This window comes from Teleopsis dalmanni, chromosome 2, assembly GCF_002237135.1.
Source record: "Teleopsis dalmanni isolate 2A chromosome 2, ASM223713v2, whole genome shotgun sequence".
Lineage (NCBI taxonomy): Eukaryota > Metazoa > Arthropoda > Insecta > Diptera > Diopsidae > Teleopsis > Teleopsis dalmanni.
Window position 1 is genome coordinate 51,759,691 of NC_051847.1, and position 105,125 is coordinate 51,864,815.

Consider the following 105,125-nt stretch of genomic DNA (forward strand, 5'->3'; position numbering starts at 1 on the left):
AGGAAAAAGAACAATTATCTTCCAAATGTTGGCGATAATTATATAGAATACTATATAATAATAAAAACAAAAATAAAAACTGATTTATAAGCTCTAATTTTTTTCACTAAATCCTTTTTATCAATTATAAAGGAATAATAAATGAACTAACAACTACTCTGATATATGTTTCTGTTAATCCAAGTGTATATTACCTAATTCATGTTAGGTGTATCTTATCCTAACCCATGCATTCATCTTGAAATCCATTCGTGTTTTAATATAAATTTTGTAATAGTAATTTTTGCCTGAGAAGCATTTTTTATTTCTTACTTTTAGAACTGATCTTAATAAGTAATCGTTGTGCTCAATAATTCTAATATTGACAGAATATAGTATGCAAATTTTCTTTTAAACTAATCTTTAACCATTAAAAACAAGTTTTATCGCCCAATTTGAATTTTATTTATCTGAAATATATAAATCCATTAATATTTTTGTATATAATATAAATACGTATAGGATAAATAGACATTTAATGAATACGTATAAACAATCAAATTTAGCTGAAATGATCATATCAAAACACAAAATTATTTCCTGCATATGTGTATTATTTACTTAATTTAAAGAAAATTAAATAAATCTATTTGTTGCTATTAAATGATTGTGTGTGAAAAGTTATTTTAGATTTTGGACGATATTTATTACAATCGTAAATATTTGAAATATAAGTTGAATAAGATTTGCCAACCGATCGCATTTTATTTTTACTTTTTATTTTGTATTTTGTATTTTTTGTAAATTGTTTGTCGTTATAAGTTACATATTTTAATTGTTAAACTTAGCAAGAGCAACTCCCAACAAAGTTTAGTTTTTATTTGTTTTACAATTTTTTTGTCTTTTTAATATACATACATTAATTATATATTTGTATTTGTTTCAAGTAGCAAAATTTATATGTTCATGTTTTCGTTTCTTTTTAATTTTTTATCATGATTTTTTTCTTTTCCTTTTTTTTCATTTTTTTATTCATTTCCTTGATTTATCAAAATTGTTAAAGATTCTGTAGACTTTTTTTAATAGTTCAACAAAAAAAATTTCTTTTCGTATAATTCAAAATATAAAAGAAAGGAAACCACCATAGCATGTGTACCATGAGAGTACGTTGCTTGAAGATCTATTGATCTCCCTTTTTTTTATATTTCAAATGGTGTTATTGCTTTTTTTCGCCGGTAATAAAAAGTTTGTTGATTTTAGTTCAAGTTAAACAAAGTGTAAATCAATACAAGACGTGTAAAAAAAAAAGAATTGATAAAATGAATTTCCAGAAAAATCCAAGACAAAATAAAACAAACAAATTATTTTTGAAAAGCTGTTATGTTTAAAATTGAAGGAAATTTTACAATTTTTTTGGTTCCTTTTTAGATTTTGGAATTTTTAATCTATGAATTTTTTTAAATTTTTTTGAGCTTAAAGTGTATATGTTATTAAATTTAAAATTTTAGCGTCACATGTTTAACTGGTTGGTTCAGTAACACGATGAACTTGAAGAACAGCTACAGCTTCTTCAACCTTAGCTTTCAAAGCCTCGTTATCTTCAATCATGTGCAATAGCTCAGTGTTTTCAATTTCAAGCAACATGCCAGTGATTTTGCCAGCTAAGTGGGAGTGCATACGCTCAATCAATGGGTAAAGACGCTCGCCCAACAGCTGCTTCTGTTCTTGTGGTTTAGCGTTGGCCAATAGTGATGCCAAAATTTTATCTTGACCTGAAATAAATTTTTTTTTTATTAAAGATGTTTTTACTATTTATAAACAAATCAAAAAAACATTATTTTTTTTTTAAATATTTCTTACCCTTTTGATGAATTTGTTGTCCTTGCTGGGTAGGTGGAACTTGTTGAACAACTGGTTGATTACGTACATTAGATGTGTACTTGTAATTAGAAGTACGTTGTGGTCCTGCTGCAATTGGAGCACCTGCCATTTGCATATTAGCAGCAACTGTTGGTTGTCCTGTTATAGCACGAGCACCAGTTTGACGCATAGTATTTGCAGCAGCAGCTGTATGAGCTGCTGGTACAGCTTGTGGTTGTGCACGTCCAGCGCCACCAGTTGGGCGGAATTGTGCTCCTCCAGTAGCTGCCATAGCTGCATTTTGGAAGCCAGCTGCTGCTGCAGCATTAGCTTGAGCAACGCTTTGTACACCACCAGTTGGACGTACTTGTTGTGCCCATCTTGGTGTATTACGCATTGGTGTTACTTGGGGACCAAAGAAGCGTTGGCTAGGTGCCATTGTTGGTACAAAGAATCCACCAGTTGTGTTGGGTTGATAAATTTGACCGATTTGTTGCATACGTAAACCAGACATATGACGCATATATTGTGAAGCTAAATGAGCTTTACGGACTTCCTTACTTTGAGCTATGGCTACATATAGGGGCTTAGAACCTACAACGCAACCATTCATTTCAGTTACAGCACAAGTGGCTTCATGATGTAAATTGAAGCAAACAAAACCAAAACCCTTTGAACGGCCCTCTTCATCAGTCATAATCTTAGCTGAGGTAATAGTACCGTAACGAGAGAATGCTTTACGCAAACGTTCATCATCAATGGAGTCGTCAAGATTCTTAACATATAAATTAACACCATAAACAGATTCATGACGTTTCTTCTTGAGTTCCTCGAATTTACGTTTGAGCTCTTGCTGACGTTCAGCTTTCTTTTGAGCGCGAGCAACGTAAAGCATTTTACCGTCACCCATATCTTTACCATTAAGAGCATCTACAGCGGCTTCAGCAGCTTCAGTTGCTTCAAATGCAACAAAACCAAAACCCTTGCTCTTACCGTCATCCTTAATCATGACCTAGTTAAAGAACACAAATTTAAAAATAATATATAAAATCGATTTCAAATTAAATAAATATATATACATATAGTTAATTTTTAATGTGTAAAGACTTATATAAACAAATTCATTTTTAAATAAATAAATAATTTATATAAAAACAATATATATAATGAATAATACATATATATATAATAAATATTAATAATAAAATTGAAATATTTTTGAACACTTTTTTAAAAATAACTAATAATAAAATATAATCATAATAAAAGATGTACTATATAAAAAAAAATGTATTTAGTATTTGTTGACGAATATAATCAATTAAAAATTTTAATAAGTTATACTAACTCCTGTTTTAATTTTGTTATTTATAATTATTCATATAAGCCTTTACAATTATTAAAATAGCATAAAAACATTCAACCTTAAAAAATTTATAAATATATATATATTTACCTTGTAGCTAGTTATTTTTCCATAGGGTTCAAACAAATCCTTCAATTTCTCATCATCAAAATCTTCACCAAAATTTTTGACATAAACATTTGTGAAAAGTTTTGCTTTCTCACCGAGTTCCTTCTCACGCTCCTTACGTGGAATAAACTTACCAACATAGACCTTTTTAGCGTTCAGCAACATACCGTTTACTTTCTCAATTGATGTATTTGCAGCCTCCTCGGTTTCGAAATGGACGAAACCATAGCCTTTTGAATTACCCTTCTCATCAGTAGCTACCTTACAGCTTAAAATATTGCCAAATGCCGAAAAGGTATCATAAATTGCCTTATTATCAATACTCTTATCAAGATTCTTGATAAAAACATTGCCTACTCCTGAGCGACGAAGAGAAGGGTCACGTTGAGACCACATAATACGTATAGGTTTGTTACGAATCAAATCAAAGTTCATGGTGTCCAAAGCACGTTCAGCTAAAATAATACAAACATTTAGTGATTATAGTAAGTTTAAATTTAGAGTTGGGGGAAAGAAAATTATTATTACGGGATATGGGTGAGTTCTCATTTGCAAGAGACATAATTTAGGCCTTAAAAATTAAAAATAGTTACGCTATGAATACAATTTTTCTTGCTAATGAAATTAAAATTTAAAATTTCACTGTTTCTAATGATCAATATTATTTCACGATGCAAAACTAAATCTAATTCTGTATTATTAGATTAAAATATAATAAATTAAAACACAGTTAATTATTTTAGATATATTTTTTTAAATTGAGGCATATTATAAGCAATGACAAGTTGATTGGTATAAATAAATTAAAAAAAAAAAATAAATCCATATTTTTAAAAATTATGATTTTAGACGATAATACTTATTTTCACTCACCCTACTGTCAAAAAAGGGTCAATAAATTTACACAAAGTATTAAATGATAAGTTGGCAAAGATAAAAACAACATGTATATATTCTTGAATGTTAGTATAAAAATAACCAATCAAAGCGATATTTGCCTGTTTGTGTTAATATTCAAACTAAGCTCCGTTTTTGAATTAATCGAATAAAGTTTTGCTCATTGAGATTAAACATGATTCATTTATTTTTGATTGTAACCAAGATAGATGATGTAAAAAAGCTATTAGTCATAAAAACTCTCAATGATATATACAAGTTTATATTATAGACCTACAAATAGGTAGAAAGGAAAACTTTGAACAATAGATGAAAGATTGTTTGCAAACAATTTTTAAAATAAAAAAAGGAAAACTTTGTGCCATTATAATTCTAAATTGGTATATGACAAACTATTTAGATGATGTTAATTAATTTTTTTACTAAAATTGTTTTTCAGATAAACTTTACTTTAGACACACCATATCGCAGATATTACAAATGAAGCTCCCCATCTAATGTACACGATTATTCATTTCTTAGACTAAAGAATCAACTTCTGGACTTATTAGAGAAAATTCTGTATATATAAATATATATACCATATATATGTTAGAACGAAAGTATTTAACATTTTCTATTCGTTTGAATTGTTTTGGATTTGAAACGGTTACCTGAAGCAAAGCAAGGAATTAAAATTTCAGGGAAAATACGCGACGTATTTTACAATTTTACTGCAATAATGTGGAAAATATGTTTTGTTCATAGTAGTTTTTATAAGTAAGGTACTCACTACCTGCCAGAAAATGTTTGGTACTGTGTATTCTGAAAATTCGGATGTATATAGATGCCCGTTACCTGTTCTGTCGTTGTAAAAGTGATAGATATGGTTAAAATGTAAGAAACCCAAAATGCGTACAGTCATCACGTTGCAAAGTATCAGCGGACTAACAACAAAATATTGCTTTTAGCTATTCACAGTAAGCTGATTACAAAGACAAGCTAGAATATATCATGAAATTAATCAACACAATAGATTTGAATACGTATTATTTGCGAATTCTTCTCAAAATTGTACTATTCTTGGAAAATTAAGGAAGTAAAACATTTCGTTTTCAGTCGAAAAAAAGTTTAAATCCTATATATAGTATTAAAACAGGTATTGAAAACGTGAAAGATGATGTGCTGTATATTTAGGAGGGTATAATTCCATGGATAATATTTGAAATAATAGCTACTATAATTTGCATGCATTTGGCAATAACATAAAAGAATTGAACTGGGAATTTTTGATGTTTTTGTTTTAAGAATATGCCATTATGATAGCGCACAATTGCGCTCTATAATAATCAAAGAGTGAAACTTCTGCTTGGCTGTACAAAATGTTTGAGTAGCCCGTGTTGTAGATAAGTTATATTAAATAGTTTTATATTTAAAAAAATATATACATATATAATTATATAAACATATATAATTTAAATTATATATATTTAAATTTAGAAAATTTGTTTTGAAAAATTATCGTTAAAAAAACGTTAAAACGCTGATATTTTCATTTTACTCTAATTCAAAGTCATTTATAGAGAACTCAAGCTAAAAGTTATATCTTAACTTATTATTATAAAAATAATAATGTACTTTATTCAGCAGATGATCATACTAGCAATTGCTTTAGTCATTGTTTTTAGTTTAAAATATATGTATCATTTTGCCGTTAACAAAGTTTTATAAAAAAAAAGTGCATTATAAATGTAATTCTGTCACTTCTGCTAATATTTTATTCAATATTAACAGGGTAATTTGAATCTTTTTTATTATAGCAATTTTTTCTTAATTAATGTAAAAATAATATGTTTTACACTAACTAATGGGTATAAATTGCTGTTAGTATTTAATTAAAAAAATATTTGTTATTCTTCTACTTCTGTAAAAATTTTATATACAAAATTTACAGGGTAAGTTGAATGTTTTTCTAGCAACTGTTGACTTAATCAGAATAAATAATTTTTAAGTTTAAACTGATCAATGGGTATTAAGCTGCCGTTAAATTAGTGTATTAATGTGTTTTTGTTTATAAATAATTAACTCATACATATACGAGAATTCTTTAATGCAAACAATAAAAAAAAAGCAACAAATAAAGTAATAAACAACTTTACATTTAAAAATTTATGTAAACTTTTAAATGTGCATTATATGAAATCTAATATAAACTTAAAGAGTCATTGACTTTGGCAAAATATTTACAAAATAGTGAAAGTTTGATAATAATATAAACGTATATAAATTGTCAGTATTTCATTCAACATTAATTGTGAAAGCGCCTACCACTACTGGTACATTATTTTTTTTTGTTTTTGAAAAAAACGTGGTAAAAAAATTTATGTTTAGACTTTATATATTGATGAATTCTTTTAAATTTACATATTTTTTTGATAAAATACCATTGTTTTAAATAACAGGATTATTTGTCTCTTCTCTTAAATATAGAAGAAAAAAATACGAGCCCCAATCCCAAAGAAATCAATTTCAACTCCTACTGACAACAATACCATTATGAGCTAAAAGTTTCGCGCCCGAATATGAAGAAGTTTTTTGACAGCACAAATATTTTACGATGTTACGCGCAGCAGCTTAAAATACAACCCTGAAAGTGATCAGTTCTTTTTACCGTTAAATATATATTTTTTTGTAGCGTTTACGGACAAAATACACATAAATATAAAAATACATTTCTTTTAGACATTATTGGAATAGTTTATCCATTATATGGTATACTTTTTGTGTAAATTAATAACTGTTGCTGAAACGTAAATCTAACACTATGTATCGAAGATCATAGAATCAAAACAAAGAATTGAAAACGTACGAACTGTCAAATTTGCCAGCCACAAAGGACGAGTTACTAGCTGAATACATCGAAAAGATAGCAAAGCAAAATATAATTAAAAAAGAGGGAGAGGACTGATTGATTATGTAGAAAAGAATCGCACAATTATCTTGTGCACAAAATACGTATTGTGATTAACAAAATCCTTTCTAAATTAAAATATTTTCGACATCGTAACTACGAAAAAATGTTTTAATGGGTAAAGGAAAACAAAGTTTTATTTGACACAAAACAAGAAACATCGGCTCAAAATTTGTAAGTCGCATGGCAATTCAAAAATTGTTTCGAATTTTTTGATGATCTTTCTCACTCGTACAATTTGCAGTTTATTTTTTCTGTTTTTTTTAAAATTATTAAAACAATAATATTCGTCGTAAATAAATTTTCTAAATTCTTTAAACCCCAATGCAATATTCATATCGGCACCCTCGACATATTGCACTCCATTTATTTTTTAATTTGTACTTAAATACACTTGGAAGGCGTAAGTAATACTATTCTTACGTAATTAAAAACATCTTTTTTTATATTTTTAATGTAATAGTGGCAGATGTGTTTAAGATTTTGTATTCTATATTTGCATTCAAAATTGCATTATAAATGCATTTTGCACTACCAAAAACTGGCTGATATGTGTACTCGTCTGTGCCGTTCCTCGTCCCTTAGATAAAACAACAACATCAAAAGAAGTAAACCGTCTCTTTTTGCTTTTTGCTAATTGCTGAGTAAGGTTTTCTTGAAATTAAATTTTAGTATAAAATAAAATTTTTTTCGAAATCATATTTTCTTAATTATCATTTTATATTGCAAGCTTGATAAATTTCATCACTTATAAACAAAGAAAAAAAATATTTATATAAATAAATACCAGAAATTTTTCATAAGAAAAAAAGTGCATTATAAATTCCAACAAATATTGAAATATATATAATGGCTGTTCGTGGCAATCGTAATTCAGCTTAAAATCGAAATACATATGAAATACTGATAACAAACACAAACAAACAATTTTATTCATGCACTTGAAAACACATTTACTCTATTTTTTTCTCTTGTTTAACTTAAATAGATATGGTCTTTGTTTATACGTTTGTGACTTATGCATTAGTGGAGACCTCACACATACATTAATACAATACAATAAAAAAAAATATATTCTTTGTAGTTGTGTGAGTCATGCAAAACAGATATAAAAAAAATGCATTTAAATATTTTATTTTCATTTCCTGCACATTATATTATTTAAATGCATTTTATCAGTAGTTAATTATTATATATAATATAATATCACTTACCATCTGCTGGTTGCTGAAAGTTAACATAAGCATAACCTAATGAACGACGTGTAACGACGTCGCGGCACACACGAATTGACAATACTGGACCAGCGGTGGAAAACTTTTCGAAGAGTCCAGACTCATTGATGTCTTGATGTAAATCACCAACATAAAGTGAAGCCATTTGATAATTTGGACCACCTGATTTCATCTACTGCCAAAAAAAACTAGTATAGTCTTCTCCTTTTTGATGGTACAAAGAGAAGAGAAAAAAAAAAGCGAATCTGAAAAGAAAAAAATTATTAATCCAAAAATCTGAATGTATCTTAATTATTAAATTTACAAATTTTTATTAGTTGTGTAAATTTTCAGAGAAATCATTAAACAAAAATCAATAATTTAGGTTATAATACTAATTGACGAGTACCACGCGTTATTTTTTAATGTTGGCAAATTTAGAGAACTTATCGATATTGTTTAATGAAAATAAAAACTTACTTCTTTACACTTAGCTCGATTTTTGCTACTTTTACAATTTTTTTTTTGTGGATTTTTAATAAATTTTAATATTTTTTTTGTATTTTTTTAAATTTTTTATTCACAAAAAAACGTGATTAGCCGTGTGCCACAAGCCTAAACACGACCGCTCACTAAAACGGACTCTTCGCGTTTGATGTAAAAGCGAAAATGGACGAGGTTAACCAAAATGGCGTTGGAAAGAAATTTTAATCATTGCCATCTTATATTATTTTTGACATTAATATCGATACAATACATAAGCATGCATGACACCCATGATGTGATTGATATTACACAATAAATTTTTTTCAGTAAACATTATATAATTCATATATGTACATAATTTAAATAACATTTTGTATACAATTTAATTACAAATTTTGTAAAGCTTGTTAAGTAAATAAAAAACATATTTTTTGATATGTTTTTTCAATATTTTTCAATATTTTGCATTTTCAATATTTTTAAATAACTTTGTATCATATAATTTATAAGTTCATTTATTCTTAGGTCGTGTGCGAGTTAGGCTAAGTTGCGTTCTAAATGAGGGAAATACTAAGTTGTGCCGATAATGTAGTGATGTGTCGATACGTGTTGATAAATGGCTAAATGTGTGCAGTGCAAAAAATCCCAAAAAATCTCCCATTTGGTTTAGCATCAACTTAGCCTAACTCGCACACGTCCTTAATTTATTTTTTTTTAACATTTAGACATATAGTGCAACATAGGGCATAGAATAAAGGGGATGACGTGGATATATTTTTAGTCATATTAATTTATGATAGATCATGATCCTGATGATGACTATCAAAGATAGTCGAAATATAGAATATAATAAAAAATATTAAACGTTGAATTATTTAACAAAAAGGGACTTTTAGCCGGATTAAAAAATATGTAAAAAACAATATAAAGAAACAGGTCGAAAAATAAACTTAAAAAAATTTTTTTTAATTATATATTAATTTTTTTCATGACACGATTATAAATATGATTATTATATATAATAAATACTTCTCATAAATAAATAAATACTTAAAAATAAACTTATAACTAAGTCTCTACGTTACCATATTCAATACATAAATTAAAATTTATAATAATAAGCAACTAACGATTTAACAACAAATTATTTAATTTCTGATATATTCTTAAAAACGGCTATGTGACAATACTTAATTTTAACTTGTTAAGTAAAAGCCAATATGAAAACTTTAACATGTTAAACTCATCCAAAAGAATATATGGATAACAATAAAATTTTTTGCAATCACAAAATGATAAGAATATAATATATTATAATCTTATCTCAATATAATTCATAGAAATTATGTATTCCTGCAATTTGAATTTTTTTGTTCAAACGCAATCTTAAGATTTTAATCATTCATTCATGACTGAAATCGCTTAGCCGTTCAGTATTTTGCTATTTCGCTCAACATGTATGACACCATACCAATGCAATACCTAAACTTTTAATTTTTTTCAATTTTAGGTTTATTTTTGCAATCTCTGGCGAATCAAAAAAATCACTCCAGTCTTAATAGATATTAATATAGTCTGACGGTTGAAATATATAATAAATCCTGTGTACGTAGTATTTGCATATCAAATGTAGGATCAGTAAATAAAAAAATGAATTTAAAACTGATTTAACAAAAAATAATATACACAATATGTATATATGTGGCTTCATATATGAATAACTTTTCTAATTAATTTTTTTAATGATTTACATTAATTTTTCTTGATTTTGGTTCAAAGAATATTTAATAAATTCAATACCAATAAATTATTGAATTTTTTTTATGCTTTTATGTACAGAAGTTCGATTGACTGTATGATATTGTCTACATGATATACATTTTCATTTGGAGAACATTATCACTGGTATTGTTAGAGTTTATCGATAACCATGAACCACGATTATTTTGTTAGAATGCAAGCAAAAACCCAAAAATAATAGTTGTAATATATGTTGATTATTTATGTATAAAAGTACTGTTTATTTTGTACCTGACTAATTTTTTAAACAAGACGCTTTTATTTATCACGACGATATAGACATAAAAATTTCTTGTTAATTTAATATTAATTAAGTGATAGCGTTGCCACACTCCAAAATAAATTTGCATTTACAATAGGGGTATTTAGGCAACTGATTAGTTGTTTAGTTGATTAAAAAACTTCATATAAAAAATATTAAAATTTTGATATTAATCTGTTGCTTGAACGACCCAAAATGCATAATCTGATTAGTTTGTTGTGTGTAAAACCTTGGCAGCACTCGTATCAACAGCAAAAGCGAAACATATGTTAACAGTGCATTACTCAAATATTCGTAAATTTTAATATCATTTAATTTTATCATATAATTTATCATATAACTAAAATTGAAAACGTGTCATATATCAAAAAGTAGAATATTCAATTTTATACTTTTTAATTATATTTTATTCCTTTAAAAATTATAGTTTTACTGGATTTTATTTATTAATTTATGTTACTATTTTTGAATTTTCTTTATGAGACACCCTATGCTCATAGCGCCGACACTTGGTACTGGCAGCACTATTAATCAAATTTTCACTAATCTGAGAATCTCCGAAATAGTAGATTCTCTGCTTAGTTTCTTTTTTGTATGCAAATTTTTGTTGTAATCATCTTACTAAGCAATTATTCAGTTGTCTGAATACCTCTAATATGTATATATATCGTATAAAAGACAAGTATGGCTTTAGAGAATTAGTTGTTTTTTTATTAAATTATTTACGTGTTATTTCAACGTTATAATTGACACTCTTGACAATAGCTTCAATTAGTCTTTGCTGTGATGTCGAAACCAACTTTATAACTAGTTGCGCTGAACTCTCGAAATCAATATTGGTTGCATACTTATCTGCGTTTCAGCAAACTATGAGCAAAATCTTCTTTGCTGTAACGATACATGTGAAAGTAATTGGCAACGCATCAAACATGTCAGCGTGTTTGTTCAGATAATTTTTTTTTGATTTATGTGAATAATTTTGGCACAAAAAGAATAATTGAAAAAATTTTATATAAAAAATATGAAAATATATAAATAAATATAAAATCTGCTGAAATATCTTAATGTTTATTATGTTTAGATTTCAAAGATGTACTACTAATTTGGCGGTTATGTGTGCATAGAAAATATAATTACTCTTTGTTAGTTATACCTATTTCAATATATTTGTTTATAAATTCCAGTCAATAAATATAAAACAACCGTGGTGATCACTATCGGACGAGTGCAGAGAAGAAGATTTATATGTTTTTGTAATATATGGCAAATACAAATACCTTTCATGAAATTGGTATTTTTTTCCGGAAGCTACGTAAAAATTTCCGTTCGTAATTGAAAAATAAGTGCTCCAAACCATAGCAATAAATCTTATTAATAATTTCTATTATAGTGTTCTTAAAGTGGTATCGATGTCTGTAAAGACTAAGACAGAGAACTACCACTTCCACCTTCAGTGCGCATGATCACATAAATCCATTCATTATAGTATGTGGAAAAAGAATTTTAAAAAACATAAAGCTGTGCCCCTAACAACTCTACTGGGTAATGTCAATCATTTCAGTTCAGAAAATCTACACACATCGGTTTTCTCTCGATCGTGCATTTATTGATATCGTCTCTTTTATTTAAAGAGGTGAGCCTCTTCCTTCCTTATCCCTTGATATTGTTCGTACACAGCTCGCGTAACCTCTTCGTAGCAGTAGTCTCGTGACACTCTTCAGCGTACCATTGGTTCCGTAGTAAGGAACGTTGGAAATTAAATACATCTTCCGCAGTCGTGCATAGAGAGTGAGAGATATGTCCCCATTGAATGCTGGTAATATCGGGACGGAGAGATTGAATAATTAATCGGATATCTTCTCGCTGTGACAACTGTAAAAATTAGAATCCGGACAACTAGTAGCATATAAGTAAATCGTAGTTCATATTTTGTTTGCCAGTGTCGTCAATGTTCTAGAAACATTAGCAGAATCTTGCTATTTTAATCTTATAACCTCTATTGGTAGCTGATATTATGTGATGGCTGCCAAATTCTGTATACAATCAATGTTAAAGTCTTGAGGATCGGAGTTAATGTACGCACTATTGATGTATTACTCAGCTGGTACTGGGTACTTGCCATGGATTCTATGTGGAGAATGTGGGACAACTTTGATTGAGCACGACATGATTACGGTGGAATTTTCTTAGTTAAATAAAATAAATTTAGCTCCTGGTTTTGGGCTTAGAATAGAGAGATTTTATTTACAATTCCTAGAAGTTAGTTTACGCATTTTAAATCATTTAACATATACTTTGTTCTTTTTAATAGAATTTCAAAATAGCCTATTAATTGATGCATGATTCGTTCGAATTTTTTTAAACGATGGTAAGCGTCGAACCAAACTCATAAACTATTTTAAATAGCAGTGTTTATTGAGATCATAGCTCCCACAATATAACATATATTGTATTTGTATGTTATGAAATATAAAATAAAAGTATTTCTGAAAATTATAAATTATATATCATTTTATTTTATTTCTTTATTATATATATTACACATTTTTATTTTTTGATTATTTATCGTCGTTTTGATTTCGAACCTTTGCCTTTTTTTGATTTTTTCTTCTTATCCTTACGATAACGTCTCCAATATTTTTGTATAAATCGTGCTGCTCGATTCATCATAAATAACATTAACATTTCCTCTTGTCGGGTTTTTTCCTCCTTTTCCATTTGTTCCAGAACTTCCAAATATTCTTTTTCTTTTGAATTGTACTTTTCCATGAACACATCATATATCTCTCGAATATCGCTATATTTCTTATCCAGATTAATTACATCATAAGTCATTTCACTAAGAGTCGCGTCGTATCTTCTAATAATGTTTTGTAATTGAGTTTTAAGTGCTGTTCTAGAATACATGAAAAAAATTAAAAAAGTTAAATATAATATTGTTATGATATTATATATCGCTACAATAAGTCAGTTGCACGAGCTATTCATAGTAAAACTTAAGTAAAAACCAAGTAAAGTATAAACTGAGAGCGCAACAGAAATAAAGTGCCAAATTACTCTCTTTACACAGATTTTAATGAAAGCTTTGTGTAAAGTCTGGTGTGAACACCACTGCCAAGCAAATAAACAATACACAAATTTGAATTCAAACCACTACAGCTGATTCACACATCAAACTAATTTTACTTGAAATAAATTGCACGAGTAAAGTCTTTGTAGCATTTTCAATTTTCGACAGGGATGTTACGCTGTCTCAGATGCTTTCATTTACTCGAAAATTTGAGGGTAAAACGCACTTGTGTATACACAATGTTACTCAAATTTACCACGAGTAACTCGTGGAACAGACCTATTATATATTCGCTACAATATATATTAAAATTATATTTAACTTCACCTTACTGTAATTATTTCTGTTAGATGAAAAAAGAAGAAATAAAATATAATACAAAACAGACATTATATGATAATCAAGCAAATAGGTATATGCATATGTGTAAAAACAACGCGAAATTAATACGAAATAGAGAGGAGAGTTCTTTCCGAGGACTTCAAATGTATTTGAACATTTGAAATGTTTAATTCAAATGTTCAAATTATAGCATATTTATTATAATACTCCCTATTCTTTTCATTCACTCAAAAATTTCCGAGTATGAATAAAGTTTCCGCTTAGTACTAATTAACCACACAACGTGCGAGTAATCGCATAATTGATTGTTAGATATAAATTAACTTCCTGTGAATAAAATAAGTAAGAATTATTTACTTTTCATCATGCATACTGAACTCTTTGTTGAAATCATTTTTCATTTGGGTCCTGTACAAAGTTTCCGTTTCTTCAAAGGACTCGCGTAGTTCGGTTTCAACTTCTGATTTTTTGTTTCGTATTGACTGGAATAACTTATTTGATTTATTACTGAAACATAAAATAGTTAATACACAAAAAATTATGCTCATATTTCATATATTGTGTATTTACATTTCATCCCTTATGGTTAAACTGTTCTGCCACTTTTCGCGAGCCAACATTTCTCCATATCTTTGAATTATTGCTTTTTTCGCTGCAATCTTCCAAAGAAAAGTTATTCTCAACCTACTTAACAATTTGTCAGTATCTGCTTTTGAAATAATTAATAATATATGACAAAATAAAATTTATACACATTGAGTTTTACCGTTGATTGAGCTTCTTAAATTATCATTTCTATGCATCCATTGATATATTCGTTTTTCACTATGTAGTTTCAATAATTCTGATTTTTGCAGTCTCTCAGCCATAATAATGTATAATTTGTCAAAAATGTAGATACATTTTGTTGTTTCTTCATTATTGGAGGTCACCCCATCATGTAATATTGTAAGAATATTTAAGTTCTCATAGAAAGCCTCAATTACCTTATGAAAAGAACTATGCAACTGAAGCTCTCCGTCATCTGAGGGTTCAATCTTGCATTAAATAAATATACATATAATGTAATTGTAGAGTATATTCTTAACTTTAGTAATAATTTGAGGTTAGTTTAATACTTACTTTGTTCTGAAAATATAAATTAATCAAGATTTCGACTTCATGTTGTTGGTCTTCAGTAATAATTATATTTTGATTATGTACTAAATGAAGTAACGAAAGTGAAATGCGTGCTTTTAAAATGGATTCTTTTATTATTCTAAGTATACTTGTCATTCTGCTTCCAAAATCGAAAATGTTAAACGACGCAGATAGGAAATTAAAAAGATTGATTACAGACAGTTAAAAAACTTCTTATTTCGTTTATTATTATTTTTCATGTTGTTATGGAAATATATATATGTTTTGAGGAATTTAATAATAATTTAATTTTATTAATATACATAAGAATAATATTAAAATTATATTTTCTAGTATATTCCTAACATTTATAATAACCAGACAGAGAAAAGACTGTCCACCCAAATTAATCAAATATATTAAAAAATTGGACCAAAAATTTCTTTCTAAGATTCCGATGATAAAGAATATTTTGCTTTAAACTTGGTGTAGTCGTCTTGCATGTGTCACAAGCATCTGCTATTTCCTCTATATCTCTGTCAACAATGTTCCACCAAAAATGTTGTGCTGTTTCATCCTAACTGCATCCCAGTTCCCATCGTGAAGTACCCTACATAATGTTTTGAACAATATGCGTGCCACTACTATTGGAAAAAACTCTGAAAAAATATCAGATCTTGTATGATTAAATATAATTAAAGGTGGAAATGGAGGAGTTTGAAGCCAAATTAATTTGCGGTTTGTAATTTTAACTGTAAATTTTTGTTGCTTTCAATGAAAAATGTAAATTTTTGACAGCTAAAATTACAAACAAAACTCTCGTGTGATTCCAGTATAAAGCAACAATATTGTACAAACTTTTTGATAGGTACAAATTTGATTCATGACATCATAGCTAACACAACGAAAACAGGATCTGCTGATAACCTTGAAACAGCATCAGCGATATGTTATCTCAGCTATAAGCTTATGTGTATATCAAGGATGTGATCCATGAAGAATATATACTAATAACGTAGAAATTTAAATTGTTTCTATTTCCCTCAAAGTCACTTTCCTCAAAGTGATTGATAATTTTTTTGTGCGTTTATTTATATATTAATAAGAAACAAAAAATTCATAAATTGAAAAAGGATACAAAAATAAAATAAGAACCGATCTTTTCAAGATAACAATATATAAAAAAATGAACTTAGTTTTAAACTACTTAAGTAACAGTTAAATTTGCAATTTTGCACCAGTCTTATTATGAAGATCTGTCTATATAGTAATGTATATATACTCGATATTACAGAAACAACTCTCTACATCGGGGAGTTGTTTCTCAAGGTGCGTCATAGGTAACGTGAATCTTGTATGTTGGTGTTACAGACGGCAGTACTTTTGACCACTATAAATGTCGTAGACGAACTAATTATAACGTACGTTTTAAGTTATTTTAAGCTGGTGCCTACATTGTTCTAACTGCTTTTTGACATAGTACCACTAGATATACCCCCGTGTGAACGGCTTGGGGCTAAAGTTGTAGCTGTCACCCATGGTATAAAAACCGTAGCATTCTATATCTGTCATCATTAAGCAGGTTCGATTTTGACTGAAATGAAATCAGGGTCATCAGCATTCAAGATTCCTCACAAACACGTAATTAAATAATATTCGTTTAATAATTTCGTTTTGCCGGAGTCGTCAGAGATACCGCTATTGGAATAGCATAGGTCCAGAATAGTTCAATTGGAACCAGATATTTGCCTAATCGTATTGATAACATACAACCTACAAATGGTCTTTTTGCCTGAAATTAAGAAGTAATAGTAAAGCCAATAGGACACAGACTGCACTCTTGCCGTCGCTCTTATGTTTAATTTGTGAATAAGTATTTGTATGTATGATTCGAACATATTTCAAATTATTGTATATTTATAAATAAAATATTATTTATAATATATAAATATACATATTTAATATTTTTAATTTATATTTTTGCACAATATATTTAACAAATATACAATAGTAAATACTAATTTAATAAAATATTCAAATTTTCTGTATTTTTTACATTACTTTAAAAATGGTACGTCTATTATTTCTTCTTCTTCTTCTTGCCCTTTGCGCCCTCTTCACCTTTTCCAGCCTCTCCAGCCTTTTTACCTTTTGGTGACTTAGCAGATTTTTCCGCCTTTTTTCGAGCCTTTAACTTTTTCATATATATTCGCCAATATTTCTGCAAAACTCGAACTGCGCGGTTTTGTCTGAATGCTTCCACTTCCTCTTCATGGCGACGTTCTTCTTCTTCTCTCACATTAACAACCAACTCTTGGAAAATTGCTTCTTCTCTTGAATATCTCGCCATAAATATTTCAAACTCTATTTTTTGGCGTTCATGAAAATCTTTAAGATATAAGTTCTCTTTCATTTTATCACCAATGTTTTGGTCATATTTTTTATTAAGTGACTGCAATTGAAGTAAAAGCTTATTTCTGAAACAATTTTTTTGAAAAAAACAAATTAAATTTGGAATCAATTTAGTTGACTTTCATACTGACATCAATATAAATACATAATAGGTCTGTTCCACGAGCTACTCGTAGTAACTATGAGAAACACTGTGTATACACAGGTGCGTTCCACCAGCTAATTTTCAAGTAAATGAAAGCGTCTGAGAAAATTGAAAATGCTACACAGACTTTACTCGTACATTTTATTTCAAGTAAAATTTGTATGATGTGTGAATGAACTGTTGTGGTTCACACCAGACTTTACACAAAGCTTTCATGAAAATCTGTGTAAATAGCGTAATTTGGCACTTTATTTCTGTTATGCTCTCAGTTTATACTTTACTTGGGTTTTACTTAAGTTTTAATACGAGTAGTTTGTGGAACAGACCTAATATTGATGTCATAACAACATAATTAAATACATTATAGATAATTATAAAAATATTTTTAATTATTATGAACACATTTATTTATATATTCGGCTATTTGAAAAGTATAAAAAATAAAACTGTGAATTAAATTTTTTAATTAGTATATATTCTTATCCAATAAAGTCAAACCTTGTTGTATCCATAAAAATATATAATTTTAATGTGACTTTGTTTTATAATTTCATGAAACAAAATATAGAAAAAAATTGATCTTACTACAGCAACAACTAAATTAGCTTCTCGAAAGAACAATAACAATAAAACATTCAATCTATGTGACTAAGACACATGTACTCTTAAGTTATTATCCCAACTTTTAAATCTTTTAGTGACAGATCGTTAGAAAGTATATTAATAAAATTGAAATACTTTAACACTTTACGTACTTCTCATCACGAGCATCCTTTTCTTGTTGAAGAAATTCTTTTATTGCTTTTTCGTATTGTAATTTAACCTTTTCCAATTCTTCTTCAAGTTCTTTTTGTTTTGCGAGGCTTGCAGTTTGTATGCCTTGAACACGTTTTGCCGACTTATCACTGTAAATAAAACATTTTTACATCATAAGTTCAAATTAAATTAAACACAAGTAATTCTTTACGTGTTCACTTTAAAATTACAGACTACAAAAACTGCTTTGGTGCTTTTTTTATTTTCCACATATATAAAAATAAATATTAAATTTATTCTTAGTAAACAATCTTATTTTTTTGGCTTTTATTTTAAATATTAGGGTTATTCACAAATTCGAGTAACAAACTCAATAACCGAATAAAAGTGCAACCAATTACGCTAACTCGTAAGTACACCTGATTGTGTCGATTTGTTAACGACAACTATTAAAATCAGCTGTGTTTTAATGAATTTGTAAATTATTGTGAAAAGAAAAAAAATTCAGATGTAATCGCTTTCATAACGAAATTGAAAAGTTCACATGATAAGGGATCACCTTGGCTGAAGTCTCGTATGATATCAAAAGGTTCGGAGAGACTCGATATAGACATAGTTGGCGCAAATCGTCCGGTCATCTTTTTTGAGATAAAGAGTACTAGGATTCCAATCATTTAGCATACTTTCGTCCAACCATGTTCTTTAGTCGCTGTATAGCAACACGCACTTCGTTATGGCTATGTGATGAAATTTCAACACCATAATTCTGGATTGGGGACCCGAAAGTATTTCTCCAAAGACGGAATTGATGTTATCATTGCCAGATAGTTGCTTGGAGAAATGTTCCTTACATACTTTCAGTACACTCTGTGTATCCGTAACCAAATTACGATTTTTGTCCTTACAGCTTCATGCACTAGGTTTAAAGCCTTGAGTCAGATGGTTGAGCTTTTGATCAATGTTGCGGACATCATTCCTTTTTCGACTGCGCCTTCGGCTATCTCTCTTGATCGCAGTTTACCGACATCAAATTTTTTCTCTGCATGGGAGCGATAGTAAACTGCACGCGTACCTTGGCTGCAACAAGGAAGTGGTGTGAGTTGGTATTTGAACCACGGAATGAATGTACGTACAGCACACTTGAAACGTGCCTTGCGTCAACCACGAAGTTACCAAACTGATTTCGTGTTGATTGATTTGGAAATAACCACTTCGCCTTATAAATATCGCTGTGTGGGAATCTGGTGGTATATAGAACTAGAACACTCACGTAGACGTAATAAGTTTAAACAGCAGTAAAATTGGTTCATATATTTTATCTACTTCTACTTGTCAAAGTAAATATATTGTCGCTAATAGTATGTTCCCCTTACCTTCATTAAAGCAGTTTATTTGATTTAGGTGGCTTATACTGATTACTTAGTAAGTATGACTTACGAACTAAATTTCATTAGCCATGCAGAGAGCTTCCGTGTTTTCTAACTTACTTAAAAATAAATCAAAGGAAATTAGACCAAAAATGTAAATTGCAAACATTAAAAATAAATTTTTCACAAGAGAAGTTACAAAAATTTGAATTATTTGTCATATGTATTCTATGTAAAATGTAAACAACAACAATTACAATGTAAACAAACGAAAGGTTTCCTAGAACTTTCTAACATAAAAGCTGTTTCACATGTATAAATCAACTTATGCTAATGGAAACAACCAAATTTTGATTTGGTTAATAAAAATTGACTTAGTTTCAGTGGGAACATTGTATAATGAATTGACAACTCTCACAAACTCCACTTTACTAGAGTTTGGGCACAGTAAAAGCTAATTTTTTACTTAAATTTTACTACAAGTACGTACTGGAAGAGATCTATAATATTTATTTATAAAAATATAGCTATATAAATTCTATATATATATCCAAATATATATATATCGATTTTTTCATTTGTGTTGACGTCCAGACCTTCAGTCGCCAAATTTTTAGATTCGAGCTTCGTTGGGCGACTGTGGGTCTGGACGCCAACACAAAGGAAAAATCGAATCCATATCAATTACGTTATTTGTCGTCACCACCTTCGCATATACAGTCAGTGCAAATGCCATAAAGTGGCATATTGTACACCGATAAATGTTTTATAATTTCACATAACAAATGATATTTACATTTCCTCTTTGATGCGGAGATTATTATCCCATTTTTTAAAGGCCAAATCTTCTTCCGTTTTATGTATAAGAACGTCTTTTGCAGCCATTTTCCAACGTAAACTTATTTTTTGATTTTTTAATTTATTTTGAAAAGCTATTAAAAAATATATTAATTAAAGCAATTGAGTTAAGCAATGAAATTTTTACATTTTATATTTGTTTTTATTCGCTCATTTTCTAAATAAAGTTCATGTATTTTTCTTTCCTTCTTCAATTCATCTACAGCCGTTTGCCGGAAACGTTCCTTTGCAATTTTAAATAATACGTCAAGACCTTCCAACATAGCTTTATCACCTAAACTGCATCTAGAAATCCAGTTAGGCAATAATTTAATCATTTCATAGTTTTCAAGAAACATATCAATTAGTTTAATAACTCTAAAATTTCGATGTGGTGGTGGTTCTCTAAGTACCTGTAAATAATTTAATCTAAAAAAAAATTTTCTGCATTTTTAAATTTTATTACACTCTTTTTAATATGCAAATAAGCATCCAGAGCATCTGCACAGGGTTCAAATCGACTTTTTTTTAAGCAATCTCGGAACAACCTGGGATTTTCAAATATATTTGGTAATATAAGTGAGATTCTTAGTTTTCGAATTGATTCATCAATAATTCGTAAAACACTCTCGACCTGTACATTTCGATCAGTGTTTTCATCTCCAGGAGTAGCTAAGTATGGGTTTGGTGTGAAAATTAATTAATTAATTTATTAAAATTTTTTTACCTTCCACAGATTTAAAAATATCGTCAGGAGTATCTTGCACAGGTTCCGGTACAATGGTAATCCGTTTTTTAGATTCCATTCCAATGCTGTATAACTTGAAAAAAATATAGATATTTTAAGTAAATAAAAATTTTATAAATTATGATTTATAGGTATTTTTTTTCAATGAAAAATATTTTCAAATTTTAACTTATTTTACTGAATTTGTCACCTACAGTTTTTAATTTTTAAAATGTCACTTTAATTAGTTAAACAAATATAAAGTTTTTATTCAGAATTAAAGAAAGTAGCTTAGAAAAAAAAAATCTTTAAAAAAAAGAAAAAAAATAACTTTTCCTTAAAAAAACTTAATATACCCTTAGAATCAATAGGTTTGTTGTAAATGATTTATTTGGTATTTTACCGCTAAATATTTTTCAACTTTGTTATAAATATTTTCCAATTTTTTATTTTTGCTCTAAATTTTAAAAAGAAAATTTTAAAAACGTCAGATAACATTCAGATATCAATTTATGTTTTTATGTCCTAAGTTGCTGAAATAATTATAGTTTATGTATAAAGTTTCATTCAATGAAATCAAAAATTCAGGCTATAACGTACGGTTTAATCGCCTAATCGATTCAATGTTGATATTTTCTATAGGTTGTTATTGTAACCCGAATCGTTCCACCATACTTGTAAACAATAAAACTTTAACGAAAATAATTTTTAAAAAATTTATGTAAAAGGTTTCAAAATTAATATTTAAATGAATATAAACTTGGTCATTAATAATATACTATTGGTTCTATAAATTTATTATAAGATTTAGATATGCCAGGGGTGAATATATTAGTAAATAATTTTTGACGAAGTTTACATTTTACTTATTTGAAATTAAATATAGCACAGACGTTATAGTGAAGTAAAATATTTAGGAAATTAGGGTTTGGGATTTAAATTTTTTTCTTATTTTCAGTAAAAAGCAATTCCAAATTATTTCAAGCCTTATAGTGATCATCAGTTGTAGTATGATTCGTTAGCAAATAAAAATTTAAAATTTTGAATGAATCTTCTACTTCATTCTTAAAAGGCTGATGAACAATTTCATACACCGAACCCTGTCCAGAATCGGATCCACTAATTCAATGCTATAATGCTCAATATTATCGTCATCTGTAGGAAAGCTTGATGTACAAATTTCATTGTCAAGCGATTGGCATTTGCACATAAGTGATCTTTAAGTGATATTGTATATCCCCCTTGATTTTCCTCCTCGCGAATATTTTACTATTCTAATCGTTCCAAAATATTAAAACAGCATATTGTGAAAAAAATGAAAAACGTGGAACTTCTTCGAGCAGCTCTAACACTAAAAGTGTTTGATCCAATCATATTTTTGTTCAATCGACCTGCTCGAACACAAATAAGTCATATTTGATTTAATTGACTATTTTTTTGACGGACCTGTAATAATTGTTGTGATATTATTTAAAGTTATATTGATCATAAATTGTTTCCTTATAAATATGGGGAAATTAGACTAAAAAATCTAAAGTAGATATTAATATTTTTTTAAACATTGTTCTTAATTGTTTTGAGAACTATAAGTTAATTCTAAATCTAGAATTTATGGTTGTTTATACAATTTCTTACAATATTAAGAAGTAAGTCAAAGTTTGTAATTATTCCTATTTTTATATTAAAATTTTATTTTTTACTAATTTATGAAATTTATTATTTGGATTTAGTATCGTCATATGTAAATACACACACTGTTATTTTAAATATATATGTTTATGACACTGGGCATAGTCCATACGTGTCTTTCTTTTTTTTTAGATCGTAATAATTATTATTACGATTTATACTTATATATATTACTTATTGTCATTCATACCTGACAGATTGTAATAAAATAAATGGATTTAAAAAAAAAAAAATATGTAAATGCAAGTAATAGCTCCTCTCACAAAAATATCGACCCACTTAAGTCTTGAATCCTGAGTCCTATGTCAAGAGATTTATGATATCATAGTTAATAAGAGTAAGTTTTCATGTATCTTATTAGAAATAAAATCTTTGACACAATCTGAAAAACGGATAACAATATATTTACATTGTATGCTAAGTGTTTGCTAAATTATTTTTATATTTTTTATTTTTTCAAATAAATGCTATATTGTTTTAGTTATTTACTGTAATATAAAATTCATAGCATATAGAACAGGTAAAGTAGAGCTTCGATTTAAAGGGAAGAGCTGAAATGAAATAAAACATCTAATTTTTAATGAAAATAATTTCTTACGGTTGGTTTTGTGTTTCTTGTATATATTGAAGGATCAAATATAAAATAAAAACAAAACATAAAAGTATGAAAAAGAATATAAAATAACAATAAAATATAAAATACAAATAAAAACAATTGTCTGTTTCATTTTATTACAAGTCATACATACATATATTTATTTACAAAAACACATTTATGTCGTTTCAAAACAACAGCTTAAATATTATTATGGAATTGTAAAAATTTAAGTTTTTTGTGAACACAGAATATATGAAAAATGGTATGATTTTTAATAATATATTTTAATTACAGTATCAAGAATGTATTTCAAAACTCTGCAATTGAATCAAGTTTAGAAGCTAATTTTAATTTAATTAAAATATTATCTAACAACCTAAATTGATTTTATATTAAAAATAATATAATTTCGATGTGTTACATATATTCAAAGACAAAACATATATCATTAACATATAACAAAGAACATATCTATAAGTTTCTTCTACTTTAATTTTGAATTTTCCTAAACAAATAAAAATTTTTCTTTTTCTGCCATTGCACAATTATGTCCTGTATTAGATTTTCTATTTAACACATCAGCTTAAAATAATTTATAATACATTATTTTCAGAAATATTTTTAACTTTTAAAATAAATTAACTATTGGCAGTATATATATATATGATTTACTTTAAATTTAAAGTTTAAAACGAACGTAAAAATATATTCGTAATTATTACTTACATACTATAATTTAAAAATAAAAATTTTGCGCAGTTTTAATAGTACATAATTGAAAAACTAAAACATATTTGTAACAATTTCAAAACATATTTTTTAAATATTTTTGTCATAATAAAGTCAAAAGTTACACAATTGATTTGAATGTATTTTTCAGGTTTATATCGTTTTTGTAAATCAAAAAATAACTGAAAATAATTTATTATTAAATTTAGTACAAACTGTTCAACATTTATATAACAATTCTAATAACAAAAATATAAAAGTTTATAAACGGAATATCAACTTCATTTAACTTATCAAGACTTTTAAGTATTAATCATACATAATTGACGGGAATCAAAAATTTTTTAAATTTATATCGACTACAGTTGTTAAATGTTTATGTATTTGATTTCAACTTAAATAATGTTCTTTACTCTACGGTGGGTGTTCATAAACTATTGCACTCAACATAGAAATAAACGTTTTTACATATTTTTTCAACTGCTCTCAACATTGTTTACCTTTTTTATGGTACATTTCATCTAAGGTCTTTAAAATAATCTATTAACGGTAGATATTATTACCTCTTCATTTGAGGAAAATTTTTACTTTCTGAACCAATGCTTTTTGCATATCCCACATATATCGACCCATTAATTATATTATGATCCACTATTAAATAAATGCTTTCGTTTTATTAATTTAAAAGGGGTATTCACAAATACATAGTATTAAGTTCAAGATCACATAAACCGTTAATTTTGCCAATAATGCTCATTTTAACATTGTCAAACTCATTCTCATTATTTTGATTATTACTCAATGTTCAAAAAAAAAGAAGTAAATAAATAAATGAAATGTAATAAAAATAGATAATGGATAAGAAAAATATTAATAAATTTATTAACATTTTTAATGTCAATAAATTGCATGTAATACTATGTTTATACTTGTAATTATTGTACCACTTTACTGCATTTTTGTATGGATTTTGTATATAAAGTGACTGTTATTCCGTCATATTTTTCAAGTTAATTACGATAGTGTATGCCAGGAATTGAATTAGTACAAAAATATCGTAATTATAACAAATAGCAAGTTTACTGCAATGAATACCCCTAATATGATCCATAAAAAATTTTAATTTTAATTTACGTACTCGTACTCGTTGGTATACTATTCACTCCATTTTCACCAAAAACAATGTAATATTGTGTTTGACCATTAGGTAATAGTCTTTTAGCATGTACTGAAAATTTTTCACCTGACTCAAATAGATTTCCAACGCCAAAATATTTGTTCACAGATTCTTTTAGATTCAACTGATTTGTTTGTGTGGAAAAGGTACGCGAGTTTGAACTTTTTTGTGGACGATCTCGAAGGCGTCTACTGCCTTTATTTTCTGTTAATCTTATAGAAATATTTTCTGTTGATGGAACTTGTGTTGAAGATATTGTAGAATAAGATTGTGTAGAATTCGATGACTGAAGAATGCTTTGAGCTCCTAACAATTCTTTAGTAGATAAGCGCACTCTACCATGAATTGGATTTATTGTTGTTGTACTAATAACCTTAAATTAAATAAAAACAAATATATATAATTATTGCATTAAAAAAAATATATATAACAATTTTTAATGTTACCTCAACAGATGTATTTAAACGACGTGTACGGCGTCGTCTAACTTCCTGGTTTGGTCCAATTGTAATATCTTTGGCACTTAGTCTTCGCTTAATAGTGCGAACAGTTCTTGGCTGACCAGCAGCTTTTATAAAATTAAGAGCATTTAATTTCGAACTGAAATCTAGTGGTGGTATGTTAACTACACAATTGTTTTTAACGGTGTTAGTACGCGTATACTGATTTATAAATTGTTTATTTGACTCAGTATTTTTTTTTGGTGTCAACATAAGGAATGGATTGTTAGCTCCTAAAAAATTTTTTGGTGGTGGTATTATCAAATCTAACGATGTACTGCGACTGCTGCTAGAATTATCATCTGAAGATGTATCACAGGTTTTAATTTTGTTATAACGATTAGAGCAGGTGCCATCTACAAGTTCCTTGCAACTATTATATAGTGAAAAATGTTTTCTTTTTCGACTTGTTTTTTCGTTTTTTGGCAACATTTTGTTTTCATTATTAAGTTTATTATTTTCCATCTGTTCTTTCGCAATCACTTCTACATTTTCTTTGAAATCCGGATTTTCTTTTTTCACTTTCTCGATACAACGAATTTCATCTTCTGATGTTTCTTCACTTTCTGAATGAAATTCATATATATCCTTTTGTTCAAACATTCTAAAATACCTACAAATAATAAATGTAAATTAATATTATGTTCTTCAAATATTTTGTATCATAAATAAATACAATACAAATAAATACAAATATATAAATAAAATTATTTTAAAATTAAATTTTTTAATACTTGAAAGATCATGATTTACAAGCCTCTTAACTAGACTCTTTCATCTCTCTTGGTTCTGGTCTACTTTACGCCTTCTTTGGATTATTTTCGTACGTCTGTTTCGATTTAATAATTCCACGTTGTCCACGTAATCCCTATTATTTAGCAAATATCACAATATCTTCGCCATAAAATTGCCTGACGAATTAGACCTTCTGTTCTTATTTAATATATTTCATTCTACATATTTCATAATTATTTATAATATTTTGAACAAAATACAAATGCTAGACTGTTTTTACAGTTAAGACAATTTATTGTTAAATATTATGTTATTAGATCGTTCAAAAAATGTTTGTAACTTATAAATTTATTATTCGTAGCTTAATCATATAAAGTTGAAATCTTAAAATATTTTTATAATTATTTAACATTTAATATATATTTAAAGTAATACTGTAATGCTTATAACTTAATATTGTTAAAATTTAATATATATATAATGTACCAATAAGTTTAACTTCATGTACTTACTCGAAATAATTCGAAGAACTATGTAATGGCAATTTTATTACATTTGTTAAAAACTCATAAGTTAGTTTGTCTTTCGGATTTATATTCAGTTTTGCAATGTTAGGTGGTCCAATTAAACGTAAAGTATAATATTGTTCGTCTACTACATTTTGATTTTTTATGAATATATCCGTGCGTTCTTCTAACGTTGTTTTAATTATTTTTATTAATTCAGTCTGAGGCATTTGCGTCCACTATATTTTTGAAAAAGTAAATGCTTCACATGTATATATATTTATATATCTATATACTGTTTTAAATTACCTGTTTTGAAATTGGTAACAAAATCTGATTTTCCAAAATAAATGGTAAAATCTCTTCTATAAGATGGAAGTATTTTTGATAACTGTTCCTTATAGATAAGTTATACATATATAAATGCAGTAAATCATCCCAAGGTATTTCAATATGACGTAAAAATTCTTCCCCATTGTTGCATACTTTGCAACAAAATACTAAAAGCCTTAAAAGCGCCAAAATTAATATTATGTATATTTATTTAAGATTAGTACTTACCCATCCTCCTGTAGTGGGAACAATTTTATGTCTTTTATGCAGGTTTTGTGAAACAAATTACAACATTTACTACATTCTAAAAGCTTTTCTTCAGAACTATTAGTACTTCCACAGTAGCAATTCGCTTGCTTTTCTTTCTCATCGTTTTCTGATGAACTTCGAATATTATTTGCCTTTAAAAGAAATATTTGAAAATATTTTTAAAATTTTGTTCTATTTTATTTTAGAAGTTGTATTGACTTTTTTCACTGAGCCGTTTATATTAATAACTGAATTAGTTTTTTTTTTCACATAAACCTTATACATTTTGTTTTTATTTAAGTTATTACTTACTTCAATTTCATACTTCTCGTTTACAGATACATTCATTGGCTTAACACAACTAAAAGAAATTGGATATAAGAGCAATAGAAGCATTTTAAAATTTTGTATTCTCACCATTTACATATGTATTCATAACTGCCTAGTCTGGTTTCATTAGTATAATTTCGATGATATCCATGACCACATCGTTCACATATTTGAACAACGTCCTCATTATTTTGCTTACGAATTTCATCAGTGTTGCACCATAACTCCGATTTATCATCAAAACGTATTAAAAATTCATATTTTGTACTGTTCATAACAGTACCTAAATAATATTGCCCATCATGATGCTTAACAAGCACTGAATCCCCATTATTAAATGTAACTATCGGTGTACTAGATACTGAAACTGTAGTTAACATAACTTCGTCACTATCAGGTTGAATACTATTACGATTATCTGTTGGATCTTTGTTTGGAGATAACGCATCTGATTTACTTTCCTCGTCTTCTTTAGTGTTGTAAAGAAAACAACTTGTTCTTGTAGCATTTTCTATTATTGGTAATACTTTTTCTGCTTTTAACAATTCTGCTGAAGAATTTTCTGGTGGAGTATTTGGAGTAGTAGTGGTTGAGTCTGGTTCATCAATTATAAGCGCAGATTCTGCACTTGAATAAGAATCAATATGATACCCATTATTAGGGTCAATTACAATTTTATGATTTATAGCTGGAATAATAGGAGAAGTTTGTTGAGGCGGTGCCTTTGCTAATGTTGCAACAGATGTAGGTGGGGAGTTAACTGATTTATTTGTATTTACACTATCGGAATAATGATTATTGATGCATATATTAATAGCAGCAGGTGTTGTTATAGTATGTACTGATGGTAATGTACTACTAGCAGGTACCATATTGGCAGTGGTTCCATTAGCTGATTCCTTAGGTATATAAAATGATTGCATTGAACTGAATGAGGATGGAGGCGATTTTAGTTGCAAATATGTAGGATAATGCTGTTGATTTATGTTATGTGATTGTGTTATTAGAGCTGGAATACTATGTTGGCGATTAGATGAATGTTGCTGCAACATATTTAACTGTTGCTGTTGCTGTTGATAAATTTGTTCCTGTTGTGTAGGTAGCTGATGATGTATATCCAATGATTCATTTTCATGCACATGGTTCATATCTCTATCTATAGAATTCTTAATGTTGTAAACAGTTTGACTACGAGAGTCATGTAATCCTTTTGGCACAGTCGTTAATAAACTAATGTTATTAGCGTTAAAATTATGTTGACCATTTGAAAATTGTTGGTCATGTTTATCCTGAATTTCTCGTGAAGTTGACAACGACTCCTGACCGACGTTATTTGAAATTACAACTGGATTTCCTTGCGCTGTTATGTTCGAAATATGTGAGTTAATTATTGAAGCATTTGCAGCAATGTTTCTTGATATAGAGGAATATGGAGGTTCAATGTCACCAAGCTGTAATTGTCTGTTAATTAACAAATTTGCTAATAAATCGGGCTGATGTTGCAAAAATGCTATCGCCGAAGAGTTTTGAACCGTTTGACTACTATTATTCATTATGTACACATTTAGTTATGGTATCGGTTTTATACTTAATATAAACAAAATTTTGTTGTGGAAATTGTTGACAGTCTTATCTAAAAAAATACAAAAACATTTTATAAATAATCTTGCTGATATTAAATTATACTATTACTATTAGATGTTAAAAAAGAAATTTAACAAATTATAAAAAAGTTATAATGAAAGACAGTATCTAAAACAATATTCCCGCATTATTTGACAGAAATCTCAAGAAATGGGCAACATCTTATTGACAATAAAAAAATTAAGCCGGTAACTGACGCTCAAAAATTTAATTGTAATATAAGTTAGTGAATTGTTTAAAATAACAAAAGTAAGATTAACTATATATAAAATAAAAAGAACACATGTAATGTAATTTATTATTAGAAATTTGCGTTTGTATTGAAATAGAAAAAATTTAAAAAAATTCATAACTGTATACCATTTCTGTATATACCTAAACGCGTGAGTTTAGCTTCATTGTTATTAAAATTAATTAAACATAATTGCCTACAACATTATGGAAACCTTAAACAAAAAAATAGTTTGAGAAATTACCGTTTCTATAAATACCTATAAGTTGTATTGGTTATTTAATTTCTGTAACCACTTTTATTCCAACAATACAGGTAGCCATTTTCACTGAACTGATTTTTTTGTTTCCTTTCAATTTTTCGTTTTAGTATTTGCGGCCTTTCGTTTAAAATTTGCATACAGCTGTGTGTTTTAAGTCTAATATAGTTGACAGAGTTACCACTTTGCACAAAAATATAGAATTTAGGTATTAATGGTTACAGTGTGTCTAATAGTTACACAATATAATTGATGGAGTCACTACAATATTGTTATAAAATTTCTTATATGAACTTAAAGGCAGATTTGTTATTTAATTTTTTTTTAAATATTTTAGACGTATCACTTTAACGCACATATATACTATGTATATATACGTCACAATATTTACCTACATCATTGTATATATACAAAACACTGTTTATTTATTTTACAAACATGTACTTTTTAGTACGAATTTATATTTAAAACTAATGCAGTATTTTTAAAATATATATAAAATTGTATCACTTTTGTGTCATTTTGTTTAATAATATGTAACCTAATTGATTAGTGATTTAGTTTTATTTCTATAATTTTGCATAGTTTAATTAATTTGACATAAGATTCATGCAACGATGTGCGAGATACGAATGTATTTATTCTTGAAGTATGTTTTCTCAATAAATACTGCCAAGAATATCCCAATGTGTAAATCACTGATGTAAGTTTTAATTAAATCAAAAAGAAAAAAAGACTCGAATTAAAGCATATATCAAATAAATGCACGAAACAAATTATGTACTAAAATGCAGCAAGAAATAAATTTGTACTTTTTCCTCGTGTATACTTTTTTTTGAAATAAATTCAAAACCTAAATGGTCGAAGATTTTATTTATTTTTTGCCTTAAAAATGTGTATATAAATAATAAGAAAATAAAAAGATGAATCCTATTAAAAAATTAATTAAGAAAAAAAATTTTGGTTTTTCTTATGTGTCGTTGTTCGCTATGATGTATATTAAATACTTAACCAAATAATTAAGATGGATTTGTTAATATGAGGTTTACAATCCAAGATATAAATTTGTAAATTTTTTGATTTTCCTTCAGGGTGATATATACATATATCTTTCATGACATTTTTATTACCCTTTACTAAGATGGATTTGTTAAAATGAGATTCACAATCCAAGATATAAATTTGTAAATTTTTTGATTTTCCTTCAGGGTGATATATACATATATCGTATATGACATTTTTATTACACTCTACTAAGGACTAAGTAATAGTTTTGAAATGGTGCTTTGGTAACCCTTATTTTTAGACCAAGTTTCAATTGCGAAGTACATGTGAAAGGGAAGTTATATTTTTATTGCGATATAGTGCTGCAGTAAATTACAATAATTTGGAGTAAAAAAATATTAAAAACGTGTATAAAGTAGTCATAGGTAAAATTTTAAGATTATTTCGTATTAAATGTAATAAAATGAATGTAAATTTTCGTGTCTCCTGTATCCTCACATAAAAAATTTTCGATACTACTAATATACTATATATGTAGATATATATACATATATAAATACATTTATTGTATATATCTATATATATACAAATGTAGTATATTTTTGTACATACATAAACCTATAAATATGTATATATAACGAGTTATCAGTGTTTAGTGTTCATTAAAAATAAAATTGCTACTATGTAATTTCACTTTTCAAACAACTATAAAATTTTTTTTAATTTTATTATCATTTACATATAATATGCCTAATTTTAAAGTTTTTAACAATTGAAGTCTATTATAATTTTTAGATCATTATAAAATAAGTGAAATGCACACTTTTAACGATATGAGTGCTGGTGTTCCTGCATTCTTGGCTAAACTATGGCGTCTTGTGGAGGATCCGGATACCAATAACTTGATATGTTGGGGCAATGTAAGTTTTCATTATTATTATACAAGAAAAACCAATGCTTTTTCTTCGTGAACAAGTAGAAGTAATATTAAATTGTTTAATTATACACAAAAATAAAATATACAAAATTAGAAATTATGAAGTTTCAAACTATATATGCGTAAAACTAAAAAGTACTTAGTTTTGTCTACTTATTTTTGAATATGTTCTAATTGCTATTTTAAGGTCGGGCACAATAGATCTTTTAGGTCGCAGTGCACGATCCTTTACTCAATAATAATTTTAAGGTCACTTTATTTTTTTTTTTTTTTTGTGATTGTAACCTATTGAAATGATCCCAATTTATATATATTAAAAAACAACAGTATTTTTAATGTAAACATTTTGTTATTAAACTAGGACGGTCAGAGTTTTATTATTCAAAATCAAGCACAGTTTGCCCGGGAACTTTTACCTCAAAATTATAAACATAACAACATGGCAAGCTTTATACGTCAGCTTAATATGTGTATGTATATTTTTGTTTAAAAATTTAACGACTCTAATCGACTTTCTTAAAGATGGATTCCACAAAATAACTTCAATTGAAAACGGTGGATTGAAATTTGATAAAGACGAAATGGAGTTTTCGCATCCATATTTTAAACGTAATTGTTCATATTTATTAGAACACATTAAACGCAAAATAGCCAATCCAAAAAATGATGAAAAAACAGGTATTAAACCTGAAGCAGTAACAAAAGTACTACAAGATGTGAAAGCTATGCGTGGTCGCCAAGATTCTCTAGATTCTCGATTCTCCGTTATGAAACAAGAAAATGAAGCATTGTGGAGGGAAATAGCATCATTAAGACAAAAACATGCTAAACAACAACAAATTGTAAATAAGGTATGTATAAAATGTTTATAGTTTTTAATGCAAATATGTAATAAAGATTTTTGTTCCTATAAAGCTTATTCAATTCCTTATAACAATCGTACAACCGTCACGTAACATGTCAGGTGTTAAACGACATATGCAGTTAATGATAAGTGACACACCAGAAAACGTAAAAGATAGAAAACCCAGTGAATCGGGATCGGATAGTGGTCCTGTTATACATGAGCTCAGTGAAGAATTGCTAGATGAAGTTGAAGATTCTGGTCAGGAATTTATTAACAATCCGAATAGTTCTTATGTCAGAGATATAACTAGCAACATGGATGGTGAAAGTTTTTCACCTTTAAATATCGATAGACCTCGATCAAATATAAGTCACATATCTCAAGATTGTGATTTTTCAAATCAAAGCGATGATGATTTAATAAATACTTCAATACTTGAGGGAACTGTTGATAATACAGGCGGTTCTTCCATTGTTGAATCCATAAAACCAGATGGATCAGAAGTTGTTTATCATGTTACTGAAATTCCTGATTCTCACTCTACTGAGATAACAAACGTTAATTATAACGAAGACAATATATTAAATACACCAATGGGTCAAGAACAAATGGCGCGTTCAATGTTACTAAAGCAAAAAAACAAACAACGTCGTAATAAAAACTTAAATAGGGATAGTACACCGTCTACATCAGCTAAAGCAAAAAAACTTCAACAAATACATCAACATGAAATACCGCCTATTGTAATCAAATCGGAAATAAATACTGATTCAAATTCGTTTCCAGATAATGAAATAATAACATTCCCCAATTTAAATGAAAATGCAAATGTAAAAGCCGTTTCTCCTTCTGTTATTAATTCTCTTCAGAATAAAGCACCAAATTTGTATATTACAAATGATTTCATACCAAATGAGATTCCTGCAAATATATTTGAGGTATTTTTATAGAACGATAAATTTTTATATATGAAATAAATACGATACTTATCTTACCATCTTTTAAACGATATTGTGTATCTAAAAATTAATTACAGGATTCAAATGAAAATTTTACTCCTGAATTTGGATTAGGTGAACAAAAACGTAGTATTTTGAACGGTGCATCTATAAGTGACCCAGAATTAATAAAAAACTCGACGCCATCATCGAGTAACATTAATTCGAATACGGAAAAAAAGGATTCTACTGAACAAAATAAAGGTGATAACAATATGGCTATTACGAAATATAAAAGCGGCAAAATTGATAGTGATGGAAATTTGTGGTAAACTATTCAATTAAATTTATATTAAACTCAGTTTTTTATAAAGTTTATTTACCTTGCTACAGTGATGATGTACATGGACATTTGGAAAGTATGCAAGGAGAACTTGATTCTCTTAAAGACTTACTTCGTGGTGAAGGTTATTCACTTGATGCAAATACGTTATTGGGAGTAAGTACACTTACATTTTAAAGGAAAATTAAAAAATAATAAATAATTATAAATGAAAACATAATTATTAATTATAAACTAAAACATAATTATTAATTATTAAAAATAATATTAGTTAAAAAAAACAATATGTTAAGGAATTTTTTTTACTTTAAGTAATCAGTAATTGTCCGAATAAAATTGTGTTTATCATTTGTAAGTTAAGTACACTAATAATTATAATAGCTATGAAAACTGGAAGAAATATTAAAACTTTTCTATATATAAAATCAACTTATTAATTTTATAATATTCATATTTTTGTTATTATGAAATTGTATTGGATTTATTATTATTATAATGACCTTATTAAATAGTTTTATTAAAATTTAATTATTATAATTATATTAAAATTATATTATTATAGTTTATAAAATTATTTTGTTTTAGATTCATTAAAATAATCATTTTTTTTATTATAATTTTATTATTTTAATTCTTTTTGTTAATAATATTATTTTTATTGTGATATTAAGATATTATATTTTTAATATTATAATTTAATTGTTTTATTTACATGACGGTTTTGAATAGAAATAATAATTAAAATTGTCGCTCTTGTTTAAAACAGACAATGATTTGATTACTATTGTTTTATTTTTATAATCATTTTATTTTTTATAAATTATTTTAATTTTATTATTATTTTTAAATTTTCTTAGCTCTGAATTCTCTGAATTAGCTCTGAATTTTTTTTAAATAATTCCTCTATATATATATATTTATAAATATTTATAAAAAAAATTAAAAAACATATAAAAAATATATATATAGATACTACTATCTGTTTTTAAATTTTTTTATAAAAGTACACTTTCTTTTTATAATATTTTTAAAACAATGCTATATAATATGTATAACAGCGATATGAATTTCTTGATTTAAAATATTATACTAATATATAACTTTAATATTATTTTGTATAGCTTTTTAATGATGGTGATTTTTTAAATTCCTACGGTTTAAGTCTAAATGGTGACCAATTAAACGACAAAAAAGGTTAATTTTTATATTTATATTTAATTTCCTATACCCTTTATTTACCCTTTATTCAGGATCAGAAGTAATGACTTATCAACCATATTATGATTTTTCTGATATAATGGATATGACTGATAAAGACGAAATAAATGGTAATTATAAATAAGTAATTATTTTATTAGTAAATATTGTTCATATTATAATGTGTCTATTTTAGTGAAATATATTTAAATTTCAAATGTATAATTTTTTTGTTTTGTAGCAAGTTCTTCTGATGCAGTTAAAACTTCACTTCCAGGTGGAGGGTCAGATTCAGTTCTGAACACTCCTTATCATGAGTGAGGTCCAAGCTTTGACTATACCAGTGTTTGGAGCAATTTTGTTATATATATTTAGTAATATTTTACTAACTTTATTAATAATATAAATATTTTTACAATATAATAAGTAACAACTCTTATTTTGTGTGTTAATTATTTAATAAATTGATTAAATTTTTTGCTGGATAAATATTTGTTCTAAATTAATTTGTTCAAAAAAATTATTTTTACGTTTTCTATTTTTCTATAATTCTAAATGCGTATTTTTTTACTTTTAATTATATATTAAATATATAACATACGTATATATATAGTTTGCGAGGAATGCTTATAAGGTAAAAGTTCAGATTTGACTTTATTAGCTAAAGTATCAATTATACATTAAATAAAGTATTATTTATACTTTATTTTGCACATTTTTTATACATTTTGATTAAATAACATTTAATATAAAGCTAATGCAAAAAACAAATTTAAACTAACAATAATTTTAAGATTATTCGATTTTTTCAAATTCGCCTTGAGAAATTAATTTACCATTAACAAATAAGTTATAATTTGATTATTGCATATTGCTAACTTGTATATTAAATGTATTATCTTAGCAGTATATATGCAAGTGCAAAATAAAATATGACAAGAATTTTGCTAAATACAATTAAAAAATTAAGTTTTACTTTATCAAAACACTTTCTAGACAAACTGTATGTGTATATATTATATATTTAATTAAATAAAAAATCGATTAGCAGGGTTCTTATTGTGCAATAATTTTAATTTTATGACGTGTGCTTTCGATTACTAATAAAATGTATTATAACAATGCAGTATTTTATTATTTACCAGTTTTTATGTTGAACTTTTTCAAGGTATGTATTTTAACATAAAATTACACTGCGATTATTTTGATAAAGCAAAAAAATACTTTCTATGATATATTTTTCGTTTGTTTGTTATAGTTTAGAACTTCATTTATATACAAACAAACCATTCGATATGGAAACCACTTATTTTAAAAACAATTTTCGCATTGAAATTAATTCTTTATATTCTAATTCTTCATAGATTTTGAAATTAATCTTATTAAAAAAGAAAACAAATTTTATTGTTTGTAAAAATTTATTTAGAAATATTTTAAAACTACTTATATAAGGGGGTTTCAGTAACTTGATTTTGCTCTTCTAGCATGAGTTTTATGGATGTTTATTATTTTTTTTATAAAATACTTAACTTTATGACTTAGAAATTTCAGTTAAAAATAACATAGAACTTAGAGATTACAGTACAAATATTTTAACCTAACGAGTGTTTTAGAATAACTCAATATTAACATCATATGTAAATATACATATATTACAAAACAATGTGATACATTATTTATTTCCATTTAATTGTATATCGGCTCTCTTTCAAAGAATGAATGCTTTTTGCTACTAAGAACACCCCTAAATCTTATATATACATGATAATAATAGATTCAATGTGCTTTTTTTTGTAAAATATAGAAAAATAATGTTAAAATACTGTTTTTTTACGAAAAATTAAAATTTTAATTACACAACTAACTTTGGTCCTTATATTTAGCATCCTTCAGTATTTTTGAAAACTCGAACTTCACACGTTCTCTCTCAGATCGAGGCATATTTCTTAAACTGTCCACTAACGACAAGCAATACAGCTCAATGGGGTCATTGATAGGTGTTAAAACAGGAATCTGTGCAGGCATAGCTTTACGCTTTGCAGCATTGTTCATGACATCAAAACCCGTATTGTTTGAACGACCGTTTTTCTTTTCGTATGGTTCAAATCCTGTGAAACCGTTTGTATCAAATTTTGGTTTATCAGTAACGCATCCCATTGGTGTCAATAACGGTGAAGATGGATTGGAATATAATTCTTTCAGCGGAATTTTAACATCATCGTGTGTCTTCTCATCAACATTTTTATTGTCCTCGTTAACGTCTGATGTATCCTGGTTTGCATGCTCCAAAAATGCCGAATCATCACTAGTTTTATCAAATGCATTTGTAAAATTGTCAGTATTATTGCATAGAAAATCATTCTGGGAGCCATCATCACTGTGTTCAATCTCAATTACTTCTAACGGATTTTGTGGAACAGTGTCAGGATACAAATAACTATTACTGTCATTGTCACTAAAAAATAATTATATTCATAAATATTTAAAAATTAACATTAATAATTATTTACGAGCTATTATATGATGTATTATTATACTTCTTAACATTATAGGTTTGCGCCGTATTTTGTAGAAATGATAAATCCTCCGTAAACCGCCTTTTCCGAATATTTGGATTTGTAAGGCCAGTTTCTAAAGACTTCACTTCTTGCAAATAATTGTACCGTATATTTTTCCATTTTGTTTGCAGAAAACGTGCTGAAAAAAATTAATTTATAAATTTAGTCTTATTGCACGTATATCTTAATGCAATTACAAGGAGCTCTTAGTTCCTTAGCTATACGATCCCAAATAGCTATTCTAACTGGATTGCGTCGATAATTAGGATGCTTAACATCATATATTGCTGGATTTGCACGTACGAGTTGTATTAATCGATCATCTTGATATGGAAAACAGTTTGATAAATTATTTGATAGATATGTGTATACACTATAATTAAATTACCGAAATCTGGTCCATAAGATTCCCGGTCGCTATAAAATCTTTGCATTTTATATTTTTAAAAATTCGTAAAGCTATTATTTTTTAATAAATTTAACACACCACTTACTTCATTACAAAATTTTTATTGAAAACGCATAGGATGTTTTTAACAAGGGTTGTTTGACTCTACCCCTGCGCAAGTCCTTACTATGTTATGATAAATTGTTGGTGTAAACAATTAATTTGCTAAAGTTGCCATACGTAAGAAAAAATGATAAATTCTGAATGATATATTTGAACAACAACGTTGTACATATTAAGAATTATTAATATAAATGAATACAGATACATATATAGGTCTTAAAATTTTTAATAAAAAATTATTATGTAAATAATTGCATTATATTAAAAATTGAAGCAATATTTTAACAGATATATTTTGTATATATAAATTTGAAAAAACGGTTGATAAACGAGCTGAGAAAGTTGTTTATACTTTATATTTTTTAATTTAATTTTAATTTTTTTTATTAATTGATTATTGGGTACTAAAATTAAATAATAATTGCTGTCGGCAAATATACGTAGTCCAAATTTTAATAGTGTTACAAATTGTGGACATAAATATTTTATCAGCATTCAAAAAAAAATTGTAAATTTTCAAATAAGCATAATTTGCATTTGATCATAAGTTAGTCACGATTTCAAACATACAACATTACATTGTCTGCTTTGCTTGACTTCATCTGTATGGTGGTGCAAAAATCTTGTATTTAAATTTGATGCATTGTTTTTCGCATATGTGCAGCAATGCGATACCATTTCAATGAACCCTTGATCGCGCACACCCCTAATAAGTTTTGTTAGATGGCGGAAAATTTTTCAATAAATTGTATAATAGGCATAAATACCAAATAAAAGACATTTTTAGTACAGTTTATGAAACATTTGTGATATGAGGGTGTATTGCATTTGCATAATATTTTAATAAATTTATACCACCAATTCCAATTTTAGTAACTACTAGAATGAAAAAAGTAGAAGTAGTAAATAGAAAACAGAAAATCTTCGTGATCTTTATAACGTTCTGAATATAATGCGATTACGCAAATTATTCACTGTATATGTTGTATATAGAATTTAACAATTGAAATTGAATTAAACTAAATATCCAACGCGTTTCAATATAAACAAATATTTTTTTTCAAAATTTTTTTCTAATTTATAGAATATCAATATAAAAAATATCAAACGTTTATGTCACCTCGTTTACGAGAATCTTAAAATTTGTTTTAAGGCTTTTAAAACTGCGTCGCGTTAACACACTAAATTGAATTTTGCCTAAAAACACTTTTAGCTAACTAAAAGTAGTTTAACATCACTTTTAGTAAAAAAAACACCACTTGAAAGCATTTAGTAAAGAACTTAAAAGCAGTTTAATGTTTAAATTTTTAGCTTTTAACTGTCAATAGATATTTGAATTTTATTTCAAATAACTCTGTTGACAATAAAAAAAAATAAAAATATGAAGAAAAAAAAGGGGAAAAAAAAATTGGATGAAAGAAGAGTATTTAATTAAAATATTTGCGGAAAAAGAAATTGTAAGATTGAAAGAAATATGAAAAGGACACAATTTATGAAATAGTTTGCCAAACAATTGTCACCTTATTAAAGAATTGTATTTGCATTTCTCGTAATTTTCATAATTTTATATGGTATATTTCTAAAACCGCCATTGTTGTTTTTTAATTTCTTGTACTATTTTGATTAAAATATTTTTCTTTTGCAATAAAAGTAAATCAATTTGTAGTTTGACTCTATTCATTTTTAAAATATTTGAAATCAACATTTTTGTTTATCGTTTAACAGCTGACTGATTGACAATGCATACCCTAAAAGTGCGTTTAAATCTTTTGCGTAAACGCTCTAAAAACTAATTTAGAAATTAGTTTTTAAAGTGGTTTTAAAACTCGCGTAAGCGTAGGGCCATGTTATGAAGAATGTTTCGGTCACGAAGAAAAAACAATACGGCCGTTCAAACTCCGGTATGAGGGGCCGGCGTATTTGCGCCTCGGGACTAAGATAAAACAGTATTGTAATACGTTTTAGAGAAGAAATGACAGTAACCAACACAGCCTTTTTTATAAACCGTTAATAATCTAATTATCACACTTTCCGAAGGCGTAAGCGCTGTTAAGTACTGTTAACAATTATTAGTCTTTTTCGATGGTTAGCAAGTACGGCAAAAAAAGCATGCTGGCCTATATTGGCCACGCGAGGCATTAGCATCACTGTTGCAATCTGTCAAGTGTTATGTTTTGACAATTAGCAAAAATTTCATAATCCAAGCAATTTACATTTTGTGTGAAAATAAATAATTAACATAACTTGAAAATTAAATTGAATACAAAATTAAAAGGAATGGTAAAAATGTTGAAAATTTCAACATAGAACATTGAAATTTTTCTTTTCTTTCCAATTTTAAAATTTATGAATTCTGTTTAAATTTTTATTTACATATAATTTTTGACATATGATTGCAATATTCGTTGGAATTTTCAATGAAAGTTCATAATAGTTCGCTTATTGCGTTGGTAACATTTTTTTTACTGGTCGATGTGTGTGGCTAGTATACCTATATTCACCGAGGTAGAGAAAATAGCGTTGTTGTTTTGCGTACATATCGGCCAGTATAGGCCAGCAACTGTCTGTTTTTTACTGTACTTGCGAGCCACCGAAAAAGCATATTATAAGATAAAATAATAATAAATTGATATTATTACAGCCTCTATGTGTTTTTTCTTGCTGATTATTTTTGGTGGTAAATTGTAAGTGTGCATATCTACATGTCCTTTTAAATTTAGGAATAATAAAAAAGTACCAAAACACTGTAAAAATACAAAATTGGCAGTACTGATATGACACTGCATAACATGCATGTTCGGTATAGCCCGAAAGAGTGAATTTGTCGTGCCCGAGACACTCTGCATAACATGGCCCGTGTGTATATAATAATATACTCTAAAATTTACTCCTAAAGTAATATAAAGAATTAGAGAAAGAGAGAAAGAAATCAGTTTTCGCTCTAAAAAAATTGCTTGTTTGTTTCGTACACACCAATTTTTTCGATCATTTTAACATTTTTCTATCAAATAAAATGATATCCGATCTGAGTGATAGTTATATATTAACTAGTACGTTGTAACACTCTCTCAATTGATTCAAGTAATTATATATTCTCGATTTAGTCATATTTTTTGTAAACCGAAAGGAATTTAAAAATGATCAGAAACAAAAACAAAAAGGTTTATAGTAAGGTGTGATCATACTTGAAAAAACTTTATTTTTTAAAATAACTGTTCAAATAGGTTGTTTTTAGTCTTCTTAATTTCATATTGTACACAAAACATATTAGGTTTACTAAACTCTCTCAATAAATACGTTTATTGTAAAATTCATTAATGAACATTACGTTTATTATGATTGTATTTTAGCTTGAACGTACAAAGATTGGGCAAAATTTGTGCATAACAATATGTTACGTTTTTACGTTCAAATTTTAACGCATGAATTGATAAAATAGCGATGGCATCTTTGTAAAATGACAGCAACCAAATGTCATAATTACGCAATTTGTAAAAATTGAAGATGTTTCATGATTTTAAATGGTTCTAAACTAGTATCGTAAAATTTGTTTTGAAAAAGACAATTTTCTCCGATTTCTTTACTTTCAATAGGAGGACTTGTTTTTTTTTTCGATCAAAGGGACATCCCTGATTTGAACAGTGTGGATTAGAAATATGTCTAAAGGAACTTTTGGCAAATTTGGGCCATTAATTGGAGTAGTATTTATAAATAACACGCATTGCCGGTTTCTTGTAAGTACACACATTTGTATATATTAACGTCATTATTGATTTTACTCTTTTTTAATATTAGATTTATTCAACTAAAAATGCAGAACTTCTTACCTTTCATGAAATAAAGATACGTCAAATAGTTCATAACGCAGGTTGGCTAGAATATGATCCGACTGAGATATGGAAAAGTACACAAGAATGTATTGAGGTAAATGACAATTTATAATGGGATGCAAAATTAATGCTCTATTGCTAGTTTCTGACTTACTGTCATAATTTATTAATTTACTTGCTAGACGGCATATAAAAATTTAATTATATTGCAAATTAATCCACATGATATAATGGCGGTGGGAATTTGCACACAACGCGGAACCACGCTTTTGTGGGATAAAGTCACTGGGAATGCACTTTATAATGCAATTGGTATGATATAATAATTTATTTTTTATAAATAAATAGATATTTATGTATTTATATATTAAAGGATGGAATGATTGCAGATCAGAAACTGTTCTGAAAACGGTGCTTAAAACTGTCAAACATAATGTTGATTATTTACGCTGTAGATCAGGTCTTCCGATTAGTACATGTTTTAGTGCTTTGAAGGTTAAATGGCTTCAAGAAAATATTCCTGCAGTAGCTGATGCAATTAAAAACGAAAGCTGTTTATTTGGTACTTTAGATACGTGGATTTTGTGGGTATGTTAATAAACTAGAAAGTTGAAATAGTATAAAATAGATAAAATAAAACATAATAATATATGCTAATAGATGACCATTCCAAAAAATACTAAAATATAAAAGAACTATTTCCTAAGAATTTAACAGGATCTGTTGACTGTGGTATTCATGCAACCGACGTTACTAATGCCAGCTACACATTGTTAATGAATATAAGGTCTTTAACATGGGATTCAAGGTTATGTAAATTTTTTCGTATTCCTACTGCTATATTACCCACAATAAATTCAAATGCAGAGATATACGGTATTATAATAGGAGGGTCTTTAAATGGATTACCCATAAGTTGCGTATGTATTTACATTATTCTTTAATATCTTTTTTATTCGGGAATGAAATTTGCAGGTTATTGGTGATCAACCAGCTGCAATGCTAGGGCATCTGTCTAAAGACGTTGGTCAAAATATTTGCTCTATAGATGATAGTTGTTTTGTATTACTTAATACAGGTCGCGAGCTTGTAGAATCAGATAATGGTTTACTTTCAACAGTTGCACATAAACTTGGTCCAAATGCAAATACTTGCTATGCATTGGAAGGTGCTATATCAAATGCAGGATCAACTGTGTCGTGGTTAAAAGAAAGTTTAAAAATAAATACTGAAATAAATTCAAATGATAATGTAGTTGAGGTACTAAATACTTACCTTGGTGAAAATTCTATGATATCATCATCATGTTCGTCAAATATGTTAAATACTGATTGTGGATTAGCGTCGAAACGTTCTGAAATAACATTTGTACCTGCATTTAATGGGCTATATTCCCCATATTGGCGTTATGATTCAAGAGGGTATTTTATTTAGAATAAATTTAATACATTTTTGATTTGCTAACTGATTGACATTTAAGAATAATGTTGGGATTAACTAGTCAAACAACCGCACAAAATGTCACACAAGCTGCATACGAAGCAACTGGTTTTCAAATATATGAAATATTAAAAGCTTTTAAGAGTGATACAAAAAATTGGGATCAATCGAAAATTAATAGCCGACTTGTTTTTGGTGGAGATTTTGCTGAAAACAATTCATTTGTTCAATTTATATCTGATATTGTTGGACGCCTTCTGGAACGACCACAAACAACATCGCCGTGTGGCTTAGGCGCGATGATAGCAGCAGGAATAACAATGAATATTGTAACTTTAAGATTCGCTGATACTATGTATAGACCACCTGCCGATATATTTACTCCGACAACTACTATGAATAGTAAGCTTTTTGTTTTAGAAATTAAATTATATATAAACTTTAATTAAGAAAATTATTAATCGATTGGTGTGAATAGTATTATATTCACTTATATTTGTACCTTAACATTGCTTTTAAATAGAAATGTATTTCGTATATATTACTAATATTTTAATTATTTCTAATTAATTTCAGGACGAGAATTACTTTATAAACGGTGGGAGTATGCTGTGAAAAAGTGTTTAAATTGGAATAACTATGAAACCTATGAATCTGACATAGAACTATTTGCACAACGAGAGCGAGATCCAACTTTATATATAAGACGATCACTTCCAGGGAGCCTTTTTCTTACAAGCACTTTTGTACTGTTAATAGTTGCAAACTTTTTACATGGAAAATAGTTAAATTTTTATATAGTAAATATAAATAATAACATGCAACCACTAGTCAATGTGCTCATAGGTTAACTTATTTTTATTTAATTAATTCTTTTTAAGTTAATATTGTTTATATTATTAATTTAGTTAGTATTAATATATTAATTATAGCTAGGTAAAAACTTTTTTATATGCATTTACAAAATTAGTTGCATATAATATACTAATTTATTATTACTTTAAGAGTTAATTTTTTAAAGTTTAGTTGAAAAATATTTTTTAATAACATATGTATAAAACTTGTGTGATATATGTATTTTTGTTTTAAAAAACACTCACCTCGCAAATTTAAAAATATTTAGTTATCTATTTCATAATTAAAACTGTTCATATACATATGGTTTTTTAATATTTAAGTAATTTATGTAAGACTAATGAACACAAATTGCGTTATATTGTATACATATGTAACATATATGTATATTTAGCATATATATTTTGCATAGCGTATATATATATTTATGTCATTTATGCATACTCATTCCATTATTTAATTGATCATAAATAGATATTATTAGTACAATCTATTTATAATTTCATTATTAATAATATAAAAATATTTAAATTTTATTAAAAAATATTACTTATATGATTTAAAAAATGTTCAATTCTCCGTTTACCTCATTCAAATCTTTAAAAATGTTGAAAAATGATTTATAAATTATATTTTTATAAAATAAATTTGTTTAATTTCAATTGTATTTTATTTTATAAAATAAAAATGATCATTTTAGCATGATTGATATTGTGGCTACGTGGATATATATATAGCGGTCGTATTAACGTGGCGTATCCAATTTCACTTTTTGAATATTATTTTAATATTTCAAAGCTCTAAGCTCAATCATGTTAAAATGATTATCTATCATTGAATACAAACGAAACGAAATACGTTTGTTGAATTTTTATTCAACTAATTTAATGTTCTGATAGTTGACATAAGCCCATACAATTATTTAACTGGACTTCAAATCGAACAAGTAATACTTAAATCTATCTAGACCATCGAAGTTAAGTTTTTCCAATCGTTAAAAATCTATATATATTTAGTTATGTTATATTATCTTATTTATTTATTAATTTAGTTTATTAATTTTATGTATTATTTTATCTTTATACATATTATATAATTATTTTAGAAAGGGCAATGGTACATTGTTATTATCTAATATCCAAGATCTATTGAGGATATTTGAAGGTTTACAAACCTCACAATGTGTCTTGGTTTAAAATCCGAAACGTTCCCGAGAAGCATAGAGCACGAGAATATAGAATAGTTGGAAATTTTACTCTACAGTTCACAGAATATGTGAGTCCCATCTTTTTGTTAATAAGAGTATTTCCGGAAGAGAAATCAGTGATAAGATACAAACATATTTATTTGTAGACATGAATGATTTGAATTGTTTTGCATTGTCTTACGCTTTTGGAATTCAGATATTTTCAAACAGTTTATATATAGTGGCTACACCACTAAGGATTTATATAGCAGAGTACATGTGTTAGGAGGTGGATGGGTATTGGTTGTGTGAGTAAGAATTGAGGATTGAGGTATGGGTGAGATTTGAATTGGAGTCAACCATATCAAGGCAGAGGAAGGTGCTTACTACTGTTATTGTCTGATAAGTGGATAAGGTTTAAGTCCCATGACAGAAATAAGGCACTCGAATACTTTATGGACACATATCAAGATAAGTGTTATTTTATTCTTGGTAACTAATTTATATAAGCAATTCTTGCAGTTTCGGAACAACTGTGATTTGGAGACTATACTTTATATGTATTTTGTATACCTATGTATGTAGAATTGATATCTTGTATTTATTTTTATTTTACATTTTAATTTGATTTATTAATTTTATTATTAGTTTTAATTTTGTACTTAACGACTTAAATATGAATATATGTTCATAAATAAACGCTTATATCAATAAAAGATCTTATACCAGAGTATAAACAATAAATAGTGGTCATTTTATATTGTTAGTAATTTTTTCCTGCCATAGAATTTTTTTTATTGAAAAACCAAATATATTAAAAGCGCATGTCAGATATTTTTTACAAGCATAGTATCTCAAGAGTCATTATATTAAGGAGTTTTTAATTGTTATAATTTATTCTTGATTATCTTAATAACTTTTATTGTGCAATATATATTTATAATTGTTACATCTTTGTTTTAACAACCCTCTTAACATATAAAAAAGATGAAATTAAGTAATTTAACATTTTTAGTGCATTTAATTACAAAAAAAAAATAGGCAAAATATAGAGACACATTTGCTCGATGTATTTATCAGTGCAATTATAAAAAATTTATCATTTCTTTGAATGATAAGTGAAATATAAAGTTTAAGTTAAGATTTAAGATTTTATATTTAAAATTGAGATTTCTAAAACTCATCCTGTTTTGGGTTTTCTCCTTTTGTTTATATTTAAAGCTTCGAACTTTCTTCACTTTATTTTTTTTTTATTAGAAGAAGCTTTCACTGTTGTGTATTATAAGCTATCCATTTAAAGCATCAAAAATTTATTTCAGTACTCTCAAAACTCAAAGGCAGAAAAGTTGTGTATGTGCTATAAGGAGTGAATTTTTTTTTACAATTTTCTTAAATTATATAAAATAGCATTTATAAATAGTTAATATTATAATTAAAGTTAGTTTTATTATCTGTCAAAAATCATATCATCCACTTAACGCTAAGGTGATTGATTAAGCATTTAAAAGTTAACTACTCCTTAAGATACTACATTTTTAATACTTATTAATAAATTAAAGATATAATGATAAATAATTCAGAATAATGAATAATGAATAATGAATGATAATAAAATAATGATAAAAAAAGTTAACAAACATCAGAATATGTATACATTAACTGAAATAATGATTTTCAATCTTTCGTGTGGACATATAATATACAAATGTATTTAAAATAAACAAAACTAATATTGCTGTTGTTGTTGGTAAGTTCAATATACGAGCATTCGACTATTGTATATAAACGTTAGTTATGGTAATTTAAGATACTTGCTATAATCCTACTGATTAACTGAGAATATATTTAATAATCGTTTATTTATTTATTGCTATTATTATTAGTTTTATTACTAGTAATATAAGTAAGCTATACTGTTGGTAGATAAAACATAAAATTAGTGAACTCCGCATACTCCTGCGATATAATCATTATGGAGTTAAAGCTAAAATTAACATCAAAATTTAGTAGTTTTAACAAAAGATTAATTACCTTTAATGTTATAAACTATTTAAAACTCTAAGAATTCTCGAAATCATTTATTAAAGCAATTAAATCGAAAATTGTAAAAATGATGAAGTTCAAATAAGAAATTTTAATTTAATATAATAATTTTAATAGAGCAATCAGTTGAATTAAACACTTCTCTGTATCTTACATTCGTCGAATTCGAAAAGGCAATTGACGCGGTAAAGCGTTGATTTATTTGGAAAGCCTTAGAGGTGAGAGGTATACCTACGAAAATCATCAACATAATTGAAAGCATCTATAAGGATGCATCGTGCCAAGTCCTACATAATGGCAAATTTAGTGAGTCGTTTCCTGGCGGGATTCGCACTGTCCCCACTTTTATTTATAGCAGCATTAGATGGGGTTCTAGAAACGGTTAATATGCAGAAACTTGCAGCAAAAATGTGCCAAAGTGGGCCTAAAAATCAATATCTCCAAGACCAAATCTATGCACATCAACTCTAATAATAACACTCAATTTGATATAAATGGTATGAACACTGAAGATGTCATTCAATTTGAATACTTTGGTAGTATGGTCACAACGGATGATGGAGCTTTAATTGATGTTTCTACGCGGTTTCATAAAGCCAAGGGGGCTGTTGCCAATCTTAAAAATGTTTCGAAATCAACTAGTATCCATATTAAAACGAAAATCAAAATTTTCAACGCCTGCGTCAAATCTATCCTGCTGTATGAATCTGAGACTTGGTATGTGACTACAGCTATCACTCATAAGTTGCAAACGTTTGTAAATAGATGTCTCCGTAAATAGATGTCATTTAGTGAGCTAAGAGCAATGGCGCGCAATGTAGTAATTGGAATTTTCTTGTGAATAAACTAAGTTCATAAATGTTATTTCTGAACATGTCAATAATAATAATAATAAATAAGAAATAAGTAAAATATATCAATTATTAATTGTGAGATTATGAAATTATTTACTACGATTCTTTTTTAACAAAGAAATGTCCCATTAAGGTCTTCAAAATATATCTGCATGGGACTTCTCGACAGGTATCATTTCAAGTATTGTGAAACGCTTTCTTTTCAATTACTACTATATTAGTACACCACTTTTTGATTTGGACATATACAGCTGAGTTTCCTGTTGATTTAAAGGTAGTGCTTGAGTTTTTGTTGCTTTTTGTTAACAAATTGTCTACCCAATTTCTAGCCGTAATGGTAATTATTCATTTGATCTCTATGCTGATATCGTTACTGTTGTTTGTAGCGGTGCCATAATAGATGAAATCTCTGACAAATTTAAAAGAATAGTCTCCAGCAACCAGCCTTAATATATCTTAATTCATTCACCACTAAGTCCATTTTTGATAACAGCAAAGGGAGTAGTAACCTCACATTTGCTAAGGATAACGATGTTGGTGTCGTCAGCAATCATCTGAACATATTTATTTAATGAGGTTGAAAATAATTGTTTACAAAGTACAGCTTTCACACGATTGCCTAGGAGCCTAGAAGACAGTTTCATTTACTAGACAACTTGCATAATTGCAGCGCAGACGACCTTGCTAAGGTAGCGGTACAATATCGGTGATTACAGGTTAGTGCATACTAAGAAGACATGCCATGAGACTTGGTCTACGCAAAATGACTACTGTTGTAGTTGTAGCTTTAAAGAACGACGAGAAATCCGTGTGACAGCTTTTTTGTCAATACCCAACTTTGTCCTCTTATTACCGACTTGAATGAATGCCATTCTGTACAAAAAGGGACTTAAGCAAGTTTCTAGACTTAATATGTAAGTCAACACTTTTCCATGGCAGCACAACGAATCATTATATCAAGCTTTAGTGTACAATTGGCTACTCTAACTTAACCTAAAGGCATTGGCTTCGTTCACCGTCGCAGTCAGTACTCAACTTAGCTCAAAGCTTAGAAAAGTTGTGAAGTTGCAGCTATAAGAGATTGAAAAAATAAGAGAACAAAAAAATAAGAGCACTAAAAGTTTCTGTATGAAATCGCTAAATAAACATTTTTAATATAAAAATGTTGATAAAGGTTTATATGTTTATATTCGGTTCATTGAGTGGGACTTCAGCTTCTACTCTCCGACTGAATGCTTGTTTTTGCTAAGTAAACATCTTTTAATAAATCCATATTGCAATATATATGTATGTTTAGTTATGATGACGATTATAATTCCTATATAAATTACATATTTCACTCTATTTAATTTATTATAAATTAATCTATTTAATTACATATTTCTTTTTAATTTATACCATTGTTAAAAAATCTATTTTAACAGGCTTTTCAATGAAAATCAACACTGAAATATTGCAATGATACATTTTAAAATATTATCTTTGCTATACAACTGCAACAATTTTGCAACATTTTATTTATCATTTATTTGGTTCCTCATAATCATAAGAAGTTCAGGAGCTGATTATCATTATCGTATGGAACAAGTTAAAAATGTTTTAAAAGAGGTTCCTTTAGTGGATGGGTAAGAATAATATAATTATTTGTTTGTATTTTATTTCTGAATTGTTTATGAATTATTTTTGAATTATTTATGAAATATTTCTGAATTATTTATTTTTGAATTATTAGAAAAAATACAATTTTAAATAAACTTCAAATTTAATGTAATTTAAAAAATATTTAATGAATATATATTTAATAATATACTTAATGAACAAGGGACACTTTCGAATAGAATAGAGTGACGACATGTAAACCACAGAAAGTTGCTGTGTTTCAATAAGATAATAAGTTTAGGTTTGCCACTATAGTTAATAAAGTATATATGTGGGACTAAAGAGTAAAGAGACTAAGGAGTTGGGACTAAGCACAATAGCGCTAAGAAGTTACAGTAACACAATTAAGATTTTACTAAATGGGTGCTTATGCAGATGGAAAATCTATTTCTGAATTGTTATGATTTAGAACTTCGGAATAATATAACGTAATGGGTTTTAAAGTGTTCTTTTAAGTATTGGCTATTGGGCCAAATGGAACACAATGATTTATAACGTTGTGTTGAAACAATTTTGTTTTATTTGACCAATTACCTATACTTAAAAGAAACACTAGAAAATTATGTGGTCTTACAAAATAAATAACTCTTAGTTTTCAAACTCTCTAAGTTTTTTATATTGGCAATTGTATGTTACTTCCAGTTTCTTTACTTATTATTTAATTGAAAGGTGAGAGAGTAGACAAAAATGAAGATACGTGTTAACAACTACCCTTAGTAAATGGAAAGATTATATTTATACATATCTATATGGCTTATCAGTTATGAGCGGAAGAGTATTGATAACAATTGATTTCATAAAAAAAACTTTAAAAATGTATAAGGGAAATGTGTCAACTCACTGGATCTTGAACAGAAAATGGATACTATTTTTCCGAAGATGCTCTAGTCATTGACAAAAAAGTTTGTCACAAATGGCTCCAACAGTACACTCCTTGCCTTGTTTATTTACAAAAATAAAAGAGTGTATATTGTTTATATATTGTTATAATTTTTATTATGCTGTCTTTTTTTAATTATTAAAAATATGTTAAAGACTATCTACAAAAATCGTGATATTCGAAGGACGAAATTTACTTAGTTGTACAAGATTGGGCGCTCATTCAGTAGCATATAGTTCGACTTGAAAGACGCTACAAGTATTAGGGATTCGGAAGGACTACTTTATCTGCATATCATTCGGGAAGAAACCTGCTCCCCTACCACCCTCTATCTTTGATCCATCTGTATAGATAGTAACTACAGAGTTACATGTCGCAGATCCCAGCTCCCAGTTATCTCTGGTTGGATAAAGAGTGGGAGTTCTGATATTGAAATCTAGTATTGGTGTCATGTAGTCTGTAGCAGAATCTAGATCCGTCTTGACTGAGCCATGACCCCTCCTTTTGATCTCCTCCAAAATTGTACGGTTTCCATAATTAGCTGGTTTCCATATCTTAGATTCTCGGAGCCTGAGAGCACTTATCGCAGCACAGTCTTGAATAAACACCCATAGTGCTAGGTGATGTTGTTAAACACTATTTTTTATAATTTTTTTTTTAAAATTATATAATCTATGGATACAACTTTAATCGTCTTTATTAACAATGAAATTTTATAGACATAATGATCTTCCATGGAATATAAGAAAATTTTTAAAGAATCAATTGAAAGACTTTCATTTTGGTGGAGACTTGCGACAAATTCTACCATGGTCTTCAAGTGTGTGGAGTCACACAGATTTGAGACGCTTAAAAGAGGGAATGGTATCTGCGCAGGTATTACTAACTTTTGAAATATAGATAGAATAAAATAATAAAAATTCATTAAAATTTTGATTATTATACAATATTGTAACAACAATATATTTAACTAATGTATTTATTTAGTTTTGGTCAGCTTATGCACCGTGCTCATCCCAACATTTGGATGCTGTACAATTAACTCTTGAACAAATTGATTTAATACGACGTCTAGTTAATTTGTATCCACATCACATGGCATTAGTTACAACGTCTGCAGGTAAACTATATCAATTTTTTATGTTTATTTATATAGATGTGCATATAATATATGTTTTTTTTATTTAAGGAATTAAGCAAAGTCATAAAAGTGGAAAAATTGCCAGTCTTATAGGAGTGGAAGGTGGTCATGCAATTGGTACAAGTTTAAGTGTATTGCGTATGTTCTACCAACTTGGAGCCCGATATTTGACATTAACTCATACGTGTAATACTCCATGGTAAGTTTAACATTTTTGTTCGTCTTATATACCTTTGCAAGTTTAAATTTAGTATAAAACTAATTCAATGAACTTCTAGTACAATATTTTAAAAAGCAGTAAGATTGCGGAAATTAGTTAGACACATACTGCAGATAGACCAGAGAGTCCCTATTGGCAGCAGTTATAGGTACAGTCAAAAGACCCTAAACATGATTGGCAATTAATGAAATAGAAGTTTATCTTTTAATTAAACGTTAAAAATAAGTTATCGAAGTGAGCTGGGTGTAATGTTGTACTTCAACTGACTGCAATTCATAATACACATAAAATCTTTTATTTAACTCAAGGGGATCGTTTCAAAATGCTTCCATAATTTGGAACTTTGTTCACATTTGTAGGAACTTTATCATCCAAATAACATTTATGAACCCATTATTTTTAAAGCTTACTAAATACAAACACATTACAAAGTATCGTATGGATGTATTCGGATTTTTAGGCGAATTAGGTTAGTTTAAGTTGAAACTCATCTACAGAGTTAATAGTGCATTAATATCTCATGTAAAAGTTGGGGGATGATATACAAAAGTCTTTTCGAAAAAAAATTTTAACTTAAATATATATAAATATAATATATATAATATAATATTGGCCAATTTCTTAATAAAATAATTAATTAAATTTTTAAATTTTTTAAAATTCGAACAAATTGATTGTAATTATAGGGCAGATTGCTGCAAAGTTGATGAACCTGGTATGTATCCTAACATTGGTGGATTGTCGAAGTTTGGAAAGGTGAGTTTCATTGCAAATAAAATTGTATTAATTTTTATTATGTCATCTTCTATTATAGTCGGTTGTACAAGAAATGAATCGACTTGGTATGATAGTTGATCTATCTCATGTTTCTGTACCTACAATGTTGGACGCGTTAGGTACTTCTAGAGCACCAGTGATATTTTCACATTCCTCTGCACATGCGATTTGTAATAGTTCACGAAATGTTCCCGATCATGTCCTCCAAAGAATAGTATGTTAATATAAGGTTTCTAAGAATATTTAAAACTGAGTTATTAATTTTTAAATATAGGCAACAAATGGTGGGTTAGTAATGGTTGCATTTTATCCCCATTTTGTTAGCTGCTCGGGACAGGCTACACTGCAAGATGTTGTTGGTATGTTAAAATATTTTGTATATGAAATAAAATAATATATTTTTCATAATAGTTTCATTGTTTCTATTGCCAAATTTAATTAATTGTTTATTTTAAAATAGTTTTAAATAAATTTGTTTTATAATAATTATTGCAATATTTACTTGTAAGTTCTATTGATAATCAGTAGAAAAATTTTCGTTATTTTACGAGGGGGCATTTAACGATATGGCGAGGGGTTTCATTTTAATATAGTATTAAATAAAATAGTTCATTTGATACAGTATTCCATGACTCGGTAAATCTATTTTTCTAGTTCCAGAATTATTTGATATATTATTTGATTTTTTTTTTTGCTCATATGTAAATGTATACTATTACAAATTTTAAGAAAGCTTTGATTTATATAAATTAATACTACTACTGAGTTCAGAAACATACTATATATTTATATTGGAAAATATATTTTTATTTAAATTTCCAGCTCATATAAATCATATTCGTGATGTTGCCGGAATTGATCATGTTGGTATTGGAGCCGGTTACGACGGCGTTAATTTGTAAGTAAATTCTTTATTATTTCATAATATTAATATATAAATGATCAAAAATATTAATATGTTTGTACAGGGTACCCGAAGGTTTAGAGGATGTTTCTAAGTACCCTCATTTATTGGCAACATTGCTTGAGTCTGATAAATGGACAGAAGACGATATAGCAAAACTAGCAGGAAAAAATCTAATTCGGGTATTTAAAGAAGTTGAAATGGTGAGTTCTATAAATTAATATTTTGTACTTGCGGGTGTTTCATAAATGTAAATGTAAAACTATATCTATCACAATATACTGTACATTGCCATTTATAAGTAAAAATGAGTCCATCCGTCAATAAGGTAATGCAAACAGGTTTTTGGGATTTTCGCACCATTTTTATAATTTGTATATATTGTAGTTATAGACAATACTTAATAATGATTTGTAAAAATCATAGAAGATTTTTTGCAGTTGACTAAATTAAATGCATATGTAAATGCATATGTGTATATTGAAAGTAGTATACGTATTTTTAAACGTATTGTTTTTAAGCTCATCATATAATTACACACATAGTTTAAAGATTAAAACTAACTCTTCTACAAGTTCTTTTTCCATTATTAATAACATATTCCCATATTTTTCTAAGGATTTCTTTGTAGAACTTTCTAATTGAGATTGATACTTAACTATCAAAAAATTAGAAGCATTATATAGTATTTCTTATCTGTAGATTAGATATCAATATGGAGTCTAACCCCTAATCCCATCCTAAATACACCAATAGTTGACTATGTGTTAATATGTAAGAAATCATTATATTTGCAAGTAACGAAATACAGCTTTTACATGTTTTCGTTTATATGATTACCATATGATTAGTACTTCCAAAATATGACTATATCCGTTCGGAATTATGTACTGTACCATATTGGAATTTCCTAATATAATACATGTATATATATTAGTACATTATTATTATTGTATTATTATGAAATATTGATTAATAACATTTGCTTGATTTCATAGGTACGTGACAAAATGGACCTTATGAAAATTCCTCCTGCCGATCAATCCATTCCATCCGAAGATATAATGGGAAGGTCATATTGTCGTTTTCAGGGTCCGATATCGAGATAACCGTTTAATGATTAAATTAATTTTTAAATATTTCAATGAAATATATACGTTCTTTAACTATATTAATTATATTGTATATGTAATATAATGCATGTAAAACATATATCCTTTTTAACTGTGTTCAGAATTATGCGACCAAACTTGTATTAACATAATATAAAAGTGATAATATATTAGGATATTTTCTATATTAAGTAATATTATATATTTAACGTATAATACGGCGTAAGATACTTTTTTTCTTTTTTTATAAATTAAATAATAACATAATATTTTATTAAGAGCACTAAATAGTAATTACACCGTTAGCGCCTAATATACTTCAAACAATTTAATTGAAATTATTTAAATAAGTTTCTATTATATGATTTTTTAAAAATTTTATACAACGTAAGTTGGTACATATATTATAAAAATACAGGAATTGATCTTAAATTTAGATGATAAAAAAATTTGTTGATATAAATAAATGTTATTAAAAAAATAAATAAAATATATTTAAATTAAAATATACAAAAAAATAATTATTTATTAAATTATATAACTAATATAAGTAGTTTTTGTTAAAGAAGTCAATTTACTATATATAATATATATATATATATTTAAATTATTATATATCGAACATACAACGCATGGTAACTTTTTGAAAACTATGTTTCAGATATTATATGAAATGCAATATTACATTTTAGAAATGTATTTCAATACACGAAATAAATAAATATGATATGAAAATTATTTGTTAACGAAATAAAATAAAAATGCTTAATAAAATTCGGGAGTTGTATTTTTCAGTTCTAACTTTACTAGATTTTTTAAAAGATTTTACTAATAAGGATATTTTTTTTAATTTGGGCGATAACGTAATGCTAACAGGATTAAAAAAAAATTTCGTATTTAATTTATAAAAATTTCTTAATTCAATTTATAAATTGAACTCTCTCTACTCTTTCCTGCCATACATGGATATTAGATCAATAGAATAATGAAACTTAGTAATGTTGAAATAAAAATTTTTAAAAACGAACAATTTAATAAATTATTCACAGTTTTATGGATTTAAATTCTTGTACTTACAGACGATAGTGACCCGTCTTTATGACAAAAAAAAATTATTTAAAAGTTAGACGAATTCGAATAGCAAATAAAAGACAAGAACAAAAATTTAGTTGATTTATTGAAATTTGGCTAACTATACAACACTGTTTCCACGCTGTTACGTGGCAATATTCGAAACAGCGTTGTGTGGTCACCCAAATTTCAGTAAATTAATTAAATTTTTGTTCTTGTCTTTTCTTTGATATTCGAATCCGTCAAAAAATTTTATTTTGTAACCTACAAAGACTCCAAATATGGCAACTAAAAATTAATGGTATAAAATTGTCGCTTGTTTCAAAGCTTGTAAGATTAATTTTAACATATGTATAAAAAGATATATTCAAACATAATTTTAATGCTATCACCTATCTATTTTATAATACCTATTACTTAATGTCAATAGACAGTTGTAATAAAATTTCCTGAAGTGAGAAAATATTAAGTAGAAACCAGCAGACTTCAGAGCATAAAATTAGTAATTTTTTAGAATAGTATATAGTTTAATTACAAAATTAAATTTGTAATTAAATTAATCATCAAATATTAGTTAATATACTATTAGACGTCATGATGGTACATATGCTTTGATATTTTTATTGTGTGGTTAAATATTTAAATATTTATAAATTCAAACTCTAAAAGTAAACAACCAAGATAATTTTCTTTGCTGCAAATATGATTGCATTTTATTTTAAATTTTTAAATTATTTTTATCACAAAAGGTATGACAAGTATAAACCAAAGTAATGTGAATATTTTATATAAATATAATGAAATAAACCCTTATGAAAAATGCTTATAAATTAATAATGCTCGTAAATACTTAAAAAAAAAAAATGTTTACTTTTAACCCTTTTTAAATTTTAATAATAGAACAGTCAGTATCATAAATACTAAAACCCATGAAGAAATTGAAATGAATCCTTTATAGACGACAGGATTGTAAAAATCCCAACCACGTTGTAAAATTGAACGCAAAGATTCCGTAGGTTTCGTTAGCGGTAGATAAGAAGTGAAAACTTGCAACAATGGATACATTCCTTCAATTGGCCATATAACGCCACACAACATTACTATAGGTAAAAATGAACCCATCGCAACATATGTGGCAGTTCTTTCTGTATCTACAGCGCAAGCAATAACAAAACCAAAACACATTCCACATAAACCATTCAATATACAAAGAGCGGCTACTAACCATATATTACCCACAACAGTAAGGTCATATATATAAAAGCTAAATAATATTACAAATATACATTGGCTTAACATAATGGTGAATTGAGTAAGCACTTGTGACACCAATATCTCTAGTCCTGTTATCCCAGCAACCAAACAACGTTCTAACATGCCTTCATTGCGTTCAATTAACATTGCACCTGATGTCATAGCAACAGATAAAAAGAATATTATAGTTAAAATAACTCCAGGTGCTGCAAAGTCCGTAAAATTTGGGTTCCGATAACCATAAATAGGATCTTGCCAATCAACAGGAATACGCCCTAAGCGAGGATTTAACTCACAATCATCTAATAAATTCTCGAGAAAACTAAAAAAGGAGAATTGAAGATCTCGATATATTAGAGTTGATATTTGTTGATCTGAAAGTAAAATGAAAGTAAAAATGGTTGACTTAATTAAATATAATTTTTTCAATAAAATTTTATGTATAAATTTTTTATTTTTAATTTATACATTTTTCAATAATAGCGGTATTCATGTAAGCATATAAATTTATTAAATGTGTAATTTTATGCATTTACGTAAACGGTTATATGAACCGACTTAGTGAAATATTTGTGTAAATTTATCAATCTGCTTTATAATAGCACTATTTATATCAGCAATAATTATGACAGCACAAAATGCAATGCTCAGTAGCGCAATTTTTTAGCCAATATCGTTGCAATTTTTTATATTTGTGCAAACTTTATTGATCAGCTGTATCGCTATCAATAAATTTTAAAATAAAATATCGAAATTGAGCGCAAATCATTTTGTAAATGATTTGCTTGTGTTGGAATGCTACTTTGTATTGACAACAAATAAATTTATACGATATAAATTATTTGGTAAAATTATCGTATAAATTTATCAAGTTTGTGTAAACTATTTTTCATACAAACCAAATTACGAAAAAAGTAGGCAACAGAATAAGATTTAGAGGAATCTTTAACAGTAGTAAGTAACTACCTTTAATACAAAATTTGGTACATCATTTATAAAGCATATAAATTTATACGTTTATAAATTTTATAGGTATTTATGAGTTTAGATGATTATCTCTAATATTGTACTCCATTTTACGAATATTCATAGATAAAAATCGGAAAATAAACTTGTAATAAACTAATAACTTGTATGTTTATTCTGAAGATTTTATAGAGAATAATTTTTCTTAATAATTGATGACTAACTTATTAACTTACTTGACATATCTAATCTGACGTTTACATCAGATGCTTCTACAGTAGCATCATCGGTAAACCTGCCACTTTCAATGCGTTCAACCAGTGATTCTGAATAGTTGCTAGAAAATATTAAAGAACCCCATGCTTTGCCACGTTTTACTTCTTGAAATGCCTCTTCATCTGATTGTAAAAATTTCTATAAATAAAAATTTTAAATAATTTTTTGTTGTACATTTTTTATTTAAAAATATTATTATATATTATTATTCAATCAATAATATAATTATTTTTATATTTTTTATACGTACCACAGTCATACTTTTATTTTTAATTAAAATATCCAGATATCTGCAGCTGAGCATAGTTTGATTACAACCTTCTCTAAGTGGGCATGATTGATTAAGAATCATATCTGCTGATATTTCATGATTTGAAACAGCTAATTGCAGTCCAACAGGGTCGTGTCCAATGGCATAACAAAATAATATTATTTGTACCACAGGTAAACCGACAATAAATAACATCACACTATTCGAATTATATATAGTTTAATATTATTAATATTATGGAAGAAAATGCTTTCGTTTAAGTTTTACCCAACATTACGCATCATCCATAAGAAATTTTTCCAGACCAGAGCGTGTATATGATTTGTGCGCATAACATGCAATTTGTTCCATAAAGAAACTGGCATTTCTTCTTCGGGCGGCAAGGGTGGAGCAGGTGTAGCCAATGAAGAAATTGGATCTCTAACTGCAGATGACATTGAAATATTATCTCCAAATTCGCCAGATATTTCGGCTGGATTTTGTTCATCAGAAATATCAAGTGTTGGGTTTGATATGGCAGGTATGGCTACTTGTTCTACAATTTCCTGAGCAATAGAAGAACGTCGACGTTTTCCCATATTTTGTAGGACAGCCAATTTGAGAAAAACATCTTCAAGAGAAGTAGCATTATATTGTTGACGTAAAAAATCTGGTGACTCTTCAGCTAACATTTTACCACCTCGTAAAAGGCCAATCTAGTTAAAATTTATTTAATTAAATTGTTTTGATATATACATCAACGATATTATATAATTAAATAATTTCTTTATTAAATAATTTATGTAGCGATATAGATTTCCTAAACGCAACATCTTGTGCATCTATTTGTTGGTAGTTTTTATGAAAAATGTCAAACTTTAAAATTCTATATATCGGAAACCAAGATATATTGTCATATAATGTTGTAAAAGTTGTTCAAAATAGTTATTTTTACTAAAATCAGATATCAAATGAGCGTGGTTGAGATATTGAAATCGTGCTATCCTAATAAAGCTTTAAGTAGAAGGAAAGCAGCTGCTGAAGTTGGTCATAAAATATAATTTAATTTATAAATAAGTTAAAATTATAGTATCAAAGTTTTAAAAAATATAGAAGTTACTAATATTTGATATAATATACACAACACGCAATATATCGATTAACATATATATTACGAAATAAATAAGTACTTGCTTAGAACGGGATAATGGATGATTTTAACTTGAAGTTTTAGCATAGAGATTACATTTTATTATATATACATAGTACATACATATGCTAATGCGGCTTATGTTAATAATTATAATGTTATTAGTTTACTTACAACATGAGCTTGAGCACATTCATCAATGTAATGCGTTGTAATAATAACTGTGGTGTGTCCATTTTTTGTTATATCAACTAAATGATCCCAAATACTGTAAATAATTTATGGTACACATAACAAAATTATAATAATAGAAATAATTTTAAATACACTATTTATATATATACAAATGCTTACCTCTGTCTAAGCACAGGATCAACACCTACAGTAGGTTCATCTAAAATTAACAGTTCAGGTTCATGTAATAAAGCGACTGCTAGACTCATACGTCGTTGTTGGCCACCACTTAAATTTTTTATAAATTTGGAACCATTCGGTAAATTTAAAAGCTTTAAAAGAAATTCGGTTCGATCGTCGATATCACTTTGAGGCATGGCAGCAATTAAACCAAAATAAATTAGTGTCTCCCTCATGGTAAATTCGCCATATAAAGCGACTTCCTAGAAATATATTAATATTTTTACGATTTAGCTAAGTTGAAATATTTTAACTTCTTGGTTATTTAATATGTTTTAAATATTGTCCCTTGTTAATATGAATTATTAATATATATAAATTAATTAAAAATAAAATTAAATTTAATTTAATTATTAATTACTAAAGGAAATTTCTGTTAAAATGTAATGAAATCATTATCTATATCTTCTCAGTTTAAAATTAATATCTATCTGTTATAATAGAAAAATAAAATAAAAAATATCTATTATTATATTAGTTTATTATTATAATAATGTGTAATTATATTTTATTTTTATATAAAATTCCATATAATTGTTTTATAAATATTTACACATTTTATGAAATAATTAATTGCATATTTTCAGGCATGAGTATATCACATCTCATCAACTTCATAAACTTCCTCTCTTATAAACAAACAAATAAACTAATACTACAGATCGATGAAACTATCTTATTCATCAAAAACAATGCATTGGGATAATATGCATTGCTCAAAATACTAGTTTTCTGAATGATGCTCAAATTAAGTTCTTTTAAGCAGCAATTCAAAATTAGTAATAATGATTAATTCTAAGTAACGAAAACAATTTTATAGTCAGAATCACATAAATTTCTTTTGACATATATATCTTATATGTGCTATCTTCAGTGAATTTATAACTTTCTATACAAATATATTTAACATATATTTAATATAAATTAATTCAAAATGCTTGTTATCTAAGTAACAAGCCTTCATTGCATTCTATCCTTAATTATGTTCGGAACGGAAAAATACTTAATGTATCTTATAAGAATCCGTAAGATATTTAAACGATTTTGCAAGCTCCAGTATCAACAACTTTTTATAAATTAATATATAATAAAATATAATATAATGATATATAATAAATTAATATATAAAAACACAAAATACGATTAAGACATTATGGTTTATAAGGTTATAAACAAATTTTAATCCACAAGCATTTATTAAATTATTGCAAACATTCTTTTCTTATTCTAATTTTGTTGCTGACAAAATTTGACATTTACCTGTAGCGGTATAAACAAAAACTTATAGGAAACTTAACAAAAAATTTCTCCTTAAATCGTGGTACTAGATGGGCAGTATAGGAACCCATCATATTGTATAAGTCCTATTCTCTTTTTTTATAATAACGACTTTTGCGAAAGTACAAAGCATTTACATTTAGTTTGATTATATGGCATTAGTTTTAATTAGACGTTATTATAACTTGAACTAGAGTGGAGATAGAAAGTCTCCTTCACTTACAATACTGTTTAAAATATTAGATCGTATCACAACATTCAATATTGCTCTAAACAATTTAATTTGAAGTATTTTTTCTTATAATTGGATCATATAAAACTGCAATCTATTGACTAATTGTAGCTATTAGCACGTCATATAGATCTCGTAATTTTACTGGTTAACTTAAAAAGCTGACGAAGTGTTGCTTTTATTACATAAAAACTTATTAAAAGTTACGTGTAACTTAATTATATATATTAATTTGTACTATTTAATGTTATTTTATTTGATTTTAAATGTTAATGTTCTTTGAACATTTTTGAAAAATAGAATTTATCAGATATACTCGTATTTATGTCACAAGTAAAATATTTAATGCCATATTATTAAATCGAGGGATACGTTTAGTTTCCCTTTTCAGTTTCAATGATATATTAAAATAAAAAAAATTCCTAGCACTTAATTTATGTATAAGCTTGATTTCTTAGTTCAATAATATTCGGACATTAATGTTAATGCATATTCCTTCATTCATTACTAGTTGTATATATAGCGATAATATTAATAATATTTATAATCATAGTCATTATATTTATTAATATATTCAAAAATTTACCTGCGGCATGTATCCAATTCTTGGACCTGGTACTCCGGAACCACGTGACCCTGGATGTCCACCTAATACCCAAATTTCACCAGAATTTAGACGCCTTCTGCCAACAATACAAGAAAGAAGGGTTGTCTTGCCACATCCAGAAGCACCAAGTAGTCCATAACTGAAAAAATTTTTATTTTAATGAATTGGTTTCAATTTTTTAAAAATGAAGCAATATAAATATAAACAATAATTTGAATATAACCGTTCGATTATAATCGATTATAACATTTAGGTAAACAATTTTGTAAATTAACTGATGGAGTAGTCATGCTTTAAATTGAATTTTTTTATATATTTTTATATATTTTTTATATAATACAGTTGTATATATAATTTTTGATGTAGTCAACTTATTTCCTTCACAAAATATCTTTACAACTCAAAGATTACGATTGGAATCTAACTCGGCTACTCCTCTCTGTTCCGACAATACCATCAAACCGAAGTCGTTAACAGTTTCCTTCCACTTAAAAAATTAATAAATCTTACCTACTCAAAAATTATTTTCACAAATACTAATGGACTAATGCAGTGTTAAAATTAATAAACTTGAATATCGATATGTTAGTTATTCAATTTCTCATATTAAAGCATAGTAGAATCAATGAGATATTAAAATAAAAGAACTAAAATACTGCCATGTCACATGCACTCTCAATAGAAGAACTTTCCCGATAATTACGCTTGAGCATAAATATAATTGGCTGCTAATTTTCTTTTGTACCAATGTGTTGACACCTAACTAAACAACTTCTATCTAAGTGAAGCCTAAAATAAGTGATATTATTAGCTTTAGGTATCGGAAATACAAGTAATAATATCACCTAAATAGGTATTCACTTAAATAGAAGTCAGCAGATCGAAACAAAAAAAAATTAAACCAGTTTTATCTATTTATATATTTTATAAAATGGATTTTTTTTTGTTTTTAAAGAAATATAATTTAAAGAAAACTCCCTATATTAAGTAACCGATTCATGTGTCGTTTACGATCGTTACGAGAGGACATTTATTTCTATTTCATTGGCTAGTTAATAATAAGTAGAAATCATTTACAATATATGTAATCTCCAGATTGACCTGACTCTTGTATAAAGAGAGATTTCTAAGAACTTATGCACAAGAACTAAGAAAAGACAATACTTGTTGTATTCTTTTAGGCCACAGGTGTATAGAAATTTATGCAAATAAAACTAAGCATTTTTTCAATACTCATTGTAGATATTATAAAAATTTTGACCACGAGAAACAATCATGCATTTTTTTCTGCACTTGCTCAGGTTTGTCTACCAGAAGGAACAAATTTTTACTTTCTTTACAGTAGACTGTTTTGTTAGACTGCTCACCGGCAAAGACAATAGATATGTAAAGTTACATGAACTCTGCAGAGTAGACCTTGATTTATCTATTCGAACTTCTTGCTAGGAATGTGTTATACTAATTAGTTATTGCAACCAATCAACCAATTTAATTTTAATTTATTGCAAGTGAATTACGAAGTAAATTACAGTCTTAATATAATTAAAAGAATAATACAAATGCTCTATTACATAAAGATAATTAAACTAAATATTTTCAGAGTAATCTATATTTTAAAAGTTGCAATCTTATGTTAACCCCGTAACAAGATTATTATTATAACGACAAGACATTCTCTTAATAAAATATCAGTTCGCTTAGCCATAAGATATTCTATTCTATTTTAAAATTTGTTTTCTGTTGTTTATATATTATTAAATTTTATTTTTCTTGTCTTTTTTTGCCTCCATCTTTTATGTAAGAACCTATTTATGGACCTTGGCTCTTTCTGTATGAAATCAGTCTAGTTTTATTTAAGTGATGATCATTGAATAACAGTTATTTAGTGTAAATTACATGTAGTTATGTCCTCGTCGTATGAACTTTAATGCTGATATAATTTTAAGACTTAATAACTTATTGTATGTCTCGATTTGAAGATAAGATTCAATATATTATATAAATTAACAACTCTTGAAAGAAAAATATTAAAAACTTCCCTATAATTATTCAACGTCAAACACGAGTAAGAAATGCGAATTTTTAATCGCATTTAATTAAATAATTGATGTACTGTTCGCTTCTAAAGCCAATAAGGTCAACGGAAACTTTTTACATATCTGAATTATTGTAGGTAATTAACATGTGGAAATATCTATTTGTAATAATATTTATTGTAAGTTCAATTTAATAGCATTTTCAGACGGATATAATGATCAATGATCACGACGAGTACATTAATACATTTGTAGTTAATTAAATTGAAGCACTCGTTTGTATGTAATGAAATGTTACAAAAAACTAGTATTTTTAAAGCAATTAATAAATGATATGTTAAGGAAGGTATTTAGCATAACACCTACTGCCGACGAGTCTAATAATGCTGTTTTACTTAAAATTATACGCAAGTTTTCATAGAAAAACAACAAAATTTTTACATTTTTTAGCATTTTTTTTTTCAACGTGTAACACGTCATTGTGATTTGAGAGATCTTTGTTTGATGTAAAATAAATTGCTGCTGAGAGTTTGGATGCTGATTTAAGACTTGTTTTTAGCATTCGCTGACATTGACACACTTAATGGTAAATGCATCAGCAGAAAACTTTTGTTAACTATCGTCGTTCAGGTCGATGTGCTCATTGTGAATTTGTATGGTAGTTTTATGTATTGTGCCAAAAACGCTTACTTCAGTAGTATTAATATTAAAATAAATACGTGTGTACATAATTCATATACAATACTATATTAATTTATATTTGTATGCATAAAATCTAAAGTTTATGAAGCGATAGTTGCCACATAAATGTATATAACATATCTAGAAAATTTTTATTAACAATTTTATGTGTGCAGTTAATTCATTAGCATTGAAATATTGTTTATAGTTAATAGATTTAATACATATTAATACATAATAATAATGAATAATACAAAATACATAATAATAATACATAACACATTTACAATAATTATTTTTTCTAACATATTCATATATTATATATGTTAGTATTGAATAGCACATCAGTAAGTACCGAAAGTAGTACTATAAAATTTTCACCACCATTTACTATAGTAATTGAGTAATACCGTTAATATAAAAAAGTGCTAACCAATTGCACTAAAAATATATATAATAATGAAATGAAAAAAAGTTTTGCTCTAAATCAGTGGTTCCCAATCGGTGGACCGGTTGGTCAAGAATGATCCATAAATAAAATTGAAAAGGTTTGGATTTATAGTAGTTGTAGTTTGTCCACTGAGATCTCGCATATTAGAAAATAAGCACAAAAAATTTTGAAGTACAATCACACTTCCATAACTCGAAGTATCATTTTGCAAAGAAAGGGTTCGAGTTATGTAGACTTTTAGTTAGAGAATTTTTTTATTTTTTTTTTATTTTTGAAAGAAATTAGAACTTAATTTTAAGATGTTTATTTATTTATTTGAAATCAAATACGGCATAGAAGTTATAGTGAAGTAAAATATTCAGAAATTAGGGTTTAGGATTTTAATTTTTTTTCTAATTTTCAGCAAAAAGAGATTTCACTTTATTCCAAACCTTATAGTGATCATCAGTTGTAGTATCATTAGTTTGCAAATAAAAATTCAAAATTTTGAATGAATTTTTATTTCTTCTTTATTTTTGGAAGACTGATGAACAATTTTATTGGTTTGGAAAAAGGGACTTCCCATAACATTAAAATGGATTCATACTTAAAACAATAATTTGACTTATAGAATGCACTTTCCCATATTCCTATTGGCACGTGACAATATTTTTATTCGAGTTATGGAGAATTTCGAGTTATAGAAGTTTGAGTTATGGAAGCAGAATTGTATGTAATTTGCTCTCTAAAACTTTGTTGCACTATTTTTAGTTTGCGTTATAATAAATTCCAGATATAGAAATTCGAGTTATGGAAGTTTGACTGTAATTATATACCTATTTAATAGTCCATATAATGTACCTACGTATGTACTTATACTATTCATTATATCAGATATACCTACATAAAGCATAATAAAATAATTATGTATTTTATTATTCTTGAAGTTTTTGGTCAAAAAAATGTTGAATTAAATTAACAAAATTAAGCAAACTGTCAGTTGTTCTCTTAAGTTTAAGAAATTCAAATTTTCTTAAATATTAATAAGCAATTGAATGTGCCTTTTTTAAATATTCATTGAATATTAGCACCTAATAATGTTTGAAGTATAAATGGTAGTAAACAAGCGTCACTTGCGGAACCGGACCGCTTTAGCTATCATAATAAATAGAAGTTGGTTCCATTCATAGAAGTATGGTGGTGGCTGTGGTTAAAGCACAAACTTACGTAAGTAGAATGATTATATTCATTACTTTTTTTCGATGTGGAATTACATTTTCCAATCGGGTGCTGTGCCCCAAAGAACAACAGAGGTGTTGGATAGGGCACGATCCCTCCCAAGATGGAAACTATATCCAGATGTATAGCTCTAATTGGTGCCAGTGGAATTTTTCAGAATTTCAATGAGGGTGTTTATCGTAGCATTATACTGATACGTGTATTAAAATCACTGTGGTGTTATACCTTAACCGTAGACAATCACCTTAAATAACTCTGGAACTTGTTACTATATTACTCGGTTATCGAGTTTTATACTTAAGATTGTGAATAAAAGATTTTTTTTTATAAACCGAATCTGGACTTCATAGAAAACAATGTTTTAAATGCATCATGTTAAATAAATATGGACTCTGTTACTATGTTACTCAGTTTAATACTTGAGATAGGGAATAACAGATATTTTTTTATAAAACGAAACTAGACTTCATAGAAAATGCACACGTTAAATTATTATGGATTCTGTTACTTTATGGTTTGGTAATTGTGTTTGATACTTAAGATTGTAAATTACAGATATTTTTTCTTATCAAAAAATCTCTACTTCATAGAAAATAATATTATAAATATATGTATTTAAAAAAAATTTGATTATCTGTAAATGTAAAAAAATTAAAACTTACATAGAACCCTTAGGAACTGTCATATTAAGTCCATCTAAAACAACATTTGGATTCTTTGTGCTACCGTACATTTTATGAGCCCTTCTTACACAGACTGCTTGCTGTCGTCGTAATGCAACTGTGGATGGCTGTGACATGAATAAACGACGACGGGCTGCCAAATCCATTGTATCATTTTCGTTTTTAACTGGAGGAACTCCATCTGTTTCCGCATCCATAGTTTTTTATTTGAATTTTTTATTATTGCAGTAAAAACACAAATTGTTTACGTAAAATTTAAAAATCGTGTTCTGATTTGATTAAGCTTCACATTAATCTTATTGAAAGCACTCGTATAATACTATTGTACATTTATTTAGTAATAATATTCCATTTTCGCTATTAAAATAAAAATATCACAATTAATTTATTTACACAATTTAGATATCACAAAGTATCAATTTTGAAATTTCAATATTTGCTTTTTTTTCCATATGTTAAGGAAACTTTAAAACCTTGAACTTATTTTTCTGTAGTGAACTTTTTAATATTGTCCTTGTGGAATGATTTTTAGTAAATTTTAATGTATTCGCAACTGGAAGATAATTTCGCAACTGTAAATTAAATATTCTACTTATTTTAAGCTGAACTGAATTAATCACTAACCAGATTTCAGAGTATTTAATTATTCATATTTTTTGCTGTATTCTCTATATTTTACTTTGATTAGTTTAGCATTTTCGTAAGTATCTTAGCTTGTTCCGATCGTTGTAACAACTTCGAGCCTTTTATTGAAACTAAAATTGCTTAACTATAATATATGCATTTTATTTTAAAGTTACAAGTTTTTCTTTCACCATAATTATATAGTGTGAACCCACTTTTATTATTTTTAAATAAATTTTTCAAAAATAAATTACATTTAATTACGTTTATATACTGATTGATAGTCATTGAGTGTAATTAACTCAACTATGGAAATAAAAATATTTAAATACATATTGTAATAATATTTAGTAATGAAACGAGATAGTTTATGAGATTTATGATTAAGTACCCACATTAGATACATTTTGTGCAACAAATATTGTTAAATAGAACTTTTATATATGAAATCATTCAAGTGAATTTTTTAGTTACATCTCTTATAGGTATATATATTATGTATCTTATGTTTTATTAAGAGAAAAATTAATATTTATTTAACTTTTGTGAAGATATAAAAAAATATTATAAGCAATAGTTTCATTTTAACAGTATTGATGTAGCGCTTTTTATTTGTTTAGAGTATTTTTTATATTTGTTTTGATAATTTATTACTTTTTGAATGACTTAGTTGCTTAAATGTTGAATTTTGCTTAGAAACTATAATTATATAGATACTTCACAAAACGTGTTGATTTACAATATTTAAATCTATTTTAAAGTAAACAAAGTTCTCAATAATTATTTAAGTGATAAGTATTTAGTAAAGTGTTAAAATATTGAAGATGTTAAAAATTTATTATTATTACTTAAATAAATTTAATTTAAATATCAAAATAAAAAAAAATTTCTTATATAACATAGATTTAAATAAAAACAGATTTTCGTATTAATTGAACAGATACATAAATAAATAAAATTTGGAACAACGAAATTAAAATAAATAAAATATTAAAATAAAATTAAAAAAGAAAAATGAATAAATTAAATAAAACAATTTTATACAAATATATATGATTATTTTCAAAAGAAAATAAGAACCAAATTAGTTCTAATTTATGAAATGTTCTAATTTTTAGATGTGGGGTAATTAATACAATAATATTATTTTCACTTTATTTTTTTTAAACAATTACTATAAATTTTTGTATTCGATGATTCATACCATATGTTTTTTTAAATTAATTTTTGATTAACGATATGTTTAGGGTAAAAGAACTCAATCGTACTATAACATTTAGGTATTTATTAAATTTTGAATTTTTTTCTCGACCTAGTTTTTTTAATAATATTTTTTTATATATTTTATATCCGGTTACAGGTGACCTTTTTTTTAAAATTAAACGTTTAATCAATATTTTTTAATATTCTCTATATTTTGACTCTCCTTGAGTTTCATCATCAGGATCAAAACTTCACAAAGATAATTACAACAATTTTTATAATATTTTAGTGATTAGTTTCTTATTTTTTATACTATTTATATACTACTTAAGGTATTCATAAAGGTTAAATGTAAATTAAATAGTCAAGAAACTAATCATTAAAATATTATAAAAATTGTTGTATTTATCTCTGTAGAGTTCTGATCCTGATAAGGACTCTCATGGAGAGTCGAAATATAGAATATAAAAAAAAATATTAAATAAACATTTAATTTAAAAAAAAGTTGGCCTGTATTCGGATATAAAATATATTTAAAAGAAATATTATTAAAAAAACTAGGTCGAGAAACAAATTTAAAATTTAATAAATACCCTTATGTTATAATACGAAGGGACTGAGTTCTTTAGTTAAAAATTTAAAAAACAAATAATTTTAAATAATTGTTTAATTTATAAATTTTATTATACTTATTTTAATTCTATAAAATTTTTTAATTATAAGTATTTATTTTTTAAACTAATTGTATTTTAATTTATTGAGCTGAATAAAAAATTATTTTAAATTTTAATCTATAGCTCGTCAACATTTTTTTTACGTAAAAATATTAAAGGTCGAAATTAATTATTGTTCAATGAATGTCAGAAATATTTAAGCGTTTAAGTTTCATATAATTTGAAGGTATTTACGTTTCTAAGAAAATATTTAACAAACCAATTAGCTAAATATGTGTGCAAAAATAGTAATTCTTTTATGACTAATTATTTACAAAAGTGACTTTCAATATATACAAATTATCTTTGAAAAAAGTTAATGAACATTATAGTTTTAATTATTTAAATACGTACAATCAATAAGTAATACGTACAAATCTTGAAATCAACTAATTAAAAATTAATGAAAATTAGAAATTAAATATGATTTTGTGTTTTGCGAAATAAATTTAATAAAAGATATTGAAAATTATGATATATTAATTTTTATAATTTCCGCAAGATCATATATATTTTATATGCATAAAAAAACGCAGTTATTCTATTCTAAATTTTTAAAAATAATTTAAATTTTTTTAAATAAATTTCAATTTTTTAATTTTGTGAACAAATGCAAAAATAAAATAAAAATTTAAATTTAAATTTAAAATTGTATTTATTGTAATTATAATTAGTATCTTTATATTAATTTATATAAATATATTTTATATTTTGCCAATAAATATATTTTCAATATTCAACAAATCATATTTTCAATAATCAAACCAATTTCTTTTATTATAAATAAGTATCTGTTCAATATATTAAGTTTTTTTTGGAAGTCAACCACACTTTTGAGATATACATTTATAATATTAAATTTTTTATTAAAAAATTTAACTGTAAACTTACAATTTTTTTAAATTATAAATATGAGTATCTCACCAATAAATTAAGTACTTGGAAAAGTCGACTACCTTTAAGATATATAATATTAAATGTATATGAAATAACTAAACTTTAATTAAAAATTTAAAAAAAATTTAAATTTTATTTAAATGAAAAATTATTACTATTTTTAACTAGGTTAGAGTAGGTTTTAAGGTAAGTTTGTATTAGACACTATGTTGTATGATGTCTTCCGTCCGCGATGTAAACCTTAATTAAAACTTTTTTATTAATAATATTAATCTTTTATATTAATAAAAGAAAAAAGGAAAATTTTGATTTTCAGAAACTAATTGGTTAATAAATATTCTAACATTTTTGGTTTAGTGAGGTTTGCGGTAAGTCTATATCAGACTATATGTTTTACGATATCTTCTCTCCGAGATTTAAACTATAATTATATTAAAACTTTTTTATTAATAATATTAATATTATATATTGATAACAAAATTAAAAATTTTGGTGTTAAGAAACTAGTTGGTTTGTAAATTTTGTACAATTTTTGGTTTAGGTTAGGTTTGAAGGCACAAGTCTCTATCAGACTCTACATTTTACGATGTCTCCTCTTCGAGATTTAAATTTTAATTAAATTGAAAACTTTTTATTAAAGTTATTAATATTGTGTATTTATAAAAAAAATATTTTCTTTTTACTTTTTAAAAACTAAAATTATAGTTTGTAAATATAGTAAAATTTTTGGTTTAGTTGAGGTTTGAAGGGAAGTCTGTATGAGCCTACGTTCTATGATATCTCATCTCCGAGATTTAAAGATTAATTAAATCAACACCTTTTTATTAATAGTATTTATATTGTATATTATATTGTATATATTTATTGTATATTAATAAAAAAAGTATTTTCCATTTCATTTTTCAGAAACGAATTGATTTGTAAATATTTTAAATTCTTGGTTTAGGTTAAGTTTGAGGGCAAATCTGTATCAGACTCTACGCTTTACCATGCCTCCCCTCCGAGATTTAAATTTTAATTAAATTAAACATTTGTTATTAATTGTGTTAAGATTGTATATTGATAAAAAATATATTTTCCATTTTACTTTTTAAAAACGAATTGGTTTGTAAATATTGTAAAATATTAATTAATATGTAAATATATGATAAACACTTGAATTAGTGTTTTAATTTGAATTTCGTCATAGATACACAAATATTTAATCATTATACTTGCATAAATTAATATATATAAATATTTTAACATCACAAAATATGCTAATTAAAAGCTAAAATATTTCATTCTTTTTCTTTAAAGTCTTTAACGTTTTATAGTTGATGCAGGTCATTATTTACAAATTCAACTTTAATAAAAAAACCGGAGTTAGCAGTTTATAATCAATCACATTAGGATACTCCATTTAAAAAAAATATTTAAAGTTTAGGAAATATGCGATAAATTTGTTGATTCATCATTTCTCGCATGTTTTTTTAAAAACAATGAAAAAAATCAAAAAACGATATAAGAATAAACAAAATAATAAAAAATACAAACAAATCATCAGTAGATTTGTTGTTATAAATAACAAGTACTATTCTGATTTTTGAATGTATTTTTGTATCTATGTTAACCAGTTTTATAAAAAATGTTCAGAGTAACGATTACACGCAACAAAATATATAGAAAATGTACCGATCGATGCCCGCACATTTAACTCAACATGTTCGACGCTGTGCTCACTTCGACATTAACTACTAAACTAAATTTTATGAAGCTTTTAGTAAGGAAAACTGCTTATTCAGTATCTTCCATAGACTTAGTCAACATAGCCAAATACCGTATAAAGTTGCAAGTTAATTTGCTTCATTATACACATTTTACTCTTTTCGGGTTTTACCAACTGATCTGTATTTTGTAACCTTGTAAGTTGTAAACTAAACTCTAAGCGCAGACTATATTCATGCATATGTACATCGCTATAAGGCCGAAAATTGCATTTTACACGTTGAAGTATAAAAAATTTTATTTTTGTTTACCTATGAGAGTTACTTGAGAAGCACTTCCTCAACGAATAGCTTTTGAGCATATATGTATATGTATATATATATATATATACATATATTTTAATATATTTTGTTACCTAGCATATTTTCCATATAGAAATATAAAATAGTTCGGCAGTTTTAGATCTGTAAATACTTTAAAGTTTTTTTTTTCCATTTTATCTTATACATGTTTTTTATTCATAATAGTTGCTTTTTGTTATGCACTGATTAAGATTGTATGAGTGTATGAATATGCAATTTATGAAAATGTTGTAATGTTTACCACATATATGGAGAAGGATTGCGAAAAACATATTCTTAAAAACTATATTCTACCATTACTAAGACTACAGAGATGACTATACGACCTACAGTAATTACGAACTACGATTCTAACTAAGAGATGATTGAGTCTGAGTTTCAATTTTGTGTGTTTGTATTTATAAAACTTTCTTTGTACATCCTTAAGTTTTAATTTAATCGACTAATCGGATATGAAAAAACTACATTTAGAAGACCAGACATTGAGGTAAATTCATTCCAGTAATCAGGGGAGGGAGATGTGAACATATAGGCGTAATATCTAGCGAGCTAGATTCGTTCGTCTAAGCCAGAAAGCAGGGGCGTAAATTAGAGAGATAGGGTGAGGATAACTAGACAATATAATTCGATTACTTTTAAAATGTTTCGAAATATTTAGAAATACAATTTCCAATTATATCTTTTATGCTGAAAGGATCTAGATCTTTACGGATAGTAGTATTAATAACAAATCAGATGAGCTGAACAATTAATCTAAGTGATCAAATCGTTTTATTTTGCTCGAATTGCTCGATGTTTTAACAACTGTGTTTTATATAGCCAGAGCGGTACAATAATAGCTTCGTATTAGATAACTTTTTTTCACAGGCTCAATTCATATCTTAGACTCAACAACCAGTACACTTTTTTTGTTTCATTTTTTCCATGTTACTATTCTTTTATTTCTAAATGCCAAGATTTTAGACACTGCTACTCATTGCAAACATAAAATTTAAAATATAAATGGTATTGGCTATTAAATTTCATTATTACCCTATGCTCCGACAGGGTTATACATTATAATAAATTATCAAGGAAATAAAAAAATCTTTTTTTTCTTTTATTATATTTGTTTATATGTATACAAATAAATGTATAAAAACCTTAGTCGAAAATACGAAAAATAATGTGATTGGCACCATGGTATATCAGAACTAGGAAAATTTACAAAAATCTTCATCTCCAAATGGTCAAATTTAAATTCGTAAAAATAAGACAAATTTTTATTTTTTAAATTTCTGCTTTATGTTAACTTCTTTAGTATGAAATTTTATCTTCTGATAGGACGTTGTTCCTGAAAATAACAGACCTCTTAACTATAAGCCATTTTCATTATGATTTATTTTGATATATACTAATTAATTTTTTAAAATTGACTGTGTCATTATGCTTTCTACGTCTTCAAAGTATATACTGACATCTTTTATTGACTTAATATTATATGTACTTCACTCTTTCGTATCTTCAATACTAATTCTTTACTGCGTTGCACTATGTGCAAAGTCCATTCTGACCATCACAATTACAATTTATTGGTTATTGGATTATTGAAATATTTCTTCTGTTCAATAGAAGATGTCTGCCCAAATCAATGTTTTATAATCATTTAATAAAGTTTCCAATGTATAAATAAATGTTCTTACCGTTTTGTTGCAGGGCTAATAATACTACTCCCTCCTTGCGCATAAAGTTCTAATGGTTAATGCTTTGCAAAGGAAATGTCTATTAAAAACAGAAGTTATAATTTCAAATGATTTATAAAAATTGATAGAAAATACAAAAGTCTGAACGACGTAAGAGTCTATTGAAACGATACATGATCTTAATGCCCATTTACTGCTTATCTGGATTGAACTCTTGTTATTGCTCATGTGGCTGTTGTTTTCACACAACAAATTAGTTTGAAGCATAGATTTTCTTTCGATTTGAACATTTTCATCCTTCGCTGTGTTCCACTACTTCCTTGTTTATACTATTGCCTTGTTTTCCACTATTCCCTTGTTTATAGACAATTATATGTTTCCTTATTTGCATGTTTTGCTTAAACTGCTGATTGTCAATTTAATCGCCAAATATGTCGTGTGAATGCCGATTTAATTAAATTTTTTGTATTATAATTATCTTTTACTGTATAAATTAAATACAATATTGAAGTATTTCAGATGGTTTTTTTGCTGAAGTTAACCCTAATTTTGGTGAAGTTATTGGAACAACTCTTTCCGGGAACCTTTATTTAAAGCTTAAAAAACAGCAATGCTGGCAAATATTATTTATTATCCTCATTTGGTTATTAAGGTGGTAGCGCAGAATTGTTTAATGTTTACTATAATACTTGTATCTGTTCTCGTGATTAAGAGACTAGATAACTTATTCTCAATCTTCCAGTAAATGTAGTCAGTAAAAGTTCTACACAAATTAATTAAAACTTATTAAACAGAAGCGTTAAGTTCAATTTCTTATTCCAGTAGAATTGTTCCTGAATCAAAACGATAGTTAAGTTTGCAATAATTTAATACAAATTAATTAAGATTGCGCTTCTTTGATTATCCTATGAACCACCTTCTTTAATTACACTAAAGACATTTAGTTGAATTTCTATCTAAAAAACAAAATTTATACTTTAATTATTTCAAAAATAAAAATATTAATTAAAACAACTTTATTTAAAGGTTTGATAATTATAATTAACAATACTTATTGAAACTTATTTTGAACATTTATGCGTTAAATATTAATAGTACCACATAATATAAATATACATAAATATTAAAATAAAAAGTAGATGTATCAGAAAGAATTCAATAGCTAATGTGAAAAGTACAAGTACATTAACTATGCTATATGATGTTAATATAAACATTTTTCCAGATTATATAACTATTGTTTGATATTCTCTTAAATTTGCCATATATTAATACATATAATTTTACAATTTAATATCATAATTTTTTATATATTTAGTCCTGTACAGTAAAAGTTAACTGTTTACTTCGTGAACTTTCAAAACGATTAGGTGTATTCACATCCATTAGAGCTAATATGCCAATTGAGAGTATACCACATAGGAAGAAAGAAACGAAAATTCCAGCTAATATTGGTGAAGACACGAAACCTACACAATCATATACATTTCCAAACTTATTTGAACCATTCAACCAAGGTTGTACCTGTAATTATAACATATGATTATATTATATTATATTATGATATATTATTATTATTTTTACAACTATTATAATTATTATTAAAACCATTATGTTATTATTGTTATTATTATTACTATATTATTACTATTATTATTAATATAAATTGTGGAATTACGGATGCTAGTATTAAATAGTTTATATTCTCTTGAATGTAGTCTTTGTTATACATTTATTTTGAGGTCGTTCTTTCTACAGATCGGTGATTGTTTTCCTTACACAAACTTCGTATGAAACTTCGTATTTTCTACCACTGCATTTGATGCATACTGGTAAATCGATCAAGTCACAGAGATTATCCTATGCTCGAATAGAAGGCTTTAGTTTATTATTTTATATACAACTTTATGACAGTTTAAATATTCCTTTGGTTCCATTACAGAAGAGCTCGAGATAATGTGTTCCAATGTTTCTGGGGCTAAACTAGGTTTTCAACATATCTCATCATATACTCGTTCTTTCAGTATATGTTTACGATATGTTTGAGTAGCGACCACACCATCCTATATCGCACACAGAAAACCATTAGCAAACAGATACCCCACACAGTATTGCATTGGCAAATGCAGATCAATAAATATGTATCCAGTTTTTCGTGAAAAGTGTTAAACTTAGTTTCATAGTTTTTTGCTGGTGATGCACCACTGAATTTTAAAGACAGAATGCTCTATATTCTTTAAGTCAAGTAGGATGAACCTATTGACTGTACTACAGACTGCTTTATTTAAGAGAGAATACAGCGCTTCGACAATAAAGGAAGTGTGAAGTGAGTCGACTGATTCTGCTCTCTTATTATATTATATATGTTATTGTTTTAATAATAGTAAATATTGAAATTACTATAATTAATGTTATAATTTATTACTATTATTTTTATATGTATTTTTTTTTTATAATTTATAGCGAAAAGAATTTTTTTGAATTCTTATTACCTGATAATCAGTTAAAGTTAAAGTATCCAAACCATTGGTAAATATAGCTTGTTGATCGGAACAGCGGTAGGAAAATCCCAATGGCGCTGAAGGTATACTATGCGAATCACCAACAATTGATAATACTGTCTTATTATTTTTATATTCAACTTCTACGGCTTTCATGGACCATGTTCCTCTTGCCAATGTAAAATTAAATCGTAGTTTTAATTTTTCATTATCTACACTGAATAAAATATTTAAACGTCCATATCCTTTTGCTTTTTGATCATCGAATGTGACTCCTTCCTTATCATCTATTAGTTTTAAGGATTCATTTGAGATTTCAAGTTTAAGTGCCTTGGTTACATATAAAATTGCCTTTTTGCCTGTAATAATTAAAAAGAATTATGTAAGAAATACACAAATATGTTAATGTGCAGAATGTTAAGATAAAATCTTGTATGTATTGAAGGAATATAATTATAATATATAATTAGCTAAAGGCGTCAGTAGACAGAGCTATATCTATATTTAGTTAATATTAGTTTTATAAACTAAACTATTATTAATAAATAAAAATACATAATATATAACTGTTGTAGAACTATACAACGTTTAATTAGCATAAATAATTTAGTAGTAAATACAATATTATATACATATATATTTACATTAGAATATGTAAAAACTTATACATTTACATCACATTTCTATATTATAAAAATAGTAAATGCGATTATAAATATATAGATATAGTAAATTATAGATATATAGTAAAGTATTTTTATATTAATTTTTATTATTTCAAATTTTTAAAATAATATTTTTAAACAAATATGTACATATTTCCTTTAAATAATTTCATTTTTAATTCTAATTAGTTTTTCAATTGCTTATATTTTTATGATTATTTAAATTTTTAATATTAAGAACCATTAAATTAATATTTATTAAATTAAATTTTTAAAGAGAAATATCCTACTTACAACTAATTTTAAATATAATTGAATACTTAAATTAAATCTGTAATACTTTAATGGAAACGACTCCAACGAATATAATTATTTAATTTTAATATCAAATTTAGATGATTATGTTTAGGATTGTCACATTTTATATCAAAACATAGAACATAGAATAAAATTAAACATTTTTTCTCTCACTTATTCACTTTTGACATCGCATATGAAGAATTTATTTTTGCTTTCTTTGCACTAATTTGAATTCTATAAGAAATGTATATTGCTTTTTCTGTTTACTTTTTGTTAAGCAAAGCGAAAAAAAATATAAATATTTTCAGATAACATGTTTTAAAATTATAAATAATTAGAATAAAAAGTTTAATTCTAAAATCGATCGTTATTAACCACGGTGACGACTGTTAAATGTTTAATTGATTACCTGTTTGTATGTCACAATGTAATTATCAAGAGCGATTATATACCATTATATTAAATAGAACTAACAAAGTAAGGCAATGTAGAAAGAGCATTCATTAATAAACAAATAAGTTTATATGTGACTATAATATTGTATAGGTGAGCTTTACATTGAGCATTTTTTAGTATAGTATTTATGCTCATTATTTAATTTGTTTTTGTTTCTTTCTAAATAAATTTCATTTTGATTATATTTACTGTATTTGTAGACCTATATTTCTGGTATTAGTATTATAAATGTATTATTTATATATGTATATATAATAATCTTAAGGTTTCAGTAATATCCTCTTACGTTTTTAATTTAAAGTTACACATACACATTGCTAATTTATTTAAAAACAATTTAAAATAACTGTTTAAAGAAAATAATAAAAGCAACATTTTAAGATTTGCATTAATAAAAACTCACGATAGCACAAAAAAGTAGTTATTCGAATAAAAAATTAATGAATTTTCGCTTAATGTCATTCACTTAAAACAAAAAGCGGTCATCAAATCTGTGGTCTAACAATAATAGCTATAGATATCTGCACATACACACGATCATGGTTTCGTCATCGATCTATCACAGAGATAGAAGAGGACTCACCCCACAGGCACTCTTTTTATTCTTAAATATTATTTCGAACACATTTTAATAGATTACTGGCCATATGAACCTACTTGACTACACTCATAAGTTTGGAGTCGTTTTCAACGATTGCTCTTTAAAGCAAAAATATTAAATTATTATCAAAGGTATTAAACTACAGTAAGTTCTTATTCCGTTACATCTTTACATATATGACATATCCAGTAATAAGTTATTATCTGTTATATTTAAAGACCACTTTCGGTTGCTTTTAGACTCAGTTAGCAACGCTTAAAATTAATCTTTGGTATAATAATATACCATTATATTCTTATAGCCTTAGTCAGTCCATTATCCATCGTCATAATCAGACAGCCTGCTGGACTGCAATTGGCTCAAGTTTTATTTATTTATCTCTAAATAATTCTTACAATTTTCTAATTCATATTCTGAATCTCTATATTATAAATGACGGTAACACAAACACTACAAGGAAAATAAATATTAATAATAACTAAAACAAAATTATTTTCTTTAAACTAAAAATAATAAAAGCTATTGTTAAATAGTGATTTTAAAAATATTAATGAATTATTATGTTAAAAATTTTGTAATTACCACCAGCCAAGTAAATAAAACTCTTATCATTCTCATCTGTTTGTGGTTGAATAGTAGTAGTGGATTTTTCTGTCACTTCTCGTTTTGATATCCAATGTGCTGGTTCTTTATTATAAACTAAAATTCCGAGTACCTTTCCAATACCATTAATTGTGCTTGATTTTTTAAAACTCGAAACTATTTGTGCATCTTCATCCAATGGATTATTACTTAGAGTTATAACCTTGAAGATTTTCACATATAACAAATATTACTGAATCATAAAAATCTTCGTTCTTACCGTGACATTATTGGTGTAGTCAAAAGGCTCAGCAATAAGTTGATTTTGAGGCCAATAGGTATATTGGGAATTTTTAATTAAATTTTTAAACTTCGGCCAGTTAATATCATCCAAGCGATTTGTATTATTTCGCACATATATAATAATTTCATTGTAACTTTTATAAATGTTATCATAATCAAATTCACTGAAATGCCTTAAATTGTTTTCTTGTAATTTAAAATTTTCTTCTTGACTCCATAATAAGAACGGTCCTCGTAAATTGGCACTGGAAAGAGTGATTATACTTAATATTATAATTGCAAAAATTATTTTCATTTTTGGATTTAATTTATTAATTTTTTTATTGTATTGTTGTGATACTGCTGTTCAAGAAAAATAATTGTATAATGGTGATTATTTGCTAAATCGATATACGAACTTACTCAATGCGCATGCTCTTCCTCAAATGACAACATTGCTGTGTGAATAGTACTGCAAAGAAACAGCCGGATGTACTTAACAGAGCCCAGACATGTACCAATTCAAAAATGTTTTAAAAGTAAAATAAATTCATATTTATTAAATTCATTATTTGGTGGAGTAAATACATATTAAGTTATCTATATAATTACCTATTTTACTATTAAAATTTCAGTTTATAATAATTTATAAAAAATATTTTAGATTTTAAATTTAAGATTCCTTATTGTACTGTAAGCAACCTTTTCAAGGAATATACTTAGAAAGATTTCAAGCACAATGGAAGCTGGGAAATGGCGAGAGATTTTTTAAATTTATTCAGTATGGTTCTAATTTTAAACAATTTCTCGTTGGTTTTTACAAATAGCTATTTATGCTAATTTTAAACTGAAACTTAATAAATATTAGTCCACATAAAATAACTTCATAAAATAAAAAATATCTAAAACTATTTTGTTTACTTTACAGAAGTTGGCTTTAGCATCTTTTAAGCTTTAGAACTTTTTGCACAGAGCTTTTATGATTTTGTTAAGCAAAATTTGCAGATTACAGGAACACAATTTGCAGTTATAAGATTTTAACATTTTAGTTAAATATTTTATATTTTATTATAAATGCAATATATATAAAATTTTGTAAATATACAAAATTATTACGAAAATAAATAAAAATATTTATTTATTTGTGAGTTAACATTAAAATTAATTTTAAAGTTAACTTATATTAAAGAAATGAACTGCTAGGTCTTTCGTTCTGAAATAAAAATATATTCAAGAGTTATTTAAGTGTTTGACAAATAAAAAAAAAAATAACAAATTTAAGAATAAATTTAAGAATAAGAATTATTAATGTAGTGAAGAATATAAAACTTAGTAGCAAATTTCAAAAGAAAATAACTTAAGTTGCCAAAATATGCACACTTTTCTCACAAATCAATATGCGGTGTCACTGCTTTTACAGGCCCTCAACCCTTTTGTGGGATAAACTGGGCCAGTACAAAACAAATTATCAAGAAAAGGGAAAATGATATGCGGCTGGAGTACTAGGAAAACTTTCCAGAACTTAGACAAAGCAAAGCACTGATAACAACCTACTCCTACAAAGACATCTTTAAATTCTCAAAAAAGTAATTTATGGTTGTTAACGGGGGTTTCATTACAGGTGACTATGGTCTGAAATATCACCTTCATAAACTACAATTATCTATTAATTCGAAAAGCAGATTATGCCTCGAAAATTAGGAAACTACCATGTATATTCTTTGTGACTTTCCAATTTTAATTGCACACAGAAGGGGCTAGTTTCATATGAAATTTCTGTCACCAGAACAGATAAAGTACTCTTCTCTAGATAAAGTTGTGGATTTAGTTCACAAAGCTTTAAAGTGCTTTGTGTAATCAATAGTGAAATTGGTATAATATGACTCTTCTAGCCGCAGTACCGGATGTTAGCGATTTCAAGTTTAAACTTTTAATAATAAATAATACTAACTTTTATAAGAAAGTAAAAGTATCTAAGAAATTTCACATATGATCGTATTGCTCGTATATAAAAAAATACTATATGTTCGAAAAACTTTTTATACCGCTAGTGGAGTATACCTTATATTTAACACTTTTTATATTAAGCAAGAATAGAAAAATATTAATTTAAAACAAATCATGATAACATATTACGAGGTTCTTTAATTGCAACGTTTGTACTATGGCAGTGTTATTGCATATAAGTAATAGTCATATTTCGCAAATTTTACCACTGATGAACTATACCATTAATTTAATTACTTATTTTATTATGAAAGATCTTTTTGCAAAAACAACCTTCGGTTCATTTGATTAGTTCACATATTTTCTCGGTAAATTTTTCTCTCTGCAGTAGCGTATCCAGGGGAGATTAGAGAATAGATTGTTTCTGTGACAATATTATCTACTGCTATATGCTCTTATAATTAAATTAGTACAGTGCAAAACATTGCCAACAAAAAATATATTTTTTAGTATATCACGATAATCGTCGGTAAGATACTATCGCTATTGTAATATACGAGTATGGTTAAAATATGTAGTAGTAAGTTAAGAAAGAAGTATATTCCTATCTATATTTCTTTTTTTTTTAAATGCTGTTTTTACAGTAAAAAAAAACTCTTAACACTTAATTGATATAAACTTTTTATAATGATTGATGTCAGTTATTTATTCAAATATATTTGCACATAAATATACACAGTACATAAGAATATCTGTAAAAACAAGAGTTATGTGTTAAGTTAATTGACAAAATTCATTTTTGTAGATTTTATCAGCTGTTTATTTTTCAAACTGTGTGTTATTTTTTTAGTTTTTTTTTTATTCATGAGTTTTTATAAAAATTAAAAAAAAATATTTAAATTAACTGCATTATATATTATAAATACACTTTTGTTAAATATTCTATTGTTTTAAGTTATTCCATTATCTTCGGTTTTACGAAACAATAAATACACTTCATATAAATTTTTAAAGAATTCACTAACAATAAACACACTCAAAATAGAAACCTGCATCAATTTGAGTACATCCATTAAGTTTATATGTTAACCGATCTATTTAATTTTTAGTAACGACATAGCATTTTTTATCTTCAGGAGTATACATATTTTTCAATCTATAGAAATAATATCACCAGTATATTTTCGGTTCATAGATCGTGTACCCTTATTTCTGATTAAAAAAAACTTTCTTCACATTTACGTAAGGCAATTCTTCACTTAAGTTAGTAACAAGTAATTATTTCATTTTATGTAATACTTAATTAAATTATACTTTTTATAATGATTGACTGCAGTTATTAACTGTAAACATATAATGCACAGATATAAGAGTATCTGTAGAAAAAAAGATACTTTTCAAATTCTGTTTATGTTTTAGTTATTTTTCTATTCAATAACTCTTATTGAATTTAAAATAAATAGTTTCAAATATAAAAATAAAAATATAACTAGTTCCAAAATAAAAAAAAAATTAATAAAATAAAATAAAAATAGTTTCAATTATTAAGAGAAGTGGTGATATTACACAAATTCGGTAAAAGTATTTTAAATAAATAAATGCAGTATTTTTTTTAAACATGACACAGATATATATTTTTAATAATAATTGTAACATTTTCTTCAGAACAATAATTGTATTATTTATTTAAATTTGTTTTAATATAACTTTTAATAAATTAATAATGAAAAATAAAATAAATAATAAACTAAAATAATAAAATAAAATACTCTATTTCTGTTTTGGTAAAAATATAGGGTTAATCCGCATTTTTACGGTCGGCTAAAGTGATACTATAAAGTAGAGAATTTTTAAAAACCAGTATTAAATTTTTCCAATTAACTTTCAAAACTAAAAAAAATATTAATTATTTACTGCTTATCTAATATAGCTTTTTTAAAAAACAAAACTTATATGACCTTAGTATTTACATCTTAGAACTTTGTTCTCGTTTGGAATTGTGTTTACATTTCAATATAGTTATTATAAAGAAAAGTGTTTTTTAACAGAGCAAATACTGTATTTTCAAACTCTTCCATATTACATCGCAAGTAAATACCTGCTTTGTGAAATTCATCATTTGTATTATCATATTTATTTTATCTTATGTGTGTTAATTTAAAAGTATTTAATACTGGTCTTATATTTCAAAAATATAAATATTCTTACACTACCCTTTCTCGTGTTCATTGTATTGTTTATTAATCGTGTTCCTATCTTCTTCTATTTGTCTGGGCTTAAACCTCCATTACAAGATGTACTACTTATATGGTTTTTTAAGTTGGTTTAATTAACTTTCCCAGAATATTAGGTATTAAGGGTATCTGCTCCCATCTCTTTCCCATAATTACTGAAATTAAGTTTCCACACTGCTGTGTAAATCTTCAAATCTCACACTGTCGCTTTCGATGCATTCCACCTACAGCAAAAAAAAATATTGAAAATTTTTTTTTTCTTGGGAAATAAAAAATATACATCTGAAATATCTGTAATTTCAACGAGTCGGTGCCACAAGTCACATAGCACGTTCTGTTGTGGCATTATTGCCCGACAAACTTTTAAGTGATGTGTCTACCAAGAACAAGCGATTTGTCGCTACTGAACTGTTTTGTGTGGCATGGCAAAGGATTATGTTTATGCAAATAATATTCAATCTCTCGACATTTTACCACCCATCAAGTTATAGCTGGACTGATGCCAGCTGTGTGCCGAAAAGTACTCTAAGATGTCACGTGAAGGATATTTGAATGATGTAGTATTTCACACCAAATGGCAACGTCTATGAACAATATCGAATTAATAATTAAATTAAATCTTAATCACAAATGTATTTTATTTACATTTACTTTAGGAAGAACAAAATAAATAACTCTGTATCACTCCTTAATAAGTACTGCATCAAATTGTTATAGTGTATACACATTTGTACATGAACAGCTCTTATTTTTATATTTTCCAATTTTTAAAAATAAATAATTATTATTTTAAAAATAAACAATTATTATTTTCAAGAACTGTATGCAGGAAAAAATCTGGACTAGCTTGTTTCACAGTTCGAACACTTCGGTACAGATCTACCATATTAAAAAATAATTTATTTCTGTGTACTTTTTCTAGTACAGGTATGAGTTTTTTTACCTTTACTTTGCTCTCCTTGTCATGTGCTCATCCAGGAGTTTATGTATTTGTTTCAGAGGTCTGAGTTATTTGTTTGGCCCTCTGAAAGTCTTGCGCCAGTTTTAGTAATAGCATCAACTGTCTTACTTCTCTCTATGCCTTTATGATCAGGAATCCATCCTGTTCATATAGAGTCTGCGGTTGCAGGCCAGTCTGGCCATAGCTTCCTTGCATTCTAGACTATTTTCGGATGATGAACAGTATGATTTGATTGCCTTAATAGCTGCTTGGCTATCCACAAAGAATTTAATGCAGTAGACATCACTACTATTTACTGAGAAATTTTGGTCCCATCGCATCAATTAAACATTGTACTGAAATGTTTTGTTTAAAATACCAAATGGGTCAAATGGAGACGCTGCCACCGATGAGTTTTCAATTTATATTCGTACTAATGCTTGCAGTCACTGCTGCTTTTAGCTTAGCGTTACTGTTTTGATGACGAAAAAACTCTGCAATTATTTTGTTATCACCTTCATTACGTTACAAGTATCTTACCAAACTTATTATATCGTTTTCACACTAATGTGTGAAGGGTATAAAAATTAGAATAATATGGGTAACCTTTTATGACCGACGTATGTACTTATTTAACTTAATCAAGTGTTTGCGATCATTTCGAACTTTACATATAGGAATATATGTATGAATATTTATTTATATACATATGTTAATTTATTTATTAATCATCAAAAAGCAGAGCGGGTAAAGATAACTTGTTTTATCTCAGTCTACATTTATTTAAATGAATGCCATAAACAGAAATGTATATTTATGAACTAAGTTTTTTGACAATGAATCGAAAATCGTTGTTTGCTTCTTTGCAAATGTCAAAATTTTTAAATTTGATGGTTTTAAGTAAGTTTTGGCCGTCCTAAAAGGTTAGTCTTCAACGTTTGTTAGTTGCGAATGCAACGTCGTCTCAGTATAAAAAACTCTAAGCTTGTTTTAGAATTAACGAGATTGAATATCTCCTCATAGAGCCTATTATTCGGTTAGTTTCGCATTAAAACTGGTTTAATATTAAAAAGAGAACATATTCGGTCTTGTATAATTTTTTTAAATAATTTATATTATATACCTTAAGAGTCTTCGGTAATGAACTTGCTTAAAAGTTAAAAACAAAATTACAAAAAAAAAACAACTTCTGCAAGTTAATGACTGGACTTTAAAACTTCATTCTTGTTTGATCTTGAAATAATATAAGATATGTGGAAATGAGTTAAACTTAGTAATTAATAAAAAAAAATGTGTTATATATAAAAAAAAATTTTTGAAAAAAAATATACATTAATTGAAATACTAAACAAAAGTAAAATCGTTTATGTTATTGTGTTGGAAGTGAAATAAATTTTTTACGCTTTAAGTCCACATTTTAAAATAAAAATTTTATTGTAATTAATTTTATATTCAAATATTATATTGTTGTACTATACATGAACATGCATAGTCAAGATTTGAGTCCAGGAGAATATATAATATTGGCAATCCTGCATGCATTCTAAAAATGTGGTTAATAATATGTACAACATTTAAAAGACTATTTACATAGTTATAGAAATAATCAAAATGAATTATCAAATTAATAAATTATAAAATTTGTTAAACGGTTCTATTTCGTATATTTATGTTCGACACTTAAAATATAAAACAAATTTACACGACTTCGATTCCTGATACTTGCAGGCTTGAAAAATTATTCACGAATAATTAAATACAAGAATTATTTCTAAGACCACTGATGTAGGGTATTTGGCAGTACTCGACACAGCTGCACGGTCAGCCAAAAATTAAATTAATTAAAATAATATAAAATGGATTTTTTGTTGTTATAGTTCACTACTGTTCCAAAAACCTCTTTATAAAACAAATTTTAAAAAATTTAAATTGTGCTAATAATATATATGAACTACTCATTACAGAAAGGCATATACATAAGTCAATGTTTTGAATTTCTAGAGTTAAGAGTTAGAAACATTTGCTCAAAGGGTAGACTGAGAAATGCAGAAAAGAACAGATCGTAAGGATACTTCCCTAAATGGCTATCATACAAATTTAACACGTTCTTATATTCAACAGTATATACGAAAAGTAGTTCTTTTTTGATAATCCAAATATTGACATCAAATGATTTAGATACCTTTCAGTAATAAGCCCTTCATATGGTGTATATAATAGATTTTACAAGTTTGAATACACCATTATACATTCGATTTAGAAACACTGAAGTACCTGAAAACTATAACTGACATTTTTATGTCGCATTATGATAAAAAAAAAAAAATTTATATTATGTACGAGTAGTATTATTATATACAGTACAATAATAGAGTATATAAAATAGATTTTTTGAACTCGGTTATCATTGTGCATTTTATATCTGTAAATGCTTCAAGGCCAAAAACATGACTGACAAATTTTGGTGACATTATAGTTTATAATAAAAGTAATATATATAACATACAAGGAATATTATATTTATTATGCATGTCTAGTGCAATAATATAGTGGAAAAAATAGACTGTAAACATTTCGGTATAAAATTTTTTCTTCAATCTGCAAATATTTTAATATTGAAGAACATTAATTGCAAAATAATAAAAAAATGCATATAGTATATATTAATTAATATTTTTATTATTTATAGTGTTATAATAAAGTGTGATAATAATAAGTATATTATAATAAAAAAAATTATATCTTGGTGTGTATACATAAATTTAACAATTAAAAGAAAATATTAATTTTCGTTATAAATGAAGAATAAAAAATAAAAAAAAATTAAATTAATAAATTAATACATATTATAAAAAAAAACATTATTTTATAATAAAATAATTTTTTTTTAAAACACAGTGAATTTTCATTAGTTGTGCGCAATGGACGTAGTCACTATGTCTACAGTTAGCCCAGTTAGCACTGGTAATGCTGAAACAGCTAACAGTAAGCGTCGAGAAATGTTTATGACGCAGCCTTCAACAACAACCATTAATCAGCAACAAGCGATTTGTGTACGCAAGGCATATAAAATTTACGGAAGTAAAAAAAATCCAAATTGTGTTTTGGAGGGCCTCAACATGACGGTTCCAAAGGGATCTATGTAAGTATTGTACAATAAAATGTGTATGTAAATATGATAAAATATGCTGTATCCAAATAGATATATATGTAATTATAAAAAAAAAATTATTTACTTATAATATTTGAATTTTTCCTAAATATATGTGTAAAATAAATAATGTACAATAATAAAATAAAAAAAATTCAATGAAGTACTATTAATTAATTTTAAATTCCTTTTATTTATTTTTTGCGAATTTAATAAATTGAATTTAAATAATTATAAAGAAAATAAAACCAGAACAATGACCTCTACCATATCGTTTAAATGAAATAAAAAAATAACCACATAATGTAGGTCAATGTCTCTAATAAGTTATTACAACAATAAAGTGTTTATAACACAAATGTGTAGACGAAATATTTTATTTGTTTATGTATAAACACGTATTAGATTTTTGTAAATAATAATGACTATAAGCATTATTTATTATTTAATTTTGAGATCAGCAAATATATAGCGAAAAATAATATCAGCAAAATTTTCGCTTTAAAGTACAACATTCATTTAAATTAAGTAAAATTTAAACAAATAAAACAGATTTTACACTTAAATAAATGTCGGTTTTTTTTGGATAATTTCATATTAGACTGAATGTAACCAGGGGTGTTTGAAAAGTTTTGCATCACAAATTAAAAAAAAAGGTTTTTAACTTTTTTATTGTTACGTATTTTATGACAATCTTAGCTGATTCGATATACTATTCCGAATAATGCTCCTGCTTACTTATCCACTATAAATAGTCCACTTCATCAAGGTCATCTTGAAGATATTTATGAAGATCTTTTAAAACGAATTTTACCTCTTTATTAGGTGAGAATTATTTTACTGCCAACTTTTTCTATTAACTTTAGAAATAGAAAATAATCACTTTAAACAGATATGACGAATAATTCTTGAATTTTAATAACTGATGAACTGTTAGCCAATACGTTGGTGATGAGTAAGCTTTTCTGTAATTACGAACTTGAATTAATTTAGTAATTTTAAATAGTATGCCCTAGATATTTTTGACATAGTCGACTGTTTTCATGTAGTCGATCAGCAGTATGTTGTTACTGTGTCCAAAAATAGTAGTTACGCTCTTTCTAGTTAACAACACAGTCTATGCCTTCTTGGGAGCTCTATTACTTCTTTCTGTGCAGTATTTTAGTTGTCCTTTATTTTTCAATCTGCATAAAAGTCCAACTTGATTTATATAAACTAGTCTAATGGCGTTTTCGCTTGGTAAATCTGTATTCAATCCAGAATTACTCTCGATTTGTAAAATTTTGTTGCTTAATCGATCTTTTTTAGAGTAATTCTAACAATCTAACATTTCAGAAAAATCTTGCTACTCTGGCAATATATCTAGAGTAATAAGCTCGAGAAATTATACTAAAAGCGAATATCGATTGAAAAAGTTACCCCCGATTTACCAATCGAAGCCCCACAACGACATAAGAGATTCTTAGTACTGTTTTAGCTACAGTGTTTGTTATCCGAGGTCAGTCAAAACTAATGCAACACGCTTTCTTAATCTCAATCTTTACACAGCACTATTGAAAAGCAGTCACAGTAAAGTACTTATGGTCTCATAAAGATATCGAATTTTTATTTAATCATAATCCAATGCCATTCGATGTATTGTTTCAATATTTTTATTAGTGGCGTCATTTTTGATCAGAACCGTTAAGAATAGTTTCTATAAACTAAACTGGTACAATTATGTTTGAAATCGGCCACCCACATATTTGTTGTTACATATGATAGCATCCAGTCCCAGCAAATTTTAGTTAGTACAACTTCAACTTGCAATATGATTATATATTTTGAATATAGTACTCACTAAAGCATTACTTTGCTTTAGTCAAAAGTAGTCACTATTGTATTTTGTCTCCATTTATGCAAGTATTTAAGGTCGAGTGATTACAAAAATTATTAAAAATATTATTTGTATTATTTACAAAATCAAAAATATATATTTGCAATGATAGATTATGTTATGATATATGATATATATATATATATATGTCATATGTTGCTCTATATATGATATATGCTCTATTTTGGGTCGCAGAAGTTTTCGCTCACCCTAAATATATATTTTTATAATATTAAATCTGAAGTTCTGAAAACCTGAGTTTGCATTTAAAATAAAAATTAAAAAAAAATATACATGCAAAAGTGGTTTCCTATTACGAAATGAAGACTTATTAACTCCTGAATTTTTGACATTTTTGCCCTTTTCATTATTTTAGTTTCACATATTTTATACTTTAGACAACCTTGAAAGTGTTGCTATTTTTTTTATTTATATTTAATTGTATAATATTTCAAATATATGCATTAAAAACATAATATAGAATTTATTATTAACAAAGTAGAAAATTTAAGGAACAAGTTTTAATTATATGATGAATAAAACAATGGAAGCGAATATGCATCTGACTTATAGTTAGACACTTGTCTTTTAAAATTATGAAAATGCGTTCCTTCAAGAAAATGTAATGAAATAATTGGGTTGTATTACCATCTTATTATTACCTAATGAAATTTATCCGAGTAGAAAAATAAAGTAATATGAGGTCACCATTTTATTTCATACACTAGCAAAAAATAAAATCTTTAATTAAAAATTTTTTAATCGTACAATAAAAAATATACTAGTAGACTATTTAGAAAGCGAAATAATTTCTGTTCTCTTTAAAACCTATTAAAGTTCAAATTTGCATTTAAAGTTCATATTAATGTTCACCGTCATACACATGCATACATGGCAATTCTAATATAGGAAGTCATGAAATAGGAATGTATAAAATTGGATTTAGAAATCAGTAGTCGAGGTAGTCAACTCGAAAATCAAAAAAAATTGTATGTGTTTAGGTGAATATATAATATAAGCTTAGGCAAAGGTTCTAAGTGGTGCTAACCCCTAATTTTTTAATTATACGATAATACAATGAGCCTATGGCCTAAATGGATCCCTTGGGATCCCTGGTATGACCTACCTATCTAGGTGAATATATGTTTACATAAATTTTCTGACGACCATTATATTAGTTAAGGATATTATGGTGATACTGGAAATACACGTAATCACAGCATGACTTCTTAATCTATCAGCAAACGTTTTGTAAGATTTATATCTTTACAGGGTATCTCAATGAGATTATTATATTTTTTCCTTTTCAAGAAAAATCAATTTTCATAAGAATTTTTTGCAATATTTGCACGCTTTAATCATTTATATAGGTATTTTAAATGTGCTTTAAGAACCCTCTCTTTCTATTTTATCTAACGAACTATGATATCCATTTCATCGAGTACCTATAGAAGATTAATGTTAAACCACTTCGAGATATTGCTCAAAGGTATGAAGCAGTAAAAAATCAATCTATTTATAATTTAAACTGAATTCAAGAACATTAAAACAGTTTGATTCTTTCATAGATATGGTTTATTGGGATCTTCAGGATGTGGAAAAACAACGCTTTTGTCATGTATAGTTGGTAGACGGCGTTTAAATTCTGGCGATATTTGGGTACTTGGTGGAAGACCAGGATCCCCGGGCTCCGGAGTACCTGGTCCAAGAATTGGATATATGCCACAAGTAAATTCTTCATAATTAATGTTTAGAAAGTTTTTTTAACAATATGATATTAATAGGAACTTGCTTTATATGGAGAATTTACAATGGCTGAAACATTGATTTACTTTGGTTTAATAGCTGGAATGTCACGCGCTGCTATCGCGGATAGAACAGAATTTTTACTAAAACTTTTAAATCTACCTTATGGTTCAAAATTTGTTAAAACATTAAGTGGCGGTCAACAGCGTCGAGTAAGCTTAGCAACGGCTTTACTTCAAGAACCAGAGTTATTAATTTTAGATGAACCTACTGTAGGTGTGGATCCAGTATTAAGACAGAAGTAAAATTTTTTCATAATTAAAAATTTATTAAAAATGGATATTAAATAAATAACTTATTAATAGCATTTGGGATCACCTTGTTAATATAACAAAAAATGGAAACACAACTGTGATAATAACGACACATTACATTGATGAGTGTTCTCAAGCTCATTTAGTAAGGAACAATGAAAATAGTCCTTATATTTTTTTTATGTTTTAATTATATAAATTGAAAAATTTAGATTGGGCTATTGCGTGGTGGTAAGATGCTTGCGGAGGAAGCACCAGAACTGTTAAGGCAACAACATAATGCTACCTCGTTAGAAGAAGTTTTCCTTAAGTTGGCAGTTAAACAGAATATGGGAAAAAGACGTCGATCTTCGATTGCTCAGGATGTGATGAATCAAATTTCTGCTACAGCTATAACAAACCCCGCATTTGATAATTCAGCTGAAATATCTGGTGAATTTGGTGATAATATATCTATGGCATCCGCAACAAAAGATCATACAACTTCCGTTGTAGATTCTACCGCTTCACAAACCGTAGCAAGAGACTCTCGTTCTTCATTTTGTCAGAATATACTGGTTTTAAGTAAACACCATTTACATGCACTAATGTGGAAAAATTTCTTATGGATGATGCGAAACGTGGGGTGAGTAAAATGTTAATTCTTAAGCAATTTCTTGTCTTTAACATCTTTTGCTTTCTTATAGAGCAATGACGTTCATCATTGGTTTGCCAGTTATGCAAATCATACTTTTCTGTTATGCTATTGGTCATGATCCAGTAGGACTGAAAATAGCTGTTTCGAACCATGAAATGTCAAATGAAATGATATTCCAACAATCTTGTCCAATAATTGCCGGCTGTAATCATACCATGCTTAGTTGTCGTTATCTTGGGATGTTAATACAAAACAAAAGTATGAATGTGGTAAGAACACCAATCACGTCTATGGATTTATAAAAAACAACAAGTTATTTTGCGAGTGAATATATTATAATGAACTTTTTCTTTTGTAATTATATTAGAAATATCTAAATTCTGATGAAGAAGCCATTGAAGAGGTAAGGCGCGGTCGTGCTTGGGGTGTATTAACTTTTTCCAAAAATTATTCCATGGCTTTGGTAGAACGTATCGAAAATGGTCGATACGCTGACAATATAACTATTGAGAATTCCAATTTAGATGTGCAATTAGATATGTCAAGTAAATTATTAACCATATACCATATTTAAAGCTTCATTACTGATAAGTTCTCATTTCCAGATCAACAAATTTCTACTTTGCTGTACCGTGATCTACAATACTCATTTTTCGATTTTGTAGAAAATATTTTAGCTGATTGCGATTTAAATCCACGCTTAGGTCGTGTTCCTGTTAATTGGAATGATCCCATATATGGATTTTTAAATCCCAACTTTACTGATTTCGCTGCTCCTGGAGTTATTTTAACTATAATTTTTTTCCTATCCGTAGCAATGACTTCAGGTGCTATGTTGATTGAACGCAATGCTGGAATGCTGGAGCGTTGTTTAGTAGCTGGAATAACAGGTGTAGAAATTTTAGTCTCTCAAGTAGTGACACAATTTATGGTTATGTTAAGTCAATGTACTTTTGTGTTATTAGTAAGTTTTTATTTCTTTGAATTAACGGTTGTTGGAAACATTTGGTTAGTAGTAGCGCTTTGTGTGCTCAGTGGCTTATGCGGAATGTCTTTTGGTTTTGTAATTGCCTGCGCGGTGGATACGGAAAGAACAGCAACTTATGTAGCAATGGGATCCTTTCTGCCTATAGTTATGCTGTGCGGAATCATATGGCCAATTGAAGGAATGTATCCTTTATTACAATATTTGACCGTCTTTTTACCATTAACAAAACCAACTGAATCATTACGATCCATTTTACAACGTGGATGGGGTTTATTGAATCCTGTCGTTTATCATGGTTTCTTATCAATATCTGCATGGGTTGCAGTATTTTTAATTTCAACGATATTTTTACTAAGATTTAAGAAAGGCTGAGCTATAAAAATGTTGTTAATAATTATTTGAATAACTATGAAATAAGGTAAAATGTATGTATATAGACACTATTATATATATTTAAAAAAATTATAAAATATTAAATAAAAATTTGTGTGATTCAGTTTTATTTATGAAATGTATTAGTTTAATGTTACGAATTTTTTTTATGTACCGGTTATATACTTCAAAAATTTTTTTTTATTAAAAACTATTAAAAATAAAATAAATTTAATAAATTGCTAATTTTAAATTGTTTATTTGTTGAATATTGTAAGAAATTGAAATATTGACCGTCTACTCTCTAAAAGGCCAGAAGCTAGTATCGACTGGCATTAGTCTAGATATATCCTTTTTATTTCTTCATTTCAGCGATAATGTTTGCTTGAGATTATATCCAAACCATAATTACTTACATGTTTTACATGATTATTTTATTTATAATCACCTTTTAGATGTTTTTTGTCTCTGATTTCATCAGTTTTTTTAAGCACATTAAGTGGTGCGAATATGAGTTCCGCTAGAGCTTCCACTATGGCACATCGTTTTTGGCAAGCACTTTTTCTTTTACTTTTCTATTCTGATGTCTAGAAATATAAATCAGAAAAATGTGTGCAATTTACATAAAACTATAGTTTTATTTAGATTATACTAATCAGTGGGATATAAAATATAATTAAAGCCCATATTTTTGTTGTCACATACAATTATATTTATTTTTAGTGCATTAATAAGAAAAAAAATTACAATCAATAAGGGTTTGAAAATTAATTGGCTAGAATATTTTATTAGGTAAATATGTCATAATTTCTCCTTCTTTTATTTTCCACAAGTTACAATCAAAATTCTCATATCACTGGCTTATAGCACCTACTACATAAAAATATTGCAAAAATAAGTTAAAATTAATTAAATTCATATTATGGTAACACTTATTTCTTCACTTACAGTTCGTGTGTATATATAACTAATAAAAGTTCGAATAAGAAAGTGGTAAATTATTTCTATACCACTTAATATGCTAGCGCCCAAGAATAATCCTAATATACCTCCGATTGTAACAACGACATCGAGCTGCGTACGTAGTGCTTGCCTGCGGAACTGTTCCGTTGGGAATTTTGGAATTTTAATAGTGAAGCTCCGGGGATAATTGGTTCTATATTATAAGAGATACGCTATTATAATAAGTTTGAAAATCAAGATTAATATAATATCATATTAAATAAACCTTGAACTGGATTCGTAAATTAAATTAAAATCACTTTCGGTACATGATGGCAAACAATCACAAGTATATTTGTTATTTGGCCACGGCATTAAAGATTTTGGTTCCGGATTAACCATTGAATTCTTTTCTAGACATAGGTAACCATCAAAATTGCATTCTTGGATTGATTCTTTTTCTATTATGGAGAAATATATATTATTTTTCCTTAATATTTTGTTATATATTCTAATTATCTCACCAAGTGGTAGAAATGTATATAAAGTGCAATTGCAAATTCGTAATTGATGTATACGTATACAATCGGCTAAGCAAGCACTAAAGCTATATACCTTATATTCTGTATTCGGTAAAACTTCATCAGTAAATCGACATTTTCTATATTCAGGAGATATTGTGCGAACATCGGCATCATTTACTGTATTATCAATACGAATTTCAATAATTTTTTGTTCTCCAGTGTTTAAAACAACAAAAGATAACTTCTGTATTCCTTTAACTGGTAAATCCTCCTTATTTAAAATACTAACCTTTGTATTGATACTCAAAAATATTAAAAATAACATATTATATTATGTAATCTTTTAACCTTTATCGGTCTTTTAATGCTTATTTCCATTAAAGGTTCGTCATTAGACTGATCCATATTAGTATCAAGCCAACTTTCGCTACCACTTCAAAAATTTTAATAAAATTTAAATTAATTAATAATATTTATGAAATTGCGATCCTTCAAACAATTGTCAAAGATTGTATGAGTAAAAATGCGAATACGTACAAATTAAATTTTATGTATCGACTACGATGTTTCTGTCTTCCAAAACATGGAGAGTACACAAAAGAAATCATGAATGGCTTGCTTTTCTACTCAATGCAGTAGTGAGAGTATATATTGTAAGAAATTTCCATACTAACTGTCTACTCTCTAATAGACCAGAAGCTAGTACCGACTGGCATGAGTGTAATAATAGCCCTTGTATATCTGCTTATCAGCGATAACGTGTGCTTAATAAATGCCATAATAATCTACATGTCTTATATAACTCTTTCATTTTTAATCACTTATTTGACTATTATTTCTGATTCCATTAGTTCTTTTAACCACACTCAGTAATGTGAATAAAAGTTATGCTAGAGCTTCTCACATTGCAAAACCTTTCTGACTTTTTAAAAAATCCTACACTTGATCGTTTAGACTCAAATTGACTCTTACGTAAGTAGGAGAAATTGAAGAAATATCAAAATATCATCAATAAGCTAATAAGTCGGTAACCATGTATTATTTATTTATAAAGGGAAAACAATTCAATAGTAAGATCTGATTTTTACACTCTTCAATAATCATTTATTCTATATTTATAAAAGCGAAAAAGAATATTTATTGTTTATTAACATCTTCGATCATATATTGTTAATTTACAGAAAGAAAAAAATTTTTAGAGAGATTTATTCACTTACTCTAAAAGTATGCAAATAAATTAGAGTTTTACTTCAAACATGAAGTTTTCGCTCCTAAAAAATGCTATAAATAATAATTTACTTCTGTAGGAGATAACTATTTTATGTGATCGAAAGATAAATTGTTGAAGAAATTGATACCCACAAGTGTAACAAATAATTATACTTATAATAAATAAATAAATAATTATAATAAATTTAAAATAATGTATATATTCTTTAATAAATATTAAGAAGTATTATAGTACAGAGTGAAGAGTATTTTAGACCTAATTTAATGTTAGATTTCTTTTGTTTTCAAACAAAATTAAATTCTATAGCTTGGAGTAAAAAAGTTTTAATTGTGACTTACATTTTATTATTTTGCAGGGAATTCAATAAAAAACATTTCCCGAATGGTGTGATTAGAGGCAAAAAATATTGACAGCAGTCAAATGGTTTATTTGACAGAGAGCAGTTTATGAATAGCTGAGAACATTTCAATGTAAACTGTAAATAAAAATGTACACTGTATAGTATAGCGTACAGCATATACCATCCATAGTACCCTTTTTGCAAGTTTCCTATAGTCCTTCGTTGGGCATTGTGCGCATTCACTACATTCTAAATATTTTGTACATTTTGCTCTTAATAGACCCTCGTGATGTTCCGTTGGATAAATAATTAAAGAAACTAACATTTCGATGTCGTAGTTATATTCCCCACTTAAATCTGTACCTAGCCTTTAATTAAAATTAGTTACTTATTAATTCATTCACTTGTTTCTTGCAATAAATAATTAAATTGAATTTTATTTATTTATATGAACAACTTACTTTTGTACATATTCCTCAATATCTTTTCTTGCATGTTCATCACTGTAAGTATCACAAACACTTATAGTAGGAAACTCTATTTTATTATTAGGTGAGAGACTTTCATACACAATGCTTACGGCTTTACTTTCAAAATTGTTTTGGTACTCACTAATTAAGGAATAGGATCCAAACACTGAGAGCACAAAACAGATAAACCAAAACAGACGTTCCGTAATATGTAATCTTTGTAAAAAAAAAACATTACAATAAATTTAACAAGAGGTAATATATTAATTTAGGTAATTCTATATAGGATTTTACACTTACTTATGATTTACAATGTATCTGAGTCCAGCTAATGTACAATTCGAGCAATAATCCGTGATGCATAGTAAACATTTCCGTATAAAACTCATTTTTTCACTGCTTCAATAATAACTAATCGCATTTATTCGCGATAGAACCTTCTTTTATACCATAATGAAAAACTGTGGTCAAAGTCAGTAAAAGGTAAACTAAATCATTCAAAATCATTTAAAATGTTTAATATTATTTAAAGTAGTTTTCAATTGTGCGTTATTAAATATTCAAAAACTACATAAGCTTTTACTTATCAATGTTGTATTCACAAAGCTATTACAAAACCTATTAATCTTTCAAAGCTTTGTATTGTTTTTACTATAATTATTTCACTGCATTTAGTGGAAGTATATTTATTTATTTGAAGGATTTATTTATTATAAGTAGCACCTTAACATATGCCTATGCTTTGATCTGTATTAATCCAGTATAGTTATTATCTTATCGTACTCATTTAACTGATCACTACAAGCATGGGCATTAAAATGAACGCCAAGAACTTAAAATGGGGTTAGAAATAGAAAAGTTATCTAAATTATATATTTTTATTCTTCAAACAGTAATAAAATGGTAGTTTAGATTCACTAAACTCTGATTTGCATTCTTCTTAGATTTTCTATCATCTATCAGAATTCTATCATTCACATATAACAAGGGCAAAATACATTTGCTATAGAAATCAGTCCAATAGTGATTAAAATACTGAAATTAATGAATAAAAGCGGGACATGTATAAGTAGGCAAAATAATACTATGTCGAAGAATGTTATAAATAGAAATAATTCTATGGGAAAATCTACGAAGTCAATATCGATAGAATAAACAATTTATTGCTATTACGTTTTATTTTGGCTCATTATCAGGTTATTTTTAAAAAATTATTTCTTCTCAAAAGAAATATTGTGAAAATATGAAAGTAGTAAATACTAGTAAAACTTAGATTATTTAGTTTTGAAAAGGAAATTGACTTACAACTGAAAATCTTAACTACAAAAACCATAAATTTAAAGAAGTAAAAATATATTACTAAATTCCCTGTTAAAAAAGATATCGCATCTACATTACATCGTATAAATATATATATATTTATATAATATAATATAAATATAAAATAATGTCGTCTCCACGATCCTTTTTTATAGAACGCTAATTTGTATGACCTAAGATGAAATTATTTCCAAGTTTCATCAAATGCCATTGATAGCCAGATATCAAATTGTTCCAATTATTTATTCTCACTATTAATCTAACTCTTCTATTTGTTCCCATCAACATATAGATTTTTTTTATTTTATTTTGTTTGTTTTGTTTAATCTTATTATATTAAGTTTAATTTTACTTTATTTTATTTTTATTTCTATTTAATTTTATTTAATTTATTTATTTTATTTTATGTTATTTTATTTTATGTTATGTTATGTTATGTTATGTTATGTTATGTTATGTTATGTTATGTTATGTTATGTTACGTTATGTTATGTTATGTTACGTTATGTTAAGTTATGTTATGTTATGTTATGTTATGTTATGTTATGTTATGTTATGTTATGTTATGTTATGTTATGTTATGTTATGTTATGTTATTTTATTTTATTTTATTTTATTTTATTTTATTTTATTTTATTTTATTTCATTTAATTTTATTGTTTTTAAATGCTAAATGCGAGTTATAGCAAATTTATAATTATTTTTCTAATTTCCACTTCTTGGCCCACTTCTTAGACTTCTTAAATCTTAATATTGTTAGAAATCATTTTCTATCAATTATACCTTAGAATCAATTTTTAATAAGATTATATATCTTATATTATAAGCGAAACTTTGTTATAATAAATGCAAAAAATTGGTTTATACTTATATCTAAATTTTTACAATGACAACAATACGATTCCTAAATGAGTACTTTGATATATATGTTAAAATGGATCAGTTATTAAAGGGATCGAGTTGTTAAAAATTTAATTTTTTTTGAAATTGAAAAAAATATTTTTTTAGGGAAAAATGTGGATTTTTACTATTAATGCGTAACATTTATTTTAAAAGTAAAAAAAGTTTTCATTTAAATTCAGGAGATTCTATATACGAATTTTCGTGTATAAATACATATATATATATCAATGTAACTATCAGTATATGTATATTTATCTAAATATATATATAATATTTATATGTTATATAAACTTTATAATAATATAATTAAAAAGTTTTCTTTATTAAATTAAAATAAATTAAATTGAAATTGTTAAGTTACGATTTGTAGATATTCCTTGTTTTTTTTTAATCACGCAGCTGTTAGTATCCTATATATTCGGTATTGTTGTTTAAAAACATTTTTGGTTGTTTTTGTTTAACATTTTGCCGCATATAAGTAATTTTATTATTTTTTTCTTCTTTTTCTTATGGTAATCTAAAATTAGTGACAGGGGAAGTACTGTCGTAAATCTTCAATTTTACGACATCAATAAATGTCTGGAGTAAAGATATGATTTTGCGCCACCCCTAAAACTCTAATGAACAAAACTTTCTTTTGTAGCATTTGGTTTGTTGCCAGAGTCAACGGATTATTACATCAGGCGAACTATAACTGTAAGCACAGCAAAAACTGTGCGGTGCTGGGTGTCCTATAACGCGAGGGTTGAAAAAACTATAAAAACGGAATTATGGAACGCAGTCATCAAAAGTGTTTTGTTTATTACTGCTAACTTTGAGTAAAACAGTCTCTGGCAGTAAAATAGCATTACGTCTCGTCAATGGTGCTGAGTGTTTTCATGGGGATTAAAAGCGGGTAAAAATTAACTACCTTAACGTTTAGAAAAAGCTGAGCATAAAATTTTACCCCTGCAATGCTATTAAACCAAAATCATGTGCACTCTTAAAGTAAGAAATTGAATATTTTATATTTAGATTCCGATCATTCCAGCTACAAATGTCAAGCTTGGATAGTTACAAAGTTAGACAGAAATAAAATTTTCCGAAGGAAATTACATTTCATTCATAAAAATGATCCAAAAGTTTTAATAAAAAAGATGAAAGTTGTTTAGTTAAAATTAAGTTTCTTGACAAAGAATTCTTAAATTAAAATAAGTATAGTCTTTAAATAAAGTATCACAACATTGTAGCATTCGGTTCATCTGGGTGCAACAACACAGTACTACAGCACAGTACCTCTTCTGCAAAAAGTACTACTAGTTAAGTAGATGCGTTCACATGCATTCTTCAGAAATTTCAATATGGAACATGATATGAGTAAAGATGTAATGATATTTGGAATACGATATTCTTTTGTGGTACCTCTAGATTAATCTAAAATAACAAGCTAGATTAATCTATAATAACCAAGAAAAAACGGTGGTACGGCAGAAACAAATTAGAAACGTACCTAAGTACGATAGCTATGATCTATAGTCTCGTAACATACTTCCCTATAGGCCATTTCTTATGGTAACATACAATTATTTTGGGCATTTACTTTTTAAAATTTTTATAATAAAAATCAAGAATAAATGAAAAGTCGCATCATATATATATTTTCAACACATCTAACAATACATAAAGTACATAACATCAATATAATAAATCATTGTTACAATATTGTCATAATGTAGAATTATTTGTTACATCTGTGCTAACCTTTGCTCTTCTTTTAATTATTAGTAAAACTTCAATACTTCTATACGAATTACATCTTTCCAAATATTTCTAAAAACATCTAGTCTTTATATACAAAAGAATGATTAAGGACCTTATTGACTTTAGTATTACATTTAAAAGCTACAAATCAAATGTACTCACAACGTTACTGATAAAATTTTGCCCACATCACATTACAACACTCAATACGAATGGCACTTGTCATTAAAAGTCGTAATTTGTCTTTATTAAGATAAGTAAGAGACATTGCAATATATTGCTAAGATTGCAGGACGTAGAACACCATTCTAGAATTATAATGAACGAAAAAATTGTATTGTAGCTCACTCTTAAATTAGTTTAATGGAAGCAGTTTTATGGGATACACAAACTTTATCTCATATTCTTCGATAAAGTTTTACATTCAACTGTATTACTTCTCTGTTTCTCCCTTAAATATCTGAAACACATGATCAGAAATTTCATAATTTCAAATTTCATAAAATGAGTAATTTATTTTCGGTAAATAATTGATCTTAAATAATACTATATTTGTCACTAAACTTAACTATGTAAATAATATTATATATTCTGCTTTCAAAGAGTTTCAAATTGAAAATCTTGTGAAATTTATAAGCTATTATTTTCCAACAAAACATTGCAGGTTGATCCAAGAAAGCTTACTCGGATTTAACCGATATTTACATTATAGTAAATACAGTATTGGATCGATATACCAACACCTTTAAACTCAATTATAGTTACACTTGTAAATGATACAGTGGTTATCATAATTTTTGATACTAATGTAGAATTGCGACAAATACTTCAAAACTGTATTAATGACATAGAACAATGGACATTAACTGGAAAACAGAGTTAACCAACACAAAATCATTACATATAAAATCATCACAAGTAAACATCTTATCTCAGTCGTATTAAATTTCATATTCAAGTAAATTAAAGTGCCTACAAATGACTTATCTGCAATGATTCATTAATACTATTCTATCTACTACAGACTAGTTTTGTTAAAGTTATTGCATAAACCAATCTGGACATATAGTGTTCAACTTCATGACATAAAGTTGGCTACCAGTTTTGGCCTACCAGTTCCAATTCAATAAATTATTGTATATAAAACATTTTAAAATGTATTAATAAAATTTATTATTTAAATTTCATCTGTAATAATAGTATATAAAAAATACATAGAAATTTCTATGTTTTTGATATATGAATTATATCAAAAATACACACATACATATGTATAAGAATATATTGTATACTATGTATATATAGTTCAAGAGTTTAGAAAATGGTTCCTTTATTTCTTTTTTTAACATGAATAACTACTGTAAAATATTGTAAAATATTTATACAATATTTTGTATAAATTTCTATATAATATTTGGCACTTAATTCAAATCATCATCATCATTCATGACTATATAGTCCATGTAGTACCTAAGTCTGTTTAACAACAGTTCTCTATTTTCCGACGACGGAAAAGCGTCGTCGCCTCTTTCAGGCTATATGCCTGAATTATTTGATATTTGAATATGAAAATCATAGCATTCTTCCCACCCAACAGGCAAACACTGTTGAGAAACTAAAAACATAGCATGATTCAATTATTTGTATAACTAAAATATTTTTAATTCCAACTCATTTATTGGTTTGTGTACAAAATTTTCACATATTCATACGCCTACCACTTCGTTCAAGACAAGAAGTTTATTTTGATCAAAGTAACTGCTTAATTTGAACAAAATAAATACACAAATAAATACTTAAAAAAATATCTTATAAATTTATTCCGTATCTAAGTTTCAATCATTTTTAATAGATAAATATTTTTAGTTAAATTTTCGAATACAACCCTAGACTTATTTACGCACTCCGGTGTGTGTATAAGAAAATGCGCTTACAGAAACATAAACCGGCAATAAAATTCCAAGTTGAGAGACACAAATGGAATCAATTCTTCCAAGCAAGGAGAAAATATGTATCTGCTAATTTATTTATTTTATGTTGTTACCGGCATTTCAGTGCTGTTGGAATACTCAATATTTTCGTACGGTAGTTCGGAGTGGAAGGTGTCTGAGTTCGGTTGTGATTAGCGCAGGCGATTGTGTTGAAAATGTATTATTAAAAATGCATGCCTAAAGCAAATGTTGTGAGTGTAAAAAAAGGATTGTAAACAAAAATATAATTGATATGCAATATTTAATGAGAAAATTTCATGTACATATATGTAGAAAAGATAATAAAATTGTGTAAGAACGTTTGTGTGCAAAATAAAAACATACAGATGTGCATAAATTTGTATGTATTCAAAGCTGTCTGCGATTGCAATGAGAATGTATTCAATTATAAGAGAAATTTGT

General features: G+C 26.7%; 12 protein-coding genes across 20 annotated transcripts; 4 read left to right on the plus strand and 8 right to left on the minus strand.

Annotated features, from left to right (window-relative positions):
* Window positions 1-420: 420 nt before the first annotated feature.
* On the minus strand, window positions 421-9,042 carry LOC119674327 (polyadenylate-binding protein). 2 transcript variants are annotated; one of them, XM_038085461.1, is made up of 5 exons: window positions 8,855-9,042; window positions 8,375-8,640; window positions 3,296-3,768; window positions 1,840-2,851; window positions 421-1,751 (listed from the first exon to the last, which is right to left on the minus strand). In XM_038085461.1, the coding sequence occupies exons 2-5, from the start codon at window positions 8,565-8,567 to the stop codon at window positions 1,498-1,500; spliced, it is 1,932 nt and encodes a 643-aa protein (XP_037941389.1). In that variant the 5' UTR covers window positions 8,568-8,640; window positions 8,855-9,042; the 3' UTR covers window positions 421-1,497. The 2 variants fall into 2 exon arrangements, with proteins under 2 accessions (XP_037941389.1, XP_037941390.1); XM_038085462.1 differs by lacking the exons at window positions 8,375-8,640; window positions 8,855-9,042 and adding an exon at window positions 3,842-3,989.
* A 4,442-nt stretch (window positions 9,043-13,484) lies between these two features.
* Window positions 13,485-14,954, minus strand: LOC119674525. Its single transcript, XM_038085669.1, has 3 exons — window positions 14,905-14,954; window positions 14,692-14,841; window positions 13,485-13,818 (listed from the first exon to the last, which is right to left on the minus strand). The coding sequence occupies exons 1-3, from the start codon at window positions 14,952-14,954 to the stop codon at window positions 13,485-13,487; spliced, it is 534 nt and encodes a 177-aa protein (XP_037941597.1).
* A 2,531-nt stretch (window positions 14,955-17,485) lies between these two features.
* Window positions 17,486-22,131, minus strand: LOC119683954 (inner centromere protein-like). The gene is made up of 7 exons (XM_038097849.1): window positions 22,101-22,131; window positions 21,698-21,791; window positions 21,437-21,642; window positions 21,119-21,383; window positions 20,930-21,065; window positions 18,766-18,915; window positions 17,486-17,930 (listed from the first exon to the last, which is right to left on the minus strand). Exons 2-7 carry the CDS (start codon window positions 21,774-21,776, stop codon window positions 17,534-17,536), a joined length of 1,233 nt encoding a protein of 410 aa, XP_037953777.1. The 5' UTR covers window positions 21,777-21,791; window positions 22,101-22,131; the 3' UTR covers window positions 17,486-17,533.
* A 3,461-nt stretch (window positions 22,132-25,592) lies between these two features.
* Window positions 25,593-30,811, minus strand: LOC119683953 (polycomb protein Pcl). The gene is made up of 8 exons (XM_038097848.1): window positions 30,664-30,811; window positions 28,631-30,176; window positions 28,526-28,574; window positions 28,193-28,365; window positions 27,941-28,139; window positions 27,638-27,870; window positions 26,337-27,003; window positions 25,593-26,263 (listed from the first exon to the last, which is right to left on the minus strand). Exons 2-8 carry the CDS (start codon window positions 30,094-30,096, stop codon window positions 25,844-25,846), a joined length of 3,207 nt encoding a protein of 1,068 aa, XP_037953776.1. The 5' UTR covers window positions 30,097-30,176; window positions 30,664-30,811; the 3' UTR covers window positions 25,593-25,843.
* Window positions 30,812-31,984: 1,173 nt separating this feature from the next.
* Window positions 31,985-36,371, plus strand: LOC119683955 (heat shock factor protein). Of its 2 annotated transcripts, none has more exons than XM_038097850.1 (10): window positions 31,985-32,108; window positions 32,479-32,603; window positions 32,982-33,090; window positions 33,143-33,471; window positions 33,536-34,405; window positions 34,504-34,733; window positions 34,799-34,904; window positions 35,870-35,942; window positions 35,999-36,076; window positions 36,187-36,371. In XM_038097850.1, exons 2-10 carry the CDS (start codon window positions 32,499-32,501, stop codon window positions 36,264-36,266), a joined length of 1,980 nt encoding a protein of 659 aa, XP_037953778.1. In that variant the 5' UTR covers window positions 31,985-32,108; window positions 32,479-32,498; the 3' UTR covers window positions 36,267-36,371. The 2 variants fall into 2 exon arrangements, with proteins under 2 accessions (XP_037953778.1, XP_037953779.1); XM_038097851.1 differs by lacking the exon at window positions 31,985-32,108 and adding an exon at window positions 32,327-32,367.
* Window positions 36,372-37,398: 1,027 nt separating this feature from the next.
* On the minus strand, window positions 37,399-40,270 carry LOC119684374. 6 transcript variants are annotated; one of them, XM_038098405.1, is made up of 6 exons: window positions 40,135-40,270; window positions 38,998-39,116; window positions 38,892-38,929; window positions 38,701-38,826; window positions 38,456-38,642; window positions 37,399-38,400 (listed from the first exon to the last, which is right to left on the minus strand). In XM_038098405.1, exons 2-6 carry the CDS (start codon window positions 39,000-39,002, stop codon window positions 37,806-37,808), a joined length of 951 nt encoding a protein of 316 aa, XP_037954333.1. In that variant the 5' UTR covers window positions 39,003-39,116; window positions 40,135-40,270; the 3' UTR covers window positions 37,399-37,805. The 6 variants fall into 6 exon arrangements, with proteins under 6 accessions (XP_037954333.1, XP_037954334.1, XP_037954335.1 ...); XM_038098406.1 differs by lacking the exon at window positions 40,135-40,270 and adding an exon at window positions 39,870-39,887; XM_038098407.1 differs by lacking the exon at window positions 40,135-40,270 and having other exon boundaries at window positions 38,892-38,920; window positions 38,998-39,134.
* Window positions 40,271-42,470: 2,200 nt separating this feature from the next.
* LOC119682978 (glycerol kinase) lies at window positions 42,471-45,125 on the plus strand. The gene is made up of 8 exons (XM_038096563.1): window positions 42,471-42,748; window positions 42,810-42,938; window positions 43,027-43,156; window positions 43,218-43,432; window positions 43,552-43,764; window positions 43,820-44,265; window positions 44,325-44,686; window positions 44,861-45,125. Exons 1-8 carry the CDS (start codon window positions 42,671-42,673, stop codon window positions 45,067-45,069), a joined length of 1,782 nt encoding a protein of 593 aa, XP_037952491.1. The 5' UTR covers window positions 42,471-42,670; the 3' UTR covers window positions 45,070-45,125.
* A 5,555-nt stretch (window positions 45,126-50,680) lies between these two features.
* On the plus strand, window positions 50,681-56,079 carry LOC119674526 (dipeptidase 1). The gene is made up of 10 exons (XM_038085670.1): window positions 50,681-50,847; window positions 52,481-52,637; window positions 52,749-52,881; window positions 52,951-53,101; window positions 53,809-53,878; window positions 53,937-54,113; window positions 54,174-54,258; window positions 54,722-54,797; window positions 54,868-55,006; window positions 55,802-56,079. The coding sequence occupies exons 1-10, from the start codon at window positions 50,681-50,683 to the stop codon at window positions 55,910-55,912; spliced, it is 1,266 nt and encodes a 421-aa protein (XP_037941598.1). The 3' UTR covers window positions 55,913-56,079.
* Window positions 56,080-57,690: 1,611 nt separating this feature from the next.
* On the minus strand, window positions 57,691-73,628 carry LOC119681081 (ABC transporter G family member 20). 2 transcript variants are annotated; one of them, XM_038094152.1, is made up of 9 exons: window positions 73,594-73,628; window positions 68,462-68,839; window positions 63,393-63,552; window positions 61,237-61,499; window positions 61,057-61,150; window positions 60,021-60,448; window positions 59,733-59,952; window positions 59,443-59,620; window positions 57,860-58,614 (listed from the first exon to the last, which is right to left on the minus strand). In XM_038094152.1, exons 2-9 carry the CDS (start codon window positions 68,677-68,679, stop codon window positions 57,860-57,862), a joined length of 2,316 nt encoding a protein of 771 aa, XP_037950080.1. In that variant the 5' UTR covers window positions 68,680-68,839; window positions 73,594-73,628. The 2 variants fall into 2 exon arrangements, with proteins under 2 accessions (XP_037950081.1, XP_037950080.1); XM_038094153.1 differs by lacking the exon at window positions 73,594-73,628 and having other exon boundaries at window positions 57,691-58,614; window positions 68,462-68,679.
* Window positions 73,629-76,824: 3,196 nt separating this feature from the next.
* On the minus strand, window positions 76,825-81,566 carry LOC119680894 (lysosome-associated membrane glycoprotein 2). Its single transcript, XM_038093906.1, has 5 exons — window positions 81,481-81,566; window positions 81,056-81,323; window positions 80,776-80,998; window positions 78,163-78,530; window positions 76,825-77,194 (listed from the first exon to the last, which is right to left on the minus strand). The coding sequence occupies exons 1-5, from the start codon at window positions 81,489-81,491 to the stop codon at window positions 76,985-76,987; spliced, it is 1,080 nt and encodes a 359-aa protein (XP_037949834.1). The 5' UTR covers window positions 81,492-81,566; the 3' UTR covers window positions 76,825-76,984.
* A 5,558-nt stretch (window positions 81,567-87,124) lies between these two features.
* Window positions 87,125-95,318, plus strand: LOC119685260 (ABC transporter G family member 20-like). Its single transcript, XM_038099500.1, has 9 exons — window positions 87,125-87,214; window positions 89,077-89,320; window positions 92,774-92,933; window positions 92,990-93,252; window positions 93,317-93,410; window positions 93,478-93,890; window positions 93,952-94,171; window positions 94,270-94,447; window positions 94,508-95,318. The coding sequence occupies exons 2-9, from the start codon at window positions 89,100-89,102 to the stop codon at window positions 95,260-95,262; spliced, it is 2,304 nt and encodes a 767-aa protein (XP_037955428.1). The 5' UTR covers window positions 87,125-87,214; window positions 89,077-89,099; the 3' UTR covers window positions 95,263-95,318.
* Window positions 95,319-96,177: 859 nt separating this feature from the next.
* Window positions 96,178-99,158, minus strand: LOC119674528 (pickpocket protein 11-like). The gene is made up of 8 exons (XM_038085671.1): window positions 99,070-99,158; window positions 98,761-98,985; window positions 98,493-98,667; window positions 98,316-98,434; window positions 97,077-97,161; window positions 96,729-97,017; window positions 96,491-96,665; window positions 96,178-96,418 (listed from the first exon to the last, which is right to left on the minus strand). Exons 1-8 carry the CDS (start codon window positions 99,156-99,158, stop codon window positions 96,178-96,180), a joined length of 1,398 nt encoding a protein of 465 aa, XP_037941599.1.
* Window positions 99,159-105,125: the final 5,967 nt, after the last annotated feature.

What these genes read in the sequence shown, in the direction of transcription:
- LOC119683954 (XM_038097849.1), bottom strand. Translation starts at nt 21,776, where the DNA reads ATGGAATCTAAAAAACGGATTACCATTGTACCGGAACCTGTGCAAGAT. An exon ending in TATTTTTAAATCTGTGGAAG is followed by an intron (nt 21,643 to 21,697) that starts GTAAAAAAATTT and finishes ACCCATACTTAG; the next exon opens with CTACTCCTGGAGATGAAAAC. An exon ending in CTCCGCATCAAAGAGGAAAT is followed by an intron (nt 18,916 to 20,929) that starts GTAAATATCATT and finishes TTTTATTTACAG; the next exon opens with TGATAAGTCGGCAAAACGTG.
- LOC119684374 (XM_038098403.1), bottom strand. Translation starts at nt 38,937, where the DNA reads ATGCAAAGATTTTATAGCGACCGGGAATCTTATGGACCAGATTTCG. An exon ending in ATCTTATGGACCAGATTTCG is followed by an intron (nt 38,827 to 38,891) that starts GTAATTTAATTA and finishes TTCCATATCAAG; the next exon opens with ATGATCGATTAATACAACTC. An exon ending in TAAGGAACTAAGAGCTCCTT is followed by an intron (nt 38,643 to 38,700) that starts GTAATTGCATTA and finishes AATTTTTTTCAG; the next exon opens with CACGTTTTCTGCAAACAAAA.
- LOC119674528 (XM_038085671.1), bottom strand. Translation starts at nt 99,158, where the DNA reads ATGAGTTTTATACGGAAATGTTTACTATGCATCACGGATTATTGCTCG. An exon ending in GCATTAAAAGACCGATAAAG is followed by an intron (nt 97,018 to 97,076) that starts GTTAAAAGATTA and finishes ATCAATACAAAG; the next exon opens with GTTAGTATTTTAAATAAGGA. An exon ending in ATATACATTTCTACCACTTG is followed by an intron (nt 96,666 to 96,728) that starts GTGAGATAATTA and finishes TCTCCATAATAG; the next exon opens with AAAAAGAATCAATCCAAGAA.
- LOC119683955 (XM_038097850.1), top strand. Translation starts at nt 32,499, where the DNA reads ATGCACACTTTTAACGATATGAGTGCTGGTGTTCCTGCATTCTTGGCT. An exon ending in AACAACAAATTGTAAATAAG is followed by an intron (nt 33,472 to 33,535) that starts GTATGTATAAAA and finishes GTTCCTATAAAG; the next exon opens with CTTATTCAATTCCTTATAAC. An exon ending in CCAATTAAACGACAAAAAAG is followed by an intron (nt 35,943 to 35,998) that starts GTTAATTTTTAT and finishes CCCTTTATTCAG; the next exon opens with GATCAGAAGTAATGACTTAT.
- LOC119682978 (XM_038096563.1), top strand. Translation starts at nt 42,671, where the DNA reads ATGTCTAAAGGAACTTTTGGCAAATTTGGGCCATTAATTGGAGTAGTA. An exon ending in ATGGATTACCCATAAGTTGC is followed by an intron (nt 43,765 to 43,819) that starts GTATGTATTTAC and finishes TGAAATTTGCAG; the next exon opens with GTTATTGGTGATCAACCAGC. An exon ending in TGGCGTTATGATTCAAGAGG is followed by an intron (nt 44,266 to 44,324) that starts GTATTTTATTTA and finishes TTGACATTTAAG; the next exon opens with AATAATGTTGGGATTAACTA.
- LOC119674327 (XM_038085461.1), bottom strand. Translation starts at nt 8,567, where the DNA reads ATGAAATCAGGTGGTCCAAATTATCAAATGGCTTCACTTTATGTTGGT. An exon ending in GAAAAATAACTAGCTACAAG is followed by an intron (nt 2,852 to 3,295) that starts GTAAATATATAT and finishes TTCTTTAACTAG; the next exon opens with GTCATGATTAAGGATGACGG. An exon ending in ACAACAAATTCATCAAAAGG is followed by an intron (nt 1,752 to 1,839) that starts GTAAGAAATATT and finishes AATTTATTTCAG; the next exon opens with GTCAAGATAAAATTTTGGCA.
- LOC119680894 (XM_038093906.1), bottom strand. An exon ending in ACTACACCAATAATGTCACG is followed by an intron (nt 80,999 to 81,055) that starts GTAAGAACGAAG and finishes AAAATCTTCAAG; the next exon opens with GTTATAACTCTAAGTAATAA. An exon ending in TTTTATTTACTTGGCTGGTG is followed by an intron (nt 78,531 to 80,775) that starts GTAATTACAAAA and finishes TAATTATTACAG; the next exon opens with GCAAAAAGGCAATTTTATAT.
- LOC119674526 (XM_038085670.1), top strand. Translation starts at nt 50,681, where the DNA reads ATGATACATTTTAAAATATTATCTTTGCTATACAACTGCAACAATTTT. An exon ending in ATTAGTTACAACGTCTGCAG is followed by an intron (nt 52,882 to 52,950) that starts GTAAACTATATC and finishes TTTTTATTTAAG; the next exon opens with GAATTAAGCAAAGTCATAAA. An exon ending in GGTTACGACGGCGTTAATTT is followed by an intron (nt 54,798 to 54,867) that starts GTAAGTAAATTC and finishes ATGTTTGTACAG; the next exon opens with GGTACCCGAAGGTTTAGAGG.
- LOC119674525 (XM_038085669.1), bottom strand. Translation starts at nt 14,954, where the DNA reads ATGTTGGCTCGCGAAAAGTGGCAGAACAGTTTAACCATAAGGGATGAA. An exon ending in TTAACCATAAGGGATGAAAT is followed by an intron (nt 14,842 to 14,904) that starts GTAAATACACAA and finishes TTTATGTTTCAG; the next exon opens with TAATAAATCAAATAAGTTAT. An exon ending in TTCAGTATGCATGATGAAAA is followed by an intron (nt 13,819 to 14,691) that starts GTAAATAATTCT and finishes CATGTATTCTAG; the next exon opens with AACAGCACTTAAAACTCAAT.
- LOC119683953 (XM_038097848.1), bottom strand. Translation starts at nt 30,096, where the DNA reads ATGAATAATAGTAGTCAAACGGTTCAAAACTCTTCGGCGATAGCATTT. An exon ending in TATGAATACATATGTAAATG is followed by an intron (nt 28,575 to 28,630) that starts GTGAGAATACAA and finishes AATTTCTTTTAG; the next exon opens with TTGTGTTAAGCCAATGAATG. An exon ending in ACGAGAAGTATGAAATTGAA is followed by an intron (nt 28,366 to 28,525) that starts GTAAGTAATAAC and finishes TTTCTTTTAAAG; the next exon opens with GCAAATAATATTCGAAGTTC.
- LOC119681081 (XM_038094153.1), bottom strand. Translation starts at nt 68,679, where the DNA reads ATGGATGCGGAAACAGATGGAGTTCCTCCAGTTAAAAACGAAAATGAT. An exon ending in GAATTGGATACATGCCGCAG is followed by an intron (nt 61,500 to 63,392) that starts GTAAATTTTTGA and finishes ATATATTTCTAG; the next exon opens with GAAGTCGCTTTATATGGCGA. An exon ending in TGGATGATGCGTAATGTTGG is followed by an intron (nt 59,953 to 60,020) that starts GTAAAACTTAAA and finishes TAATTCGAATAG; the next exon opens with TGTGATGTTATTTATTGTCG.
- LOC119685260 (XM_038099500.1), top strand. Translation starts at nt 89,100, where the DNA reads ATGGACGTAGTCACTATGTCTACAGTTAGCCCAGTTAGCACTGGTAAT. An exon ending in ACGGTTCCAAAGGGATCTAT is followed by an intron (nt 89,321 to 92,773) that starts GTAAGTATTGTA and finishes ATTCTTTCATAG; the next exon opens with ATATGGTTTATTGGGATCTT. An exon ending in AAAACAAAAGTATGAATGTG is followed by an intron (nt 94,172 to 94,269) that starts GTAAGAACACCA and finishes TAATTATATTAG; the next exon opens with AAATATCTAAATTCTGATGA.